General features: G+C 57.4%; 1 protein-coding gene across 2 annotated transcripts; it reads left to right on the top strand.

Moving 5' to 3' along the window:
* The first annotated feature begins 50,831 nt into the window (after positions 1-50,831).
* Positions 50,832-100,791, top strand: Thbs2 (thrombospondin 2). Of its 2 annotated transcripts, XM_077109617.1 has the most exons (23): positions 65,589-65,660; positions 65,755-65,923; positions 68,347-68,418; positions 69,730-70,289; positions 71,978-72,062; positions 75,626-75,822; positions 77,189-77,329; positions 77,987-78,083; positions 80,006-80,176; positions 80,420-80,596; positions 81,324-81,497; positions 83,717-83,844; positions 83,921-84,073; positions 84,596-84,814; positions 86,551-86,658; positions 88,963-89,122; positions 90,660-90,778; positions 91,258-91,492; positions 94,868-95,095; positions 95,468-95,739; positions 96,189-96,286; positions 97,216-97,355; positions 98,815-100,791. In XM_077109617.1, exons 3-23 carry the CDS (start codon positions 68,367-68,369, stop codon positions 98,820-98,822), a joined length of 3,522 nt encoding a protein of 1,173 aa, XP_076965732.1. In that variant the 5' UTR covers positions 65,589-65,660; positions 65,755-65,923; positions 68,347-68,366; the 3' UTR covers positions 98,823-100,791. The 2 variants fall into 2 exon arrangements, with proteins under 2 accessions (XP_076965731.1, XP_076965732.1); XM_077109616.1 differs by lacking the exons at positions 65,589-65,660; positions 65,755-65,923 and adding an exon at positions 50,832-50,880.
* The last annotated feature ends 39,720 nt before the right edge of the window (positions 100,792-140,511 follow it).

Below are 140,511 nucleotides of genomic sequence, written 5' to 3' on the forward strand. Positions count from 1 at the left end.
AGACCTGGCAGTGGTCAACCTCTCCTGCTGCCGCAAAGGCCCTAATGACAATCAGCTGCCTGAGAGCGAATCCAGACTTGGAAACAGACCTGTCCTCCTTGGGCAAGGCCCGCAGCCAGGCCGTGGGTGGGGAGCGGGACCTGGGGTCGGAGCCCGGGCGTCCAGGATCTCTCTGTCCCCCACGTGGCGGCGGAGGCAGCCCGCAGCAAGCTGGGCATAGAGCACAGTGTGCACGGGTGCTGCCTCCAAGGGCCGCAGCAGCAGGACAACGTCTGCTCAGTGTTTTGAAGCCAGTGTGTTTCCTAATGATGTGATGGAAAACAAGGCGCAGCCAGTACTCCCTCCAGTCCACCCTCGGCAGGAAAGTCCTACCCCAAACCAACAGGCTCCAGATGGACACGGACCACAGCCGGTCTTCACCGCAGGTAAGCATTCCACTGGCCGATGGGTTTCCAACGTGTGAATGTGGGCAGGCGCCAAGGCATGTGGCCGGAAGGCCGGGCTGTGGGACCCCGCTGCCCCTGGACCCACTCTGGCCCCGGGCTCCTGACCGCTTGCTCAGGTGCGACTGGGTTATTTAGAACGTCACTCCTAGATCTTCCTTGCCGGGCGGTGGACGGCATGCGGGTGGCTCAGGAAGGCCTTCCGCGTGGGGCTCTAAGACTTCCGAGTTTGTGGCGAGCTCTCTGCAGCACTGTCAATCACCGGCTTCCTGGCCAGTCGTCCCGCAGGGTTCTGACCTGTGACAGCCACAGTGGTGTCTGCAGAGATTTGACAAGAGCGTGCAGACGGGGCCTGTGCAGTAGTGCAGGGTGCGCACCACGAGACCCAGCACCGTGCTGCAGCTCTGTGTCGCGGTGGCCGAAGGGCCTGACAAGGGCAAGGTGGAGGACACAAAGCCTCATGGGCTCGGGCAGAGGCCAGCCCATGGCTGCAGACTCCACTGGCTTGGGCCCAAGGAGAGGCAGGAATCATGGTGGAGGGACATGTGCAGGAAAGCAGCTCAGGACGTGACAGCCAGAGAGCAGAGAGCGCCACTCACCAGGGACAAACAGCAACCAGAGGCACACACAGTGACCTACCTCCTCCAGCCACGCCCTGCCTGCCGCGGCACCACCCCGTTCACCCCTCTCGGGGGCTGATGCACTGGACAGGTGAAGGCTCTCCTTGCCCAGCCACTTCTCCCCTGAGCCTCCCTGCACCGTCTCACACAGGAGCTTTGGGGACGCCTCACACCTGAGCCGTAACAAGAAGAGGGTATCTCGTGTTCACAGGACCTTCCAGCTGTCCCCCATCTCCGTCTGCTAATGAGACGCTAAGGCCGACTCCGAGAGCTCTAGATGACACCTGCGTTGATCGTGTGTCCGTCCTCAGCACCCCTGGGCGAGGGCCCCCCCAGGATGCCCAAACCCTGGAAAATCACCCCCATATCGGAGGGCTCATCTTCACGCTGGAGGTCGTCTCCCGACCAGGGTCATGCCTGGCACTGCTGTGACGGCGGACACTGCCTCGGGCCCTTCAGGGACAGGGCAGGAAGGCAGTCTGCTCGCCGGGTACAGGCCAGTTCCTAAAAGTGCTTTTGGTCTCCAGTTGGTGGAACTGTGGTGGCCACTTCTGCGGGTGTTGGGAGTGGGAGAGGGGACCTTCGGGAAGTGCTCTCCTGGTCTTCCCTGGTGGGGGCCTGGCTGTCCTGCAGCTCCATCCCGTGCTCTGGAACGGCTCCCGGCTCTCCTCCAGCCCTGGCCCCCGTGGCATCCCTGCTGCACGGCCGACCTCAGGCCCACTCTTCTCCTTCTGTGGAGATGGCCTCCCCTCCTCCCGGCCGTGGCTGGCCCTGCCTCACTGTGGGCTTGGCCCTGGCTTCCCTTCATGGTGGTCGAGCCTGCCTGGGGGCAGCTCCTGCAGCCCAGGGAGCAGCAGCGGTGGTGGGCAGCTCTGGACACCTCTCTCACCTCCCCCAGCTCTTCAGTCCCTGCCACCGGGGACCCCGGGGACAACAGTGGGCGGAGAAGGTCCTGGGCAATCTGCTCTTCCCGGCTTGAGGGGCCCTGGGAAGGCTCAGCGGGACTCTTCCTCCCGCGGCCCTCTGGAAGGAGGGTGCCTGCAGCGCCCACAGTGGGGGAGCAGGCAGAGCTCATGTCCAGGTGGGACTCTGCCCAGGAGCCCTCTGCTGCCCGCTTCGTGTTCTGCGGCATGTCTGTCAGCCTGGGCACCTGAATCTTGGCTTTCTACAGGTTTGGATCTAAAACCACCTCCTGCCCCTGTGCCGGGCGGCCAGCTCTCCCTCGGCCTCTTTCTCCCTCTGGCTCCAGAGCCTCTGACCCCGCCCTGTTAGTGCCCAGACCTACTTGCTTTCTGGTGCAGGCTCCCTGCCCTGAGCTGGACCTGTCCTGGTGTGCTCCCTGTGTGGGGCGCCACGGCCCAGCAGGGACTTGGTGTGCAGAAAGCTGTGTGTCAGCGGGGGCAGGCGCCTCCGCAGCCCTCTCCTGTCCAGAGTCTGAGGTTCCAGAGCGAGGGAGGGTGCTCCCTCAAGGCTGCCCGGGGGCCAGCGCCAGCTCCCTCCAGCACTGGGCCAATTCGCCCCTCTGGCCTCCTTAGCAAGGAGCATGTTGCTGTAGGATTTTTCTTCCAAACACTTAAGGAACATAAATTCGTCCAACACTGACACTTTTGAAGAACAGTTTCATTTTTAAAATGTGTTCCTCCAGGATGGGCTGCACCTGCTGCTGTGGGCTGGGTCAGAGGCACAGGGTGCTGTGGGCTGGCTGGAGTGTGGCAGGGTCCCAGGATGGGCTACACCTGCTGCTGTGGGCTGGGTCAGAGGCACAGGGTGCTGTGGGCTGGGTCAGGGCACAGGGTGCTGTGGGCTGGCTGGAGTGTGGCAGGGTCCCAGGATGGGCTACACCTGCTGCTGTGGGCTGGGTCAGAGGCACAGGGTGCTGTGGGCTGGGTCAGGGCACAGGGTGCTGTGGGCTGGCTGGAGTGTGGCAGGGTCCCAGGCTGGACTGCACCTGCTGCTGTGGGCTGGGTCAGGGCACAGGGTGCTGTGGGCTGGCTGGAGCGTGGCAGGGTCCCAGGCTGGGCTGCACCTGCTGCTGTGGGCTGGGTCAGGGCACAGGGTGCTGTGGGCTGGCTGGAGTGTGGCAGGGTCCCAGGATGGGCTGCACCTGCTGCTGTGGGCTGGGTCAGGGCACAGGGTGCTGTGGGCTGGCTGGAGCGTGGCAGGGTCCCAGGATGGACTGCACCTGCTGCTGTGGGCTGGGTCAGGGCACAGGGTGCTGTGGGCTGGCTGGAGCGTGGCAGGGTCCCAGGCTGGACTACACCTGCTGCTGTGGGCTGGGTCAGGGCACAGGGTGCTGTGGGCTGGCTGGAGCGTGGCAGGGTCCCAGGCTGGGCTGCACCTGCTGCTGTGGGCTGGGTCAGGGCACAGGGTGCTGTGGGCTGGCTGGAGCGTGGCAGGGTCCCAGGCTGGACTGCACCTGCTGCTGTGGGCTGGGTCAGGGCACAGGGTGCTGTGGGCTGGCTGGAGCGTGGCAGGGTCCCAGGATGGGCTGCACCTGCTGCTGTGGGCTGGGTCAGGGCACAGGGTGCTGTGGGCTGGCTGGAGTGTGGCAGGGTCCCAGGATGGGCTACACCTGCTGCTGTGGGCTGGGTCAGGGCACAGGGTGCTGTGGGCTGGGTCAGGGCACAGGGTGCTGTGGGCTGGCTGGAGCGTGGCAGGGTCCCAGGCTGGACTGCACCTGCTGCTGTGGGCTGGGTCAGGGCACAGGGTGCTGTGGGCTGGCTGGAGTGTGGCAGGGTCCCAGGCTGGGCTACACCTGCTGCTGTGGGCTGGGTCAGGGCACAGGGTGCTGTGGGCTGGGTCAGGGCACAGGGTGCTGTGGGCTGGCTGGAGCGTGGCAGGGTCCCAGGCTGGACTGCACCTGCTGCTGTGGGCTGGGTCAGGGCACAGGGTGCTGTAGGCTGGGTCAGAGGCATAGGGTGCTGTGGGCTGGCTGGAGTGTGGCAGGGTCCCAGGATGGGCTGCACCTGCTGCTGTGGGCTGGGTCAGGGCACAGGGTGCTGTGGGCTGGCTGGAGTGTGGCAGGGTCCCAGGCTGGGCTACACCTGCTGCTGTGGGCTGGGTCAGGGCACAGGGTGCTGTGGGCTGGGTCAGGGCACAGGGTGCTGTGGGCTGGCTGGAGTGTGGCAGGGTCCCAGGATGGGCTGCACCTGCTGCTGTGGGCTGGGTCAGGGCACAGGGTGCTGTGGGCTGGCTGGAGTGTGGCAGGGTCCCAGGATGGGCTGCACCTGCTGCTGTGGGCTGGGTCAGGGCACAGGGTGCTGTGGGCTGGCTCGAGTGTGGCAGGGTCCCAGGCTGGGCTACACCTGCTGCTGTGGGCTGGCTCATGGACGTTCAGGGTGCTGCTGGTGTCTTGCTTGTCGTCTGCTCCAGAATCCAGGGTCCTGGCTTTTCTGCTGCCCTTGGCTGTGATCTGGAGCGATGGAGCTTAGGCTGCCATGTGAGCTGCTGAGTTTGGAGGATGGTGCTCGGGTGGAGGTGAGGTGTCCTGGGCACCACTCCAGGACAGGAGGACTCTTGCTGTGAGTCCAGCTTATGTAATGGGGGCTTTGCAGGTGGGAAGCAAGGCCCCATTCTGGGGAGCTCTCCCAAGCGGGGCAGGTGGACGGCTGTGGTGGTCTCCTGGGGTGGAGACAGTGGGCTTGGCCAGTCTAGCAGGGCTAGGGTGGAAGGCAGCGGTCTCTCCTCTGTGCCTCCTGATTTCCCTGCACAGGAATCCCCACCCTCCCTGCTGCTCCCGGTCACGTCCTCGGTGGCCCCATTGGAACAGAATCGCTTCTCGTTGTGGCTTCTCATCTTGTGTGTGGTGGTTAGGGGATGTTGGGATGCTGTGCATCCAGACTCATGTCCTATCTGGATTCTTTTGATCCTGTGTCCCCATCGGACCTGACGCGGGCACTGGGTTCCATGGTGAATGACCCCATCTTCCCTCCTGCATGCACACTGTAGGACACAGCACCCTGACCTTTATCTCACTTAAAAAGACACCAGTGCTTTCCACATTGACAACTGACTGCCCATAGCCAGAACAACGAGCCCTGCTACTTTTTAGCTCACGGGCCTCTGGCTGGCCTGCTTTCTGCCATTAAGGGGTCGTCCCCTTTAATGACAGAGCCGAAATACTTAAGAGGAAAAGGAACCTTTTTGGTCATAAAGGTTTTCAAAATTTGACAAGAATGTGACTGTGTGTAACTTGCCTTTTCATTTCTGCATAAGTCGCTGTGGGAGAGTTATAGAGCCGTGTCACGAGTCAGCTGCCATCGGGGTGAGCTCATGTGGGCTGTGGTAAGGCTAGATGCTAAGTACAGGGAAAGAGCAAGGCCACTTTTGCCACAATCTGGAGCTGTTTTCTGCACAGCGTTGAATACCCGAACCACCACTGGGCTCACCAGGCAGAGTGCGACCTACGACCCACCCGCTCATTCCACAAGGATGACTGTTTGGCCGTCTCCAATTTCCCTGAAGGTCAGGGAGAGGTGTTGCTCCACAGTTGAAGGGTAAATGCAGAACAGCCTCACACTTTCCTTCTGTGTCACAGTTAAGACTTTGGATCTTTATCTTCTAACTTATAGGCTTATCATTATGGTCTCTCCTACCAGGGTCTAGAGTTTGAGGCTTCCTCCGGATGGACCGGCCTGGACCCACTAGGAACCACATCTGTTCCTGAAACACACGACTCTGGCTAAAATGGAGCTCTTCTAAGTAATGTTCATGCTCCTGATAATAACAGTTATGACAAAGAGATGGGTATGTCTGTTTTCGTTGCGAGCTGGCAGTGAGTGCCTGATCGAGGTGTACAAGCAGGTGAGCATGTCCTCTGCCATCCAGACTGTGAGGGTTCTTCAGCGACCAGGGCTTCCACTCGTGATTCCACTGTCTCACAGGCACCAGTGGACGGGACCGGGAACAGGAAGCGAGAGGTCATGCCTGACAGCTCTAAGTGTAAATGTGAGATGTGGTTTTGTTTTATTTTGTTCTTCTATGACATTCGGATCCCTGCACCGTTGAAGGCCTCTCAGGATAAATATCCCAACCAGCCTGGCTGGGAAACAGGACCTGCTCCGGAGCGTCTCGCGCAGGGCTGTGGCACTTAATGGGAAGGCCCTCCAGGAGCACACCCTGAGGCGGAGTCTGGGAAGGTCTGAAGCACGTTGCAGAACAAGGACTCCAATCCAGGGAGTCCGTCGGGCCATGTTCTTCCTCACCGGGTGAGAGCAGGGCTAGAATGGACCGTGCCTCGGTGTCGGGCTTCATGTGCACAGGCTGCAGAGGGGCGGGGAGGGGGACCGTGGGGCAGACCAGTGTGGAAACCCGTCTGCTCGCAGACCAGGGAGGGGGTCTGCACAGGAGCATGTCCAGGACCAAAGGGAGTGCAAGAGGCTACAGGATCAGATGCGCATGAACAGGCAGAGGGTGGACGGGGCGGGGCCAGGCTGGGGGACTGTTAGGCCTGTGCAGCATCCTGGTCATGCAAGTCCAGGAGCTGTGGGGCCTGAGCTCGTTTAGTGCATGGCTTTTAAAAAAGAAATTAAAATTGTGAGCCTAAAGTTATGTATGAGTACTCTTAAGTGTCAAGGGGTATTCCCGGAGGCCACTTCTAAACTAGAACATCTGTGACAACGCACTCATACACAGAGGTGCTTGGGTGAAGTCACCACGTCAAAACTTCAGTTATCCTCAATCCAAATCTTTTGATCTGATCCCAAGAACCAACAAGGATGTGCTGGGCACAGCGGTGCATGCCTGCAATCCCAGAGACCCGGGAGGCTTGAGGCAGGAGGAGGCAAGGTTGAGACCAGCCTCAGAACTTAGTGAGACCCTGTCTCAAAGTAAAAAATAAGAAAGGCCCGAGACAGAGTTCAGTGGTTAAGCACCCCTGGGTTCAACCCCTAGTACTAAAACCCAAACAACAACAGAAAGAATACACAGGGTCATTCCAAGATCTGAACACTAAGACTCTGCCAGACCCAGACCCACATTTTTCATAAGACCACCACTATGTGTGTGTGTGTGTGTGCATTGCTGAGGATGGAACCCAAGGACACTCTACTGCTGAATCGCGTCCCCAGCCTGTTCCTTTTTTAAGAGAGAGTCTTGTTAAGTGGCTGAAACTGGCCTCAGCTTGTGCTCCTCATCCTCACACCTCAGCCTCTGAGTCCTTGGGTTTTCAGGCATGCACCACCACACCTGCCTGCGACCGCAATCGTACACCAAAGGCACTTCTGCAAGGACGTCTGTGCAGCACCTCTGCAGCCTGACATTGGTACCACCTTTGTCATTGATGCTTGTGGCCAGAATCATTCTTTGAAGATGCCTTGCTCACTCCTCCTCATTATAGCTTTGAAAAGCCCCTCCTCTCTGCCCTCGACTGTGCTCACAGTTCACAGGCCACATATCGCCCCTGGCGCTGGTTCTTCCTGAATAAATACCATTGTTCTCTGGAGAATCCCCTGATGGTCACTGGGTTGGCATTCTCGGTGTCAGAAGTGCCATCTGAAGCAAGTCCACCGAGGAGGGCGTTGGTGACCTGGGGAAGTGTGATGCTGACCCTGTACCCTCTCCAAGTCCACGCCCGCTCTCCGCCCACGCCCTCCCCACGCCCTCCCCACGCCCACGCCCTCCCCACGCCCACCCCGCGCCCATGCCCTCCCCACGCCCTTACCATGCCCACGCCCTCCCCACGCCCACGCCCGCTCTCCGCCCACGCCCTCCCCACGCCCTCCCCACGCCCTCCCCACGCCCACGCCCTCTCCACGCCCTCCCCACGCCCACGCCCACGCCCTCCCCACGCCCTCCCCGCGCCCGCGCCCCTCTCGGAGGCCAAGCTTCCCTTCTCAGTGGGTTCTCCCTGTGGGCTTCGATTGAGATCCAGGGAGGATGGCAAACCTAGATGAGGGACTTTTCTTCCCTTTGGGTCCATAAAAGAGTTGTCCTCTCTGAAAGTACCTCATGGTCTAGGGACACTGTCCTGGGAGGTACGCAGAGTTCACAGAACTTCGCTCTCTGAGGACTTTGCATCTTTCCTGGTAATTCACCTTCTGGTTTTGCATACCCATCTTAGTATTTTGTTTGATCTTGATGCCTAATTAAAATCTCACTATGAGTCTTTTATTGTGGTTTCATTTTGATCTGGCTGTGTGTGTTTATAAATGACCTGGACTTTTCATTATTTTCCCTTGCTTATTTCTGAAAATCCTCCAACAGAAACCAACCTTCTAAGTGGTCATGAGGGAGACGATCACTAGCCAGTTGGGTGGTCATCACCGCAGTTATGAGAGGTCTGATCTCTGGAGCCAGGTGCCATGTGAAGACCACCAGGGGCAGACAGAAGCATCCAGGCACAAGGCAGTCTCTGTGCAACTAGTAAATTCCTGACCACAGGTCAGACAAACTCGGGCAGAACGCATGCAGCAAGCTGAGGGGTCCCTCTGTGAGGAGCCCTCGCCACAGCAGAGACCCTGCTGCAACCCCTCCGTGTCTCTGAGAAGGCTCATAGGGCTTCCTTTGCTCTTGAGACCCTGTCAAGAGACGGAACGGGATTTCCAGATTCCAAGGCTTGCCAAGGAGGCCTCCTGTGAGGCTCGCAGGATCCAGCCTCCTGTGTCAGCTGCGATGATGGGTTCACATACGGAGGGCCCGCGGCTCTTCCTCCTCTTAGCTCTCTCTGCTCATTTTGAATCTGTTGACTTTTCCACTTATATTAAAACAAAGAAAAATTAAAGTGAATTCAGGAAAAATTCTGCTAAAAAGTTGTTTCTATAGCATTGTAGCCCAGATAGAAAAAGAAAGACTTTCTAAGAACTTAGAAAACTTAATACAAAAAAAAAAAAAGAAAAAATTCAATCGATAAATAGGAAAATGACCTAAACAGGCATTTCTCAAAGTAAGAAGTGCAAATGCCCAAAATACATAGGAAAAAATGTTCAACATTCTTAGTCATCATGGATGCAAAAGAAAGCTCCCTGAGATTCCATCTTCCTTCCACATGGCAAGGTCTAGACTGCGACAACACTCCTGGGAAGGACGTGGGAGGAAGGAACCTAGTACACCGTTGGTGACGCACACTAGGGAACCACTTTGGAAAGCAGTTTGGAGACTCCTCCAAAGACCAGGAGGGCACCAGGACCAGTCCCTGGTGTCTATCGGAGGGGCTGGCGTCGGTGTCCTCGTGGGACACAGGCACGTCCACGTTCATAGCAGCACAGAGCACGTAGCCCGGCCTGGCCCCCGCCCAGGTGTCTGCGGACGGATGAACGGCTCTGTACACGCAGTGGGTGTCACTCAGCCACGAAGCAGAATGAGGTCTTCATCGGCTGGTAGGTGGATGCAACTGGAGAAGGTCATGTTAAGTGACATGACCCAGACCCAGAGAGTCAGGGGTGGAGTGTCTTCTTTGATTTGCAGAAGCCAGAGAGAAAGGAGGGATAAAAGAGGGGTCTCATGAGAAGATATGGGGAGCCCAGTGGGGCAGAGGGAGAGGGGATCGAGGGAGAGGGAGCGAGTGTGGCTTCGGAAGGCACTTGGCCACCTGCGCCCACCGGGTGACCCCACGCTGTGGGGACTTAGAGCTGAAGAACAATAAACCAACAGAGGGAGACCAGCAGGCAGAGGAAGAGGGCTGGAAAGGGGGAGCCCTGCGAGGCTCTGTGAACCTCCCGGGGGCCACTGTGACACACTAAAAAAACATCAAACACTTTCAATTCACGGTTCTGAAATGTGCAGGGCTCGTGCCACCCACAGGGCTAAGTCACCCACAGGGAAATGGAAATTCCTGGTGACAGCAGCCGGGGCTGACGGAACAGGAACACCTGAGTCAGCCCCGGAGCCCACCTGAGATGAAGAGCCAGGAGAAAGAGGGTTGGAGCCCAAGCCTCAGGGCAGCCGTCACCCACCACACGGCCCCAGGGCCTCCCAGGACACAAACTGCAGCCTCCAGGTCTGGCCCCGCGGGCGGGCACGGCGGCAGGAGCCTCATCCTGTGAAATACCCCGTGGACGGGCTCTGGCCTGATGCTCAGGTGAGTCTGTGCGGCTCGACTTCGCCTCACGCTGAAATCTGAAGAGGAAGCCCGGGGCTCCCTGTGTGTACGTGTGCTGCGTGTGCTCTGCGTGTGCTCTGCGTGTGCTCTGCGTGTGCCCGCGTCCCTGTGGTCAGGACCCAGGGAATGCTGCCTCGGTGGCCTTGCTGGCCAGCGTGTGCCCCGCGAGCTGTCAGGATGGGCACCAGCCCGTGCCTCTGGTCCAGGTGACTGCTGTGGTCTGCCGTGGGCAAGCTGGTGCTGAACTTCCCAGTGAAACCCGCAGAGGGCCGTGGAGAGGCGCGTGCACTTCCTGTGGTTGGCAGGACAAGCAGAGCCCTCTACCTCTGTCTGCCAGAAGGTCAAAGTATGAATTCAGCCCAATTCAAAACCTGGGGCCGGAGCCGCCTGCGCCTGGCGTGGAGTGTGGCCGGCCGGGCCTTTTATGGCAAGGAGCACTTTGAAATGTGGCCAAGCATGTGGGATGGGCAGTTTTCACCAGGGATCTAGGTGTGACCGCCGACAATAAATCAGGTGGATGTCAGGAGGTGGATATTCATCAGTAGACCTTTCATATAGACGTTCAATTAAAATTAGAACAGGTGCTCATAAAACAGCTGACCTATGTCTAAGTAACATACTAAAAAATCAATTGCTGAATATAAATTCAAGTTTACTGTTGTCCTCTCAAAGTCTACAGAAAAACAGCGTATATTTTTGCTTATTACTAAATATGTCCTATAAATTAATTTTTTCTATGAGAAGCACATATTTCTAGAAATTATAAGTATGTATGCATGAATGGCAAGCAATTCAAGATTTCTTACTTCCCAAATCTTACTAGAAATGAAGGTCACCAAGGGTTAGATTCTAATTAATAAATGTGAAATTGTAAGCAGATACTATAAGAAGAAAACTAGATTTCATGGGAAGAATTGTAAGAAAGATATAAAATTCTTTTTAGGACAAAAAAGTAATTTTGTCTAATTCAGAGTTATTTAAAGGATTATGATGTCAATCAAAGAAGAAAATAAAATAAGGCAGAAAAAGCCAGCAGTCAGTGCAAGGAAGACATGAGAATCAAGTTTCGTCAATAAAGTTGAAAGAGAAAGGCTTTTGCTAAGAAGAAAGTGTGTGGTGGGATGGACGTTGTCAGGGAGCAGGATGTCTGGGCCGTGTCTTGGGGAGAAAGACCGTGAAGCCGACTCTCGGCGGTCGCAGCGGGTTTGGGGCTGTATGGAAGTCTCCTGGGGTCACACTGGCTCTGATTGGAGAAAGTCACTTACAGAGTCTTCTAAAACCGGAGCCGTAATATGCTGACCCATAGGACCAGACTCGAAGCCCCAAGGCTCCCTTTCTTGAAGCATCGATGGCCTGGGTAAAGGGTCGCAGAGGCACCGTTTTGCTCTTGCTCACAGAGTGGACCCATGCGGAGAGGGCAGACCTCCCTTCAGTCTCTGATGAACCCAAAGCTCTCTCTCTCTCTCAGCCTTCTGCGGTTTCACTTCTCCCGGCTCGGACTCAGCTCTTGTGGCTGGTGTTGAAATGGAGTGGGTCCCGAGTGTCCCCCAAGGGACAAGGTTCTCTTGTCGGAGGCTTGGTCCCCAGGGAGCCATGTCCAGAGCGGGAGCTTCCAGGGCACGGCTGGGTCGTGAGGCTCTGGCCTCACCAGTGGACAGACCCGTCTTTCGGCTTCCTAATGGGGGTGGACCCCTGGGAGGGAGCTGAGGAGGTGGGCCCTTCCGGCCCCTTCCTTTCTCTCCTCTCTGGCCACTAGAGCAGCCTGTTCTGGAACGGTGCTGGGAACGAGAGACTGAGGGACGGTGTGTCACCACGGAGAACGTGGACGTGAACCCTGGTGTGCTGCATGTTTTGTTCTAGAAACCACGAGGTCGCGGTGTGAAGGGCATGGAGATCGGTGCCGCTGGTGACCCCACAGTAGAGGTTCCTATCAACATTTTTGAAAGTTGAAGAAATGCCCAAGTGAACCTCTCAGTCCTCACGAGACTTGTGGCCACCAGGAGGCCTCCTGACAGAGGGCTGGGTCTCCCTGACACCTCCCCTGGGCTCTGCACCAGGCCCTCTGCCCCTCAGGGTGTGCCCTTCTCTTAGGCTCCGGCTGCCTCCTTCCAGCCAGCGGCAGTAACCGTCCTTCCTGCTGCCCTCTGGGAATCCTGACCTCGGGCTTGTGGGGCGGGCGGGGCGGCCTGGGGAAGGAGAGACCCCTGCCCTCCTGGGACGGCCTCCTTGTCTGGACACGGGTGGGCAGCCTTTGCTGTGGTAGCCAGGTGTGACGCTGAGCCGGGCCTACCTGTGCACCTGCTCTCTGTGGGACGCGCCGGTGATCCCAGGGAGCTTCCACGTCCAGCCGTGGCAGGCCGGGATGGCCGCTGGGCTCTGACCCCAGGAGTGACTTCGCGTGTGCACACAGCTCACTGACAGCCAGAGCATCTGCAGGCCCAGTACCTGGCTGCAGCCCCGGGGCCAGCCAGCCCCATGACTCACGGCTGCCCAAGGCTGGCTGCACAGCACAGGGTGGGCACTGGCCGCGGGCAGAGCACGGCTTGTTCACAGCCTGGGCGTCTTCCTGAGGAAGCCAGAGCACCAGGGGCCATCTCTGCCCCCCGGGAGGCCTTGCAGGAGTGGGTGCCAGGGCCCTGGACACTCCACCATGGACACATGCCTCCTGCCCCCATGCTTCTCACACAGGGTGCCTCATGCAGCATCAGGTTTGGAACACCCTCTGCTGTTGGTGAGAATCCAGAATCATCCTGAGACGTGGGTGGGTCTGGACGCAGGTGGCGGAGGTCTGGCTGACTCTGGGAGGGTGCACAGCAGGGCCTTGGGAGACACCTGGGAGCAAGGGTCACCCTGATCCTCACTCAGGCCAGGCTGGCTGCCCTTGGCACTCCAGGGTGGGCGCGTGGGAGGAGCAGGGCCGGGCCATCCCTCCCAGCACCACGTGGCTCTGCTGCGTCCAGAGGCCCACTGGGAACAGCGTCTCTGCGGGAGGAGTCATGTGACCAGCCCAGCAAGCCATCAGTACCCGGCGTTTCGTGGGGGTCACTGTCCACCTACATCAGTGTGAAGCAGCCAGGGGAGCCTGGTGAGGTGCCACTCGGCGCCCGGCCACCTCAAGTCTGTCCGTGACTGCTGCTGTCAAAGCCAGAGCAGAAGCGGCCTGGAGTGTCCTGTGGGCTGCCTCTGCTGTCCCTGGAGACTCAGCTCTTCCCCTCGGACCCGCGGGCCTCTATGCACTGGGGCACGCTCCCTCTGTTAGCATGCTCACGCCCTGCTCCCCTGGGAGAGGGGACCTCTGCACACAGGCTAAGTGCACCCGCCGCGGTCCACCTGAACCTCACTGCTTCCCTCCCAGATGCTCCCAGGCCCGCTGCAGGGCCAGCACGTGCACACCTGTCCCCAGGTGGAGCGCAGCCCTGAAGCTGTCCGGCTGTCTCAGGTTCTGTCTGGTTGGGGTCTGCTGGGCTGCGACCTGGCGTCTGGCTGGCTCTCCCTGCCCCGTGTTTCTTCACTGCCTCCCAATCCTGATGCTGACTCTGTCACCTCCTCAGCGCCAGCCACCTGCAGGGGCTGCGTGAGCCTTCCTCCAACTGGAGCCGGAGAGCACGGTTTTCCCCAGCAGCTCACCTCCACCTCGGCGGGTGCACGCGACATAGAGTGTGCTCAGACAAACGTGGATCAGGATCCCGTTCACGCCCGGTGGTCATCTCTGGTCATCTCTTCACATGTGGACACAGGAGAGTGATGTCGGTCCACCCCACTGTCTTTCCCATTCCATCCCTGCCCCTCCCTTCATTCCCCTTGTCTAATCCAAAGTACTTCTGTTCTCCCGGGCCTTGTTAGGAGTCAGCACCTGCACGTCGGGGGGACATTTGGCAACTAGATTTTGGGGACTAGCTTAACCACTCAGCGTGACAATCTCCAGCTCCATCCATTTACTGGCAAATGCCATTATTTCACTCTTCTTTATGGCTGAGTGGTGCTCCACTGTGTATATGTAGACCACCTTTTCTGTATCCACTCATCTGTTGAAGGGCCCCTGGGTTAGTTCCACAGCTGAGCTATTGTGGATTAAACAGCTATAGATATTGATGTGGATGCGTCACTGTAGTTTGCTGATTTGAAGGCCGTTGGCTTTATACTGAGGAGTGAGACAGCTGGGTCAAGGGGTGGTTCCTTTCCTAGTTTTCTGAGGAATCTCCACAGTGCTCTCCGGAGGGATTGCACCAACTTGCCGTCCCACCAGCAGTGGACGAGCGAACCTTTGTCCCCACATCCTCGCCATCATTTATGGTCACTTGCATTCTTGATAACTGCCGTTCTGACTGGAGCGAGATGGGATCCCAGCCTAGTTTTAGTTTACTTCTCTAATTGCTAGAGATGTTGAACACGTTTTCATATTTTTTCACCATTTATATTCCTTCTTTTGTGGAGGGCTCCTTTGTCTGCTCAGTTCCTTTGTCCACTTATTAATTGGGTTATTGGTTTTTTTGTTTTTGTTGTTAAGGTTTTGAGTTTTTTTGTGTATTCTGGAGATTAATGTTCTATCTGGGGTGCGGGTGGCAAAGATTTTCTCCCATTCTGTGGGATCTCTCTCATGTTTCTGGTTGTTTCCTTTGCTGTGACGAAGCTTCCTGATTGGATCCCATCCTATTTGTTGATTCTGGATTTTCCTTCTGGTGCTGCAGGGGAAGGCCCTACTTCTGGTTGAGGAGGTTGGTTCCTAAGCTGACATGAGGAGGGGTTGGGCCCACATTTTTGTTAGTAGTTGCAGATCTCCGGTCCAATTCCTGGGTGCCTGGGCACTTTGAGTTTTGGGCAGGCCGAGGGAGTTAAATTCATCCCACCACCAAGGACTTCAGTCTTCCCAGAGCCGTCTGTCAGAGGCTGGCTTTCTGCCCTGGGCCTCTGTCTCGTAGGAGATGCCTCTCTTGTGTGGGTGTGTCTGCGCCTTCCTCGGCTCCGCTGGTCTCCATGTCTGTTTGGTGCCAGTACCATGCTGTTTCTGTCTGTGGTTTAGTTTAAGGCCTGGTATTGTGAGGCCTCCTGCTTCATTTTCCTCACTAAGGATTGCTTTGGCTATTCTGGGCCTCTGGTTTTTTTTCAAATTAATTTCATGACTACCTTTTCTATTTCTGCGAAGAATGTCATTGGGATTTTAATAGGAATCACATTAGATCTGTATGGCACTTTTGGTAGTATAGCCGTTTTAGCGATATTAATTCTGCTATCCATGGGAGAACTTTCCGACTTCTTCGATTTTGTCTTTAGTGTTCTGTAGTTTCTATTGGGGAGGTCTTTCACCTCTTTTGTTAGATGGATTCCTAGGCATTGTTTTTGAGGCTGTTGTGAATGGAATAGTTTTCCTAATTTCACTTTCAGCTGTGTCATTGTTGGTGTATAAAAAACAATTGATTTGTGAGTGTTGATTTTGTATTCAGCTACTTTGATGAATTCATTTATGAGTTCTTGAAGCTTTCTGGTGGAGTTTTTTTGGTGGAGTTTTTTGGGTCTTCTAAATATAGAATCATGTCGTCAGCAAAAAGGTATAGTTTGAGCTCCTCTTTTCCTATTTGTATCTCTTTAATTTCTTTTGCCTAATTGCTCTGGCCAGAGTTTCAAGGGCTATGTTGAAAAGAAGAGGTGAATGAGGAGAGCTGGCGTTTTTAACTTTAAATTCTAGGACCCATCCGGGAAGTGGAGGTGCCTCTGTGGTTGCTGCTGCTGTTTGTGTTGCTTAGAGATGTGGCCGGCCGTGCATGTTTGTGAGATGGCGAGCTTCAGACAGGAGCAGGCACCTGTTGTTGTTACAGAAGCGCTGATTCATGTCTGCGGGTGTGTCAGCCCAGCGACTAGCACTGGCTTCTGTTTGACAGCCGGTGTTTTCCCCAGTGTTTGGACACCGTCGGGCGTCTCCTTTCCAACGCTGGCACAGAGCAGCTCTTTACACATAGCCCAAAGCTGTGGAGATTTTCAAGAAGAGACAGCTTCCTTCCAGTCATCCCTGAAGGGACTAGTTTTCAATGTCTCCTTCATTCTGATGCATGATTAAGATCTGACTACCCATCTTGATTGTTCAAGAAGAGCACCAATTGTCTCCAGGAACAGGTGCCTGGGTCCCCTGGTTTGCCCCGTCAGCCTCCTGAGACAGGCGGGGGCTCTGGTCCTCTCTGGAGAGCAGGGTCCCCAGAGCCCTCTCATGGAGCTCTGCTTCAGGCCCGCGTGGCCCTCTGTTGGCGGATGCCTTCTGGTGATGCCCACGGGCCCTGACCATGAGGTCAGGCCTTCAGCTCCGCACCGTGCAGCAGCCTATCAGTTCAGCTGTTCGCCTTTTCACCTTCAGCAGAGCATCTGCTGACTCATACGTGACACTGAGGACTTTACTGTGACGGAGGCCGTGCAGATGGAGCTGCCTCCAGGGTGGGACTGTGGTGGTTCTGCGCATGTTCTAGGGCTCTGAGGTCGGCGGCACCCCGGCTGTGACAGAAGAGCTCTGGCGGGACTCCTTGGGTCTCTTGAACCCTGGGGCCAGGTCGACTTCCAGTGGCCACCGGGTGCTTAGCCCTTGGTGTTTCCGCCATTTAAGGGAGGGCACAGGCCCCAGGAGGGCCTCCCTGTCCACGGTGACAGGAAGGACAGGGACGCTGTGAAGAACCTGCACTTGCTCACCCTGGAAGCTGGGTCCTGGGCCAGGGCTGTACCTCCGAGCTGCCTGGACTCCCCGGGGGTACGTCCCTCTCCTCAGGGGCCTCCACTCCCGCAGACCTGAGGGCTCCGGGCGCTTGCTCAGACTCTGCCCCGTGGCCGAGGGACGGCTGCCCTGCAGGGCCGGCCTCCTGGAGCAGCAACCTTGGCTGCGGATCTTTCTCCTCACTCACGTGGACTGAGGTGCAGAGGAGAGGGACGTGGTCCAGGGCGTTCGGCTGCTGGAAGCTGCTGGCATGTTGGTTTCCTCCCCAGGGACTGGTTCACATCCGCTGTGAGCCTGGAATGTGCCGGAGGGCTGTGAGGCTGCAGCCTCGCTGTGTCAGGTCTGCCCCCTGGGCCTGCCCCACGTCCCTCTGACTGGGACGCTCCCCTGTGGCCACCACGTCCCTCTGACACTGGGACGCTCCCCTGTGGCCACCACGTCCCTCTGACTGGGACGCTCCCCTGTGGCCGCCACGTCCCTCTGACACTGGGACACTCCCCTGTGGCCACCACGTCCCTCTGACACTGGGACGCTCCCCTGTGGCCGCCACGTCCCTCTGACTGGGACGCTCCCCTGTGGCCGCCACGTCCCTCTGACACTGGGACGCTCCCCTGTGGCCGCCACGTCCCTCTGACACTGGGACGCTCCCCTGTGGCCGCCACGTCCCTCTGACACTGGGACGCTCCCCTGTGGCCGCCACGTCCCTCTGACACTGGGACGCTCCCCTGTGGCCGCCACGTCCCTCTGACACTGGGACGCTCCCCTGTGGCCGCCACGTCCCTCTGACACGGGGACGCTCCCCTGTGGGCCCCGCACACACCTGGCATGGGATCCCCCAAAACCAAATGGCGCCAGAAAGTGGCCTCCTGGGGGAGGGGGCGAGGGCCTGGAACTCACTGCTGCCACCTCCCGTGGCCACTGCCAGGTCAGGGCGCGCCTTGGGGCCCCGCAGATATGCTGTGCCACCTCAGAGCTCCACACGCAGCTCAGGGCCACAGGGAGGCCCCTCCGTGCTCTGCACCATGCGTGTGGAAAGTGGGGTGTGGTTCAAAGCCCAGGGCCAGGAACCCCAGAAATAAGGTCTGCTAAACCATGGGCTCCTCGGTGGGTTTCGGGGCCCCTTTCAGCCACAGGTGTCACCTGTTGGGTCTCGTTCACTGCCCAGTGCTACCCAGACGGTGGGCCTGCTCGCTGTGTGAACCTGTGAACTGGGAGATGTCCCGCAGTGCGGCCTCCCGGACCAGCTCGCGCACTCCCGCTGAGAACCGCGCACAGGAGGGCGGGAGCACCAGTTGCTTTTCTTTTCTAACAATTTATGTAAAAAATGCTTAAAAACCACTTGGAGATGCAGAGAATGTTCGGTTGACGTCTGTTGCTCCCGCGGTGAATCAGGGCGGTTTCTTCCTGTGGTTAGGAATTTCGGGAGAGTAAGACCCATGTCTGTGAGGAAGGGCCCTGCCTTGCCCTTCCGGGCACCAGACCCTGCAAGAACCCACCCAAAGCCAGCAGCTCTGAGACTCCCAGTGCCGTGGGTGAGCTTGTGCTAGGAAGACCACGCTCTAGAGCTGGCTGGACAGGGTCACTGTGCAGGTCACCAGGGCCTCCGTCCTTGGCCTCCCTCCCCCAGTCCTGCGGGGTCAGCTAGAGCCCGGGGTGGCTGTGAGATGGCGCTGCTGTGCATGCTGCCTGGCCAGGGCCCCCTGTCCATGGCTGTGGGCAGTCTGGGCCCCTCCAGCTCTGGGAGGCGGGGGAGGCGCTGTGGGGCTCCCTCCTCAGCTGTGCACTGCTGTCTGGAGACGGCTCCCGGGCCTCTCTGAGCCCGTCCCCACCAGTCTTTCCTGCCTTGCTCCTGTAGGAGGCAAGGCCACGGGTCTGTCACCAGGGGCAGCCGTGCAGCTGGCCTAGGGGGTGCGTGAGAGGCGCCTGAGTTCTCCGACTCCCCAGAGCTGCCGCAAAATGTGTGCTGCCTCCCTTCTCGTGCTGGTCACGCGGTGTCCGTCAGAGAGGACGATGCCAGGGCTCTGGTACCGACTGTCCAGGCCATGGGGCTCGGGGCAGTGTGCTCCTTTGTCACACGCACGTTGATGTTTGTGACAAACTGGTGGGCAAGCTGCAGCTGCCCCTGACCTGAGCAAGGCCCAGCAGCCGGCTGGTGGCGCAGACACCACACATGGTGCGCTCAGGACGTACCACGCCCCCGTGGGCACTGGAGGGTCTAGGCCAGGCTGCTGCCAACAGTTCAGCTTTCTGTCTGTGGCTCTGGGGGTGTTGGGGTCTCCTCCCATGGCAAGCCAAGGAGACTGCATCCTCCCCTGCCGCTCTAAGTGGGTTGGGTCCATTATTCAGTCACCCCAGGAGACAGTTACATTGTGAAGGCATCTGATGGGCACACGTGCAGGTGACTGCCTCCTCCTGGTGCGTGGACCTGTCCTGTTTGCAGGTCCGGGGTCTCCTAGTCCCCAGCATGGTGACCCCTCACCGCCTGGCTCCGGCCCCGCTCTCCTCCATGTCCATGGCTGTGGGCGTCTCGGCCCCTCCCCGGCTTGCTCATCTGTAAGTGGGGACTCTCCTCCCTGTCCATGGCTGTGGGCGTCTCGGCCCCTCCCCGGCTTGCTCATCTGTAAGTGGGATGGCAAACTGCTGCCCTCGTCTCACACGGAGCTGAGCGGCACGCAGGCTTGGCCTCCCTTGGGGAGCAGAGGCTGTGGGGACAGGGACTCAGCCAACGAGGCACTGGACAAGGCAGCCTAGTGCTTGGTCTGCTGCGGAGTGTTTCTATCACATTGTGACCTCACAGTCAAAGCCCTTGGCTTTTCTTCCTGTCCTTAGTACTTGAGATGAAATTCGTGTGACGTGAAGTCAGGAGCTTTACATTGAGCCATTCGTCGGCTTTTAGCATAGTCACCAATAGCTCCAAACGCTCATCTCCCGCGAGGGAGCCCCCAGCCTAACCTGCGGTGCTCTGCTCCTGACGATTCCCGCTGCCTGTGGGTTTCCACACTGTGTGCGTGCTGCTCGCTCAGGGTGCCTCAGAGGGCATGAGTGTGAGCTCACTCCTTTCCGAGTCCACGGCGCAGTGGGCCCCACGGCAGCTCACCATCCGCTCACGCACACCTGGGCTTTCTTGTCTTCACCACCATGAATCATGCTGCCGAGAACACGCGTGTGCACAGACCCTTCCAGAAGGAGGCTTCCTTTGCAACCAACACTGGGCCAGCAAGGCCCGGACACCCGTGAGAAGCAGAGGGTGATCAGCTGGCTCCTGATGATGGCCTCCGTGTTCATGGTGAGCAGATCGGTTGGTCATGACTCTCCCTGGGCCTTTGTCACGACCCGCTCAGCATCAATAAAGGGTTCTTGGGTAGGGGCGGCTGGAGGTGAAGAACCAAAGAAGACTTAGAGGCACTTTCATGGAAAGCTGAGGCAGGTGGACCCGTGCTCTGACAGAGGGACAGGGACCAGAACCAGTTCCACAGTTCATCTGTAGTCTCATGATCAGGGCACTGTGCGTTGTTCAGGCTTGTAGGTTGTCAGGGCTTCTTTGTGCACAAAGAAGTTACCGAGCTAGAAACAGGCGTACATTTGCCGCTCTCGACTGTGGCCGTGCTGAGAACATTCTGCAGGGTCCTGCTGCACCGGGACACACTGTCCAGGGACGTCTGATGACTGTCAGCGCCAGGGCTGGGGTCAAAGCTGACAGCATCCCGCGCCTTTGGCAAGGAGTGCTTCCCAGGCTGTTTGCTGACGATGACGGGGGGCTCACCAGCTCCCCATGGGTCTCAAAACTGCCCTTTGTCCTGAATCTTTTGGTCATCACAGGGAACAAGATGGAGGTCCAGTATTTTATGTGGGTTAGATTCTTCCTCTAAGAAGGCTGCGTCCACAGCCAGAAAGGTGCCTGCAGAGTCAGGATTCCAGCGAGTCAGAATCCAGGGCAAGGACTGCTGACCGTCATGGACTGTGCCGAGGTGGGTCACAGAGGAGGCTGCCCCTGGCAAGTGTCTGAGATGCTCCCTGTGGGCTCCAGCGGGGGTTGAGGGTGGAGGCGGGTGGGCACTGAGAGGCGCAGGGTGCGTCACATAGGCACAGAGCACTGAGGCGCTGCACACGCTCACAGCACTTCCCGGGTGCCCACGGTGGACTCTGGCTCCTCTGCCCCGTGTTGGAGGTTCATCTTTCAGGTGGAAGGTTGAAATCCTTGAATTAGTCCCTCTCGGTTGCTGGGTCAGGATGATGGCCATTCACTCAAATTGTTAAGGTTATGTAGAGTGAATAGGTAGAGAGTGGCTGGTGGACATGACTAGTCATTTAGTGCTTTGGCATCTCTTGGGGAAACACTAATTCTGACTTGCTCTTCTATTTCAGGTCAGATGGTTTGGTGGAGAGGAAGGATGTGGATGTGAATGGTTTTGCTGGAACTTGGATCCTTAGGGCCCTTTGTTCTCTCTTACTTTATACTCTTCCTGCTGTGTGTGGATGCATGTTAATGTTGGTGTGTGGATGCACATTAATGTTAATGTGTGGATGCACGTTAATGTTGGTGTGTGGATGCACATTAATGTTGGTGTGTGGATGCACATTAATGTTGATGTGTGGATGCACGTTAATGTTGGTGTGTGTGGATGCACGTTAATGTTGGTGTGTGGATACATGTTAATGTTGATGTGTGTGGATGCACGTTAATGTTGGTGTGTGGATGCACGTTAATGTTGCTGTGTGTGGATGTACGTTAATGTTGCTCTGTGGATGTATGTTAATGTTGGTGGGTGTGTATGCATGTTAATGTTGGTGTGTGTGTATGCATGTTAATGTTGGTGTGTGGATGCACGTTAATGTTGGCGTGTGTGGATGCACATTAATGTTGGCGTGTGTGGATGCACGTTAATGTTGGAGTGGGTGCATGCACGTTAATGTTGCTGTGTGTGGATGCACAATAATGTTGCTGTGTGGATGCACGTTAATGTTGCTGTGTGTGGATGCACATTAATGTTGCTGTGTGGATGCACATTAATGTTGGCGTGTGTGGATGCATGTTAATATTGCTGTGTGGATGCACGTTAATGTTGCTGTGTGTAGATACACGTTAACATTGGCGTGTGTGGATGCACGTTAATGTTGATGTGGGTGCATGCATGTTAATGTTGATATGTGTGGATTCACGTTAATGTTGGTGTGTGTGGATGCACATTAATGTTGGTGTGTATGGATGCACATTAATGTTGCTGTGTGGATGCATGTTAATGTTGCTCTGTGGATGCACGTTAATGTTGCTGTGTGGATGCACGTTAATGTTGGTGTGTGTGGATGCATATTAATGTTGCTGTGTGTGGATGCACATTAATGTTGCTGTGTGGATGCACATTAATGTTGGCGTGTGTGGATGCATGTTAATGTTGGTGTGGGTGCATGCATGTTAACGTTGATAAGTGTGGATTTTGTTACTGTTGCTGTGTGGATGCACATTAATGTTGGTGTGTATGGATGCATGTTAATGTTGTTGTTTGGATACACGTTAACGTTGGCATGTGTGGATGCACGTTAATGTTGGTGTGGGTGCATGCACGTTAATGTTGATATGTGTGGATTCACGTTAATGTTGGTGTGTGTGGATGCACATTAATGTTGCTGTGTGAATGCACGTTAATGTTGCTCTGTGGATGCACATTAATGTTGCTGTGTGGATGTATGTTAATATTGCTGTGTGGATGCATGTCAATGTTGCTGTGTGGATGCACGTTAATGTTGCTGTGTGGATGCACGTTAATGTTGCTGTGTGGATGCATGTTAATATTGCTGTGTGGAGCGCGTTAATGTTGGTGTGTGGATGCGCGTTAATGTTGGTATGTGGATGCACTTTAATGTTGGTGTGTGAATGCACATTAATATTGCTGTGTGGATGCATGGCATGTTAATGTTGGTGTGTGGATGCGCGTTAATGTTGGTATGTGGATGCACGTTAATGTTGGTGTGTGGATGCATGTTAATATTGCTGTGTGGATGCATGTTAATGTTGGTGTGTGGATGCACGTTAATGTTGCTGTGTGGATGCACGTTAATGTTGCTCTGTGGATGCACATTAATGTTGCTGCGTGTGGATGTGCGTTAATGTTGGTGTGTGGATGCGCGTTAATGTTGGTGTGTGGATGCATGTTAATATTGCTGTGTGGATGCATGTTTAATGTCAGACATCACAGTAATGCACAGGTGAGCTGTGCATTTAGTGAGGAGATTCACGTGCCTATGATATGAGTGGTTGGAAAGGGCCACGGGTCTGGGAGGTAGCCGTGGGCAGTGGGGTGGTGGAGGAAGGTCCTTCAGGTGTGCCTCGGCACCCCACTTGCTCCTTCTGCTTCCCAGCTGCCGTGAGCTGAGCGGGTTTCCTCTCCATGCCCTTCCACCATGACCCTCCTCACGCAGGCCCAGAGCACTGGACTCAGCTCAGGGACTGAAACCAAGAGCACAGAAAAGCTTTTCCTCCTCTGACTGCTCTCCTTGGGTACTATGGGGGCAGCAGTGCAGAGCTGACCCACACGCAGCAGCGGCCGCAGTCACAAAGCTAGGCTCTGTCATCAGTACTGGGCTCTGTCATCAGTACTGGGCTCAGTCATCAGTACTGGGCTCAGTCATCAGTACTGGGCTGTCATCAGTGCTTGGCTGCATCTGCCGTGTTGTCCCACGGGGTGGTCCCTCTACATCTACTATGCAGCATGTTGGCAGGGCCAAGCTTGGGGTGACGTGGGTGTCGTATAGGGCCGGTTCCTGGGTTCTGCAGATCCCCAAGCCAATGTGGCCCATGTGTCAGCATGGTCAGGCTCGGGGCAGAACCCCGGTGCACTAGTCTCACCCTTGTGATGAAGCAGTCACCCCCAGTACTGTCCTTGGTAGAAAGTGGGTTCAGCCCGTGGTGCTTAGGGCCAGAGGGGCTGAGGAGTGTGTTCTTAGTGGAGAAGTGGGGCAAGCCCTGCGTCCATGTTCTGCGGGCGGTGGGGTGGGACCCTCACCTTGTCATGACCGTCCTCACCTCCTGGGGCCCCTGGGAGAGCAGAGGCCACAGCCACGTGGAGTCAGAGGTCCCCACTCCCACTCCCCTTCTGTAAAGCCTCTCAGGGGGCAGTGTCCTCTATCAAGATCTTTCTGCTGGATTAACTGGTTCTGGACAGAAGAAGGAACCCTGATCTTAAGACAGCACCACAGAGATAAGACACAGACAGAACCACACGGGCAGCACTCCTGCCAGTCCCGTCCACCGCCTGGTGCCAGCACTCCTCCTGGGCACTCGGCTCGTGCTGAGCTGCCCACGCTGCCCAGTGTCCTCGCAGCGCCCTGCAGCGTCTGTCCTGAACATCCCTGTACAGCCACTTGCCTGATCCCTTAGCCTGAGCTCGGGACAGCTGCAGATTGGAGCTCCCACCTGACCTTGCTTGTCCTGAGGAACCTGAGCTCGCGCTCACGGGCACACTGGCCCCCTGTGGCCCCCACAGACCCCGCCCAGTCATGAGACTTCACAGCCACACGCGGACTTGATATCACCCTTCCACGGTCACTCACTGGCTGGAGAGTCCCGCCTGCCCTGTGCGCTCCCGGCTCCCCACACAGTTTGACTTGAGGGATAATCAGGATACATCATGAATCACCCCACAGAGCAGCGGTGGGGTGATTGAAGCCAGACCCCGAGGCGAGGATGGAGATGTGGACACACCCCAGTCCTGACCCCCATGCTCAGTTGCTTGTGCTGAGTGTGGGAGGGGCTCGGCCCCCTGGCCTGGGCTCCACACTGTCATCTGGGGCAGCCTTGGGTGCCCATGGCTTCTCTCCACCGTCTCCGGGAGCCCGAGGGGGAGCCCTCACAGCACCGAGCAGGAGAGGGTCGGGCGCTTGTCCTCCCAGGAGGCAGGAAGCCCAGAGGCCCCTGGGCTGAGTAGGTCTCCACAGAGCCCTTTCTCCAAACACAGGAGCAGCAGTGGGCGCTCCCTCCCGCAGGTTCTGCCCCTCGGGCGGGGGCCGGTCTCCAGCTTCGGTCCTTGACCAGGGCTGTCTTTTCACTTGCTCCTGGTGAACAGGAGGCCATCTCAGAGACGCCACCTGCCCCCCACACTGCTCAGAGGACGTCAGTGGAGAGGGCCTGGGCTATGCTGGCCAGCAGCCCCATGTCGCTCAGGCTGAAGGACCTGGGGCTGAACTTGTCTGCAGCTCCTGAGAATGCTCCGACTGTCCCCCTTTCACCTGGGTGTCCACACCCTGGTCAGCTCCAGCCAGAACAGGTTTGGGTCATGGAGATGTTGCTATTTTTACGCAGGAGTCAGGGAAGGGTGCCGATGACCAGAAAGAAGAAGGGCCAGTGGACATTGCACCTGCCGCAGCAGCTCCAGTAGGATGGTGTGGCCAGGGACCTCACCTGCTGCCCTCTGCCTCCAAGACAGGAGGAGTGAGAGAGGGAAGCAGAAGGCCCCACCCCAGTGGAAGCCAGAGTGGACACTGACCCGCAGGGCAGACTTCCCGTCCCTTGGTGGCCACCCTAGCCTGAGGCCCTGGGGCAGAGAAAGCCGGGGCAGGAGATGTGATTCTCTGCTGCATCCAGGTCATCCTCAGGGGCTGGCCACACGTCACAGGCCGCCCTTCCTCTCTGGGCCTCAATTCTGAGCCCTGCACTTCTCCAAGAAGTAAAAGTGCCCTGCGTCCTCCCATCCACACGCATTGGCAAGGGCATGGGAGGCAAGTGGAATCTGAGCAGTGGAAACTCCCGAAAGGCAGGCAGGCAGGCCGTGAGTGAAAGCCAGCTGACCCACAAGAATTTCCACCAGGATTCAGTTTCAAACCGAGACGGAGGCTTTGCCTTCTTCATTCCCGAGCCTGGGCAGAACTGGAGAGCAGGACACGCCACGTGGCAGGGGGGCCTGCTTTCCTGTCCCCGACGAGGACTCTCACTGGCTACAGACACACCGGAGCCGGGGTCTCCATCCTGAGAAGGGGTCTTTGGGCTAAGAGCCTGGCCACCTGCATGGGGTCATTGTGTGTAAACAGAGCGTTAGGCCATGGTAGACGGAGACGGCGGCTCATCCTGAAAAAGCGCCTCTTCCACGTGTGCTGGGAGAGGGTGGCTTCTCTGTAAGGGACCCTGCTCTCCTCAGCCGTGACCCTGTCCCCTCCCCTGGACAATGGAGGGAGCCCTGGAAGCTGGGGCCTTTCCTGCCTGAAGCCACCTTCTCCTTGGATGCTTCTCTCTGAGAGCCAGGGCCGTCCCTTGTGCTGGTGCTGGGCACTGGAGGAGGGCATCGGTGTGTGTGGGGGTGAGTGGGGTTGTTCCTGTGACCAGCAGGCTCTGCGGTGTCCACACCTGCCATGGGAACAGGTGTTCCTGCCCCAGGTGTGGGGCAGACCCCCGCCTCTCACACCCAGCACCCAGCAGGCTGCAGGCCAGTGACTCGGACTTTAAGGAGGCTTGGCAGCTGGCATAGGCCAGTGCCTCGAGGTGCGGGCAGGGACAACCTGACTCACCCTGTGACTCAGAGCCGCCCAAGCCCGGCATCACCCTTCCCGTCCCAGCCTGTGAGCCTGCCGTGTCCAAGGCTTCGAGCAGCCTGGGGAGGTCCGGCCAAGGGGGCAGTCCCTCCAGGGCAGACTGAACACCTCGCCAGAGGCAGAATGGGCAGCGTCCACTGGAGAGGCCTGGGTGGGTCCATGAAGCCATCAATGAAGCAAATCCTCCCAGCTGAATGGACGGTGGGAAGCCGGAGGTCCAGAGCCCCAGAGCAGATGGGTTCCTTGCTCTGAGTCAGTGTCCCCAGATGCCACAACAGGCAAGAGGCAGAGTGTGTCACCTCCCCCGGGTGCCCGCTGTGCTCTGGGGCAGAGGCCTGGGGTTGGCTTCGCTTCTTCCTGGGCCTTTGACATCATGGGTGCCTTTCACACAGCCCACCCGTGGCTTGGGCTGGCCCTGCCTCAAGGACTCGAGGCCACATGTGGCTGGTTGTCTCCTGCCGTGGTGGTGGCAGGAGGGACTTCCCAGGCTCAGGGCTGGCGGCTGGCACCACGTGGCCACGCGGGCATCTCGCCTGGCCTCCCACCTTGGTGCCCTGTGTGCTTCCCATGAAGGGCTTTCCTCCTCTCCACGCTGGGCCACCGCGGGGAGAATGGTCCTGCGTTTCCCCCTGGCTAGGCTGCGCTGGGGCCCACGGCCACACACTGACCCCAAAGCCCAGCAGAGGGCAAGAGCCTCGAGCCACCAGGCAGGCAAGTGCACCCGGGGGGTCAGCCCACTGCAGGAGAACTCCTGAGCGGGTGCTCTAGGCAGGGAGGCTGGACGGCCAGCTCTGCCCAGGCCCTGGACAGATAGGCCCCACTGCTCGCAGGGCCCGGCCTTGCCTGTGGACAGACAAGGGCCTCTACCCCTCCTAGACCCTCGGGGATCCAGTGTGCGTTTGTGACGTGTGGATGAGTGAGGGTAGGAGGACGCCCGCTCGTGGTGACGTGGAGGCAGACGGTGCCTGCTACCCCTGTGCCCTGGCCTGGCCTATGGAAGACCAGGGAGGCCGCTCTGGATGGTCAGCACCTGCCAGGCTCGGGGTCAACTCTGTGGGCTTCTGTTTCCCTCTGACAGACTTCCCCAAAGGAGCGTCTCCCCAGGAAGGTGTCTTCGGGAGTGTCCCCTAATTCCTCGTGACCCCGGTTTCACCACACTGAGGACCAGGCTCCTCACAGGAGCCCCTGGGGACATCAGATCCAGATGTGACACGTGCCATCAAGCTGGCTGAGTCTCGGGGGACTGGTTTGTGCTTTCAAACTCCGCAGTGTTGTGAAGCTGCCTGGTCCCCATGAGGTTTGGTCTTCTCCATTACACATCAAGGCCTTCCCAGGGCCCCGGGCCTTAGTGAAGCCTTTCAGGTAAGCTGTCAGGGAGGCAGGGTCCTGCCGCTGGCCGCCGTAGGCAGGTTGGGTCACTCGGAAGACAGCTCTCTACACTGAACAGGTGGAAGGTTCCCTCCCACCCACAAAACTTTCTGTAAATGGCTTTAAAATCTCTGATTCTGGGTGACTAAGCAATCTCGAACAACTGGAGGCATCTGGAACAAATGGGTCTCTCTGTGACCCTGACTGTGTTGAAGGGAGGGTTTAAACCCTTGCATGTTCTGGACTTTAGATCCTGTTTGATCCGAGGTCCCCTGGGGATGCTCAGAGGGAGCTCTGCTGTCTGCTGGCTGCTGATCCAGGAAAGCGCCCCTGGATCTACACACAAAGGACAAAAGCCCGGAGCCGATGGCGAGCTGACGTCCTGCAGGAGGATCTTGATTTGGAGATGTCATCGGTCCCTGGAGTCGTGGTGGCCACGTGTCAGGGGCTCGGGGCTGCTGGGTCCTCCATGGGTCCACTAGGTAGGCGGTCAGCATGGGAGCCACAGGATGGGGTCTTGGTTCTGCTTTTAATATGTAATAGCTTCCTTTTTTTTTTTTTTTTTTTTGGAAAGATCTGTAAAACACGCGCACACTCATGGGAACACAGGCAAGAAGCTGGGCTCTGTCCACCCACCTGGAGGGTCTCTCACGCACACTGTGGTTCCAGTCCGCGGAGAAGCTGCACAGAGCACCCTGCTGCAGTTTTCAAAGTGTCCCCTCAGAAACCTCTGGGGGAGGGCGTCGTGGAGCTTGCTTTGAGTGACAGCTATGGGGTCATGGGCATCAGTGCAGCTCACATGGCAGCTCTTGGGATCCTGTAAGTGAGGCTCGCGAAAAGACGCAGATCTGAGTGCCGTAGGTCTGTGGAGAGGCAGTCGTCAGCCTCCAAGGGGTGAGCGTGGCTCTTGGCTCACGTAGAGGACACGTAGCTCAGCGGTGCTCCTCACAGGCAAAATGTGATGAGCAGAGTCCCTGCAGGGGGTGCTGCCTCAGGAGGGCTGCAGGGGACCCGGGGATGCCGTCAATCAAGGGCGCACTGGACGGCTCCGTTAGAAAGCAGCAGTTTCCCGTCTCCCGTCTGAAGGAGGTGAGAGCACGCTGTAAAAATCCATCCTTGCTCTAAGTCTTGTTGGGATAAATATAAACTATCTTCCAAAGTCAGAACATTTCTCACTCTAAAAATGTCCTCAAGCTTTATCCTGGAAAGTAGAATAGCGTGATCTAAACACTTTTTCTGGGATTTTGGTGAAGATGGATGGAGTCCCACCAGCAATGGAGGAGTGGACCTTTCCCCATGTCCTGTCCGGTGTGCACTGTTGCCTGTATTCTTGGTGACTGCCAACAGCCAGTCCCACAGAACCAAAGGCTGAATGTTTTCTCTAATATGCGGATGCTGATCCTCAATAAGGCGGGGGGCACTAGGGAAGAATAGTGTTACCTTAGATTAGGCAGAGGGAAGTGATGGGAGAGAAGGAGAGGGGATGTGGGGTTAGGAAGATAGTAGGAGGAAACAGACATTATTACTGTGTGTATATAGTGACACGTGACCAATACGATTCTGCAACATGTGCACTCAGAAAAGTGAGAAATCACACCCCATCTAGGTACGATGTATCAAAGTGCATAAGTGCATTCTACTGTCAAGTGTAACTAATTAAAACAAATAAAAAATTAAACAAATTAGATGGATGGAGTCAAACAAAAAGTGCACGGGCAGCTGAGACTCCAACAGAAGCCCCCTGCTCTCCTGGTGGGGACTCGGGAAGACACCCCACAGTCTGCAGGGCACGGTGGAAACCCAGGAGAAGGGGAGGCTTGTGTGGGGTCTGCCGATTCCCTGTGTGGATTCACAGGGCAGTTCATCCTCTGTGCATATGAAAAATGGGCCAACCCAGCACAGCAAGTATTTCCAGAGCTGAACTTTGATGTGACTCAGTGCTCCCATTTGGTAAGAAAGAGCTCTTGGTCTTCATTCCACCAACAGGTTGGCCTGCTAAGGCAAAAGGGCTGCTTTCTCCAGAAGCCAGTGAAATCATCAAAGACTATACAAAACATTTGCAATGTCCAGCCAATAGTGAAAATTTACTTAGCATAGAAAAATAAGCAAATGTAATTCAGTCTTAATGAAAAAGATAATTAAAATAGGTCAATCCTGAGATGATCAGATGTTTGGATGAATGAAGTCTTGAACAGACCCACATAAAGTGATGTCAGTGATAAAAGTGGTCAAGAGAATCTATCAGATACATAGAAATTACACTCACCAAGATACCAATAAGCACCCCCAGGGAGGCTAAATGGGAAGGGGTGAGGCTGGTGGAAGCCTGTGTGGGTGCAGCCTCCCTGAAACCATTTCTCAGCTTCTCATAAAGCTGAACATACATCTGCCCCCAGTCTGGCAATTCCACCCCTAGATACATGCTCACTGGAAATGAAAACACATGTTCACTAGACGAGAAGTACAGAAACATTCATGGCAGTCATTCGTAATAAAGTTCATGCAGCTAATGATGTCAGTAGGAGAACTGATAAAGCATGTCACATGAATTTAATGAATCCTGCACAGCAGTACTAACTACACACCACTGACGCTCAGAAATGCTACGCTGAGCATAGGAGGCAGACACAAGAGGCCACACCACATGGTCACATGCCTGTGAAGCTCTGCACATGCAAATCTACCCTGTTGGGGCAGCAGTGTGGGCAGTGGCTTCCTAAAGAAGTGTGAGTGTGGCTGCCCGGGTCCAGGCCTGCCCGGGGCCAGGCTGCAGCTGGATCTTTATTCGCACACACATTCACCAAACCTGACCAACGTGCACTTAGGGCTTGCCACTTCGTCCCATGCAAATTATGTCCTTAAAAACCCTTTAGATTATCTTTCAATATCATAGTAGAGTTCTAGCTAATGCTATAAGCCAAGAAAAATAAATACAGGGCATAAGATTGGAACAAAGGAAATAAAATTGCAATTCTTTGAATAGGGCATAATTATGGAACTGGTAAAGCCCAAGGAGTCTGTACTCATACTAGAATTAACAAGTGAACTTATTGAGGCATAAGATATAACCCCATTTAAAAAAATCAATTATATTTCTATAGCAGGTAAAATATGGAGACATCCTTTTAAAATTATGCTTAGTTAACATTTTTAATTACTTTTTTTTGATTGGCACATATTATTTGCATATTTTTGAGGTATAATGTGATGTTTTTACTCATGTTTACATTGAGTAATAAACATATCAGAGTAATTAACATTAAAATTTTAATATTTCTTTATGGTGAGTGAATTGTAATGTAAAGTCTGTTGTTTTTCTCTGGTTCTAAAGCCTGGCACTGCTATGCATGTAGGAGTCCTGCAGAGTCCTTCCTGTTGATTCTGCTGGAAATTGGTTGCACTTCTTAATCTGTGGACTTCTTCATCAAATTATCAATACCTCAAAGTTGGGGGCTTGGATCAAAAGACTGGGAAATTCTAGGCGACTATCTCCTTGAATATGGCTTCTAGTGTATTCTTTTTCTCTGATATTACAAGACTTGAGTTTGCAGTCTTTTAACTAGGTCTTCTGAAAAGCAGCAGTTTTGGATTCAATGGAATCAGACATGCTGTGTGTGTGTGTGTTTTGTGTGTGTGTTTTTTTGTTTTTTTTTTTTACTTTATCCTTTGGTGTTCTACAAAATTTTTGTTTAATCCACAATTACAAATGGTTTTTCTTGCTTTAGGTTTTGCATTTTGGCCCATGATCCATTTCACGTTCATGTGTGTATGGTATGAGTCATGAGATCCTGGATTCTGCAGGTCTACCCAATGCATCCAGTGACACTTGATTAAAAAATTACTGATTCCTAATGAAGTATTTTTGCACCTATGCGTATACCAATACTATCTTGATTATTTTGCTTTATATTCATACTAGAAATCAGGACTTCTAAGTCCATCAAAAATTTTAAAAATTGTTTCTGCTTTTTTAGGCTCATTGCATTTCTATATAAATTAAAATTAAATTACCAATTTTCATATAAAATTGTGGAATTTTATCTTTGATTTGTTGAATTATAGATTGATTCATAGTGAATATCACCTTCGTAACATGGATCATATTTCAAGACATCACATCTCTATTTATGTCTCTTTTGATTCTTTATAATCAACAAAGCTAATTGAAGAAGTCAGTCATCAGAAATCCCTAAGGCAAAGACAATGAGTTGGTAGAAATGGTGTACTGCTAGTAGTGACTACCCATGAAGATATCTCCAACTTAGAAAGATTCACTGATGAATTATATCAAATCTTAAGTAAAATTTATTAAAACTTCACAAACTCATCCAAAAAGTAAAAGAAAAGATGGCAGTATTATCCTGATGCCAATATCAGATAAAGGTCTTTATAAGAAAAGAGAATTTTAAGTCAACAATTCTTATGGATATAAATACAAACATCCTCAACTCTAAGTTCTAGAAGACTTAGTCCAGCAACTTATTTTTAAAAGTTCATGCACTAGGCTATGAGGAATTAATCCTAGAGGGTAAAGGTAGTTTGACATTTAAAAAGAATTCATATAAAACATCTCATTAATAGAATAAAAACCCTCAAAACAACAGAATCATATCAATAGATGCAGAAAAAAATTTGACATTAAAGATTAATTAAAGATCCATTTATGATTAAAATGCTCAACAAACTAGGAACAGGCAGGAACATCCTCAAACTGATGAAAGCCATCTGCAGAAAACCAACAGGTAGCACCTGTCAGGTGAAAGACGGGTGCTCTCGTTCCCAGTTCAGGAATGTGACAAGGACATCCACTCTCACCACTTACATCCAACGTGGTATGGAGCTTTGACCCTTCCAAGGAAGAAGAGAAGAGGCATTCTGACCCAGGAGGAAGGAGTGCAGCGTCTCCTGTAGGAAACCCTGCAGCGGCCCAGAAAGACCACGGCCACTCACCAGCAAGGGCAGCAGGGCTGTGGGAACAAGAGCATGCCCACATCTAGTTGTGCTGGCCTGTACCTGTCCTGGACGACTGAGAGGAAATTCAGAATCAGCTCTAGTAATAAAAGCATCAAAATGATGATTACAGAGAAATAAATTTAACAAAAATAACTCAAAATTTTAAGCTGAAAATTATAAAATACTGTTGAAAACATTCAGAATATCTAAATATACTGTACGAATTTCACATTAATCAAAATAGTTAATAAATATTGTTAAGGTGATAATACTCCAATGATTAGTCTACAGATTCCACATGGTTTCTGCTTTTTTAGGCTCATTGCATTTCTATATAAATTAAAGGTGATAATAAATTTCTATATAAATTTCAGAATTCCAGAAAAAATTTTTGTGATAATTGGTAAGTTGATTCTAAAATTCATGTGGAATTTCAAGGGATGCAGAGAAGCCAAAAATAGAAAAAAAAAATCCCCCAAAGATGACCATTGTTGAAGGATTAACCTTTCCCAAACTATAAGCAAAGGCGATTGAAGTTGTGTGACATCAAGGGCATGTGACACTGGCATAAGTACAGACCCAAAACCCAGTAGAAGAGGGTAGTGGTTCAGAAGGAGAGCCACGTGCCTACAGCCAGCTAGGTTTTGGCAACGTTGCCAACACTATTCAGTGAAGAGTGAGTTTTTCCCCTACAAATTGTGTTGGGAAAACTCAATAGCCTAATGTAAATAATAAATAATAATAATAAAAAACCCTACCTCACACTAAAATTTAACTCTGGATCAAAGATCTAAATGTAAAAGCTAAAACTATAGAATTATTAGAAGAAAACATACATGTAAGTCTTTGTGATCTTGGGCAATGATACCAGAAATATTACATCAAAAGAACATGCCACAGAGGAAAAAACATACAACTTAGATTTCAGAATTTTGTGCTTCATAGGATATCCTAAAGAAAGAAAGACAAAATAGAGTGGACAATATTTGCAAATAGTATATATGATAGGGGACTTGTGTTTAGAATTTCTAAGTGTCTATATAGCTCAATATTCAAAGAGAAATAACCAATTTAAAACTGAGAATAGAGTCTGCATAGATGTTTCTTTAAGTCGTGTGTGAACAATCAAGAAATTCCTGAACAGACGCTCAGCAGCTGAGCAGAGAGGGACACATCACAGACATCAGAGAGCATGTCACCCCTTGGTGCATGGTTGTCAGGGTCTCAGAAAACATGAGTAACAGCGAGTGTCACCGAATATGTAGGAGTGTTGGACCCTCATGCACTGCTCATGGGAACGCAAAATGCTACTGCCACTGTGGAGTCTGTTGCCTCCTCAAAATTCCAAGCATAGAATGATCTTATGATGATGATGATTATTCCACTCTTAGATAGGTATCTCAAGAATTGAGAGCAGGTATGGACAAAATAATAAGAGAAAAGAAACTCTGCACTAATGTTCATAGCACCACTACTCACCATAGCCAAAAGAGGAGAACAACATCTTTTGAATGATGAGTGGATGATAATGTCTGCTGCATGTACACACTGGCATATCATTTGTCTGTTAGATGAAATGGGGCACTCATTGATGCTACAACATGGATGAACTTTGAAAGCATTGTGCTGAGTGAAGGAGTTCATCATGAAAGCCCACATCTTGTGCAATTCCACTTATATGAAAAGTCCTGAATAGGCACACCTCTAGAGACGGCAAGTGAATTGCATTTTGCTTGAGGTTGGGGGTCCTGGGAGTAGAAGGGTGAGAGCTAAAGGAGTTTCTTTTTGAGATCATACAATGTTGTGTAATGAATAGTGGCGATTGTTGCACTATCTGTGAGTAGACTAAGGTCTATTGAATGATGAACGTTGAATGGTTGAATTTTTTATGTGAAATAAATATCAATCAAGCTGTGAAAAAGTTCACATTGTTAATTGCTAGCATGTAGAAAAGCAGTTGATTTTACTATATTAATATTAATTTTATGACCTATCTATATTCATTTACTTGGGGTTTTGTTTTTGTTTTGATTTAAACTTAGATATTTACTTTACATACAATCATGACATCTGCAAACAAAATTATTTTTCATCATTCCTAGTCTGTGTACTTTGTCTTTCCTTTTCTTGCCTTATCACATTGGCTGTGACTTCTCATACAATGTTAACAGAAGTTGTGAGAGAAGCCATCCTTTACTTCTTCCAGATCCTAGACAATTTCTCTTCATGTGTATGGTGTTGTCTATAGTTTCTTGGTAGTCTTCTTTATGAAATTGAGAAATTTACCCTCTATTCCTAGTTTACTGAGATTTCTAAAAATAAAATAAATGGGTCTTGAATTTGTATGATCATATAATATTTTTCTTCAATTTATTGATGCCTTGGCCTACACTGATTGATTTTGTTATTGTTGTACTGGGGTTAAACCCAGGGGTGCTTTGCCACTAAACTACATGCCCCAAACTTTTTTATTTTTGACACAGGGTCCTACAAAGTTGCTGAGGCAGACCTTAAACTTGTGATCTTCCTGCCTCAGCCTCCTAAGTCACTGGGACTACCGGCCTGTGCCCCGCCACTCAGCTGCCCTGATTGAAGTTTGGTGCTGATCAGGTCTTACATGACTGGGGTAAACCTGACTGGTTAATGGTGTGTACTTATATTGTACAATGTTGGATTTGATATGCTGATCAATTGTCCAGGTTATTTGCTTCTTTGTTTATGAGACACATTGGTCTGTAGTTCTCCCTGCTTTCAACATCTTTCCCTGGTTTTGGTATCAGGAATGAGTTAGGAAGTGCTCTCTGTGTTGCTATTATCTAAAGAAATCGTGCAGAATTGGAAGAACTTTCTCCTAAACGGTTGGCAGGTGTGTTAGTAAAGCCTGGGCCTGTTTTTGCTGGGTCGTTTTAGTGTTGCAGATTTCTTACTTGGGGTTTTTCAGATGCCTGTTTCTCACCTCAGTTTCAGCAGTTTGTGTCCAAGAGTCAGTCTTCATCTGTCACCACATTTGTGGTCACGGAGTTGCTCCTTGGTCTCTTTCTTTCCACTCCCAGGGATCAGGAGTGATGAGCCACTTCAATCTGCCAGTCCGCCTCTCTTCTCTTCATCAGAGATTTAGTCATTGGTCCACATTGAGCAGAGGTCTGTGAGGTTGCCTGTTCTCAGTTTCCTCTCTGACCTTTACTATTTGTCTTCTGCTCACTCAGTGTCGTCTGCTCCCCGTCCTCAGGTGGACGGCCTGGGCCCCCTCCTGGGGCACTCTCTCACTCCTCTGGCGGCATCTCACTAATCTTGACAAACTGGGTTTGGTTTTTGCTTAGTGCAAGGTGTTTCTCGGTGTCCCCGAGGCCTCTTCCCTGACGGGTTCTATTCAGCCGCGTGTCTTCTGTGTCTGCTGGTCTCTGTCCCTGGTGCACTGGGACGGTGTGGTGTTCCCCACGGCTCTGAGGTGCCAGCATGGCGAGGCTGTGTGCCCTCTAGGTCCCTGGGTTATAATCCTTTGCTGACACCTCCTGCTTCAGGGAAGTGCCCGACACTGTTTTGTGCAGGATGGTCCCGTTCCCGTCCCTCGTGGGCGTCTGAGGACACTGTGCCTCCTTCTGACTCCCCGACGTTTGTTTCCAAGTGCAGCCTCGCTCCCGGAGGCAGGTGGAAGACTCGGGCACTCTTGCCCCAGTGGCCTCCGAGCTTGGTGGACTCCATTTGCTGTTCTCGTGACTTCCACTTGAACTGCCCTGCAGCCTGGAATGCACCCTGCAGGTTTGGAAAGTTGCTGTCTGTGGAGAGGAAGTCAATTCCTGGAGGCTGTGGCCATGCCTTGCTGCCCCGCCCCCCGACTTAGGACCCCGGGCTGTCCTTTGAGGATGGCTCAGCAGCCTGGCAGGTGGGACCTGTGGTGGCCATGGCTGTTCACACGGGAGGCGGACTCCTGGATGTCCTCAGAGCTGGAATCACTGGGTGGTCACCAGGCTCTGACTCAAGAGCCCCTGGTGCCACAGTCTGGCTGGGCACAATTCAGGAGCCACTTGTCAAAAGAAACTAACTTTATTTTTAGAACCACACACGCCAAACAAAACAGCTCCTCAGGAAAAACCCTCAGAGCCCAACTGCCACCACCGGCTTCCCACAAGCCACTCCCCCAACCACCAGCCTCTCCACCTCCCACAATCCTCCTGCTCTTGAGGCCGATTGGCTGGGTCGTGTGGGCGGAGCCAAAAAAGTCCCCCAATGAGCAGCTCCGTGGCCTGAAAGGGCGGGGAAACAGCTCAATGAGCATCTCCAATGAGCATCACCGCAGAGGAGCCAATCAGCAAGATGTTGCTGGGACCACTGTGAGCCAATCATCAGCTGGCAGTCTGAAAGTTTGCTGGGGCCCCTTCGGCTGTGGCTCTCAACACCCTGGCTGCTCCCATTGGAGAATCAAGCTTCAAAAATGCTTTTATAGGTGATGTGTGAAGACCCACGGGTCGGCCACCAACCCTCCTCCAACGCGGGATTTCAGATAGTTTGCTATTAACACATAGAAATGCTGCTAAGTTTTGTATGCTGATTCAGTGTCATGAAACTTCATTTATTATTGTTCAGAGGGCTTTTTGAAGTCTTTAGATTTCATTGACAGTTTAGTGACTACGTTTTATCACCTTTCTTTAAGATATTAATTATTCTTCTTTTAAAAAGTTAGTTTTTGCCTTTACAATCTGCCTTTTCAACGACTGTAACTCTACCTTCCAACACCACTGAGCCCTTCACAGATGGCTCAGGCACCTTGCAAGAGAGTGGCCCGATCCCTCCTCCCACCTCTATGACTCTCCTGTTGCTCATTTCACTTGTCCATATGTGGCCAATAATTCATTCATATTAATTTTTAAGACCTGGCTCTTTTTAAAGATGAATTAAAATGACAAAAATGGAGGCTACCACTTCCCTTCTGCCATTTCTCTGCGGTGACCCTTTCTCCTTGGGTGGCCCCACCTTCCAAGTGCACCAATCTGCTTCTCTCTGAAGGACGTTTCACACTTCCTGCAGGGTCTGAGGCTGATGGAGTCCTGCAGCTTTTGTTTCACACGTCGTTTGTTCTCCGTTTCCTCTGAGTGTGACGAGGTGTAAATTCTGAGTGGGTGGACACGTACTTTCGTCTCAGCACTAACCATCTCACTCCGCTCTTAGGTGTGCATGGCCTGCGGGGAACCCTGGGTACCCTTTTCCTTGTTCCCCTGTGGTGACTCATTCCTCACCCTGATTTCTTTCAGAAATTTCTCCCTTTCATTGGTATCCTGTGGTTTTTAGGTCTGCGTTCACTTTGTTGACAGTATGAAGTTTGCTTGGTGGTCACTGACTTTTCTGGACCTGTGTTTTGTTATCTGCCACTATATTTCGAGAAGTTTGGGTCATTATTACTTAGAATGTCCCCTGCCCATTCTTCTCCTAGTGTTCAATGCACTGCACCCCAAACCTGTTAGATGGCTTCAACGTCCTGGGACACTCTGCTGTACTTTTCCTGTTGACACATTAGCCGGGAAGTTTGGAGGGTACCTTCCTTTCTCAGGGTGACCAAGCCCCGTCTCCTGGTGAAATGTGGATGGCAGTCCCTGTCTCCATTGTGTTCAGTGCTTGATCTGCAGCTTCTCATCCCGATGCTCCCGGGGGCTTCTGTCTGTGCTCACTTTCTGTCAGGAGCCACGACTGTTGGTCACGGTTTCTTTCAGATCACCGCCGGCACCCCCAGGTGACTTGGAGCTGCGGCTGTGTCTTCTTCCTCTCTTCACATGACGTCATTTCTTGTCTGCTCGTGTGAAGTGCACTTTGTCTGTTTATTTAGGGACACACATAATGAATCATGTAGTAGGAGCTGAAATACTAGGTCTGACTGCAAATTGGGCCACATTTAATGATTTCTGCAGCTGGAGGTGCCAGAGAACTAAGTCTCTCTGCTGCGCTGTCTCGTCTTCCCGGTGCCTTGGCGATTCCCCAGAGCCTCCTGGGTCGAGTCTGGCTGGGTCTTGCAACTCTCTGAACTGAACCAGCTGCCTCGTGATAGATCCCCGTCCGTGCCCCGGAGGGTGGAGGAGACGCGTTGCAGTCACCTTCACGGTGGGCCTGGGCCTCTCCCCCTGAGGTTAGGTGGGGCTGGAGTGGGGGTCCGGCCGTCCCCCGGTGGAGCAGCCCCAGCCCTTTCCCTGGAGATGCGGCCTTCCGTGGACACTCTGCAGGCTTGGTTGATTTTCCCCTCCTTCTGCCAGAAGCATGAGGGAATCTTTCTTGGCTCCTCACTGTGAGAAACTGCTTGGATTCTTGGAGATAAACCCAGTGAAACATGAGGTCTTCCCAAGGTCTGTGGCCCAGGGGTCTCATCTCATGCTAGTCCACACAATTCGTCCAAGTCATCCGGTACAAGTTCCCACCAGATTATGGCTTCGGAAGCTTCCAGAGCATGTCTCCTGGGGCTGTGGGGAGCACCTGCCTCACCAGGCTCCACGGATGCAGTGTCTTCCTTGAAAGTATCGATTTTAGCTTCCAACTAGTTTTTAATCTTCCTTCCCAAAGACACCGTTAGGAAAACAATGACCATCCACACACAGGAGACGAGATCGAGAGCCTCACACTGGGCAGGACTTGAATCCTCCCTGCAACGTACTTTCAGAACGCAGCAATGAGACGGCAACAGCCTCATTTAAAACAGTGGACGTTTAGCTGACACCTCACCAAAGAAGGTGGACAGGTGACAGATACGTGCATGAAAACACACTCTACATCGTCAAACCTGGGGGCGTGCAGATTAAGGCCCTGAGGCCCCTTGCGCAGCTGATGTAGTGGGGATGTTTAAAAGTCAGCTGGACCTGGGAGCCAGAGAAGGAGAGAAGCTGGAGCTCTCACCCACCACCAGCAGGAACAGGTCACGTGACGGGGCAGGCAGCAGCAATGACATCATGCAGGCGACTGGTGACATGCACATGTGGACCTCTGAGGACGAGGCTAGGCAGAGCCAGGCTGAAGCAGTCCTGGTGACATGGGGTATCTGAGTAAAACCATGGGGAGTGCAGCCCGATCTGCAGTGACCAGGGTCTGGAGGACTTTGGCGTTTTGGGGAGGAGGGCTGGTGGCAGGGAGAAGGACAACGGAGAGGGGGGTGAGGACGGCCAGTGCTGTGGTGGCTTCATGGAGGACGTTTCTAGGATGTGCTGTTCGTTTTAATTATGTGTCAATGGAGGATTTGGTGCGTGACTTTGTTTTCTGGGGACTGAACCTGGGATTGCCTAACCACAGAGCCACATCCCCAGTCCTTCTTACATTTCATTCTGAGACAAGTTCTCACCCAGTTGCTTAGGGCCTCACTAGAATTGCCGAGGCTGGCTTTGAACTTGTGGTGGATCCTCCTACCTCAGCCTCCCAAGCTGCTGGGATTAGAGGCTTGCACCACCCTGCTCAGTTCAATGGAGGTCTTCATAGTAAAAGTACACAAGCTCACAGACTATAATCACATTTATGAGACATCGTAGCAAAGGGAAAGCTGCCGCGACAGACAGAACACGGGCCTTGCCGGGGCCACGGTCGTGTGGAGCTGGGCTGCGGGGGGCCCACCGGATCCTTTGGGCAATGGATTGTTCTGCAGCTTGACTGTGGGGAGAACTTTTCTGCTGTTGGGTGAGAACTCAGGCAGAGCCGAGGTGTGTGCGAGGCAGTGTAGGAACAAGAGGCCAGGCCGCGGGCGGACACCATGCCCGCTCCACCGGGGGCCATGCAGGGCTGAGAGATGGGGATCTAAACAGCACCATAGAGGATGAGCCCCAGAGAGGTGAGCAGGGCACAGAGGGCCGAGTCCTGGATTTCCTCAGCTGAGCAGAGGTGCCCACGGGGGCGTTCCTGGGCGGTCACAAGCAGTCTGAGCCAGGGAGAGCTGCTGAGATGCTGGGCCACCTTAGCAAGGGTGCCGACAGGAGTAGAGACGCCCGGCGCCGTGAGGGCCCACCCAAGTCCAGGGGCCGTGCTGCGGGGAGCAGATGAGAACGTCAGATTCAGTCACACGCGCAGCGTGTCCATTACCAACTCTTTGATGTTTCAGTCGTCTCTTCTTATAGTCGTTTGGTAATAAGCCCCACTTTAAAGTTTGAAAGTCAAAGGCAGATGTCAATGAGTAATGCGAAAGATGCGGTGCCTACATGGCAGTGTGACTCCGGAAACAGCCTGTTGGGCTCCTGGCGGGCCCCACCCGCGAGGCAGGGAGGTTCTGATTATGAAGAACACAAATCTACAAAGCACTCAACTATGATGAAATGGAGAGAGCATCTTGAGGCGGCTGCGCTCAGAACCCTGCCCGCCAGGGAGATGAAAGTCTGAGCATGAGTCACCTCCAGGGCGCGAGCGGTCACATTTCCCCAGTGAGGAGACGCTCCCTGCAAGGTCAATTGCACAACAGGGTGGCTGGCAGAGCTGGCCCGGAGCCCTGGGGACCAGTGTGTCCCCAGGGCCAGGCCAAGAGCAGCGTGAGCCATCCTGTGTGGGGAGTGCGTGGCTTCCCACCGAGGAGACCTGCCCCTGGCGCCAGCTGCAGCTGGAGAGACCTGGGAGGCTGAGCGTGAGCTGCGGGAGCCGCTCACCTGGCTCAGGAGCACTGGGCCGGCTGGTGACTGACAGGAGGCGACTGTCGGGTAAGCAAGGGGCGAGTGAGAGCTCTGAGGCCAGGCCCAGAGGCACTCAGGTGCTGAGGCTGAGGGACCCCAGAGTCGCAGCTGGAAAACCCGCCCACATGGTCCCAGCAGCAGAGCTTGCCCTGTTGAGGGGGGCGCCTCCACCTGGCTCATGGGTCTCCCCTGGCCCATCGTCGCTGTGAAATGGAGAGCCGCGCGGCCCTCTCTCTCCCCTCACACCTCGCCTGGCAGGGCAGGAGTGGCACAAAACCCCCATCTCCAGGGAAACTCCAGGCGGGCTGTGCCGCTGAGGGCCGCCTGCAGCCACAGGAAGCCAGGGCAGGGTGCCGGGCGCAGCGAGGCTGTGTGGAGGAGCGGGAGGCTTGTCCAGCTCCAGGGAGCAGAGCGCTCTGTGCCAGACTCCACGGGCCCCGCCCCAGCCGTCGCCCGGGGAGGGCCGCTATCCGGCCGGGCACCTGCTCACGCCGTGTCTTTTCTTGGAGACTGAAAGCCCACAGCCCTTTCCTGCAGGACCTTTGTGGTGACAGCTGGCTGGGCGTCTGTGCCTCCTGACCAGCTGGAGAGGAGGGTGGCCTGCCCCGGGGCCGTCTCCACCCACCTGGCAGCTGCGGGTCTCATTAGCTCCTGGCACGTGAGCTTTGATGGCTTCTGACCCCTCAGGACTCGCCCCACGCTCTCTCCACGCGCACAGAGGGGCGCGGGGGAGCCCCTCTCTGCCCGCCCTCTGCTGCTCCCAGAGGTGGCCTTCGCCACATGCGTCTCACGCCCCGAGGGTGGTCCTGCCCACTGTGTGCTCCCAGGACGTGGTGACGAAGGCCCGCTTCGCGGTGCTGTCCCACAGCTTGGGTCAAGCAAATGTCAGGAGATGGTCTGACCCGGTAAGGGGCCCTGTGAATCCGAATGGCCGTGGAGAGCCGGCCTGGGGCAGGAGGGGCTGAGAGCCTCCAGGAGGGGCCGCTCTGCCTGACCTTCCACCTTCAGTCAGCACAAGTTCTCGGTCAGCTCTCAGTTTCCTCCCTCCTGGTCGGACCAGAGAAGCCAACAGGGTCTCCATCCACAATCACGGAAAGGGCCTTTATCTTGAGCTCTGTGACTAGGTGTCCCGGCGGCCATCTCGGGGCGTAGGTTTCACTTGTCTTGAGACGACCTCCGGCCAAAGGACAGCTGCAGGAGCACCGGAGCACCCCGCCGGCCCTGGGGGACGGAAGCCTGTGGGTTGGAAGCCTTGGCAGCACACGGTGGGGAGTGGTCTGCTCTCGGGGTCAGGTGGCAGGCCAGGCAGCCGTGTGAGCGCTGTTCACTGAGGGGCAGAAACAGCAATACGCGGGGTCCTGTGCCCCTGGACAAAGGCCCTGAGGGCCTGGGGGACCTGGGGTGCTGTGGGCACCTGATGGCCCACAGCAGTACTCAGCACCCCAGGGATCCAGCCAGGGGCGCTGCCCCCAGCCGGCTCTTCTCTTCCTCTGGGTGACGAACACTCTGCATCTGTGTTAAAAAGCCTTGCCTGGCCACTGACGGACAGCTCTCCCACGTGCTCTCTCTGATGCCCTGAGCCTCGGCTGCGTCAGGACTCTGAGGAACAGAGACTTGGTGAGCAGCAGTGGTGTGACCAGCTGACCAGTGGCACCTAAGTCCCCCAGCCCTGCTCTCCAGCATCTTCTGCACTTGCTTTACTCCATCCCAGAGACTGCGCTCAGGAGCACAGGATGGACACCGTGTGCGTCAGGACAGCTGCAAAGCCAAGAAGCCAGGAGTGGCCAGGGCCTGGAAGTCCAGTAGCGTAGACTAGAGACACCAGGGACGTCTTAACACAGGGGTTTCCAGGGGACCCAGAATGAGGACCTGCATTTTACTAACAGGATCCATGGTGTTTTGAGGCATATCGCCGTCCAGTGTCTGGGGCTGGTGCCTGGACACTCAGTGGCCATGGCCTTCCTTTTTCCTGAAAGGTAGGTGAATACAGAGGCCTCTGTGGCCTTTCCTCAGGACATGACCCTCGAAGGCGACGAGGAAGCAAGACTCTGGCTGCATCTGCTCTCGACCTCTCACTCGGAGGCAGCTGGTCTCCTCGTCGTAATGGACAATGCTCTTTGCTTCACAGGGTGCCACTTCCTTCTGCCCAACAGGACGAGGTGGTGGACTGGAGCTGCTCCTCTGGCTCTGGCCTTCAGAGGAAACCCCCATGCTCACATCTCCCCACGAGAATCAGCGGGAGTCTCCGACCACGGCCAGGTAGGCAGCAGAGGGCCACTCAGCAGGGCACCCGTTGCACTGGGCTGGGACCAAGGGAACATCAGCCCCGCTGGAGGGGGTGGCCTCTGTCTCTGCGTGGCCTGGGCTCTCTCAGGAATCAGGAAGGCCTCCTTCAGAGGCATCAGTGCATCGGTCACCACCACATGACGTCTCTGCCCTGAGTAAGGAGACGGAAACGGGCCTGGGAAAGCTGGGAGATTCCCTGTGCAGGCCAGTGTCCAGCCACTGCTTTCCTGAGAAGAGGGCAGTGAACCCCAGGAATGAGGACAGGGAAGCTGTCAACACCTGGCTATCGGCAGTCCAGGTCCCTGCCCAGAGCCTCTGTCTGTGTCCCCATGTCCCGTGGCAACAGGAAGGACTCCACTGCCTCCCCCGGCCACGTCCTCAGAGACAAAGTGGGGACCGGGGGAGCAAGACCCGGGGTGTGAAGGAAGGTCGTGAGAGCTCACGGGGCGCAGCTGCCCCTGTCCACACCCCTGTCTGCTGCAGACTGGGCGCCCCACTGCCTCCCCAAGTGGGCAGTCAGGAAGAGCCGATGACGGCAGGGCCGTGGCACACCCTCTTCCCTGCAGCCTGTTCCGGCTGCTTTCTCCAGACCCTGCTGGGCCCCAGAGGACAGAACCAGCTCTGGCCAGCTGGCCCCCAGGAATGCACCTGTCCATCACAGCAGTGTGCAGGGAGGTGCTTGTTCTGGAGGCAGGACAGTCGTGGTGGTTGACATAGATCCTGCCTGGTGCCCAGATAGCTGGGCTGTCCAGGTCCCGGACACTGTGCCCCCAGGGTCCTGCTGGGAGAAGGCCGAGTGAGTCATGGCTACCCTATGTATCTTTTCTTGACTAGGTCCCTCTGTCCCCACCTTGGGGACCTGGTCAGGGTCTCTAACGTGTTGGTCTAAAGAACAGGAGTGAGGCAGCTCCCCTTCCACCCAGGTTCCACCTCACAGGGCTCTACCTGTCCAGTGTGCAGCCTCACCTTCACGGTGACCTTCTCTCCTCTCCAGGATGGCATCTGGCAGGAACTGGATTTTCTCCTGGATGGGATCAGGCAGAGGGAAGGCCAGAGAGTCCCACAGGTCGGCATTCCTGGACCCCGAGCCAGCCAGGCTGTTGGGCAGTAGGCCCCCAGCTGGCCCATGCAGGCCCGTGTCCATCCGCAGGTGCCTAGGGAGCTGTTGAGCTCAGGTCCAGGTCACAGGACCCGCCACTGCTGCCCTACCACGCCTGCAGTGTGACCAGACACGAAGTCACCAGGCCCACGGAGGGAAATCTTGGCACCTTCCGGTTTCACGAATCGTCTTACGGGTCCTCAGGATGGACCTGCTCTGTACGGCATCTGTCCATGTCTGTGTCTATTGCTGACCACACTGTTAGGTGCAGCCGGGAGGCTGTGTGACTGGTCGAAGGTCATGCAGCCAACATTCAGGCGGGGAGACCCCGGCACTCCAGGTATCCTCTCCTAGGTCACGAAGGAAGGGGACAGGGACTCAGGGGCTCTTGGTGATTGGCTGGCATCACATCTCCCTCCTCAGCATGAGCTACATGAACAGCCCCATGGGTGTCTTCAGGGAGTGACCGCCGCAGGGAATCTGACCCGGTGTGAGCTGACTCCTGGACACTGGGCAGAGAAGACAGACTTGCTGCTGTGTCTTCATTCAACGCTGACTTTGAGGGGATGCAGAACTCGCACGTTCAACACACTTGGATTTTAAGAAGTGCCATGCGGTCTCTGGTCCACTTCCCTTTACTACAGGACACTGAAGGCTGGCGCTTTATAAAGAAAAGAGATGTTCTTGGCTCGTAGATTTGGAGGTAAAAAGCCCAAGATCTGGTGTCCTTACCTGTCTGTACCCTGATGAGGGCCCATGCCTGTGGCACAACGTACCAGGAAAGCAGAAGGGACCCAGGGTGGACAGGAGGGCCAGGTCCCACGGCCTCACTGCACAGAGCCACTCTCCTGGGAACTGGCCCCACCAGGGGAGAGCACCACCGTGACCTGTTGTCCCTGAAGGCCTCTGGACACCGCTACACTGGAGACCACCTCCAGCAGTGGACCTTTGGGGGCACTCTTAAGCCCTGTCCAGCGCACACCACACGTTCAGGGCCTTTGCCTGGGAGTCTGGGGGTTCTCGGCTCAGCTGGCTGGAGAGCAAGCTCAGGTCCAGCACCGCACAACAGGCCAGACGCCGGGACTCAGACAGCAACGCTCACCAGGCACAGGATTCAGGGAGGTGCCAGAGCCTGGGGCTGGGGACAGGTGCCAGGCCACTTACCTGGGGCCCATTTCACAGATGTGTTTCCACCACCAGTTCCCCACAGTGAGACTTGGCTGTGGGGTGCACCATTAAACGCCCCTGAATGGAGCACCCAAGCAAGAACCTTCTGCTTCACCCTCTGCTGGGACTCAAGGTCCCCTCGGGGGAATGGACATCATCGTGTCCCAGAAGAGTGGTCTCGGCCAGCCCAGTGTGCCCCTGACGTGGGAGCTGTCTCCATTCCCCTCTCCTCCAGAGGGTGGGACAGTGGGGTGCAGGCACTGACGTCGGGCTGGCCTGCCGACTTCCACGTCCACTCCCAGACTTGAGCATGCTTTGCGGGTCCTGGCTGGACGGAGCCAGGTCCTGGCTGCTGTTCACAGGAGCCAAAAGCCACAGATTCGGCTCTGCTCCCCTTGAAGCCTGGCGTCTCCAGATGGGCCTCGGCGTCTCCGGCTGGAACGTGGAACTGCCCCACCCAATTCCTCGTCTTCGCCCCCTTCTCCTCCGCTGCCCTTTCCATTCAGTCATGCCCCGTCCAGGCCTTGGCTGGACATCCCTTCACTCTGTGGCCACCGTGGGTCCTGGACAACAGTCTCTTCCTCGCGGTCTCTGCAGCTGGCCTGACCTTGGCATGTCTCCTGGGCCTGTCTTCCTGGAGTCCTGTGGTCAGCCACCGGGATGAGGTCAGGAACCTTACCTTGTCCTGTCCTTCTGGCTCTCTCCCCCAGCAATCCGTCCTCAGTTTGAGCTGGGGGTCTGCAGAGCCAGCTGCTCACATGACCAGCCTGGAGAGGAACCGCAGCCCCGCTACTGCACGGGTGTAGGCTGCACCCGCATTAAAATCCCACAGAGGGAGTGGACTCCACTCTTCAGAATTAAAACTCCACACACGCTCTGCTCCAGGGTCGCGGGGCGATACCGTCAAACGTGAAGTCACCCAGATGCCGATGCTTGTCAGGGCCTTGGTGAGGCAGTGGGCACCTGGAAACGTCCTGAATCTTCCCATCACAGGAGGTCTGCCATGCCGTCCTCCTAGCTCTGCAGAGCTGTGAGCTGCTGTCACGGCCCTGCCTGGCTTGCTGCCCTCCTGCCCATCTCCACCAGTTGCTGACTGGTCCCCCAGGGGTAGGGTCTCAATGCACCACACACGGATCCTTTTCAAGCTTGGGTCTGGGGACCAGACCTGAGATGACGTTCAAATTCAGAAAAAAAGTGGAGTGTGCTGCCATTCATGTGGCTGGGATGTACACAAGTGTGTCTGTGTTTGTGGGAATGTGCATGTTTCTGTGCACACGCATGTGTGTGTTTTATATGTACATTTTAATGTGTGAGCTTAGATGTTTACAGGTGTGTTTGCAGATGTTTTATATGCATTTGAATGCTTGTGTCTATATTTATGTTTGTATGAATGCTTGTGTGATGTGCATGTTGTGTGTATTTGTGTGTTTGTGTGTGTTGTGTGCATTTGTGTGTGTTGTGATTTTTGTGTGCTGTGTGTCTGTGTGTGACTAGGTAGGAGATGAAAGGTGACCATGGGTGCCCTGGCTTGGGTCTGGACTGTCCCCACAGGCCTGTGTGCTGGAGGCTCTGTCTCCAGGCTGACTGGGAGGTGGTGGGGCCTTAGGAGGCAGGGCCCATGGGAGGTCCTCTGGCCCCTGGGACATGTCCTCAGGGAACCTGGCCTCCCACTCCTCCTGCCCTCCCTGGCCGTGAAGGGTGGTTCTACTCCAGCAGGTGCTCCAGGGCTGGGGGCTGGCTCACACAGGCCCGGAGCCCTGGGCTGCAGGTGCCCACGTGGGATCCCAGAGACCTTGAGAGCTCCTGTCAGTCAGGAGTGCAGTCAGAGTGCAGGGCCTTCTGTCATGGAGTTTTTGCACCCACGGGTGCTTCTTCTGTGTGCAGTGTGGCCTTACACTCTGGGGGACATCAAAGGGTGGAGGAGCGGGGGGTGCGCGCAGGCTACGGAGTGACCACGTGCCCAGGCCGGCTCAGAGCACCCACCTGCTCAGCTGCCCGCCCTACGCCCCTGCTCCCCATGGTCCAGCAATGGCCATGCTTCCTGCTGCCTGGACGAGCCGCGCACACCCACTCCTCGTTCCTAGCCCTGTCCCCTGCGATGTCTCACCTGGGGGGCTGCAGCCGCCTGGGCCTATTTCCAGCCGTCCTTCTTGAAGCCAGGCTGGCCGAGCCCTGCAATCAGCCTGTCCACCTTGCCTGGTTCTTAGCAAATTCCCTGGGCTCCTAGTAGGGCGTGTCTTGGCATTTTGTTTAAAATTGTAAATTGGAGACATTACATTCTTAATTATCAACACGGCGTTTCATGCCCACAGCGAGGACTCACTGATGGTGAATCCAGATTCATCACCTTCGGGGAGTTGACCTCTGGGCCAGGGTGCTGAGCTGGAGATCTGAGGGGCAGAAGCAGGACTCAGTCCACCTGGTCGGCAGAGGCAAGTGGTCTGGCTGGGGCCCTGTCCTGTGTGGGAGCCTGGCTGCCGTCCCCGGCAGGGCTGACTGTGTTGAGGTGCCTGCGGGCATGGGGGAGGTGACCACTGCCAGCCCACGGTGTGCTTCAACCGTCCCGTGTGTTGTCGCTCAGCTATTATATTTTAAAAACACTACCCTGATTCCCCAAATATCTATGTCACGAAATTATCTTTTATTTCGAAACAAATAGTTCAGAATAAATGGTAATCTAATTAGTGTTTGTCAATGTCATTAAAATTTTGAGGTAAAATCAGAATCATATGCAAAGCTACACAGGGCAAAATGCCTGGGTCAGTCCAAAAGGTCAGCCAGGATGGCCCCTGGAGTGGGCAGCCAATGGTCTATTTCTTTTTTACTGATTTAGCTCGTACTTTTCTAGGGTGAAAAGTGAAATGGAGAAGACGCACTTGGTAGAAGCTGATTGAGCACGCGGTGGGCGCAGCGCGCTGTGGGGGTGGTGGGCAGGTGGGCAGCCTCCCCACCACAGGCCGCAGGGCGGGGTTCAGCGTTCAGTCTTAGTGACCAGTGTGTCGGCTCGTCTGCACCCACAGGCGGTTCGACCCAGATCCTGTTTTGTTTTGCCCAGTGCCTCCCTGGAGCCAGGAAGCGCACTGAGGGGTGCAGGCCCCGCCCCTCCGTGCCCCTGTGGCTGAAGCCTGCACACGGCCCCCGCCCCTGCAGGCCGCGAGGAGACGGGGCAGCATTCCCTGCCGCTCCTGTGCTGCCAGGAGACTTGCTCTGCCACAGTGTTAAGAGGGGCAGCCGCGGCTCCGGCCAGGCCTCAGGGCTGGGGTGTTGTCCACACTCCCGAGTCTTGTTGATGAACCTGGTAAACGTGGGTCCAGGAAGGGAAGCCCCACGGTCCCCTGGGAGGGTCTGTGTGTGCCCCAGCCTCTTGGCTGGGTGTGAGCAGTCGGCCTGCTGTGCTGCTCACCAGCTCCCCACTCCAGGAAGGCCCTTCAGGACCACCGTGGGGGTCCCGGGGTCTCGCGGCCCACCCTGACACTCCACAGCGATGCCTTCTCTTGTGCGGTGTCCTGTTTTCTAAATTCCTCTGCATCTTGGAGATATTCTGGCACTTCTTGTTGGTGGGACCCCGGGTGTGCATCTGGCTGGCCTACCCACGTGCCTCCCCGTCCTCACCTCAGGTGTCCTGGGACGGCTCCTGACCGTCTTGGAGAGTCGGGCGGTTTCCTTAACAGTGGCAGGAGCCATCACAAACGCACCCAGCCACCTTAGCCAGCAGATGAGGGAAGAAAAACCACTCGCGTCCTTTCTCTCCCTGGAAGAGGTGGTAGCAACTCCAAGACTCATCTTTAGCGCTGACCTTGATTGTATTTATCACAGAACTATGAGAAAAGTCCTGCCTGTTGACTTTGATTGATTGATTGATTGATTTTTGCCTGTGGGAATCTAACCTTGAGCCCCATGCGTGCCAGGCAAGTGCCCCACCACCCAGCCGCGTCCCCAGCCCTTGAGGTCATTTTCACTTTTTGAGTGAACCTGAGTGTGGATTCTAGGAGGCGACGCAGTTTTCTTGACCTGTCAGAGTCGACCTCGTGTTTTCCTGAGGAAGCCACAGTTGGGCCGGAGCTGCGTCTCCTCGCCAGCCTGCTGAGGGCACCGCGAGCACCCGGAAGAGGATGCCAGCTCAGTGTGGGGGGCGGTTTGCTCACCAGAAGTAGATCCTAACACGGCACCGTCACATGGCACCCCTCCATGCAGCCTCACTGGCACCGGGAACTGGCGTCACCCACCTGCCAGGGTCTCTGTTCAGGTGACGTGGGTCAGCACCATACGGCCCCCTACAAAGAGTCCATCCGGCAGCAGAGATTCCAGGTGGAATCGGAGGGAGTCACGGGGCGTGAACCCGGAGCTCTCCTCACCTGGACGAGCGAGCAGGTTAGTGACAGAGATGGACACGCGGACGAATCACAGGCTTTTTCTTCCTGTTATTTCCTGGTAGCTTTTACTGTGAGAGCCTCGGGGCAGAGACCTGGGTGTGAGAGTCCCAAAGGTGAGATTTTATCTTGATGATTCATAGGAGTCCCGTAAAAGAGAGAGATCTGTGAGATTTGTGCCTGGGTAGGCCTCATGATGAGGCCACTGAGCCCCTGGGGTTTAGGTGACCTTCCAGGGTTCAGCAACTCTGCTGGGACAAGCCTGGGACTCCCTACCCACCGGGTGCCATATCTGCACCTGCCTAAAGGCCTGACCTCTTGGGCTGGCCTTGGTCAGCTCAGCCAAGGACCAGCCCTCAAGGGAACAATGGGGGTCAGGTGCCTGATGGGCGGTCACAAGTGCTTTGCTGAGTTGCAGTGAACACTGAGCGCCTGTGGCAGAGTTTTGGTCACCCAAGGAGTAGCTCCCAGTCACCATTATGAAGGTTGCTTTCCCAGGGAGGCTGGGACCGAGTGTGTGGTGCTGGACGGGCGGTGCTGGGCGGGATGGCCAGGGCGGCAGTTGCCTACATGGCCATCCTCACGGCCTGTTTGATTGAAAGTACAGCAGTGGCTTTGTCCTCCCCTGCAGATGATCAGAACCAGGTGCAGGAAGCTTTAAATATGGAGAAGCTCTGCAAGGCCATGTGTGTATCCAGCTGCAGAACAAGTAAGCCCGGTGGGCGTGGCCTCTAATGTCCATCAGGGCCTCTCCACTCAGCCCTGGTGCCTGCTCCCATTAATCCTGAGGATGCTCTAGGATGAAGCAATATAACTGCCCCTATTTATAGAAAGGGTGCACCGACATCGGGAGGTTAGAATTCCACAGAGAACACCGGGGTGCGTACCGGGGTCCCCTGCACCCCCTAGCTGGGTGGAGCCCTACCAGCTGGCTTTAGCACCGCCGTCAGGTGGCGAATGTCCGAGACCATGGAACTGGGCTGCTCCTTTGGTTCAGTCAAGGGTTAGTCTTATGCAAGTCTGACTGTGCAGATTGGGTTGCATAGTTTAGGAGATAATTGTGCTCTGTCTAAAGCTAAGAAAAACATTTGTGGACAATTAAAATCCTCTCATGACGTAGGCATACAACTTTGCTCTTTCTCAATATGCCCAGCACATTTTGCTGCCAGAGACCAAGAGTCTTAGATGGATTTGTGAGTATAATGAGGGTTAGGTTTAAATAAATCTCTTAACATGCTATATAAAAATTCTGAGCTAGAACTGGGTATGACTGTCAAATGAGGATTGACAGTAACAAATAACAACAAACTGCAACATTAGAAACAATTCACAGAAGATGAACTGTCTTCAGCAGGTAGAAACACTGGCCCCAGCCATCTTATAGAATTCACATGTTACAAAATCTGTGGACTGTATCCTGTCGTTACCTGGAAAACTATTCACTGGAAACTACAGGACATATGCTTACTTTTATAAGCACTGCATTGTCCTTCAATTTTTAAAGTACTGTAAACCACAGGGAAACAGGACAGCTCCCTTTATTCTCACCTTCACCAGTGTTAACAAGAATAAATGTAAACACAAACCCTCCATCAAATGCATGCTGAGACCTGTAGGCAGAAACAGGACTGATTGATTGATTGGATGGTTTGATTGATTTTTGCCCTGTGGGAATCTAACCTTGAGCCCCATGCGTGCCAGGCAAGTGCCCCACCACCCAGCCACGTCCCCAGCCCTTGAGGTCATTTTCACTTTTTGAGTGAACCTGAGTGTGAGTTCTAGGAGGCGATGCAGTTTTCTTGACCTGTCAGAGTCGACCTCGTGTTTTCCTGAGGAAGCCACAGTTGGGCCAGAGCTGCGTCTCCTCGCCAGCCTGCTGAGGGCACAGTGAGCAGTTCTCCCTCTCCTCACCCCTCAGAAGGGCCTGCCTTAGGGCCAGCCCTTGCACACCTGTGTCCTCTTCACCGACTGCATAGGGGCCATCGAAGGAGTGCCCTCGCTTCACTGTAGCATAGGACACACGGGGCATCGGCCGTGCGTGCCCCCCCCCCCCACGGCTGCAGCGTTCAGTGCCCGCGCCCTGCAGCAGGGGCCTGCAGCCAAGCCCTCCTCCAGCCGCCGTTGGAGATGGTGGCCTCCAGCAGCTTGCAGCCCACATGTGCTTTGAAGCTGTGTGTGCACAGACTCCATCTTCCTCCTTCTCACTTCCCCGGCCCAGAGAGAAGGGAGAGGTCCTGCTGCCTGCCGTGGGCACAATTCACATATCAGATGCGGTTCTTTCTGAGGCTTGTCTTTTCATTCAGTCGCCACGATGTTCTCATGGAGTCCAAGGGTTCAGGGCTTTCTGTCACAGAAGTGCGTTTACAGTAGACACTGCGGCTTCTCTAAAAGGGCTTGAAGATGTTTCCCGGGACCTGCTCTGTGGTTATTAGAGTTCTGGGCGTCATACTCACGTCACAGTTAGGTCTGTGGTGCAAGGTCCGGATCAGCCTGTTTGGTTTTGGGTTATGCCTGTCCGATTGTCCTTGTCCTTCCACTGGGAAAAGCATCCTGTCTCCACTGATGGACCGCAGGGTGTTGGGATGCTTGTCCACACGTGTGTGGGTCTGTTTCTGGACTCCGTTCTGCTGCTCGTCTCAGCTTTCCAGCGGTACCTAGTTGTTGATCAGCGTTGTCGTAGCACTTGAAATCAGACCGTCATGCGCCTGACTCTGGCCTGCTCTTGCAGTCATTCTGTCTACACGAGGATTTCCAGATGAATTTTACGGACAGCTAGTCAATTTCTGCCAACACGCATGTCCAGCTTTTGACTGGAGTTGCATTGAACATTCAGGGCAATTTGGAGGCAATCAATCGGCATCTTAACCAATAGTGACTCTTCAGACCCGCGGGTGTGGGAGGCCTCTCCACTGAGTCGCGCCTCTGGCACTGCGATGGCGGATGCCTCAGGAGTCGCATTTCCAACTTACTAAGTGATTGCTAAGCATTTCTTATTTCTGTTGCTATTATAATCGGTGCTCTTAAAATGTCAATTTAGATGGTTCACTTCTAGTGTATATAAATAAAACTGTTTTCATGGTGATCTTGTGTCCTGAAGCTTGCTAACTCGGCATTTCTCTTAGTCTTTGTGGTCACACCATCTGCAGAGAGGGCCCTGGGCTTTGGCCTTTCTTTCCATCCTGGGTGCTCTTCTTGCCTGAGGCACTGAAGCGAGCTTCCAATGCGGCCAGGACAGTGCTGCTCCCACCCACCTAAAAGCCCAGGGCGAGACGTTGGCCCTGTGGGGTGGGGGCCGAGCTTGCCGGGTTTCTACTCAGTACCCTGTGGGCAGGGTTCCCAGGCAGACCAGTGGGCAGGTGTGTGTCCAGTGCTGTGTGAGAGCCCGTGTCTGCTGTGGGCAGTCTCCACATACAGCGCTCCGACTGGGACTGGGCTGGACCCTCCCACTCAGCCCTTCCTTTGGGGCTTGGTCCCGTGGTCGCGCACGGCCTCCCTCCCAGGGCCCACCTGTGCCTGTGTGTGCAGGAGTCCTGGGCTCCACTCAGAGCAGGGACAGTCAGGGCCCCGAAGTGAATGGAGCGGGACGATGAGATGACCGGGTGCAGTGGACACTGCCCTCTGCAGCCTGGCCTGCTGCTTCTCCACCTGGAGTCTGACAGCAGACTCTCCCGAGACCCGATGAAGCCCGAGCAGACTGCTGACACAGGACCCTGAGAAGCCCTCTGGGTGGGAAGGAGCCTCGGGGTTTTCTGTGTGCAACTGGCCTAGGCAGAGAGGGATGCAACCAACAGGAACAAGGCAAGAGACCTGTCCAGCACAGTGTTTTAGTCCACTCTGGACTCAGCCTGGCGGCCTCACTGTGCATAGTCTGGCCAGCTGGATATGCGGGGTAGCCTCTGTAGGTCCAGGGGGACACCCAGGAACCAGGAAGAGGATTCCGTGTACATTAGACTGAGTGAAGGGACCTTGAGAAGCACTGGGAAGGTCAGTGCAGGCCAGGCCAGGGTGTGCGTAGGTGGAGATGGACATGGCATTGTTGGACTTTCAGGCCCACCTGCGCTCGCCCGTGATTTCAGAGTTGGCTTGTAACTGTGAGAGCGGTGGGCTGCTTCTGGGGTGGAAAAGGAGGGGCAGGTTTGGAGATGGTGTGCTGCCCGCCTGCAGGTGCATGATGGACAGGCCCGGCTCTCTGCAGGTGCGTGGCGGACAGGCCTGGCTCTCTGCAGGTGCGTGTCGGACAGGCCTGGCTCTCTGCAGGTGCATGGTGGACAGGCCTGGCTCTCTGGGCCCCGCGGTCTCCCCAGTTTCTTTTCTAACTCCAGCTGCCGCCCCGGGACTCCAGATCCTGGCAGCGCACTTCTTCCCAGTCCTCACCTGAGCCGAGGGCAGCGTGCCGACGACTCCTCACCTGCAATAGTCTACAGGGACTGGAGTCCGACCACCTGTCCCTGAGTCCAAACCCCAGAGGTCCTAGGTGTTACTCTTACTGTCACACAGGCCCTGCCAGGAGGAACGTGGCTCTTGACACAGCAAGGAGGTGTCTGGCGGTGCTGGATCAGTGTCCCATAGTCCACCTGGTCCACCTGGGTCTCTGCATCCTCAGCGTGACCCAGGTCAGTCGGGGGACCAAGCAGGACTTGCAGAACAGGAGCAGGGTCCTGAGCTTCCAGGCCTCTTTGTCGATCCCTGCACGTCCCTGGGCTTCTGCCAGGGGCCTGGCCGCAGCTCAGGGGCTAGAGCGAGGCTGCTGTGTGGACGAGCTGCCGGTGTCCACTCTCCACCAGCCCTGCCTAGGTCCTAGGTGTAGTCATGGGGGAAAGGGGCAAAGCCTTGGTTCTCGTGGAGCTTTTGATCTGGTGGACCTTATGGACCCAAGGCTCTGGTGCGAAGGCAGCAGCGGAATCAGACTGACGACCTGGCGGAAATCCACAGACCTTCTCCCTGGGAGAACTCCACACATTGTCACCTGCTGTTCTGTGGCCTCAATGCTGATTTGAATCAAGAATCCCAGTGATTTTTTGACCGCTCTTCTGAGAGAAAGAAATAGAATAATTCATAATATTTGAGAACTCAGCCTACATTTTCCAATAGCTTTAACAATCATAGGAAAATGATATGGTAAGAAACACACCCAGGATCAAAGCTTTTGACCGAGAGGCTACCTGCTGTAGCGTCCCCTTCACAATTCTAGCTCGTTTGGGTCCCTCTTATTCATGGAAGCCTCCACATGGTCTTTTGAGGGACATGCTGACTTGTCCTGTGCCCACTGAGATCCTCCCCGCAGCCATCCCTGGACCTCCCCTCTGGCTCCCCTCTGGAGTGCAAGTGCTGAGCTAGGTTCTTGGGGCCAACCGACTGGTCCACAGAGTGCCCAGGACCTGGTCAGACATTGCTCTGGGTGGGCTGAGGGTTTGGAGCTGAGACTGGAGAGTGGTCAGGGTGGGGCCAGGCCGGGCCCTTGCCGTGTGGTCGGCCTCCTGAGGCGGTGGCGGCCTCTCTCCCCTGCCTGCTTCTAAGAGGAGGTGGTCTCTGACTTTCAGACTGGCCCTGAGACAACAGCAAGGGGCCTAGGTGTCCTGGACACCCAGCTGGCTGCAGGTCTGGGGACTCGCCAGCCTCCTCACTGACATCATCCAACCTTTGGTGACCTATCATTCTTATCAGTTCCCACGCCCAACGGCCGTGTGACCCTGGGTGACACACGCTGCCCAGGACTTAGTGGAGTGTGAAGGTCTGGAACCTCCTTGGAGGTCGTACAGCCAGGACATCGGCAGAGCCTGGGCTTACTGCTGGCTGGTGACGCCGCTGCGCGAAGCACACTTCCACAGGTTCTGTGGCCGTACTTTGAAAAGGTTGAGCGGCTCAACACTGGGAATCACATTTGTGGGTCCTGCTCACTGGCGTGCTTTTCCATGACTGGGATTCTCTGCCCTTGTGGCTGCACTGCGGTCCCCAGCGAGCAGGCACACTAGTGCACACGCACAGGGCAAGGGGCCGGAGCTTCCTTTGCTGAGTCTCCAATGCAGATTCCTGCCTGATTACAAAATCCTTGTGTAAATGTCAGTCATGTGACTGTGCTTGTGCAAACCCCAGGACCATGTGCACATTCTTCCAGGACGCCCCACAGAGAGTGACTCAGCACAGGACACTCCCCGCAGGGGACAGGGGGAGGAAGTCCTGAGGCCCCGCACACGAGCACAGGGTACTGCCCACCAAGGAAGTCACACTCACCCTCCGCCCCCAAGTCACGTGTGCCCACAGCAGGAAGGCCTGGCCTCGTCAGCGAGTCCTGAAGCCCTGGACCCCTGGTGTGCCCTTTAGAAAGGGGAACAGGGAGACAGTTCTGGTGTGGTGGACAGCGGGCCTCCTCTCCGTGATGTCGAGGAGGATGAGAGCTTGGTTCTCGCGTTTGACTGTCCAGTTTGGAAAAGGCGGAGCACCAGGAATCTCCCCCAGCTAAGCCACAGGACACGTGGAGAGAGACCCTGTGGGAGCCGGTGCTGCCCGCCACGGAGGCTCTGCAGGTCACGGGGGGTGCACCCTCCCTGTGCTCAGCGACGGAGGCCACCTTCCCAGGCAGACGATGACTGTGCAGGAGGGCTGAGCTCACCTGTGCCGTCGCCATGGGCCATGGCGGGCAGGCCCGTCTTCCTGAGGCAGTGCCAGGCACTGGGAAGGCCCACGTCCTCTGGCTCTGTCCTTGCCCCCCACCTCTCCTTCCCCATGTCTTCCTGACCCCAGGACCTTCCAGATGTGCGCGAGCCCACCCTGACCCTCCAGGAGTCAGGCCAAGCGAAGGCCGCCGCCTGGCCACCTGGGTCCTGGAGATCCCCGCCCACACGCAGTTTGGTTCTGCCCCTGAGCTCGTCCTTCCTGAGTCGGAGTCTACCTCTGAACCACAGTGGCATCTGGGGACGTGGCCCCGTGGGCTCTGGGGCTTGCTCTCTTCCCCAGTGGGACCGGCTCTGATTTCTCCTCGCTCCCAGCACATTGCGGTCCTGGCCTGACTGGCCTCCAGTCCCCGCTGCCACCCTGCCACCTGCACGCGCCCTGCACTTGCTCTGAAGCTCCGATGCCCACCGTTGCTCTCAGGAGGCCGAGAACTTCACCTCAGCCCTCAGCCTCAGTCACCAGGCCAGCGCCCAGCCTCCACTGCTTAGCTGCAGCCTCCCCTTCAGTGGCCTCTGGTGTGCGGCTGGCCAGTGTCCATGCTGGTTGCCCACCTTCACAATGACAAGTCCCCTAGGTAGTGGCTGGGGACAGAGAGGTGCCCCTAGGAAAGGAGGCCCGAGTGAGGCAGGAGGTGTCACGGCCAGTTCCTGGGAGGACGTGGCGGTCTGCGGTGTGCTGAGGACAGTGGGGGCCACTGGGGGCTTTTACCAGCTGGGGGAGGGCAGTGGGCAGGAGTGGCCCTGGCCTTGCAGGTGGAAAAGGCACTCGGGGAAATGGGAGCCAGGTGACCCAGGACTCCTGCTGGTCAGGGGAGGTTGGCGGTTCATTCTTTGGCTCTTGGGCTGAGCAGGCGGATATGGACCCAAGTCCTACACCTGGAGGGTGTTCAAGCCGAGGTGGGAGTGCTGAGTCTGGAGCCCAACACGGGGGTTGCAGCACCTGGACAGGGCTGGCCTCGGGTGCTCAGGGTCCCCCGTGCAGCACTGTGACTGTGGCAGGGAGCAGCACCTGGCCAGGGCTGGGCTCGGGGCTTGGATTCCCCTGACCCAGGCAGCTTGGCGGGAGTGTGCCTCCGCTCTGGGCAGGACGTTCTGACGGGTCTGGGGTCCTCCCCAGGCTCTGCTCTGCCTGAGCTGCTCCCCGGGCACCACAGGTCTGGGGACACTCGGGAGATGGGCACCGACTCGAGCTTGCTGGGATGAGAAGAGCAAGGGACAAAGCTTCCGAATGGCTCGTGCTGGACCCTTCTCTCGGGGTGGGCCTCAGTTTGGGTGGACAGTGTGCCTCCCACCTGGCTCCAGCACACACGAGAAGTCTCCTGCTCACCTCCTCCCACAGGGGGCTGTCACTGGGTCACACTGGCTGGGGGCCGGGCGGGGCAGTGCCCACCCCACATCACGTTGTCCCCAGGAAGGGCCCTCACCCCATCCGAGCAGGAGCGTGCTGTGGGGAGCGCGGATCCCAGCGTGGAGGCGTCTAACCCTCCGGGCCTGCCCCCCAGGAGCATTTCCAGAGATTTCTTTTGTTTCCCACCAGCCCTGGCCCCTTGCCCAGGACACTGCTGCTCTCCTCGCGGCTGGTCAGGGCAGAGCCATTCCCGTAATGCCCGCCCCAGGAGGGAGAGAAGCCCGGGCTTACTCACTGGGCCCAGTGCCCACTAAGGGGAACCAGATGTCGGGGCCCAGATGTTTTTCGGCAGCTTCTGTGCTCACCGACCCAGCTCTCCAGTGCCAGGGCCCCAGAGGTGGGAAGGCGAGCGTGGACCTTGGTGCCCACTGACCACAATTCCTGACACCAGGCCCAGAGGGAACCCCTGGAGAGCCCCCTCACCCGCGTGGCACAGGGTGCTGCGGGGCAGTGCAGGTCACCCCTTCCTTCACCCCGGCCAGACCTCACCTGTTCAGTGGTCACTCTGTGGGATCCGGAGCGGCCTTGTTGGTTCCTCGGGATCCGGTCGTTCATTCTGTTCTTAAAATATTTATAGAAACCCACTTCACAACCTCCTGGCTGTGTTCCTCAAGGTGCTTATGCCTCATGATGGCCGGAATGTCCCTGTCTTCCAGAGGCCCACAATGACTGAGCCTCGGCCAAGTCAGTCCCAGCCTAGGCATCATCCCCAGTGAAGAGGCCGAGGGGGGATCTAAAGGTGATTTGAGGGACTCCGGCCCTGGACAGCTGCAAAGGAGCACTCACTGAGTGACTGACCACACTGGGCACCTGTGGAGGGGCACACCCTATCTGAGTGAGAGGACAGCTGTGGAGGGCACTGTCTGTGTGAGTGAGAGGACAGCTGTGGGGGGCACTATCTGTGTGAGTGAGAGGACAGCTGTGGAGGGCACTGTCTGTGTGAGTGAGAGGACAGCTGTGGAGGGCTATGTCTGTGTGAGTGAGAGGACAGCTGTGGGGGGCACTCTCTGTGTGAGTGAGAGGACAGCTGTGGAGGGCACTGTCTGTGTGAGTGAGAGGACAGCTGTGGAGGGCACTCTCTGTGTGAGTGAGAGGACAGCTGTGGAGGGCACTGTCTGTGTGAGTGAGAGGACAGCTGTGGAGGGCACTGTCTGTGTGAGTGAGAGGACAGCTGTGGAGGGCACTGTCTGTGTGAGTGAGAGGACAGCTGTGGAGGGCTATGTCTGTGTGAGTGAGAGGACAGCTGTGGGGGGCACTCTCTGTGTGAGTGAGAGGACAGCTGTGGGGGGCACTGTCTGTGTGAGTGAGAGGACAGCTGTGGGGGGCACTGTCTGTGTGAGTGAGAGGACAGCTGTGGAGGGCACTGTCTGTGTGAGTGAGAGGACAGCTGTGGGGGGCACTGTCTGTGTGAGTGAGAGGACAGCTGTGGAGGGCACTCTCTGTGTGAGTGAGAGGACAGCTGTGGGGGGCACTGTCTGTGTGAGTGAGAGGACAGCTGTGGAGGGCACTCTCTGTGTGAGTGAGAGGACAGCTGTGGAGGGCACTCTCTGTGTGAGTGAGAGGACAGCTGTGGAGGGCACTCTCTGTGTGAGTGAGAGGACAGCTGTGGGGGGCACTGTCTGTGTGAGTGAGAGGACAGCTGTGGAGGGCACTGTCTGTGTGAGTGAGAGGACAGCTGTGGAGGGCACTGTCTGTGTGAGTGAGAGGACAGCTGTGGGGGGCACTGTCTGTGTGAGTGAGAGGACAGCTGTGGAGGGCACTGTCTGTGTGAGTGAGAGGACAGCTGTGGGGGGCACTGTCTGTGTGAGGGAGAGGACAGCTGTGGGGGGCACTCTCTGTGTGAGTGAGAGGACAGCTGTGGAGGGCACTCTCTGTGTGAGTGAGAGGACAGCTGTGGAGGGCACTCTCTGTGTGAGTGAGAGGACAGCTGTGGGGGGCACTGTCTGTGTGAGTGAGAGGACAGCTGTGGAGGGCACTGTCTGTGTGAGTGAGAGGACAGCTGTGGAGGGCACTGTCTGTGTGAGGGAGAGGACAGCTGTGGGGGGCACTCTCTGTGTGAGTGAGAGGACAGCTGTGGGGGGCACTGTCTGTGTGAGTGAGAGGACAGCTGTGGAGGGCACTGTCTGTGTGAGTGAGAGGACAGCTGTGGGGGGCACTGTCTGTGTGATTGAGAGGACAGCTGTGGAGGGCACTCTCTGTGTGAGGGAGAGGACAGCTGTGGAGGGCACTGTCTGTGTGAGTGAGAGGACAGCTGTGGGGGGCACTGTCTGTGTGAGTGAGAGGACAGCTGTGGGGGGCACTGTCTGTGTGAGTGAGAGGACAGCTGTGGAGGGCACTCTCTGTGTGAGTGAGAGGACAGCTGTGGAGGGCACTCTCTGTGTGAGTGAGAGGACAGCTGTGGAGGGCACTCTCTGTGTGAGTGAGAGGACAGCTGTGGGGGGCACTCTCTGTGTGAGTGAGAGGACAGCTGTGGAGGGCACTGTCTGTGTGAGTGAGAGGACAGCTGTGGGGGGCACTCTCTGTGTGAGTGAGAGGACAGCTGTGGAGGGCACTCTCTGTGTGAGGGAGAGGACAGCTGTGGAGGGCACTGTCTGTGTGAGTGAGAGGACAGCTGTGGGGGGCACTGTCTGTGTGAGTGAGAGGACAGCTGTGGGGGGCACTGTCTGTGTGAGTGAGAGGACAGCTGTGGAGGGCACTCTCTGTGTGAGTGAGAGGACAGCTGTGGAGGGCACTCTCTGTGTGAGTGAGAGGACAGCTGTGGAGGGCACTCTCTGTGTGAGTGAGAGGACAGCTGTGGGGGGCACTGTCTGTGTGAGTGAGAGGACAGCTGTGGAGGGCACTGTCTGTGTGAGTGAGAGGACAGCTGTGGAGGGCACTGTCTGTGTGAGTGAGAGGACAGCTGTGGGGGGCACTGTCTGTGTGAGTGAGAGGACAGCTGTGGAGGGCACTGTCTGTGTGAGTGAGAGGACAGCTGTGGGGGGCACTGTCTGTGTGAGGGAGAGGACAGCTGTGGGGGGCACTCTCTGTGTGAGTGAGAGGACAGCTGTGGAGGGCACTCTCTGTGTGAGTGAGAGGACAGCTGTGGAGGGCACTGTCTGTGTGAGGGAGAGGACAGCTGTGGGGGGCACTCTCTGTGTGAGTGAGAGGACAGCTGTGGGGGGCACTGTCTGTGTGAGTGAGAGGACAGCTGTGGAGGGCACTGTCTGTGTGAGTGAGAGGACAGCTGTGGGGGGCACTGTCTGTGTGATTGAGAGGACAGCTGTGGAGGGCACTGTCTGTGTGAGTGAGAGGACAGCTGTGGGGGGCACTGTCTGTGTGAGTGAGAGGACAGCTGTGGGGGGCACTGTCTGTGTGATTGAGAGGACAGCTGTGGAGGGCACTGTCTGTGTGAGTGAGAGGACAGCTGTGGGGGGCACTGTCTGTGTGAGTGAGAGGACAGCTGTGGAGGGCACTGTCTGTGTGAGTGAGAGGACAGCTGTGGAGGGCACTGTCTGTGTGAGTGAGAGGACAGCTGTGGGGGGCACTGTCTGTGTGATTGAGAGGACAGCTGTGGAGGGCACTGTCTGTGTGAGTGAGAGGACAGCTGTGGAGGGCACTGTCTGTGTGAGTGAGAGGACAGCTGTGGAGGGCACTCTCTGTGTGAGTGAGAGGACAGCTGTGGGGGGCACTGTCTGTGTGAGTGAGAGGACAGCTGTGGGGGGCACTGTCTGTGTGAGTGAGAGGACAGCTGTGGGGGGCACTGTCTGTGTGAGTGAGAGGACAGCTGTGGGGGGCACTGTCTGTGTGAGTGAGAGGACAGCTGTGGGGGGCACTGTCTGTGTGAGTGAGAGGACAGCTGTGGGGGGCACTGTCTGTGTGAGTGAGAGGACAGCTGTGGAGGGCACTGTCTGTGTGAGGGAGAGGACAGCTGTGGTTGGCCCTCCACTGTGGCCTCTCCTTCTTCTTCCTGTCCTTTCTCTTCTTGTTCTAATGGTCACCTTCTCCCTAATCCAGTGTCCAGAGTTAGGGTGGCCAATCTTGGCCTCACTGAGCATCCCATGGGTATCGTCCATCCCCTCCTGGCCCTGCCCCCGGAGGCCTGCATTGAACCTATGGTGGGGGGGGGACTTTCCCTTTCCCCTGCCTCATGAGCTCCTGGACCTCTGTTGTCCCCCCTTTCACAAGGGCTCTCATGTCCAGTCTCCAGAGTTCACACTCTAAGGCCAGCAGCTGGAAACCACCTGGCAGGTGTTGACGTGGGCTCAGGCTGACCACAGGTCCTGACCAGAGTGTGGGTGTGGTCAATGTTGAGGCTCCTCTGTCCCCCGGGTCCATCTCCTGTGTACCCTCCACTGGCCTTGGGGATGTCTGTATTCAGATGGTGTCCAAGTATTGCACTCAGGGCACTGGTCGGTCTGGTGTGCATCCTGGCTCTCCCTGTTACAACATTTCTCTCATGAGGGACCGTCAGGCGTCACCCTGTGCCCTGGCCAGCAGGGGACAGCACCAAAGAGAAGCACCTCTACTGCAAGTCACACTCCAGCCCTGGCCCAGGAGGCCACTCCTCCATTAGAGAGGCCCCTGGAGGTGTGAGCGAGCCAGCTGCCTGCCTCGGCCTGCTGCCAGGCCCACGCTCCTTGAAAGTGGGCCTCTGTCCTGCATCTGGACGCTGCAGGCTCTGCTCCTCAGCCAGAGCAGCTCTGTCCTGGCTCCTGCTCACGCTTTGGTGGAGGCCGGTGAGTCTGCAGCTCGGGGAAGGACGTGCTCCTGGTGAGGCTGGCCTGCTGCCTCCCTCGCTAGACCATGGGACTCCCGAGCATCTGCATGCCCTGGACAGGCTGCCCCACGTGGACGTTCACTGCAGTTCCCAGAGCTGTGCGGGGCTGGCGACCAGGACGGGCCTGATTCCTGGTGGCTCCTCTGCTCTGAGACCCAGGCCCCCTTCACTTAGGGCACACGCCCTCCCCGCTGAGGACCGACAGCCACTGGCCTCACGGGGACGGCTGCTCCTCTTGCTCTGGTCATGCTCTCCCACTCACAGGTCAGCGGCCCAGGACCTGCCCTGCTGCCCTGCCTTGAGCACTGTCCCACTCCTCGCCCCTGGGAGCTTCCTCCTCGTGGCTCACTAGCCTCCCAGGCGGGGGTGCTGTATTCAGGTGGCGCCTCAGTCTTGCACTCAGGACACTCAGGCTGGAGTTGCTGGGCTGGTGCAGGCCAGTGCCTGCAGAGAGCCCGCTGACCTCGGGCTCTGGACGGCTGGTGATCTGGGTTATTGGACCAGGCCCGTCCTGCAGGCCTGCCAAGATCTCCTGCTCCACGGCCAGAGGCGATATCTCTCCCTCCTCGTTGGCGTCAGCCTGGGTCCTGGCAGGAGCCACTCTTCAGGCCGGGCCTCCAGCCAGCCTGCAGCTGCCCCTCTGTGGCCAAGTCTCCATCACACCCGCTCCGCCCGGGGGGTGCCTTGGGCCCCCTAGGTCGGCTGTGTCCTCAGCTCTGGGACTTCCCTCCTGCCCGGCAGGGTGGCCTGGCTGCCCCTGCTACCTGCAGCGTTGAACTTCAGGCAACGTGTCTGCCTCGGGCTCCCGGGGCTGAGACAACGGAAACCCACAACGGAGCGGCTGAAGCCACCTTGCAGTGCCCAGCTCCGGAGGCAGGAGCCTGTGCTTAGCCACGGCCCTGGAAGGTGGGGGTGGACCTCTGCTGTGAGGCCTCTGGCTTTGCTGAGGACCCACAGTGATGCTCGGCCTCTGAGCCAGGCCCCTGCCTGCTTCTCTGTCACAGGGTGCACGGGGAGGCACCGCGGAGCTGCATCTGCCCAACCTGCACAGGCTTGGAGAGCCCCAGGGCTCCGCCTCCCTGCCCTGTGGTCTCACCCTGATGGCCCTGTGTCCTCCCCATGCCACAGTGGGGCCAGGAAACAAGCGTCACCAGCTCATGGCTTCCTTCCTGGACACCCCAGGTCAGTGGCAGGACTTGCCCAGCCCTCAGTGCGCCTGCCTGGGAGCTCCTCTCACACCCCAAGGGAGCAGCCCCGCGACGCCCTGCCCCAGGTGTGCCAGGGAGCCGGAGGGCAGCCTGCGGCTTCCTCCTCCAGTTCCACGTGGCCGGGCCGCAGCAGGACCCCCTGTCTCCAGGCTCCTCTGGGGGTGCTGGAGAGCAGGGGCGGGAAGCACCCTCAGCCCCAGCAGGAGCCGCAGCTGCACTGGGGAAGCAGGCCCAGTTTCTCTTAGGAATCTGGGATGACATCAGCTTATTTATGCAAATTTGAATTCAGACACTTTAATTCAAAAAGTGGACTTTGCCCTCACCAGAGACCTAACACGGAATGTCCCACCCTAGAGGACTCCCACGTGCAGTTCAGCCTGCTCTCCTCTCTGTGCCAGGAGTTGGGGTTGGAGAGAATTGCCACAGGGAGACAGGCTGCAGGCGCGGGGGCAGGACATCCTCCCGTGGTCCAAGGCTCCTCAGGGTCAGTGACAGCAGGGTGCTCCAGCATGTCAAGAACAGGAGGGTGTTGGCGCTCTCTCCAGGCACCTTTGCTTGAGTGTGCTTTAAGTAAGACTTGACTTGTCCTCAGTTTGTTCTCACAGAGCCCATGTCCAGGCACCAAGGTGTAGACTGCACAAAAGGAGCCAGGTGCTGGGCTCTGGGTGATGTTCCCTTCCTCTGTCCACCATCCACCCTGGGTGATGCCCACCTCCTCTTATGTCCTGTCCACACCTGGCCATGTCCCTCCTCCTCTGCTCGCTGCCCACCCTGGGTGATGCCCATCTCCCCCTGTGTCCACAGTCTGTCCACTTGGCCTGGGTGATATGAGCTGTGGGCAGGAGCCTAGCAGCTGCCTCTGGGCTTACTTCCCCTGAGATTTTGCCTCTGTTTGGGGGTTCTTTGGCTACTGGAAGTTCTGCCCGAGGGCCAGACACTGTGGCCTGAGTTCAAATGGAGTAGGTGACGCAGGTTTGGATTAGAATGTTCTCCTGTGGGGCAGTTCGACTCCTCAGTGCTCCAACGGCTTGAAATCACATTTGTCGACTCTATTTTAAAGTCAACTTTTTTGCACATGGCAAAAATAATTCTTTCACTATGATAACTTCAGCAACGCAGCGGCCAGCTATTTACACCCACCAGTTTCTTTTATGTGTTGCTGACTCTTGCTTGGTGTGGAAAGAACGGTATCCCATCGGGTAATTTGAAACACATTTAAAGCATAGAACTTGCATTTTTTTCTCTTAAGCAAAATGGGGAGTTCCAGCCAATCTTGCTAGTTTTATTTATAGCATTTTATTTCCTGAGAGAAGACAGGAAACGTGAGTCCCTGCCCTCTCCTCTCCGTCTGGCTCCTCCCCGTCCGTCCCCTGTCTGGAGGCCCTGGTGGACACAAGAGGAGGGCGGCAGCCACACAGAGGGGCTGGACTTGGACTCAGGCAGCAGGTACTGGGAGCAAATGGCGAGATCAGAAGGAGGAACTGTGTCACTCCTTCGAAGGAATGAATTAAACGTGCTTCCTCGCGTGTCTGATTGACAGGGCTACTCGGGGAAAAGCAGATATAAAGGAGGCGCCTGCTGCCCAGAGCAGTGGGAAGCGTCCACCACGGTGCTCTGCGGCCCGGGGTCTCCACTGGGGAAGCCACGTCCCTCTGGTCCTGCTCGGAAACCCTGAGGTCAGTCAGCACCCCAGTGTGACAGCACACCAGGTAACACGTCTTATTTTGACTTTTAAGTCACCGCATTGGACTGTGACAGGCAGAAAGGCTCTCGACTCCCGGAGGGGAGAGGACGGGGCGGCGGAGGCTGGAGTCCGGGGTGGTGGCTGCCTGGCCCTGCTCCGCGCCCGCGGCTCTGTGGTTTGCACGTGGGTCCTGCCCCCGGAGCTGCAAGTGCTCCTCTTTCCTCTTCCGAGGAGGAAGTTTCTGCTCCGACTCTTGCTGTGGAGGAGGGAGCGCGAGAGAGGAATGGCAGGCAGGGCCTGGAGCGCGAGCAGGGTCCACGGTCCCGGACACCCTGAGTTAGCGCTGCCGGATGAGCGGTGCTGGTGCTTCAGGGGATGCCCAGTGGTCCTAAAGGGGCTGCAGGGAGGGGTGCTGTGGCTTTGGGGGCTCGGGCAGGGGCTGCTCGTGGACAGAGCTGGCCGGGTGCAGCTGCTGCCAGGAGTGACGGCCGCCCACAGACGGGGCCGAGCTGACCCTGTGTCTCATGTGTGACCACTGCCGAGGGATCCCAGGAGCATCTCCTGCAAAGCTCCTTGTCACTTTGTATAAAGAGGATGCTCACAGACGCCCAAAGGTCTCCACATTCACCTGCACTCTGTGGCTGAAAGACAGGGCTAGGGCACCTGGGGGTTGAGGACACCACGGAGCTGTGACGCGCCTCCGGGGCCTGCAGCACGCTGGCCCTGCCCGCCCACCGGCACCGACCGCCTTGCCTGTCCCGCAGGCACCCACGGGAGGAGGCTCTGTCCTGCAGGAGCGGCAGGCTGCTGGCGCTGAGCCCTGCCTGCTGTCTTAGGACAGGAGTTGATTTTGTCAAAACAAAGTTGAGTTCACTTTCTTTTTTCTTTTTGGTGCCGGAGCTTGAACTCTGGGGCATTTGACCCTGGAGCCACGTCCCCAGCCTGTTCTGTATTTTATTAGAGGCAGGGCCTCACTGAGTTGCCGGCGCCTCGCTGTTGCTGAGGCTGGCTTTGGACGTTGAGCTCACTTTCTGAGCCTGCCGTGAGGCGTGTGTGCTGGGCTGTCGCTGGGATGGAGCTCTCCTTCGAGCAGCCTGTCCTCCTATAGAACAGGCTTCACAGGGAGGGACGGGGTCAGGGCTCATGCCTGTAGAGGGTGGGCGACAGGGAAGAGCCTTCTGACGTGGCAGCTAGCACTGCTGATCCCTTAGCCCCTCTGGAGTGCTTAGTGAACTGGGTACTGTTCTGAGTACACAGCAAGGGTTTACCCCTGTAACTTAGTCCCCTAAAAACTCTGTGAAAGGCCCAGATCGGGACATCTCATTGTTCCTACCACCACCTCGGAGGCGACGGTGGGAACGAGTCCAGGTGCACAGTGAGCTCGTCCTTCACTGGGGTTCTGGGCTGGCTAAGAGGTGCTGGAGGGACTTCTCAGAGCAGCCCGGCCAGTCAGAGGCTGGCAACGACTGCTTCAACCCGCAGTGCCAGGAGGAGCTGAGCTGAGGGGCAGTGCTCTGGCCCACGGGGCCCCTGGGATGAGATGGCAGAAAGGATCAGTAGCTGCCCATGCACAGCGCTGTGGGAAGGGGTCCCTTCACGCAGCCCCTTCCTCTGGGCCATCTCTCTCCTCCCGGGAAGGTGGCTGAGTCGGCTCACCAGATGTTCTGGAGAGGAGACTCCTTGGTTTCCTGTAACTACGAGAAGGGAGTTTGGTGTTCTAAATAAGGGAGGGGTCAGCGTCCACCTGGAGCAGGCTGGGGACTGTAGGAAGGACCCGGGTCCGTGTCCCCACCACCCACCTCTGCGATGAGGAGCCCAGACTGAAGGGCTCACGGAGGCCCGCGAGGAGTTAACTGCGGAGCTGGGCTTCCGTCCAGGTCTCCTGACTTCTGATCCAGCCCGCTGCACCCTGCCAACTTAGAACCCTCAAGGATGGAAAAACAGGCTGCAGGAAAGTAGGAAAGTAGCTAAGACCCGCTCCCAGGACCTCCCGTCAGTAACCCTCCCGTGCTCCCTGGGAAGGCTGCGCCCAGCCCGCACTCCCCCTCAGGGACCAGGCCTCCACAGACATGTGCCCCAGGCTGGGTGTTTCTGGACTTCCACCGTCCGAATCTGAGTCTTGGTGACACGTCTCCTCAGCAGAACCACTCAGCACGAGCAACCAGACCCTGTCCACTGCCCCTCTGCCGGGCAGGGCAGTTAGGCCATTTTGCCCCCGGGGGGTTAGATAAGGGGGATATTCAGAAGCCACCAGGGTGCTGGTCCAGCATGCCCGCCCACTAACATCCGCCCAGGGGGAACAGTCTACCGGAACAGCGTCCTGTGCCTCGGTGGGCTGCGGGGACCCCCTCTGAGTCTATGTGCAGCTGTGGCCGGGATACAGGAGCACACCCTCCGGCGACTCGCGGCCGCTGTGCGCCCCTCTGACCAGGGCTGCTTTTCTCCTAGGAGCTGCAGCAGGACGCAGGATGCTCTGGGGGCTGGCCCTGCTGGCCCTGTGGGCGTGGCCCAGCGCACACGGTGAGTAGACCCAGCCGCGTCACCCGCGAGGTGTGGCCCCGCCACTGCGCAGATCCAGAAGTGGCTGAGTTTGGATTTGCAAATGAACCCTTTACTTGCCTTTGAGTCCATACAACACGGAAGGGTTTATTTTTGGAAAACTTGGGTATTAGATAAAATGCCACCCAGCGGGGCTGTGGGGTTTGGCTCAGCTCTGCTCGTTTTACACACATGGTCTGCGCAGGGGGCTGGTGCTTTGTGTCTTCTTCCCACTTCCTTTCTGCCTACGATGTTATCTTAACTGTTTCACCACTTGTTTGTTTTTTCACAACGTGATTGCTAATGACTGCATACTATTCCATCAGAGATGCCCTAATTCTTTGAGATCAATTCCCCTTTAGATGTTATTTTATTTGTTGTGAATAAATTTTCACTAGCATTTGTGATCATATCCTTCGCATAAGTTACAAAAATTGATTGCTCTTTTAATCGCAATAGTCAAAGGTTTTAATCAACTTAATTCCTACCAAGAGCCATACTGACCGTGGTCATATCCATGTGGTCATCTCTGGGCACCAGCACGTGTTATAGTACTTCAATGTGCCAAGATAGAGAGTCATACTATTGAAAGCTTTTAAAGCATTTTATTCGGTGCATTATTCTGAGTTATTCAAACTGCTGTCGTTTGGGGAAGTGTGCTGAGTTTCCTTTGTCCTACTTGGACGGTGACTTGGAACCACTCACCACAGCCAGAGGCCCGACAGGTCTGGGTCCTCAGCACCCAGGGAGGATGTGTGGGAGGATGCAGTTTTACAACCCCGGGAATGGCCAGCGAGTCCAAGGAGGAGGGTCCCACCCGGACACCGCATGCCTGTGTCCCCTTGGCTCCGTCCCAGCAAGCCTGGCTTTGCACTGGGGTCTCCCCCCGGGCACTGGGGGCTTGGAGGAGGCCGCCCTGTGCCTCCCACCTGGGAAGGTCAACAGGAGCGGGAGGCTCCAAGTCCTGCCTGGCAAAGGTGGGGTCTCCTGCCAGAGTCCACCTCCTGGGTTGAGGAAGCCCCGCTGTGGGTGTGCGGCCGAATGGGATGGCCCTGGTGGCCAATGCCCACCCGCAGCACCACGATGTTCCAGCCGAGGACATAGCTACCCACAGCTGTCGGGAGCACTGGGGACCGCAGCCAGGGTGGTGGCCTTCCTGGGAGGAGCCCCGAGCTCTCGTGCACAGGGGGAGCAGCAGACCCCCAGTGAGCTTGCCTCGCCGCCCTGCTTTGCCATCCCGACCCGGGGTGCCCACCTTGTGTTGGTGACCCCTGCTGTGCCTCCCCTTGGCAGCTGGCGACCAAGACGAGGAGGACACCTCCTTCGACCTCTTCAGCCTCAGCAACATAAACCGGAAGACGATCGGTGCCAAGCAGTTCCGCGGGCCTGACCCCGGGGTGCCCGCGTACCGGTTCGTCCGCTTCGACTACATCCCCCCGGTGAACAGCGAGGACCTGAGCAGGATCCTCAGGACCATGCGGCACAAGGAGGGCTTCTTCCTCACGGCCCAGCTGAAGCAGGATCGCAAGTCCCGCGGCACGCTGCTGGCCCTGGAGGGCCCCGGCGCCTCGCAGCGGCAATTCGAGATCGTCTCCAACGGCCCGGCGGACACCCTGGACCTCACCTACTGGACCGAGGGCACCCCGCACCCTGTCTCCCTGGAGGACGTGGGCCTAGCCGACTCGCAGTGGAAGAACATCACCGTGCAGGTGGCCGGCGAGACCTACAGCCTGTACGTGGGCTGCGACCTCATCGACAGCTTCAGCCTGGACGAGCCCTTCTATGAGCAGCTGAGCGCCGAGAGGAGCCGGATGTACGTGGCCAAAGGCGCCACCCGCGAGAGCCACTTCAGGGTGCGTATGCAGGGCTGCCTCCACTGGGACCCAGAAATGGGCCCTTCCTCACACACCTGCCCCGTCAAGCAGGGCAGTCTCACCAGGACACGCTGGCTCCCATACCTGTGTGCACACACACGCACACACACATGTACACACGCACACACACATGTACACATGCACACACATATAAACACATGTACACGCGCACACACAAGTGAACACACGTACACAGTACACATATGTGTGCATGTGCGAAGTCACACATGTGAATAGCATGCATGTGCAAGCACACATGCACATAGACACATGTACACACACGTACATGCATGCACACATGTAGACACATGACATATACACACATGAACACACACATGTACACACAGGAATGCACACAGAAACACAGAGATTCACATGCTCATACACACATGCACACATACATACGCACACGTACACACAGAGAGAAACACAGATTCACACACATACATGTACTATCACAAATGTGCACCACACTCACACTTGCACACACAATCGCCATGTGTGAGCTACACATGTGTGCACACACACGCCCCAAACACGTGCTCAGCATGCACACGCACCACCTAACGTGGACATGAGCACGGTGAACTAACTCACATGGTGCACACGCCTTCCTGAGCCAGAGCAGAGCCTGTGGCCACAGGGGCTTCTCGCCAGGGGTCAGCGGTCGAGACAGGCTGGTCCGAGACCTGGGAACTGGCCACTCTTCGTTGCTCGAGCCTGAAGCCAAAGCCCAGCCTGCACCTTGGCCGTGAGAGGGTGTGAGAACCCTCCGCCAGCCGTCCTCCCAAGGGGGCCGCTGCTCCCTGAGAGGACAGGCCCTGCCACCGCAGCTGTGGGCTCAGACAGGGCTTGCTAAGTCATGAGCCTCGGCACCCGCAGCAGGATGTCAGCACAGAGGGTCCCACGTAGGCGCACCCGCGACGTGTGCCCAGGCAGTGGAGGGGCACTTCAGACGGGCAGTTCTGGTCTCCTCGGGCAGTGTGGGGGTGGAGGCCCTCACAAGGCTGGGCAGCCCTGAGCTGCAGCTCCCAGGGTCCCTGATCGGGAGGGGACACTGGCCGTGGGTGGGTGTGAGTGCTTTCCACCGGTGGAGCCTTCATCCTCATGGGTCTGTCTGGTCCCGACTGACCTGTAAGTGGAGGAGCCTGCACGTTGCTCTCTCCCGGGCGAGCGCCTATTCTTGGACATACATGTGGGTGAGACCTTGGCCATTTGAGGAGCAGATGCTCAGCTTGCTATTGATGAACCCCTCCTGCCCGCAGGACACCCTGGCCGTCGCTGGTGGCTGACCAGGTGCACCTCAGGGGGGCTCCATCCTGGCGTGAGGGCTCCCACCGGCCAGAGCTGGGTCCCTGCCTGGGCAGGGGACACTGCCAAGCCCCGGGCCCTTGTGAGGACTCTGCCAGGAGTTAGCCTGGAGTTCGCCTGAGCGTGCTGAGGGTCGCTCCCCCAGACCCTCCTGCTCCCCGCAGGCCTTTCCTCTCCTGCTCTAGTTTCCGGGCTCCACTCCCACGTCTTGTGCTGGGTCTAGAAACCCGTCCCACACAGCAGGCGTAGGACCTGCTAGGGCAGCAGCGCCCTGCTGGCTGGCCTCACGGCAGGAGAGGTGTCCTCCAGTGAGGGTCTCAGGCTTGGCTCACCTGCCCCATGGTGTACTTCCACAGGGTCTGCTGCAGAACGTGCACCTGGTGTTCGAGAACTCCGTGGAGGACCTCCTGAGCCGGAAGGGCTGCCTGGGAGCCCAGGGAGGTGGGTACACAGCAGCACGTCTGGCGCTTCCTCGCGCACACCAGGGGGCATTTCAGCAACAGCGCCTGGGGCCTGTGGTCCCGGAGACAAGCTGACTCTGACGTGAGAGGTATCAAGGATTGTTTTGAATAGTTTATTTATTTTTAAAGCTGTTTTAGCTAGCTGTACAGGACCGTAGGATGTACTTTGATACATCGTATATAAGGGGTACAGTTTCTCATTCTTCTGTGGACGTGATGTAGAATCCCACAGGTCCTGCAGTCACACATGCACAGGGGATAATGTCCGATTTATTCTGCTATCCTTCCTGCCCCTCTCTCTCCCCTCCCTTCACTCCTCTCTACCTAATTGAAAGTACCTCTGTTTTCCCCTTGCCACCCCCTTACTGTGAATTAGCATCCACATATCAGAGAAAACATTTGGCTTTGGTTTTTTGGGATTGGCTTATTTTGCTTAGCATGATATTCTCCAGCTCCAACCATTTACCAGCAAATGCCGTAATTTCATTCTTCTTTAAGGCTGAGTAATCTTCCATCGTGGTGTGTCTGTGTGTCTGTGTGTGGGTGGGTGTAGCACATTTTGTTTATCCGTCATCTGTTGAAGGACACCTAGGTTGCTTCTATAGTTTAGTTAGTGTGAGTTGAGCTGCTATAAATGTCGATATGGCTGCATTACTATAATATGCTGATTTTAAGTCCTTTGGATATAAACCAACAAATCCCCTTTACGAGCTAGAAGTTAGATGGCCCACACTTTGATCCAGTGTTGAAGGGAGGCAGCTTTTCAAACCAGTCAGGGACCGTCGCTGCCCAGGGGATTCACAGACCATGGAACAGGTTGTAGTTTCCCTGTACGGTCCCCACGGCTGTCCAGTCAGGCTGTGAGGTGGGGCTACTCTGCCGCTGATGGACGTTCTCATCTGCTAACTCACATCTCCAGTGGCACTTCCACCCTGCTGTGCCAGTGTCTTGAGCATTTTACTGGTGGAGGTCCTGGGGCAGGGTCTGCTGAGCAGCATCTCAGGATCCTCAGAATGACCCTCTGTGCTGGGTGGAGCCCGGGGCCCCCTCCCGCCTGGCGGTCCTCCTCCACCCAGCCACTGCCCACTGTCTGACAGAGAAGAGGAGGCCCGAGGCAGGCCTCAGTTTCCACACCAAGAGTCGCATGAGCCTCCGCAGCGGGCTGGCTTTCCTGGGCTGCCTGGGTGGAAACCGGGCTCTGCGACCCAGCACTCGGCTTCAGAGTGGGCCGGGGTGGGCCTGCGGTCGGAGCGCCTGAGCCCTTGGCAGGCCCCGAGAGCTGAGCAAGCAGCTTTCAGGCTGCTCCTGGGCCTCCTGTGGGTAAGGATGCTGGCTGAGGCCACAGTGGTCACTCTGCTGGCCACCTGAATGCGAAGAGAGACTAGCACATTGTCTTCATAAGGACAGAGTGCGCTCGGTGCTCTGCGTCGCGGCTCCTGCACACAGTTCAGTGTGGCCCAGCTCGAGCTGGAGCTCCCGAGGCGGCCCAGGGCCATGAACAGCCCCCACAGATCAGGACCCCAGCCCGCGTGAGCCCACCCCGAGGGCCGCTCAGACCACGCGAGCGCAGTTGGCAGTCCAGGCCCATAATCCCGGGCACTACCAGAGCCACACAGGACACTGCCGGACCTTCCCAGCCCTTCTAGAAGATGACTCTGCACAGCCCGCCAGGTCCGTCATGAGGTGGCCTGGTCCGTGGTCCACTGGACTCCCTGCCCAAGGCCAGGGCTCCCTCCCCGCCCCTGCAGACGTACAAGCCTGGCCCCACAGTGGCAGCCAGCTCATGGAGGGCCTCTGTGCAGGCCTGACCTCGAGGTCCCGCCACGGAGACCCTGATGCGCGAGGGCGGGGGGGGGGGGACCTGCTCAGCCAGGACGAGCAGCGGTGACCAGGCGGCCTCGGCCCAGCTGTGAGAAGGGAGACACACGGGCCGGGCCTCCAGGGAGCCTGCGCTCCTGTGCCCACAGGGTCCCCAACACGGTGTGGCCACCTCCCTGGGGGTCTTGCATCACCTGCCACCTGTCCTCTGTCATCTGTCACCTGTCATCTATCCATCATGTCACTGTCCTCTATCCATCATCTGTCACCTGTCATCTATCCATCATCTGTCACCTGTCATCTATCCATCATCTGTCACCTGTCATCTATCTGTCATCTGTCATCCATTATCTGTCATGTATTCATCACCTGTCATCTGTCATCTGTCATCTATCCATCATCTGTCATCTATCCATCATCTGTCATCTATCCATCATCTGAGTATCATTTATCACCTGTCACCTCTTATCTAACATCTGTCCTCTGTCACCTGTCAATCATCTGTGATTGATCACCTGTCATCTACTCGTCTATACCATCTATCACCTATGGTCCGTGGGTCATGTATCACCCATCATCTGTCCTCTGTCACCTACCATCTACCATCTGTCAATCCTCTGTGATCTATCATCTGTCACCTATCATCCATGGACCATCCATGGACCATGCAGTGCCCACCACTGTCGAAGGCCGTCTGTCCACCCCCCACCTGTCTGTCACTGTCCCCCTGGTCCGTTGGTTAGTTGTGCAGGCACTTACATGAGCACGGCTGGAGGAAGCTGTAGGCGAGGGCCCGAGGCACTCACAGCCTGACGTGGACTGTAGCACTGGTTCACAGCTAAGCAAGGAGACTCACGTGGGTATGGCAGAAGCACCTCACATACTCACGCAGCAGCTCAGAAATGGAAGGTCTGAAAGGAGACGGCCCTTTACGTGCCGACAGTCACCCGACAGGGAGCTGGGCTCCTCCGGGACGGCTCTGGTTCTGGACTCGCCCCAGGTCACTTTGTAAGCTGAGGATGCTGCCCACGTGCGCCCATGGGCCAGGGCTCTGAAGGGCCTGCGTGGTTTCCAGGGCCATGAGAGACCTGAGGGCAGAAAGAGGCAGAGGAACCCAGTGTTCCAGGACCCTGGGACAGGGTGTTAGGTGGAGAGGGACCCTCAGTGTGCCTGAGTCTGTGGCTGAACAGGGGACGGGTGGGGCAAAGAGAAGGCATGGCCAGAGCTCGCGGCTGCTCCCGACTCTGTCTGCTGGAGGCTCAGGGCCCAGGGCAGGGCACCCACTTACAGGCCTCGTCCTCGGGTCTGGCTGTACTTTCGGCATTTTTCTGCTCCTAAACTGGACTCCTGCTCTGCCAGTGGACTTGTCCTTGGTGGCACAGGGACTGAGCCCGGGAGCACTCCTCACTGAGCCACGCTGGCAGCATTTTTTAGTTTCCATCTTGAGACAGGGTCTTGCTTGGCTGCTGAGGTGACCTGCATTGGGAGCCTCCTGCCTCAGCCTCTCTTGTGGCTGGGATCACGGGTGTGGCCCTGACCCTCTGCTAGTGGACTGTAAATGCTGAGCACCCTGCTGTAAGGGAGGCTCCCTTTCTGTTAGGTCGGGGCCCTGCCCACCTCCTCTGTTTTGGGTACAACTCAGCACAGGGCCACTCCCGCCTGGCTGTGGGGCACCTGCACACAGCACCAGAGGCCAGGCTCTCACTGCCCTGGTGTGTTCCCCAGCTGAGATCAACGCCATCAGCGAGCACACGGAGACGCTGCACCTGGGCCCTCACGTCACCACGGAGCTCCTGGGCCAGGGAGTGGCGAAGAGGCCGGAGGTGTGCGAGCACTCCTGCGAGGAGCTGGGCCACATGATCCGCGAGCTCTCGGGGCTGCACGTCCTGGTGAACCAGCTCAGTGAGAACCTGAGGAGAGTGGTGGGTGCCCAGGCACGCGGGGCGGGCCCGGAGGGGGCCACACCTCCCTGCAGCCAGCTGCCTCTGGGGGCGTGCATGCTGGCTCCGGGACGTTGGGGTGGGGCTTCAGGGGAGGGAGACACAGGGGCCGTCATGATGAAGACGCAGGCGGGATGCACGTTCTCCAAAACACGTCCTTATCTGGGCAAGTTCTCCTCCCCACAAACAGAAACATGCCTGTGCCGAGGGGGAGGCAGAGGTGTGAGCTGCAGCCAGACGGACAGACGGGGGCCATGGGCTGCTCAGAGAGCAAGAGCAGAGAGCAAGAGCCATGGGTGCCTCAAAGCTCAGGAGCTGGCAGTGGCAGGGCGGAGCTGGCCATGCTGCCCGCGACGTCCACACGGCTGAGTCCACCAAAGAACAGCAGCTGCTCCCCAGAGGGCTGCGTCGGGGGCTGGGAGGAGACGGCTGTGGGCCTGGGCTCCCGCCCGAGGCACTCCCTGGCCCCTCTGTCCCCACATGGAAGGAGCCTCATGTGGGGGTGCTCTGACCCTGTCTGGACGTGAGGGACCCACAGGGCTACAGTCCCTTGCTGGGTAGTGGAAGGGCCCCAGAAGGCCCCAGGGCTGGCTCAGGGGCACCCCAAGGGCGGAGCAGCCTCCTGGCACCCTCCATGGGGCATGTGATGGAGGAGAAGTGGGAGCAGCTCTGGCAGGTCGTCCTCTGGCAGCCTCCCTGCAGGTGCCTGCCCACACTGGGGGATCGAGGGCACTGAGGTTGCTTCCAGATCGCGCTCCTGGGCAACCTGAACCACAGACCCTGTCCTGCAGCGAGTCTGCCTTTTTGTCGGCGAGTCTGCGAAGGCCGCACTGCCATCAACTCCCGGATGTGTCAGGAAGTGTTGCTGATGGCTGTGCCATCAGAGGGCCTGTGGGCCACACTAGGGATTGCCTGGGGGCAGCAACAGGCAGAGAGCCCCCAGAGCATTGGCTCAGCTGGCTGGCGGGTGGCAGTCCCCACGACCTCTTTCCCTGCCTCTGCACTGTGGCTGTTCTGCCTGGAGTGGGGGCAGGAATGAGTGATTCTGGGCTGCAGCCAGCTGCGGCTCCTCCTGCCCTGCCCCGGACACCTGCCCGCTGCCCAGCACCAGCTGCGTGGCCCACCCAGGTGTTGAGGCTCGTGAGCTGGGACTCACTGAGAGAAGGAGTGGGAAGCCCAGGGTGCTGGGGAGGTCTGTGGCTCGGGCTCCGTGGCTGCACCCTCGGGCCACCGCTGCAGGTCCCTGCTGCCTGCGCCCGGAGCTGCTCAGATAAGGGGAGGTTCCCACCCAGACGGCTGGAGATGGAGCTGGGTTCTTGTCCACTCCTGATGCTGGACCCCTTTGCAGTCAAATGACAACCAGTTCCTGCTCGAGCTCCTTGGTGGCCCCCCTAAGACGAGGAACATGACGGCCTGCTGGCAGGATGGCCGGTTCTTTGCAGAAAACGAAACCTGGGTGGTGGACAGCTGCACGTCCTGCACCTGCAAGGTGAGTTCCTGGGGCCCGCAGGCCGCCTCTGAGCACGGCGGAGCTCGGCTACCCGCAGGCCACAGACACAGGGCTGCAGCAGAGCGTGGCCAGACACAGGCAGGCGGGGGTAGGGCTGGAGGGGACAGTGGGAGGCACCGAAGTGTGACCAGGCTCAACCTCTAGGTTTCACACATGAAGAAGCCAGAGCCAGAGAGTGTGTGACTGGCCAGTGTCGCCAGAGGTCAGGAACACCTGGAACGGAGCTCCCCAGAGGCCCCTGATCCGTGTCTAATGCCGTGCAGGTCCAGTGGGCCTCGGGGCTTAGCAGAAGCCTCTGGGATGCAAGTCACCTCAGGAACACTAGAGGACCTGGCTCTTCTCAGTAGTGACCAGTTTCTGTGCATGGGGACCCAGACATCCCCAGCACAAGGCCACCCTGCCCACCCGTCCTCCTCCCTTAGCATACCCGTGGCCAGTCTTTGCTGCAATCTCTTTGCTGAGTGGCAGGAGACAGGACCCGCTGGGCCCACAAGCCACCTCAGGCCAGGCCACGTCTTGGGTCATCATGTAGGACCCTGGACACAAGACGTCCACTGCCCTGCTGGCCCTTTCCACCCAGCCCTGAACCAAGGCTGCTGCCTTAGTGAGTGGCCTGAGCGCCTCCTTTACCTACAGAAGTTCAGAGTCGTCTGCCACCAGATCTCCTGCCCGCCTGCCACCTGCGCCAGCCCAGCTCTTGCCGAGGACGAGTGCTGTCCTTCCTGCTCCCACTGTGAGTACTGCCCGCGAGCACCCACAGGGCAGGGTCGTGCTGCTGCGTTTGCTCCTTGGTTGGTGGGGACAGAGGAGGGTGAGACTCAGCCTGGTGAGGACAGGCAGATGGGACACTGAGGGACATCTGGGTCTCCGCATTTTCCTCGCCCGTGACCAGGAGGCAACTCTAGGGTCCTCAGAAGGCAGGGGCCAGGGTTCAGTCCCTCCCTGTCACTCCTCAGAGCAGGGGGCTGAGCCCAGGGATCCTGTCATGTCCACAGACCCGGTTCTGGGCCAGAACGGGGCTCTGTGTAAACACCAGGCTCTGGCCAGTGCCCACACTAGGTGGAGACCGTGAAGGATCATGACTGGTCACCGCAGACACCTCTGGAACAGCAGGGAGACGGACACACAGAACCCCGAGGCTGTCACCAGTGACACTCTCTAAGCCATAGACTGTCCACCGTGATGGGGACGGAGATGCTGGCCTCCCTGGGTCCAGCCCACTGTGCAGAGCGTCCCCTGTATCTGCCTGTTCCACGCTGGCTACCTGCAGCTCACTCCCTAGTCCTGAGCTCAGAGCTCACCTGCAGTGGCTCCCAGCCAGGCCGCCTGGGTGCCTGGGGACACTGCCCCTGGCCCAAGCCTCCGCTCGGCCGGAGCTCGCGGCTTTCATCCTGCACATGTGCAGAGCCTGGTCTTCCCTCCGGGCTGGACATGCCGCCTCCCTCTGAGGACACTGTCCTCCGTTGCTGGGGTCTAGCCTGGGGTGTGCTCTCCTTCCCCGGGGTGCCAGGTCGCACCCTCCTCCTGTCCCTTGGGAGCCTGCTGCCCAGCACACTTGCTCCCAGGAGTCCTGGTCACCCGGCACTGCACCCCCTCCTCAGGCTGGCTCTGAGGCCGAGGCCGGGGGCCTGGGTGTGCCACCCTGTGGCCTTGGGGAGCTGTGTCCAGTGCCTTTTCCCTTCAGGCTGTCCTTCTCCGCCCCTTGTCCTGCTTCCAGGGAAACTTAGGCTGAGAGGGCTCTGCTGGGCCTGGCCAAGCACGGCTGGGAGGACCTTCCCCTGCTGGTGGTCCGGGGGCCGTCCTCGGTACCCCAGACCTCTGGATCTGAGCAGAGAACTGGGCTGGGAGGAGCCAGACTCTGCTGCTCTGATTCCCAGCAAAATGGAATCCCAGTCTCAGACTCGGTGTCGGGAGCAGAAACCGTGCCTGGCGCAGCAGGTCAGCTTGGCTGGAAATGGCCATGGGCCTGCAGGCGACAGCTGGACTGCTGGGCGCCCAGGGCAGACCCTGGGACAGCCACCTCAGGCCGTTGGAGGGAGGCATTTAGGGCACAGGGAGCAAGTGGACAGGAGGAGGGCTGTCCTCCTGGGCCGTCCTGCCCCCGGCTTCCGCGGCCCGGCCACAGCGCTGCCAGAAAGCTCCCTGGTGAAGCCGCCCTCTCCCCTGGTTGAGGGAAGGCAGCCTCGGCAGGAGGTGTCTTCCCTTGATGTCTCTAGTCACGGTTGGAAGTGAGCGCTGTGGCTGTGATTCCAACCAGCAGTGAGGCTGGTCACCTGGGCTCCATCAGCCGGGTGGAGAGGAGGGAGGCCGTCCTCAGGCTCTGGCGAGGCCGCGGCTGGCAGAGCCCCTGCGAGCTGCTCTCAGCCCCGAGCCGCCTTCCCTGCACGCCCAGCGCACGCTCTCCTCTCGCGGACAGCAGCAGACCCCACGTCCACCTCCTTCTTTCCCGGGAAGGCCACTGGGATCTTCCCGGGTGATGGCTGCCCGGTCTTCTCTGGGGCCTGCCACCACCATGGGGGCCACCCGTCAGGAAGCCTGTGCCCGGGAGGTGCCCAAGTCTCCTGAGCAGGAACCAGGCAGTGCTGAGCTGCCAGTTCTGACCCGGGCCTCTCCCGGAGGCAGGGCCTGACCTCTGTGTCATGCTTTCTTGGCCAGCAATGGACAGCGAGGAGGGCTGGTCTCCATGGGCAGAGTGGACCGAGTGTTCTGTCACGTGTGGCTCTGGGACCCAACAGAGAGGCCGGTCGTGCGATGTCACCAGCAACACCTGCCTAGGCCCTTCCATCCAGACGCGGGCTTGCAGCCTGGGCAAGTGTGACACCCGCAGTGAGTATCAGCACCCTTGCCTGCCCGTCTGGGGCCGGCCAGGGACGGGGCTCACCCTTGCCCGCACCCGGGGACGTCTCTGGCAGCTGGAGCATCAGCCTGGGGTGAGGACTCGGGGGCAAAGGTGACAGCTGTCCACCCTCGCCTCTCTGTCCATGGGCATGTGCAGCAGAAGGCAACCCTGGGGTGGCCCAGCCCCTGGACACAGCCAGACACTGGTCTCTTTGTGCTTCCGTGTGCTAGTCCGACAGAACGGCGGCTGGAGCCACTGGTCACCCTGGTCTTCATGCTCTGTCACCTGTGGGGTCGGCAACATCACACGCATCCGCCTGTGCAACTCCCCAGTCCCCCAGATGGGCGGCAAGAACTGCAAAGGCAGCGGCCGGGAGACCAAAGCCTGCCAGCGGGACCCCTGCCCAAGTGAGTGGTGACACAGGGTCCTGGGGCTCGGGGTGGCACAGGCGGCTCAGGGTGAGGACTGAGCTAAAACTGGGCTCCTACTGGCTGGGGCCGTCCCACCCGCTGGTCACGGAGGCCAAAGCCAGCCAGCTCCCGAGGACCCTTAGTCCTGGGGGTTGAGGCCGGTCACCTGTGCTCAGCTTGTCCCACCTCTGACTTAGCCAGGCCGCACCAGTGTCCTGCAGACACAGTCGAGTCACCTTAAATCTGCACTTAGCAGAACGTGAGCCAAAGCTGTGAGCCTGGCCTAGGAGGCAGCAGGTGTGCAGACAGAGCGCCAGGGGAGGACCTTGCGCGAGTCTGTGCGAGACACAGCTCAGGGAATACGATGGCTCAGGGCACAGGGACTTCTGGGAGCAGGGCGTGCTACACAAAGTCCATGTCCCCTGCTCAGAGACCAGGCCGTCTCCACCCCAGAGGCCCCCCTTGTAGAGAGCCCAGGCTGTGGCCTGTCGAGGTCGTGAGAGGTCCTGAGAGGTAAAACACAACCGCCAGACCCTCTGCCGTCCACATTGCTTCCTGAGTTGTGGCCACCAAGGACCAAGCACCCGCTTGCTCCTCTTCCCAAACTACAGTCCTTGGCCACGTGGGCATTGCTGCTGCCTCTCTCTCGACCCCGCGCATGTCAGCCGGGACGACACTGTCTGACCCTCCTCTCACTAAGCCCCTCTCCTGGCTCTCTCTACAGTCGATGGCCGCTGGAGCCCCTGGTCCCCGTGGTCGGCCTGCACTGTCACTTGTGCAGGAGGGATCCGGGAGCGCTCGCGGGTCTGCAACAGCCCTGAGCCCCAATACGGAGGGAAGGACTGCGTGGGGGACGTGAAGGAACACCAGATGTGCAACAAGAGGAGCTGTCCCCTGGGTGGGTGGAGGGGCAGGAGTGTCAGGGGGCTGTCCCCTGGGTGGGTGGAGGGGCAGGAGTGTCAGGGGGCTGGCCTGGGTGGGTGGAGGGGCAGGAGTGTCAGGGAGCTGCCCTGGGTGGGTGGAGGGGCAGGAGTGTCAGGGGGCTGTCCCCTGGGTGGGTGGAGGGGCAGGAGTGTCAGGGAGCTGGACCCCTGGGTGGGTGGATGGGGCAGGAGTGTCAGGGGGCTGTCCCCTGGGTGGGTGGAGGGGCAGGAGTGTCAGGGGGCTGGCCTGGGTGGGTGGAGGGGCAGGAGTGTCAGGGGGCTGTCCCCTGGGTGGGTGGAGGGGCAGGAGTGTCAGGGAGCTGCCCTGGGTGGGTGGATGGGGCAGGAGTGTCAGGCGGCTGTCCCCTGGGTGGGTGGAGGGGCAGGAGTGTCAGGGAGCTGGACCCCTGGGTGGGTGGATGGGGCAGGAGTGTCAGGGGGCTGTCCCCTGGGTGGGTGGAGGGGCAGGAGTGTCAGGGAGCTGGACCCCTGGGTGGGTGGATGGGGCAGGAGTGTCAGGGGGCTGTCCCCTGGGTGGGTGGAGGGGCAGGAGTGTCAGGGGGCTGGCCTGGGTGGGTGGAGGGGCAGGAGTGTCAGGGGGCTGTCCCCTGGGTGGGTGGAGGGGCAGGAGTGTCAGGGAGCTGCCCTGGGTGGGTGGATGGGGCAGGAGTGTCAGGGGGCTGTCCCCTGGGTGGGTGGATGGGCAGGAGTGTCAGGGGGCTGGCCTGGGTGGGTGGATGGGCAGGAGTGTCAGGGGGCTGTCCCCTGGGTGGGTGGAGGGGCAGGAGTGTCAGGGAGCTGTCCTGGGTGGGTGGATGGGCAGGAGTGTCAGGGAGCTGGCCCCTGGGTGGGTGGAGGGGCAGGAGTGTCAGGGAGCTGTCCTGGGTGGGTGGATGGGCAGGAGTGTCAGGGGGCTGTCCCCTGGGTGGGTGGAGGGGCAGGAGTGTCAGGGAGCTCTCCTGGGTGGGTGGATGGGCAGGAGTGTCAGGGGGCTGGCCCCTGGGTGGGTGGAGGGGCAGGAGTGTCAGGGAGCTGTCCTGGGTGGGTGGATGGGCAGGAGTGTCAGGGGGCTGTCCCCTGGGTGGGTGGAGGGGCAGGAGTGTCAGGGAGCTGTCCTGGGTGGGTGGATGGGCAGGAGTGTCAGGGGGCTGTCCCCTGGGTGGGTGGAGGGGCAGGAGTGTCAGGGGGCTGTCCCCTGGGTGGGTGGAGGGGCAGGAGTGTCAGGGGGCTGTCCCCTGGGTGGGTGGAGGGGCAGGAGTGTCAGGGAGCTGTCCCCTGGGTGGGTGGAGGGGCAGGAGTGTCAGGGAGCTGTCCCCTGGGTGGGTGGAGGGGCAGGAGTGTCAGGGGGCTGTCCCCTGGGTGGGTGGAGGGGCAGGAGTGTCAGGGGGCTGTCCTGGGTGGGTGGAGAGGCAGGAGTGTCAGGGAGCTGTCCCCTGGGTGGGTGGAGGGGCAGGAGTGTCAGGGGGCTGCCCTGGGTGGGTGGAGGGGCAGGAGTGTCAGGGGCTGGCCTGGGTGGATGGAGGGGCAGGAGTGTCAGGGGCTGGCCTGGGTGGGTGGATGGGCAGGAGTGTCAGGGGGCTGTCCCCTGGGTGGGTGGAGGGGCAGGAGTGTCAGGGGGCTGTCCCCTGGGTGGGTGGAGGGGCAGGAGTGTCAGGGAGCTGTCCTGGGTGGGTGGAGGGGCAGGAGTGTCAGGGAGCTGGCCCCTGGGTGGGTGGATGGGCAGGAGTGTCAGGGGGCTGTCCCCTGGGTGGGTGGAGGGGCAGGAGTGTCAGGGAGCTGGCCCCTGGGTGGGTGGAGGGGCAGGAGTGTCAGGGAGCTGTCCTGGGTGGGTGGAGGGGCAGGAGTGTTAGGGGGCTGTCCTGGGTGGGTGGAGGGGCAGGAGTGTCAGGGAGCTGGCCCCTGGGTGGGTGGAGGGGCAGGAGTGTCAGGGGGCTGTCCCCTGGGTGGGTGGAGGGGCAGGAGTGTCAGGGGGCTGTCCTGGGTGGGTGGAGGGGCAGGAGTGTCAGGGGGCTGCCCTGGGTGGGTGAGGGGCAGGAGTGTCAGGGGGCTGTCCTGGGGGGCACGGTGCGGGTGGGCAGAGTGCTGCTGCATGGTCAAGGGCAGCTAAAGCCTAGCACTGGTGGATGAGGTCTGGGTCCCCTGTGAGCCCCTGGCCCTCCTGGCGTGGCCTCAGTCCTGTCTGCCCCCCACACAGACGGGTGCTTGTCCAACCCCTGCTTTCCTGGAGCCCAGTGCAACAGCTTCCCTGACGGCTCGTGGTCCTGCGGCTCCTGTCCAGTGGGCTTCCTGGGCAATGGCACCCACTGCGAGGACCTGGATGAGGTGGGTGCCCTCTGTGGGCAGCAGGTGCCTGTGGTGCGGAGGGGGAGCAGCGGCTCACATGAGGTTGTCCCCGCAGTGCGCTGTGGTTGCGGACATCTGCTTCTCCACCAACAAAGTCTCCCGCTGCGTCAACAGCGAGCCGGGCTTCCACTGCCTGCCCTGTCCCCCGCGCTACAAGGGGAACCAGCCCTTCGGGGTCGGCCTGGAGGCAGCCAGGACAGAGAAGCAGGTGAGCCGGGTGCCCTTCCCACCCGCCGTTATCCGCCCGGGCCCAGGAGGTGTCTGGTGTTGTAGAAGCTGGGGTCACAGGGCCCCTCTCGGCACAGGGGAGCTCAGACCTGACAGGAAGGGTCCGTGGGCACAGGGTGCCGTGTCCCTAAGTCTCTGAGGTGTTGTGGCAGCAGAGCACTTAGAGGGAGTCGCAGGCACAGTCCAGGAGCAGGACGCCGGGGGACCCAGGATCTGGGATGCAGGCAGGCCGGGGACTGACCCGCAGCTCCAGGCCTTGCCACGCAGGAGAGACTCCAGGGCCACTCTTGGGGACTGCTCCCACACAGGCTGTGTGGGGACACTTGAGACCTTAGCCCATGACAGCCCCTGGGAGCGGGGGTGGGCCTAGAAGTGCTGCTGCTGCTGCTGCTAAGGGCCCCGCTGCCCGGCAGGAAGACCAGCACTCTGGACGCACTCTGGCCCCTGTCCCTGGGCTGCCCGGCCCAGGATGGCCTTCCCCTGAGGGCCCTCCGACCCACAGGTGTGCGAGCCAGAGAACCCCTGCAAGGACAAGACGCACAACTGCCACAGGCACGCAGACTGCATCTACCTGGGCCACTTCAGCGACCCCATGTTCAAGTGCGAGTGCCAGACGGGCTACGCGGGCGACGGGCTCATCTGCGGGGAGGACTCAGACCTGGACGGCTGGCCCAACAGCAACCTGGTCTGTGCCACCAACGCCACCTACCACTGTGTCAAGGTGAGGCCGGCGCGCAGTGGGCTCCCCGCTCCGGCGCCTCCCGTGTGCGGTTCTGTGCGGAGGTGGGGGGGCAACGAGAGGAAGCGCCCAGGCTGCCCAGTGCCAGCTCCAGCCTGCGCCTCCTGTGGGGCTGGGGACATGGGTCCCGCTGGCCTTGCATCAGCCTGGTGGAGGGAGCGCTGTGCCTGGCTGAGCCCTCTTGGTGGGTCCCTTGCCACCCAGGGGTCATTGCCAGGGGCTGCCTTCCAGGCTGGCTGCTGGGCCTGGGGCCGTGTACCCCCAGCACAGGGGCACAGACTCCCCACACCTGTCCTGGGGAGCAGAGGTGACGAGACGGGAGGCCCACACCTGGCCCTGGGGGGTGCAGGGCAGGAGTGTCCCCAGATGAGGTGCCCCCACGGTCTCACAGCAGACATTGTTCTGCACAAAGACCCAGCTGTGCTGCAGTCGGGGCCTGGGGAGAAGCCAGGGTGGACGCAGTCCCGGGCGCCTGTGGCACTGTGAAACAACAGGGGTCCTCTCAGTTCCTGAGCCCAGTGGGGAGCAGGCAGTCTCCAGAGGCCCAGGGAGCACCCTCCCTGCCACTTCAGCTTGGGGCTCCAGGGCTGCTGGGCTGTGGCCCGGTCACTCTGGACTTGGCCTGTCCTCACAGTACTCTTCCCTGCGCTCCCCGGCCACCCCAGCCTCTCCCTCAGGGCCATCTGGCAGCCCAGGACAATCCCTACCCGTAACTTGATCTCTCTTCTGCCTTCCCTGTGAAGGCCACTTGCCCCAGAGCCCAGGGAGTGGGTGGACTCTTGGGCAGCAAACATGGCGCTTCCCCAGTGCCCCACCCCATCACCCCACCACCGTGGTGCCACCAGGATGGCAGAGGCTCCCTGGAGCAAAACTGCAAATGCTCCCAGCCAATGAAGGCGACTCCCACCTGTACCCCTGCCCGCCCTGCCCCGTCCTCAGCAGCCACCCTGCTGGAGAAGGCCCTTCAAGAAGGCACACCGCCTCTCCTGTCTGTCTTCCTTCCCACCTGCCTGTCCGCCTGTCCTCTGCATGACCCTCCCGAGGACAGAGGACGAGCAGTTAGACTTAAGAGACCACCTTCTGCTCCCATAACTACTCCGTGGGGGGGTGGGTCTTCCCTGGGGTCCACAGCCTCGTGTCACCTTATCCCCCAGTGCCAGGCTCTGGCTCTGCCCTGGGCCCCAAGTGCTGTGCACGCAGGGTGCCCTTGGGGGAGCGGCCCCCGGCCCTCGGCAACACAGGCATCACCATGACAAGAGGGGCTGTGCCACCTGCCCTGGCTCCCAGGGCCTGCACCTCAGCTGGGCTCTGAACCACAGCCTGGAGGAACGGGGACAAAGTGTCCCTGCTCACGGGTGTCCTCGTCTCCTGTGAGGAGCTGGCCTAGAGGGCTGGTCCCCAACCCCGGGCCACTCTCTCAGGGAGCCTGGTTGCTTGGATGCTGGCTGCAGGCTGGACGCGGCCTGGGCGCCCTGCCTCTGGGCTGAGGTTGTGGAGGGGACCCCCCAGGGGCAGCGCCCCTCCCTGCCTTCTCCTGCCTTGTCAGGTGACCTCTCTGGCCCCGCTCAACACAGTCCCCTTGTCTCTCTCCTGGCGCTGGTGACAGGATTCAGCGGGAGGCCCTTCCGCTCCCAGCTGAGGAGGCACACCTGACCCTTGCTGCTGTGGCGCCAGGGCTCGGCAGACAGCTCACGGTCATCACCCCTTTCCTGTCGCAGGACAACTGCCCCCAGCTGCCTAACTCTGGACAGGAGGACTTTGACAAGGACGGAGTGGGTGATGCCTGTGACGAGGATGATGACAACGATGGCGTGAGCGACGAGAAGGTGAGGGCTGAGCTGTGAGCACCACACGGGGGATGGCAGCGGGCAGGGGACAGAGCGGGCAGGAGCTCCGGGCCTTCCCACGCCGCGTTCCGATGCCCCCCACGGGAGCTGCAGCCAAGCCTCTGGTAAAGCCACTCACCCACAGAAGCACCGGGTGCCAGCTCGGTCAGCAGTGAGTGTCCTTGCTCCTGCCTCCCCCAGCTGTGTGGACTCACCTACTTGGCTCCTTCCTTCTGGCAGGGCCAGTGAGGGCCAGCTCACAGCGAGAGAGCTCCGCTAGCCTCCTGAGAGGCTGCAACACAGGCAACACAGTGCCAGGGAGACTGATTACCTAGGCCGTGTCCAGCACTTTCCACGCCTGACTTCCAAACACCGTGGACTTGCGCATCCACCACTCACCCACTCATCCACTCACCCACTCACTCACTCACCCACTCACCCATTCACTCACCCACTCACCCATTCACTCATCCACTCACTCACCCACTCACCCACTCACCCACTCACTCACCCACTCACCCACTCACCCACTCACTCACCCACTCACCCACTCACCCACTCACTCACCCACTCACCTACTCATCCACTCACCCACTCACCCATTCACTCACCCACTCACCCATTCACTCATCCACTCACTCACCCACTCACCCATTCACTCACCCACTCACTCACTCACCCACTCACTCACCCACTCACCCACTCATCCACCCACTCACCCACTCACCCATTCACTCACCCACTCACTCATCCACCCACCCACTCACCCACTCACCCACCCACTCACTCACTCACCCACCCACCCACTCACCCACCCACTCACTCACTCACCCACTCACCCACTCACCCACTCACTCACTCACCCACTCACCCACTCACCCACTCACCCACCCACTCACTCACTCACCCACTCACCCACTCATCCACCCACCCACTCACCCACCCACTCACTCACTCACCCACTCACCCACTCACCCACCCACCCACTCACCCACTCACTCACTCACCCACTCACCCACTCACCCACTCACCCACCCACCCACTCACCCACCCACCCACTCACCCACCCACTCACTCACTCACCCACCCACCCACTCACCCACTCACTCACCCACCCACCCACTCACCCACCCACTCACTCACTCACCCACTCACCCACTCATCCACCCACCCACTCACCCACCCACTCACTCACTCACCCACTCACTCACCCACTCACCCACTCATCCACTCACTCACTCACCCACTCACTCACTCACTCACCCACTCACTCACCCACTCACCCACCCACTCATCCACTCACTCACTCACCCACTCACCCACTCACTCACCCACTCACCCACCCCACTCATCCACTCACTCACCCACTCACCCACTCACTCACCCACTCACCCACTCACTCACCCACTCACCCACCCACTCATCCACTCACTCACTCACCCACTCACTCACCCACTCACCCACTCACTCACCCACTCACCCACTCACCCACCCACTCACCCACTCACCCACTTACCCACTCACTCACCCACTCACCCACTCACTCACCCACTCACCCTCTCACCCACCCACTCACCCACTCACCCACTCACCCACTCACCCACCCACTCACCCACTCACCCACCCACTCATCCACTCACCCACTCACCCACTCACTCACCCACTCACCCACTCACTCACCCACTCACCCACCCACTCACCCACTCACCCACTCACCCACTCACCCACCCACTCACCCACTCACTCACCCACTCACCCACCCACTCACCCACTCACCCACTCACCCACTTACCCACCCACTCACCCACTCACTCACCCACTCACCCTCTCACCCACCCACTCACCCACTCACCCACTCACCCACTCACCCACCCACTCACCCACTCACCCACTCACCCACTCACCCACCCACTCACCCACTCACTCACCCACTCACCCACCCACTCACCCACTCACCCACTCACCCACTCACCCACCCACTCATCCACTCACCCACTCACCCACTCACTCACCCACTCACCCACCCACTCACCCACTCACCCACCCACTCATCCACTCACCCACTCACCCACTCACTCACCCACTCACCCACCCACTCACCCACTTACCCACCCACTCACCCACTCCCCCACCCACTCACCCACCCACCCACTCACCCACTCACCCACTGCCCCCCTCTGCTTGCTCCTTCACTTCACCTTGCTTGGTTGGCTCTGTCTTCCTGTGCGCCTGGGAGGCCAGCCCTTTGGTGTGCGCCTGACCCACACTGTGGTGCTCTTTCTTATCCTCTCCCTCCTGTTCCAGGACAATTGCCCCCTACTCTTCAATCCCCGGCAGTCCGACTATGACAAGGATGAAGTTGGGGACCGCTGTGATAACTGCCCTTACGTGCACAACTCTGCGCAGATCGACACCGACAGCAATGGCGAGGGGGACGCCTGCTCTGTGGACATCGATGGCGATGGTCAGTTGTCTACTCATTTCAGTGACAAGTGTTAGTGTTCATTAGAGTTGGCCTGGGTAGGGTTTGCGCATCTGAGGGTTCCGCTCCCGGCAGCGAGATTTGAAACGGTGTGACATGGACCTTGTAGGTCTGATAAGAACTCTAGAGGTGATTAACACATGGGTGTGAGTACAGGGGTGTGCACAGGTTATGTGCACAAGCCTCATCCTGGCACAGGAGCTGAGCACCCTGGACTGGGCTCCGTGTGTGCCTGGACCCTGTCCTCTACCAAAGCTGGGACGATGGCACTGCACACCCAGTGCTTCCTCTGCACTCAGCGGCCTCTCCACACTCACACGAAACTAAGGACCCCGCAGCCCACAGCTCTTTCCCTGTGTCTTCCCACCTGTTGGGAAAGCGGGGTGTCGTGTCCCTTTCCCTGACCCCCTCCTCGCAGCCCTGCATCCCAGCCCCCCGCCAGCTTCGCCAGTGCACACTCTTGAAGTTCCCCACCTCATCCAACGGCCTGTCCCCATGCTCCCCCTCGTCCCGTCTGCCTGCTCCTCCCTCCCACAGGCCCAGGTCCCCAGGGGCACAGCGGTGCAGCTGCATGGTGTGGCCTCAGACACGCTGTGGCTGGCTCCTTGCTCTGAGCCCTCCTGCCCACAGAGAAGGAGCCCACCACCTTGGGCCGGTGGCCTGCTTGGGCCTTTCTTGGGTGGCAGGGCCCTAGCTGCCCCTCTCCTCGTGCTGTGGGCTGCAAACCTCGTGCCCCTCCCGCCCGTCTCCGTCCTGCCCTCAGCAACCACCCTCAGCCCCTCGGACTCACTCTATGTCCCAAAGTGCACTCTGTCACTCTCCAGCCAGCTTCTGCGTCCCCTGGCCCCAGGGCACGTGTGCACTCAGGTGCCCCTTGGGCTTTGTGTCTTAGGCAGAGCCCCACTTCCCAAGCTGAACTGGCATCTGCCACCTGCTCTGAAGCCCACATGCTCTTAGGAGTCTCTTGACCTGGACCCCAGGCGACCTCCCAGGCCTGCTCCACTGGCGGGGCCAGGCCAGTGCCCCCAGGTCACCCCGCGCCCTCGGACTCTGTGTGTTGGTGCTTTCTTGGTCATCTGGCAGGATCGGGCCCTGCTCTTTGCTTTTCATTAAACTCTGGTACTAGTAGGACTCACTGTCCACCTCAGACCTCTGAAACACGTCTCACATCTAGAGCCCGCCGTCCCTGTCGTCCCTGCCTGTCCCCGCCAGGTGGTGCCCTGCCTGTGCACCCGGAGGGCAGGTGATGAGCCCGGAGGAGGGGCAACGCTGGACTCAGTGTTCCCTGCGCCTGTCCAGCAGCAGGGCCAGGCACTGGAGCCAGGTGGAGGAGCCTGTCCTCACCTGCTCACCCCGGCAGCTGGCCTGTCCACGCTGGGCTGTGCCCAGCTCCCTGGAGTCTGTGGACTCTGGCCTCCCCACCTCCCAGTCCTTGCACGGCCACTGAGTGAAGGCGCGTGAGTGGCTGAGGATGGGGCTGCTCCGACTGTGCACTAGCTGCTTTCTGCTTTGACAACAGACGTCTTCAACGAGCGGGACAATTGTCCCTACGTCTACAACACCGACCAGAGAGACACGGACGGGGATGGAGTGGGGGACCACTGCGACAACTGCCCGCTGATGCACAACCCGGACCAGGTGAGGAGTGGCTGGGCGCAGGGTGGGGCCTTAGCGGTGACTGGGGGGGCCCTGGCTCCCGTCAGCAATGCCAGCCCACAGCAGCATACTGGGGAGAGTCCCTGCTGCAGTGCTGTCCCCATGGCCATGGGCCACAGAGCACAGGCCTCTCCTCTCTGAAGTGAGATGGGGCTCTGTGTGGCGGATGCCCTGCGACAAGCCTGAGTCTTGCTGTCATGTCCAGATGGCCTCTGCAGGAGACTGGACGCAGCCCCGAGTGCGTGGCAGCAGATGCTGCGAGACAGCTTTGGCTGTGTGGGGGAGCTTTCTCCCGAGAGCACACACGGTGTCCCTTAGTGACCACGTCCCTGCAGGCCCAGGGCCCGGGTTCCTGGCTCCTGACCCCTCCCTCTGTGCACCTGGCACCTGCCTGAGGTCTCACTTCCCAGACCCCTGCCCTTCCTCCGAGACACTCACCAGGCGTCCCTGCCTGTCTGCAGACGGATGTGGACAACGACCTGGTGGGAGACGAGTGTGACAACAATGAGGACATCGACGACGACGGCCACCAGAACAACCAGGACAACTGCCCCTACATCTCCAACGCCAACCAGGCTGACCACGACGGCGACGGCACGGGGGACGCCTGCGACTCGGACGACGACAACGACGGAGTCCCCGACGACAGGGACAACTGCCGGCTGGTGTTCAACCCGCAGCAGGAGGACTCGGATGGTAGGCCCAGGGGTGCAGGGGGTGCAGGGGGACCCAGACGGTAGGCCCAGGGGTGTAGGAGGACACGGATGGTAGGCCCAGGGGTGCAGGGGGACGCGGATGGTAGGCCCAGGGTGCAGGGGGTGCAGGGGACCCGGACGGTAGGCCCAGGGGTGCAGGGGGACCTGGATGGTAGGCCCAGGGGAGCAGGGGGTACAGGGGACCCAGACGGTATGCCCAGGGGTGTAGGAGGACGCGGACGGTAGGCCCAGGGTGCAGGGGGTGCAGGGGGACGCGGATGGTAGGCCCAGGGGTGCAGGAGGACTCGGATGGTAGGCCCAGGGGTGCAGGGGGTACAGGGGACCCAGATGGTAGGCCCAGGGGAGCAGGGGGTGTAGGGGACCCGGATGGTAGGCCCAGGGGTGCAGGGGGACCCGGATGGTAGGCCCAGGGGTGCAGGGGGTACAGGGGACCCAGATGGTAGGCCCAGGGGTGCAGGGGGTGCAGGGGGACCCGGATGGTAGGCCCAGGGGTGCAGGGGGTGCAGGGGGACCCAGATGGTAGGCCCAGGGTGCAGGGGGTGCAGGGGACCCGGACGGTAGGCCCAGGGGTGTAGGAGGACGCGGATGGTAGGCCCAGGGGTGCAGGGGACCCGGATGGTAGGCCCAGGGGTGTAGGAGGACACGGATGGTAGGCCCAGGGGTGCAGGGGGTGCAGGAGGACGCGGATGGTAGGCCCAGGGGTGCAGGGGGACGCGGATGGTAGGCCCAGGGGTGCAGGAGGACCCGGATGGTAGGCCCAGGGTGCAGGGGGACCCGGATGGTAGGCCCAGGGGTGCAGGGGGACCCGGATGGTAGGCCCAGGGGTGCAGGGGGACCCGGATGGTAGGCCCAGGGTGCAGGGGGACCCGGATGGTAGGCCCAGGGGTGCAGGGGTGCAGGAGGACGCGGATGGTAGGCCCAGGGGTGCAGGAGGACTCGGATGGTAGGCCCAGGGGTGCAGGGGGACCCGGATGGTAGGCCCAGGGTGCAGGGGGACCCGGATGGTAGGCCCAGGGGTGCAGGGGGACCCGGATGGTAGGCCCAGGGGTGCAGGGGGTGCAGGAGGACGCGGATGGTAGGCCCAGGGGTGTAGGAGGACACGGATGGTAGGCCCAGGGGTGCAGGGGGTGCAGGAGGACGCGGATGGTAGGCCCAGGGGTGCAGGGGGACGCGGATGGTAGGCCCAGGGGTGCAGGGGGTGCAGGGGGACCCGGATGGTAGGCCAGGGGTGTAGGAGGACCCGGATGGTAGGCCCAGGGGTGTAGGAGGACACGGATGGTAGGCCCAGGGTGCAGGGGGTGCAGGAGGACGCGGATGGTAGGCCCAGGGGTGCAGGGGGTGCAGGGGGACCCGGATGGTAGGCCCAGGGGTGTAGGAGGACCCGGATGGTAGGCCCAGGGGTGTAGGAGGACACGGATGGTAGGCCCAGGGGTGCAGGGGGTGCAGGAGGACGCGGATGGTAGGCCCAGGGGTGTAGGAGGACACGGATGGTAGGCCCAGGGTGCAGGGGGTGCAGGAGGACGCGGATGGTAGGCCCAGGGGTGCAGGGGGACGCGGATGGTAGGCCCAGGGTGCAGGGGGACCCGGATGGTAGGCCCAGGGGTGCAGGGGGACCCGGATGGTAGGCCCAGGATGCAGGGGGTGCAGGAGGACGCGGATGGTAGGCCCAGGGGTGCAGGGGGACGCGGATGGTAGGCCCAGGGGTGCAGGGGGTGCAGGAGGACTCGGATGGTAGGCCCAGGGGTGCAGGGGGTGCAGGGGACCCGGATGGTAGGCCCAGGGGTGTAGGAGGACCCGGATGGTAGGCCCAGGGGTGCAGGGGGACCCGGATGGTAGGCCCAGGGGTGCAGGGGGTGCAGGGGGACCCGGATGGTAGGCCCAGGGGTGCAGGGGGTGCAGGGGGACCCAGACGGTAGGCCCCTGGCCTGTGGGTGAAAGGGACCTGCATGGTAGGCCCCTGGCCCACGTGTGCAAGGCAGAGAACTGTGTGGCAGTCCCTGTGGCCCACCCGCCAGGGACCGCAAGGGCTCTGCCACAGGAGGTCCTAGGGCGAGGCCCAGCCTTCCCAGCCCACCTTGGGGCTTGGCTCTTGCCGTGTCCTCCACAGAGGACAGAGCCAGTATGAGTGCATGTTGGGATGATGAGGGATCTGGGCATCTGGTAGCCCCAGTCCTTTGACAGCCTCTCGGAAAGGAGTGCATGTGGCTTGTGAGGCACCAGGAGAACTCGGTGTGAAGTGGGAGGTGGGCCCGGTTTGCCAGCAGCCACGGTAAGTAAGTGGTCTGCAGCTGCCCAGGATCTCACGCAGGAGGGCACCATAGTGGAGTCTCCGGACAGCAAAGGGTGCACCACTGTGCTCACTGGTGTGGGAGGATGGGAGCAAGTGGCTGGGAGCGCGGAGCTGATGAGCCAAGTGCCCTTGGGAAGATGCTCGTCCTTACAAGGGGACAGGCAGGATCCTGGGGCTTGAGCCTCACTCAGAAGGAAGCGCCCGGGAGACTCCCTGAGACCTGAAGGGCACTCCGGGGAGCTCCCTGGACAGCAGCAGGGATTCAGCGTAAACCCCAAGCTTTGGGTGGATTCAGGAGCACAGAAGTGGGGCTTCCAGAGCTGCTCTGTGGGAGGCGGGTTTTCTGACTGGGACCCTCACCCAGGGGCTGGACGGAGGAGGTGACACGCACCAGAGTGTTCTCATGTCTTAAAACGTCCTCCACGGGAGCGTGCCTGGTGCTCACAGGGAAATACGACTCTGAGCAGAGCTGGACCCTGGCGTGAGGACTGAGGGGGCAGCCAGAGGCCAGGCCTGGCTTCCAGCTAGACATCCTTCCCTCCTTCTAAAACAAGCGGCAGTGCGATGGGCTAGGTGACCACGCTGGGCCACGAGGCCACGGACTGGGCAGTCCATCTCCCTTTGCATACTCAGGGGGTGTGCAGCCCCAACCCTTCCGGTCTCATTGAGAATTTGGCAAGAAGTCCCCCCTAAAGGAAGCCCAAGCGCCCCTAGGAGAGTCACGTTTGTGTGGGAGCTCTGCCGTAGATGAAGTGGCCGCTGAGGAAGCCACTGAAGAGCCGGGTTCCGCGGGGCCCTCTGGAAGGCGTCCAGGCCTCCTGGCCCCAGCGCAGGGGAGAGCAGGGGCTCCAGCCGGGCGGGGAGCTCTGTGCTGCCCTCCTCAGTGCAGAACCCCAGGAATCTGGAAAAGCCCCACAGAAGTGCTCAGAGGTCCAAGCTGGACATCTCAGACACGTCCCTGCCTACGCAGCCTCGGACTTCAGAGGGCCTGTGCCGTCCCCTCCCCCAGGAGGAAATGGTGAGCCACCCACTGTGTCCCTGTCTCCGCTTGCTCTTTACGAACAGGTGACGGGCGAGGTGATATTTGTAAAGATGATTTTGACAATGACAAAGTCCCCGACATCGATGATGTGTGTCCTGAAAACTATGCCATCAGTGAGACAGACTTCAGGAACTTCCAGATGGTCCCCTTGGACCCCAAGGGAACCACCCAGATTGACCCCAACTGGGTCATCCGTCACCAAGGAAAGGAGCTGGTCCAGACGGCTAACTCAGACCCCGGCATCGCTGTAGGTAAGACTGAGACCCGGGAGATGCCACCAGGGACCCACAGGGACCTGCAGGGTCCTGCGGGCGGGAATCAGCGTGACCACTACAGGAGGCCCAAGCTTGCTCGTGTGTGAGGCCATCTGCCCACACCTGGACAGGGATCGGGGTGCCCGAGTGTGCCCTGCCACCCATCTTGTCCGTCACATCACACAGTGGAGGCTTCTCCGGGAAAACTGCCCTAACCATCTCAGATTCCCCTCACTGACCTCACGCTGCGAACCGCTTGGAGGGAAAGGAGGGTCTGCCGGGCCTCCCAGGCAGCTCTCCACGACCTGGCGGGGGCTGGGGGGCTGCCCAGTGCTTCCCACGGATCCCCGCGTGTCCTTTGGTGTGCAGGCTTCGACGAGTTCGGGTCCGTGGACTTCAGCGGCACGTTCTACGTCAACACGGACAGGGATGACGACTACGCGGGCTTCGTCTTCGGCTACCAGTCGAGCAGCCGCTTCTACGTGGTGATGTGGAAGCAGGTCACCCAGACCTACTGGGAGGACCAGCCCAGCCGGGCCTACGGCTACTCCGGGGTGTCCCTGAAGGTGGTCAACTCCACCACGGGCACAGGCGAGCACCTGCGCAACGCTCTGTGGCACACGGGAAACACAGAGGGGCAGGTGAGCGGCCAGCGCCAGCTCCCCAGACGCAGCCTGCGTCCCCACACCTTCCCACGGTGGCCTGCTCCTGTGAATCTTAGCTGAGTGACAGTCCTTTTAGTGACCACTACTGAGTGCCTGGTGCTTCCAGAAGCTGGATTGGAACTACTCTTGCCAATTAAGCCTGTGTCCACTCTGCCTGTGAGACAGGGAGGACTGAGTTCCAAGCTGTAGGTGTTTTGCCCTCGAATCGAGGAGGCAGAGGTCCATGACTGTGGGGCCAGCACCTGGGTTCTGACCACTGAGCCACGTGGCCCTCTGCACAGAATTATGCCTCACATGCGTGCTGTGTGAGGTACAGGTGTCTGTGTGGCAGACTGTGCCAGGGATGGAGGAACGGGAGTCACAGGGTAACTCCTGGGGGGAGGCTCAGGGCGCCCAGCGGGCTCAAGAGTGATTCTTCCCCTCAGGTTCGCACCCTGTGGCATGACCCCAAAAACATCGGCTGGAAAGACTACACTGCCTACCGGTGGCACCTGACCCACCGGCCCAAGACAGGCTACATGAGGTAAGGCCCCGCTCTTCTGGGAGGGTCCCGCACACGGCAGGCTCGTCCAGAGACAGCAGCACCAGGCAATGCTGTCCTCTGGGTCCTCCAAGTCAGAAGGTCTCTTTAATAAACAGCGTAGCTCTATAATATTTCATCTATTTAAAGAAAACTGTGGGAAAGTAGACAATGAGACTTGTTAAAGTAGCTTGGAGGGGGGGGCGTCTCCCTCTCAAGGACACCCGAGGCAGGGCCACCACTGAGGAGACCCTGCCCGGAAAGGCCGCGCGCTTCCCCCAGCCTGGACCCTGGTGGTGGGTCACCTCTGACACGTGCCTGGCTGACTGAGACGTATATCTGAGTGAAATTGTTCACAACTCTCAAGGCAACAGATGTGCATTCTGTGGCCCAACTGCATATTGCGTTTGTAATAGATCTTGACTAAAATGAGATGTGAGCAGTTTAAAACAATGTCTTGTGACGTTAGAAGGCGAGATTCAGCTGAACTCTGCCTGTTTGCCACGCTGAGCCCAGGACCCGGCACTGCCAGGCCAGCTCTGCAGCACTGAGCTCACCCTCTGGTTCCTTGCAGAAGCCAGGAGCCCAGGCTTCTGTGGGTGGGTGTGTGGCCCCGCGGCGGGCCCTGTCACTCAGTCACACTGGGTCCTCCTGGAGAGCAGCCACAGGTCAGGCTGCTCAGGGCAGGGACAGTAGGGCCGGCGCTGCCCTCACGGCCCCTCATGGTGGGGAAGGAGGCCCGTGCGCCCACGGTGGGAGTGAGATGTGAGAGATGGCGCTGCGCTCCAGGGCAGGACCTGGAAGTGCCCCTCACCCTCCACACTGCTCTGGCCCCTCAGGCAGAGGCCCCTGCACACCAGAGGCTGTGGCACACTGAGCAGTGGTGGGAGCTTCACGGAGCTCAACTTCTTCCACCCCAACCTTATTTTCAGAGTCCTAGTGCATGAGGGGAAACAGGTCATGGCGGATTCAGGACCCATCTATGACCAAACCTATGCTGGCGGACGGCTGGGTCTGTTTGTGTTCTCTCAAGAGATGGTCTACTTCTCGGACCTCAAGTACGAATGCAGAGGTGAGCGCACACCAGTGTCCGCCGTCAGGGGCTGGCGTCCCACACTCCCGCCACGGAAGCCGCGCGCCCAAGCAGCTAACCCATGCAAGGCTGTGCCTTGGGGGTCGTGGATTCCCAATGCAGGGTTCATGGGGGAGCGTGGCTGTGAGGGTGTGTTGTAGTTTGCTTGTGGTTTTGAGTTGAATTTGAAAGCATTTGTAGGACAGACACTTTTTGATCATTCATAAGGCTCAACCCCACAAACTAGAGCCTGCAGCTTGCTGTGCCGGCCACACCTTCTGGGCCTCTAAGGCATTTCAGATGATTGACCTTGCTAAAAAATGAAGAGATGAAGGGAAGAAGAAAGAAAGGAAGGAGGAAGAGGAAGGGAAGGAAGAGAGTTTTTTCTAGTTATACACCTACAAGTGTATTAAATACCATAAAACTGGAAGGGAACTCAACTGTCGTCTAGTCTAATTCCATGCCTTTACAGATGAGGTAAGTGAGACTCAAGATGCTTCTCAAAGTTCGCACATGGAAAATCTCATGTAAAGCAAAAGGGAGGGAAGACAAGAGTCTTACTTTCTCTGCTTGCTTCTGGTAAAGTTTTCTTTTCCTTAATTAGGGTGACATTGACGACATCCTATGTTTCCATCAATCCATCCACCCATCCATCCACCCATTCACTCATCCATTCATCCACCCATCCATCCACCCATCCACCCATCCATCCATCCACACATCCATCTATTCATCCATTCACCCATCTACCCATCCACCCATCCATCCACTCATCCACCCATCCACCCATTCACCCATTCACCCATCCATCCATCCACCCATCCACCCATCCACCCATCCATCCATCCACCCATCCATCCATCCATACACCCATACACTCATCCACCCATTTACCCACCCACCCATCCATCTATCCATCCATCTACCCATCCATCCACTCATCCATCCATCCATCCACCCATTCACTCATCCATTCATCCACCCATCCATCCACCCATCCACCCATCCATCCATCCACACATCCATCTATTCATCCATTCACCCATCCATCCATCCACACATCCATCTATTCATCCATTCACCCATCTACCCATCCACCCATCCATCCACTCATCCACCCATCCACCCATTCACCCATCCACCCATCCACCCATTCACCCATCCACCCATCCACCCATCCATCCACCCATCCACCCATCCACCCATCCACCCATCCACCCATCCATCCATCCACCCATCCACCCATCTGTCCATTCATCCACCCATCCATCCACCCATCCACCCATTCACTCATCCATTCATCCATCTACCCATCCATCCATCCACCCACCCACCCACCCACCCATCCACCCATCCTACTGATGTCATTTTAAAATTAATAATATATGAAGTGTAGGTAAAATGGAGTAGAACGCCTCCCAGCCCAGTCACCCTAACTCTGCTTCTTGCTTTCTTTCAGATGGCTAGGCAAGACGGCCACTCCCAGCCACATGCGAATGCTGTTCCCCAGACACTTTGGCCCATCCTGACACTGCAGCTTCTCTCTCTTTAACGACACTTCCTGTTCTCCAACCTTAACTGGCTGGTGCTTCACCTTGTGCATCGACCCCGAGTCCACGTGCCTCCAGAGGACAAACGTTGAGGGAACCCAGAGCCGAACATCTGACCCGGCGCAGGGGAGCGGCAGGACCGTTGGGACTCCGCAGAGTGGAGCTTGAGCAGACTGCATTGCCTTTTCTTGTTTGTTAAGAATGACGTTTACGTTGGAAACGTACTTACTGTATTTATGTGCACATGGAGCTGAAGGGCTGCTGTGCACAGGTCGTTGACATAAATTAAGCATGAAAAGTCCTGCTCCACCACGCCCAGTGCTGACGTTTCTTGGGTTAGTGCTGTCCGCTGACACACCAAACCCTGAGGTCGGTCCACCAGGAGGGTCAGGTAGGTGTGCGGGCAGTCCCATGAGGCAGAGATCAGCAGATGCTTGTCACACAGCTGTGGCCAGCATCGAGTGATGCAAGGTGCCGAGCACCTATGGAAAACTGCTCCAAAAGCCGACAGGTACCCGCCAGCCCACAGTGGACAACCTCACACTTGGTGGGACACCAAGAGGGACTGCCTCTGAGCAATGGGCCTCCCCTGGCTCTGGGGCCTGGTAGAGTCTCCCTGGGGTGGAAGTTCAGCAGAGCAAGTGCCTCTGCTTAGCCGCTGGTCCTGCGGCAGTGTGGTGAGTGTCCTGGCCAGCGTCATGGGGCTGCTGTCTGCACAGGGCTGCTGCCTGGCTCTGCCTGGTCTCTGCTCCTGGGGAAGAGACAAGCAGGCAAGCCAGCCAGTGCACGTGGTGCCCGATTCATGCTCTAGGTTTTGGAAACTGGGAAAGTCGCTTTTACCTAATTCTGGGAACCCATTGCATTAAGGTTTCAGCTGTAAGTGTTTGGCTAATATTTATTAAGTGAATAAAGAATGCACTCCAGCTGCCAATAACTTATTTCAAACATTCCGAATAACATGTATGTAGCATGATTTCAAGAAATAAACACGTAACAAGGACATAATAATATAAAGACACAGTTACAGCCAAATACCTGCTGTCTAAATTTGAGGCTTTATACTGTTACTGCGCCATGTTAAGGCACCATGTGAAAGGCACGGGGTTAACAGGTAGCTTGCGTAACTGGTAAGGGGACCTTAATATATACTGCTACCAGTGACTTTCAATTCAACATTTTTTGCTGTTACCTACCTGCTGTACATTGAACTTTTTAATTTGGATGCTGAAGAAAATTCAGCAGGGGGTCTTGCCAGACACACGCAGCCATCCACCACACAGTAATGGACATGTTTGCTTCGTCCTTGCTTTGAGCTGCAGGGTCTCTGCACGAACTGGCCATGCCCACTCCTCCCCAGGGTGCGTGGAGAGCTCTCTGGCTGGCTGGCACGGGGCAGGGCCTCCCGTCTGACCGTGTGGTGCTTGTCTGTGTCTAATGGGGGAACCCACTCTGTCTCCACTAACACACTTCACGTTGATGCGGTATGTCGTTGCTTACTCCAAGGTGACAGCTCTGTCTGCTGCACTTCTGCTTGTGTGGACCTAACTTCCCAGAACCTCGAGGGCTGGGGCACTTCATCAAATGTGACGCTGAGCAGAGTGTGTGCAGGCTTCTGGGGGCTGGCAGGTGGCGAGAGGGTACGGGATGAAGATGTGAACTCCCAGAATGTACTATATGATTTGTAAATTATTTATGTCTTTTTTTAAAAAAACAAGCTTCTCATATAGGTTAATGAAAATATTTGTTTTGCAAAGATTGTAAATATTTATTTATTTGTTCACATGATCAAAATTTCACCACTGAAACCCTGCATTTAGTTAGAGCCTCATTTTTATACTTCAAAGATCAACAACGGGAAATAAATTATAAAGAAGGTTTTCTATAAATGAATCTCTCTCCCTTTTTTAAAAAGAATTAGCAGGGTTTCTGCTGGGGGGAAGGGAGAAAATCCCAAATAAGGAGCACTGAGGTTTTGTCTCTCATAAAGTGACAGATGTCACTGGGTTACAGGGGCCCGTGCCACTCAGGCTGAAGGGCAGGCTCATGGTCCCTGCAGCTCTAGGTAACAGGACCTATCCCCAAGGGCCCGTGCCGTGCAGGACACCAGCCCCAGCTCTGCCCAAGGTCTAGGGGACAGGAGGCTGCAATGCTTCCGGGGCCCTCTCACTAACGCAGGCCTGGGGTTTCTGGGTGCCCTGGTGGAGTCCATCAAGGAGGGACAGAGAGCAAGTCAGAGGTCATGAGAACTTTGACTGCAGCCAGTGGGGTGAGTCCGGCAGTGAGAGCTGGGGCTGTGGGAGGGGCCCTCGGCAGCAGGACCAGGTCTGAGTGCTGGCCTGCACCCAAGTTGTGGGCGGCGGATGTGGGTGCAGAACTTGGAGGCAAGGCTCGGGCCTCCGTGTGTGTGCAGGAGACTGGGAAGCCTAGGAACAGAGCAACGAGGGAGTGATTGGGGCGGGACTGGGGAGTCCTGGAAGGAAGCTGAATGCACATCTTACCTAAGAAACAAAAAAGTGTCCGCGCATGCTTGGCGAGGCCCAGAGCTGGGGTCTCGCCCACGCAGTGCGTTCCCACGTGTGCACACACCAGGCTCTGACCACCTCTCTTCCACAGCCCCAGGACCTCGGAGCCCAGGCTCAGGGCGAATGCTCAGTGTCTGTCCCCCCAGGATGAGGTGTCCCTGGGAGCCAGAGCTTCCCAGGAGGGACACTGCCGTCTCTGCTGCTGCCACGGCTCGGCGGTCTGTGGAGTGGCCTGCAGTCTGTGGCCTGTGAGCATTTCCAGGGTTCCCATAGAGTCCACGCAGAGCCCTTGGCAGCCTCTCCTGCCTGCTCACTGGTGCCTTACCAGGGGACACCACAGGGGTGGGGTTTGGACTGAGTGCCTCAGGGACAGAGGTGAGAAGTCTGCGTGGTGAGTGCTGGTCCTGCAGGACCCAGGGGGTCCCTGCCGCTCTGCCCTGGGCCCTCATCTCCACACCCGCCGTGGCTCTGGGAGTGCAGCCCACACTCTGCAAGGAGGGCTCTCTTCTGTGGTCACTCTGCAGAAAGGACCCTGTGGCTGCAGGGAAGCCACACTGAGAAGTGTGATCCTAGGGTCAGTGGGGGAGGGGAGAGAAGAACAATAAAACTCTCCCGTTTCACCTTGGAGCCACTTACTTGCTCTCAAGTTGTTTAGATAAACTCGTTTCTTCATTCAGTGGATTTATTTCTCCCTCTGCAGACATCCTCTCCTCCCCTGACTGGGGGCAGCGCAGGACCTCTCCCACTTGAAACAGAAGGGAGAACAGCTGGGGAAGGGGTGCTGAAAGGGTGGGGCCAAGGGGAAGGTGGGCAGCTCCAGCAGAGGTCCACGGGGCGCTCTCTGGGGTCCCGAGAGCCCCGGCTGCCGGGGACACCGTGAGTGTGACCAGAGGCGCTGGCCCTGCAGCACAGAGGGCACACGGAGCGCCTGGGGGATTTCTGGAGGGAAGCTGTCCTTGTTTCCCCAAGGCGCTGTGACCTCCCTCCGAAGGAGCTACTGCGTCTCCAGGATGCTCTGGGGACACCGCGGGACGCAGCTGTCGCGCGTGTGTGTGATACTGCGTCTCCAGGATGCTCTGGGGACACCGCGGGGCGCAGCTGTCGCGTGTCTGTGTGATACTGCGTCTCCAGGATGCTCTGGGGACACCGCAGGGCGCAGCTGTCACGTGCCTGTGTGATACTGCGTCTCCAGGATGCTCTGGGGACACCGCGGGGCGCAGCTGTAGCGTGTGTGTGGCAGGCAAGCGTGCGTGCCTGTGTGAGCAGGCTCATGGGAGCCTCTGCCTGCACACGGGCGTGCCTCGGTGTGGACGTGATCACCCCAGGAAGGACACCGGGCACAGGTGGTGTTTGGAGTCTGTGTCTGGGTGACTCCCTCGGTGCTCGCCCGGGGGCTGAGGCTGGGGACACAGCGCAGGCTCACGGCTGGCCGCGCCGAGCTCTGGACCCGTGGGGCAGCAAGCACTGCGCCTCCTCCATCAGCGTCACGGAGTCTGTGCCCTGCACAGGGTGCTGGACAGCAGCTGAGGGTCATCTGGAGTTTTTTCTGAGGAATTCCATTTCTTCTCTGGTTTGGCTTTGGGAATCTGCTCTTTTCTGCCAGAATAATCATGCCTTTCCTTGACAGGAAATGAGGGGCGTTGACAGACGGCCGCCTGTTGGGGTTTGCAGTGCTGCCGGCCTGGGCCTGGGCTCTGCTTTGCAGCCCGTGGACAGCTTGGTCTGGGTCTCCCTTACCTTCCTCCGTGCCGGGAGGCGAGCTCGGGCTCCATGGCTGATCAGAAGGATGGGCAAGGCCTGTGGAGAGAGGGCACCTCACTCTCCTGGGACCCGGGTGTGTCTAAAGGCCAGTGGGTCTCACACCACCAGACCTTGGCTCGACTTCATCTGATGACCCGACAGCGTGGCCGGTGCCCTCTGGGCTGGTCCACGGTGCTCCACAATGCGGCCAAGGCAGGTGGGGACATCTCTGCCAGTGGGGGAGGCCCCTAGAAGAGCACCCGTGCCCAAACTGTGAGGCCCGAGCTTTGGGGTCCACTGCCAGCCAGCACCATGTTGCCACTGGTCAACACACACAGGTCATGAGAGGCGGCCTGTAGTGTGAAAGGAGGCTTGTCTCTGGGGTGCTGACCCCAGAGAGTCTTGCAGGATGCTCACTTAGCCCTGTCACTGCCACAGGGAAAAGCCACCAAGTCCACCGAGGGACAGGCCACTCAGAGGGTCTTGTGCTGACACACGCTGAACAGGAGGTCCCTGGCCATAGCAGGCTGCAGGCCGGAGTCCAGGCCCGCGGTCCTGCCCAGGCCGAGATGCAGGGCTGGCTGCAGGTTGTGTGTGCGCACAGGGTACACACGCACTTGTGAGCATGCACCACGAGTGTGCCAGCTTGTGAGGAGAGTGGTGAGCTCAAGCTCACGACACCTGAGTCAGTCTTCAAAGTAAGGGACAGCCCAGGAGGAGGAGCGCGGAGTTCCTGTCTCCTATGGTGCCGTGGGTGGTGACGCGCGGCTATGGTGCTGTGGGTGGTGACGTGCGGCTATGGGAGACGTGGGTGGTGACGCGCGGCTATGGTGCTGTGGGTGGTGACGTGCGACTATGGTGCCGTGGGTGGTGACGTGCGGCTATGGTGCTGTGGGTGGTGACGTGCGGCTATGGGAGACGTGGGTGGTGACGCGCGGCTATGGTGCTGTGGGTGGTGACGTGCGGCTATGGGAGACGTGGGTGGTGACGCGCGGCTATGGTGCTGTGGGTGGTGACGTGCGGCTATGGTGCTGTGGGTGGTGACGTGCGACTATGGTGCTGTGGGTGGTGACGTGCGGCTATGGGAGACGTGGGTGGTGACGCGCGGCTATGGTGCTGTGGGTGGTGACGTGCGGCTATGGGAGACGTGGGTGGTGACGCGCGGCTATGGTGCTGTGGGTGGTGACGTGCGGCTATGGTGCTGTGGGTGGTGACGTGCGACTATGGTGCTGTGGGTGGTGACGTGCGGCTATGGGAGACGTGGGTGGTGACGCGCGGCTATGGTGCTGTGGGTGGTGACGTGCGACTATGGTGCCGTGGGTGGTGACGTGCGACTATGGTGCTGTGGGTGGTGACGTGCGGCTATGGGAGACGTGGGTGGTGACGCGCGGCTATGGTGCTGTGGGTGGTGACGTGCGACTATGGTGCCGTGGGTGGTGACGCGCGGCTATGGTGCTGTGGGTGGTGACGTGCGGCTATGGGAGACGTGGGTGGTGACGCGCGGCTATGGTGCTGTGGGTGGTGACGTGCGGCTATGGGAGACGTGGGTGGTGACGCGCGGCTATGGTGCTGTGGGTGGTGACGTGCGACTATGGTGCTGTGGGTGGTAATGTGCGACTATGGTGCTGTGGGTGGTGATGTGCGACTATGGGTGCTGTGCGTGGTGCTGCCCCTAATGGGTGGGGTTGTCCAGGAGCCTCTTGTAATGTCACCTCTTTCCCGTTAGGTTTGGTGAGAATAGACCTGGGCAGAGGACAGGGCAGTTGGAAGGGACACCGTGGTTCATCTCCATGCCCTGGGGCTGGAGGCACGTGGCTCTCCGCCCCGTGACCAGGCATCGTCCAGCTCCTGCTGTGGCCAGCCCCCGGGACGGTCTGTGAGACGCTGCCTGGCCAGCTGTGGGAAGCCTCTGAGCAGGACGTGGGCGGGACGCAGAGGCCTGGGTGGGGATGGATGAGGTCAGCATTGCAAAGGGTCACCTCCCCGTGCAGGAATCTCTGAATGGGATGCTGCAGAGTTTAAGCAGATCTCAACCAAGTGCCCTGGGAGTGACCTTGCAAAGGAAGGCCTCCTGGAAGGCTCGGCCAGGCTCCCTGCGGTCACTGTGTGGGTGGGAGGCCGCAGCAGGAGGCGAGGACTCCGGGCCGGGGAGGGCTTCGCAGTGCCGACACCCAGCTGGGTCGCTCTCTGGGGACCCGATGACCATGGTCCCTATGACTACAGCAGAGAAGGCCCTGGCTTGGGTGACCCCGTTGACTCTGGAGGTGCCCAGGATGCAGGGCCAAGGAGCTGAAAGGGAGAGGCAGCCTCGGTGCACATCCCTGAGAGGCTGCCAGTGCAGTGACCATTGAAGCTCGGTTCCTCCAAAGACGGAGCTGAGGGTGGGCGTTCACCTGTCAGCCCCCCCACTCGGTGCTGGAATGGCCCTGAAATCCGGGCTACATCGACCTGTAAGCTGAAGAAGTGAAGGAAAACATGAGGCAGGAAATGTGGGGGACTCCACCATTAGAGGTGGGAACTGTCAGAGGCACAGGCTGCCCAGGCACGGAGGCTCGGGTCAGAGAGGGCTCGGGAGCAGCACAGGTTGCGGAGCACCCCTCCCATCGCCCCTCTGCAGGTTTTCCTGCAAAGGGAAAGAACTTCGATTTGTCCTGGGTGACACTGAGCGAGTCCCCACACTGTGTCCTGGGTTCCAACAAGAGCCGTGAGTGACCACTCACAGCACTGGTGTGTGGGTGTGGAGGGGACAGCAGTCTCTGGTCTCTGAGCTGTCCATCCACCACTGCACACCGCAGAGCTGGGCTCCTCCCCGCCACACCTGTCACAGGGGGCCTCCCGGAGCCTCACCTTTGAGTTCCCACCTGCATTGCACATGGCTTCGAGATTCCCTGGAGGCTCTGCATTATCTGTTGAGGAACGTTGACCCCCAGCATAAGGGACAGAAACTGACTTCAGGCTGCAAGAATCGTAATGCCACCAAGGCACAGTGTCTCCTGTCAAAAGCTGCAGTTTCAGACACTGTCCCTTGGTCAGCTCCGCTCCGCCCCTTGGTGCTGACAGCCTTCCTAGCCAAGGACAGAAGGGTTTGTGTCACACAGACCTGATTAACCCTTCTGCAGAGCCAAGTGGGACTTGGCAGCTCCTGGGTGTGGGCCTGGTGATCCCTGTCCAGCTGGGCATGGAGTCCTTCCTCCCCTCCCCAGCTCCGGCCTCCCTGGGACAGGCCTAGGGGCAGTCTGCACCGATGGGAGGGCTGCTTGCCCAGCGCTTCTTTTTGCATGGGCCTGCCATGGATTGATGGGTCCGCAGTGTCCCAAGTGGGACACAGTCCCCAGTCCACCTGTTGCTGACCTTGGGGACGAGGCCGAGTGAGGGCTGAGGGCCCAGGGTGCCACGTGTGGCTCTGAGTGGTAGGCCTGCTGCCTGGTGGGGGCTGCACGAGTCCCTCCACCTTGCAGAAGGCCATCGCTGATGGTACTTGTGGACACAAAGGCAGCGCTGGTGACGAGCCAGGTGTGGTGGAGAAGGGAGATGGAGGAAGACTCGCAGGAGGGTTTCCAGGGAGCGGAGGGGTTGGCCATCTTCAGGAGGGGACAGTGGGGGGCAGAAGGCGCGGCCGAGGGGCGGGGAAAACACGTTCCTCCCAAGGGGGGCTGAGGGAGGGTTGGGCCCAGGGGGCTGCGGGCACAGGGTTGGGCCCAGGGGGCTGCGGGCACAGGGGGCTGAGCAAGGAGTGCTGGGGGCTGAGGGAGGGTTGGGCCCGGGGGGCTGCGGGCACAGGGTTGGGCCCAGGGGGCTGCGGGCACAGGGTTGGGCCCAGGGGGCTGCGGGCACAGGGGGCTGAGCAAGGAGTGCTGGGGGCTGCGGGCACAGGGGGCTGAGCAAGGAGTGCTGGGGGCTGCGGGCACAGGGGGCTGAGCAAGGAGTGCTGGGGGCTGCGGGCACAGGGGGCTGAGCAAGGAGTGCTGGGGGCTGCGGGCACAGGGTTGGGCCCAGGGGGCTGCGGGCACAGGGGGCTGAGCAAGGAGTGCTGGGGGCTGCGGGCACAGGGGGCTGAGCAAGGAGTGCTGGGGGCTGCGGGCACAGGGGGCTGAGCAAGGAGTGCTGGGCGGCTGCGGGCACCTCCAGCGGGGAGGCCGTCCTGCTTGTCTCCTGTTGGGGTTGCAGAAGGGCCAAGGCAGGGCGCGTCTCAGCTCAGGTGTAGCCACGGAGGGCGGAGGCCCAGTGGGGTCTTTGGCCTGAGCGGGAAGCCGGCAGCCAGCTCAGCAGAGGGCAGTCAACCTGCGGAGCCTGCATCCCCCACCTCCCTGCCACCCCGTCTCCAGACCCTAGTTAGGAAGGAGACGGTGAAAAGGGAAATGGCTATCCAAGTGCAATCCAGATGGAAGGAAAGGCACTCGGAGGAGCATGATCCAATTAGGCAAAGGAGAGCCGCCCTGACGGCTCCTCTTCCCCCGATTCCAACAGCGGGGGGCTGGTCCACAAAAGTGCACTGGCCCTCTGCAGGTGGAGACCCTGAGAGGGGCTGAGCGGTGGGCAGTGAGGTCGCAAAGCAGGTAGCCAAGGATCAGGGCCCCCGTCCTGACCCTCAGACACTCAGGCTGCCTCTATAATCTTTCTTTAAAAAAAATACCAAGACTTAGTGTGGGCGTGAGGTGACTTCTGTGAAGGCAGCCGCTCCTGAAATAAGAAGCCAGGTTCAGGCTGGGCTGGGGCTCAGTGGTAGAGCACTAGCCTGGCTTGTGTGAGGCTCTGGGTTCGATTCTCAGCACCACATATCAATAAAGAAACAAAATAAAGGTCCACTGAGAGCTAAAAAACTATTTTAAAAAAAGAAGCACCGATTTCAGGCACAAACTGTCACCGGCTGTGTTGCTGTGGCCCACTGCTTGGCTCTCCTCAGGGTGCAGTGGCCCGGCAGCTGGGCAGACTCAGGAGGCCTGCCCCAGGCCAGCATGCCCTCTTCATCCTTCCTGCTTGGAGTCTCAACATTTCACACGAACTGACCAGGACTGAGGCCAGGTGGGGTCACCCAGAGCCCACCTACTTCCATGGCCTGGTTTGGAGGTGCATGGCTTTCTGTGACTTTAGGTTCAGCTGTAGCCACTGTCACGTGGCCTATTTTGGTCTGGCTCCCCGTGGTCCGCCGAGCCGCCTGCCTTGCAGGATCTCCCGGCACTGCGCGGTGGAGCTCTTCCCCCCTGGGTCTGCGTGCTCTCTGATTTTAAAGCGAAGCACCTCCACCTCTCTGATCCAGTATTCCTACTCAAGGAGAGCTCCCAACCAAAACAGCGACAGCATTTCTGGCCAAACATGACTGAAAAATATTTCTTTGAAACACAGTCAGCAGCTTGTCTGTGGTTCCCGACAGCTCCTAAGACTGTTCTGGCCTTTACTTGATAGGAAACTGAAACTCAGCACTTACCTCCGTGAGTTTCCTCAGGCACCAGGGTTTCCCAGAAAAGCTCACGATGGTGATCCAGGGCAGGAAGGGCCTCAGCCTGGATGGCCACACACAGGCTCCCACAGCATGTCCCGACTCTTGCCCGGTTCACCCCGGGGCCCTGAGAGACGGAATGGCCCTCCAGGGAAGGGCTGGGAGACATTCCTGACTGCGGACAGGACTCATCCCAGCTGAGCGACCCCAGGAGACTTTGGGCAGAAACCAGGACTTCCCCAAATGTGTAGTGCTGGACTCCGGGCTTGAGAGGCCGGGGCGGCTGAGGCGCGGCCGGAGGTGCAGGCCTCTCGAGCAAGCCTTACCCTGCCCCAGGGGTGGGGCTCCAGTGTCATGAAGGTCAGGGAGCCCAGCGTGGAGGAATGGCTACCCCTGGCCTCAGGGAGTCTGGGGAACTGAAGAGCCTGGCTCCCCCTCCCACCAGGCCACCTTGCCCGGGTGGCACTGAGTTCCAGGCCCTGAGGTACGGAGGCAGAGGTGGGCACACAGGCAGCCCCGCCTGCTGAGTCTCCTGTCCACGTGGCCACGAAGAGAAGGCCCGGCCCCAGCAGGCTCCTCAGGTCTGCTTCCTGCTCCCTCCGGAGGGTCTTCTATGTAAAGCAGCCCGGCAGTCGGCCCCAGGCAGCACTGGTAAGTCAAGGAGAAGCCAAGAGGCTGGGCCGGGAAGGGCTCTGCTAGGCCACAGGCCCCCCGAAGTGTCATACATCAGCAGCAAACCTGTCCCCACGCCTGCGAGTGTCTGTGGGAACCATCACATTTTGGTCCTTGTAAGCGAAGCTCTGGGTGGCAACGTGCAGATGGTGCGAGCATCAAAAGGCCCTGTCCTTCGGCAGGTGACGACTCTGCTGTGGGTGAGGAATCTCACACCCAGCACTTGATCCCTGCGTCCCCAGCACACTGCTCCTGTGGGCCATCAGTACCAGACCCAGGCCTGGTCAGAATTGGCCACTGACTCTGCCCTGTGGCTGTACATCAGGCCCAGGAGGGCCAGGAGGCAGAGTCCCTCAGAGCCCACCCCTCTTGCCCACAGTGACAGCTGCGGCTCCCCGAAGCCAGAGTGTGGGCTTTGGTGCCCCTCTGCTGTGGCTGCGAGTGCCACCTGCCTTCCACCTCCAGGGTCTGGCACTCTGCCTTCAGTTCGAGGAGGGCCCTTTTCCTGGGTCCTGGCCTCTGTGGCCAAGCCCTGTGGTCAGTCTGTGGCTCCCGTGCACTGGCCCCTGCAGGCACCCGCACCAGACCCTGCTGCACACAAACGCCAGTGTGTTTTGGAAAAGCAGACCCGGGAGCTGGAGGTGGGTCTCTCCTCTGCTGCAGTTGAAGGAGGCCCAAGGGCTCCCCCCGAGGGCTCCCCCGAGGGCTCAGGCTCACAGAGTCTGATGTGGCCACAAAACAGCAGTTGGACCTCAACTGGATGGAAAAGTGGACATCAGCATGGGACAGAAAGCAAGCACAGGGGACACCCAGTACTCCACAGGAGGTGCCCTGCGTGTCACATCTTTTCTCCATTATTTTATATAAAACTGTCTCCATTAATATTTTCCTAGAAACAAGCTAAATCCTGGGCTTAAAATGGGTTTTTCTACTCGAGGTCCAGCACAGGATGCTCACTTTCAGATGACTACGGATTTGACGCCTGCACGGCCGTTTCTACGGTTCCTTCAAGGTCGATCTTTCAATCTCAGGTCTACTCCGGGCTAAGAGGGAATGTGGAGGGTGTTGCCGAGGGGCGTGTTAGCCGGTCAGCAGCACACCTCCTGGACAGGGAGCCGTCGCTGGCGCGAGGTGCTGACATCCCCACCTGCTCCAGGCGCACCAGCACACGTGGGTGCAGCGTGGCAGATCTGTGAAGCCATCTGCACAAGTCTGCGCCGAGCCGTGCCGCAGCAGCAAGCGTCTGAGATGGAAGTGCAGCTTCCCCCGTGAGGGACCCTCTCAGGAGCAGAGGGGGACGGTGCTTCCTGGGTTTCCCAGGATAGACCTGGGGGCCAGGTGTGAAGGGGATTCACCTATCCCCGTGCCAAAAGCAAGAACCAGTAAGCATAGTCCCAGCACGTCCTTCAGAGGTCTTCCAGCCACAGAAGGACAGAGAGGGACCCTGCACTGACCCCATGACGCGCTCCTTGGGGCTGCTGTGTGTGTTTTTATGTGGACTGGCTTTTGTAGGACAGGTGCAACTGGCTGTATCCAGGTGTTGACAGAATCGAAAGACCCACCCCATCTCACCTGCGACTCCTGGTATAGGAGATCATGGAGGGTGCTGGTCACAGGTCAGGGGACGAGGAGGTGCTGGTGGGGGGACCGAAGTGACAGCCACACAGAAGTATGTGCGCACTGCTGTGGGTTCTCATTTGCTTTCTGGTTTTTATGAAGGTAACTTAAGACATTTGATAAAATAAGGAACCTGTACCACCAGATGTCAACTAGGAAACATGAGGCTGAATTCCTGTTCTGAACGGCGACTGTCTCCAGAAGGGACTAAAGTGCCCATCCGTGATGGAGAACATGAAGGGGCGCTGCCCTTCAGCCTGATTCTCGCCAGCAGACTTCCTCTGAGGAAAGCCCACTTTGATTCCACAAATGTGCTGGAGTTGCATAGGCTGCCCTGATGCCTGTCCCTCCCAGATGGAAAGTCACCAAGACACGGATCCGGTGGCCCGTGTGTGTGGAGCTGTGGCTGCCGGAGTTGGGTGGCCATGAGCAGGACTGGCCAGGATGTACAGGGCAGTCTTGGAAGGGCAGCCCGGCAGCTCAGTCCTTCCACTGGCCTGCGTGGACTGGATACTGTGACCCGCCTTATGTGTCCTGAGAACTGTGATGTTCTCCTAAGAAGCGCTGAGAGGCCGGGACCAATGTGGTGGTGACACCCACACCCGTGTCTTCCAGGAGCAAGAGGAAGGACTGAGATTAATGGGGTGTGACAGGAATCGTGGATGTGGAACAGCAAACTCTTCAAGTGCCGAAATCCGAAACCTCCCAAGACAGGCCCAGGGAGTAGGAGGCGGGGTGTATTCCTCCTGTACCTGGCCCCCGTCCTGGCGGATGGGGCACGGCCTCACCTGGGGACTCCTGTGCAGGAGGCTCTCTACGCTGCTGCAGAGAGGAAGGGCGTGCGCACCCCGGCCGCTCCCAGTCCTCACAGCTCTGCCCACCAGAGCCACCTGCTAACCCAGCTCCTGTGTGGATCAAAGCTCCAAGATCTTAGCAACGGTGTGGGTGAGCCTGGCCACAGAGGGGGCAGCATGCTGACCATCAGCTGCGGCTCGGCCGTGCACACTCCTGCCAGAGAGCCACGCAGGGTCAGGAGGAAGCAGTCAGGTGGCAGTAGATCTACCAAACCCCACGTGCCCACACCCAGAGCAGGGATGCTGGGTCTAGCACAGCTGTTGCAGCCACCTTTCCGTGCCCATGCCCGAGCTCACAGCTGAGGACACTGGAGCTGGTGGATCGCAGAGCAGCCTGCTCACCAAGGACCCGGCGCCCTCTGAGGAGCGGGCACAGCTCAGACTCCTGAGGTCAACTCCGGCCCCTGGCACGCCAGCAAGCCCAACCCACTGCAGAGGGTCATGTAACACAGACTCTGCTGACCAGGGAAGTGCAGAAACCAGGGTCATAAAACTGAGCGGCCCTGGAAAGAAGCTGACAGGCCTCGGCTGACCGAAACTCGGCCACGTGCAGGAGGCAGCCTAGGCTCCTCAGGCGGCCGTCTCTCTGTACTGTCAACCCCTTCCTGTCCCCAGAGGAGACAGCAGCTGCCCTCTGAGGAAGTGTGCACAAATGTTAGCATCTGTGGGAGAGCACACACAGTCACACGCACGCACACACGCACACACACGTGCGCACACACACGCGCACACACATCTGTTCTGGTCACGCAGACCGCTGAAGGCTCCCTGCTCCTGGAGGCTGCAGAGCACTCCTGTGGCCATAACTCTGCTGCTGTGTGTTCAGCGCAGCGTTTCCAAGGCCAGAGCTACTGGGGGACAGGGAGCCTTCTGCAGCGGAGCCCCGTAGGGGACACGACACCCCACAGGACACAGGCTTCTGCAAGGCCTTCAGTCGGATGAGCCTGCACCCTCTGCCCTGTGGCCAGCCTCAGGGAAGACAGACTGGCCCTGCTCTGGCCTGCAGGGCAAGCCTCCTGGAGACCGTGTGGTTGCCGGACTCCGCAGGACCACGAGTTCTCAAGTAAGTCTCAGGAGACGGGGGCCTTTGGGGGTGGCTTTGGAGTGGCCTCCTGCGAGCTGTTCCTCACTCACTGCAGTGGCCCCAGACACTGTGTGACCACCTGAAACCCCAGGAAACCCGAGGGTCTTCCCAGAAGCCCCTCCCCTCCCCAGGCCCCTCATCTGGCCACCTCCAAGCCATTCCAGTCCTGCCTCCTGGGGGGCCTTGGTCCATCCCCTCCGTCCAAGCCCCTGCCATGCGGGGAAGAGGCAGTGTGTTCCTGCCCTGAGCAAACGGTCATCCCTCCCTCCTCCATCTGATGGCCAGAGAGACCACGCGAGCCCGAAAGGCCTGAGTCTTGGACAGGGGAGAGAGACCCATGGTGCATGTGTGTGCACATGTGTGTCCGTGTGTGCGCATGTGCCCGTGTGTGTACCCGTGTGCACCTGTGTGTGGATTTAGGCCTCTTCCCGGCCAGGCCTGCACACCCTGCAGTGGAAGAAATGCATTCTCTTCCTTCTCCTCTGTGCCTGGATGCAGCGGAGGGCAAGGCCTTGGGAGATGGAGGGGCACACACAGGGAACATGGGTTCCTACCCGGCCCGACAGGCAGACTCCCCGCATCTGCACTAGCCTGAGATGGGACTGCGAAGTCGGCTGGAACAACAGTGGGCCTGAGAGCTGGGGCTCTTCACCAGTGCCGTCCACCCGCACTGCCCAGCCCAGGGTGCTCAGCCACCCCGTCTCCTCCATGACAGTTAGCATTTCAATCAATACTTATGAAACCACCTGTTTCCCTGTCTATGTCCAAAGCCTGGCACAGAATCTGGCCCAAAGTTAGTTCTTAATAAATATTTATTAGCCTCATGGTGCAAGTGGCCCCTCAGCGCCCACCTGGCACCTGGACAGCTCAGCTGGATCACGGGGAGAGGACACCCACCTGAGTCCTCTCCTCCTTCCTGCAGAGTCTTGTCACCGAGGTCTTCTCTGTGTCCAGGGGTCCTGGGGGCTGCTGCCTTTGCTCAGTTTTAGAAGGAGGTGACACAGAGGTGAGAGATAAATAATAGAGATAAATGGCCAGAAAATGACAGGTGGAGTGGACAACGGGTGGAGATGATAGTGGACGGATGGGTGGACGTGAGAAGGACAGATATGTGAGAGGTGCTGGTGAGATGGCCTGTCCGTCTGTCGCCCTCACAGCATGTGCGTGTGTCCAGGCCTCTCCAGATCAGCCTTTGGGGAACCCACCCAGGGATCTCCTGACGGGTGACCCCACCTCATCCTGTCCTGCATCTGCTGATCTGTGTGAGGAATTCTCCTTTTCCCGTGCTCCCCGACCCTCCCCAGCCCAGCTCTCAACCCCACTGGAAAACCGTCAAACCCAGACAACCAAGGGAGCCCCGGGGCGCAGCCAGAGCCCGCGTGAGCTGGAGGTCTGGGGGAAGAGCGTGTGCGTCCTGCTGCATGGCACAGGCACGTCCCCTCGGACACCTTTGGCCACTGTCAGACTTGGTGGCCATCTCCCTCCTCTCTTGCTCTTCCTGTCCCCAGCTGCTTTAGTTCGGAAGGCTCGGCGGACCCTTGTCACCTGTCCTTGGCAAACTCTGCCTGTGACCCCCTTCCTCCTTGGGTCACGAAGAGAGCTTTTCCTCTACAGATTTCTCCCTCAGAAACCTCCTGGCTGCAGCTACTGAACACCTCCTGTGACCCACAGAACCCGTGAGCAGAGCAGAGTGGCAGCCAGAGCCCACCAGCCTGGCCCTGCTGGGTGGAGGACATGCGGGCGGTCAGCAGTTACTCCCGCAGCCCCTGGAGGGCTTCAGTGCAGGCCCGCTGTCCAGCAGGGGAGGGGAGGCTGGGCGTGGCGTCCAGCTGTGAGTCCAGCGGCGCTCGGAGCTCAGGCAGAACATCATGCCAGGTTCAGAGGCAGGCAAGGTGAGGGTGGGGGAGCCCCAGCAGAGTGAACCCAGCATGGAGGTCTTGTCACGCAGGTCCTGTCACAGCTCCGGGGACAGCATCTGGCCGGATGGCTCTGTGTGGTGCTGAGACTAGTTGGACCTGGTCCCTGAAGAGGAGAGGCAGTCCACTGCTTTTATCCCTAACGCAGCGCCGCCCTGGCTCTGACAGGAGAGCTGGGGTCACAGTCCACAGATTGGCAGTGTCCAAGGGGGTCAGTGGATTTAACCTGGTTTTGGAGCCCAAAGTCTCGTGCCATTTGCTAACCTCCAGGTCAGGCTGCTGCTGCTCACTTGGCCCTGGTGGCTCTGAGAGAGCTCTAGATGGTTCCACTGGGAAGTGCCGGCAGCGCTGTGCTGCTCTTGCTTCCTGCAAGTCCAGCAGAGCAGGACTCAGGTGGACCAGTGGGCGGAGGAGGTGGCCTTTGCCCCCAGGCGCCGCACCCCATGGGTGGCATGGTATTTGGGAATGGAAGGAGGCATGGCCCTTCCCAGAGACAAACATCCCAGGTGGCCACCAAGTGCTGCCCTTGAGCTCCTGAGGACCTCCTGCCTCTGGGTGGGGCCACCCGATGCCCCTTCTTGAGGGGAGCAGATCCTCCACAACAGCAGGTGACAGGGACAGGAAACACCATCCCCCACCATCCCCCACTCGTCTTGAGGTGGCGGTGAAAGCCGCTTGCTGACCTCCAGGCGAGGCGGGGTGCGGTCACAGGGAGCCTGGCGCGTAGCACACTGGGGCAGACACCTGCGGGCTGTGACCCCTGCTGAGCACCTCATCCCCACAGGGCTGAGCTAGGGCTGCAGCTGTTGCTTTGGGCTGTGTTGGAGACTATCTTCTGCGAGTTAAGCCTTGGGGCTTAAAGGTGAGTTTTAGAATGTGTACTTTGATTGACTTCAACCAGCCCAGCGTCTCTGGGAACGTGACCTGAGCTGAGGAGGATGCTCCTTAGTGGGTCTCTGTTTTGCTCTCCCTCCTCCGTCTCAGGGAACACAGAGCCTCCCTGGTGGGCCCACATCGAAGCCGCAAGCGGGGCCAGGCACCCGCTGCTCTTGCTGCCTGGCTGCGTGCAGTCTGCCCAGGATGGTGGTGTTGTCCGTTCGGCCCCCAGGGTGTTGGGATACGAGCTTCTAGGAGCAGGACCCACGGGAAGTCGCGGTCACAGCCTAGGGAGGGAGTAAGAGGCGCTCCTGGGACTCTGCCTTCTTGGGGGAGCGAGTCGTGACTGAGCTCCGCCTGTCCTTCCCCTGAAGGCTGGCCCACCATGATGCCCTTGGCCTGGCCGTGAGGAAGCCAGGGCCCTCTCAGGGGTCAGACCAGCGGGACAGCCCAGTCTTGGACTTTCAGCCTCTAAACCTGTGAACCAAATGAACCTCTGCTCTTTATGAAGTCTGCCTGCCTCCGGTGTTTGTTGCAGTCATGCAAAACTGACTCGGGCGATACCGGGCTCTGCCACTGCCTGCCTGGCCTGAGTCCCCGGTCCCTGGGTGCACATGGGTGTAAGGCCTCTGCCCCACAGTCTGGTAGCTCTGTCAGACACGGTGCACATGGGAGTCTGCTGGCTTCAAAGTGCCGTCCACGGTGAGGTCTCTCACGAATAAAAGCTGTGTTTAAGGGAGATACATAAAAATAATTCAGTATTTTACCTTAACTGAACAATATTTATCTCTCTATTTATCCAAAGGGAGAAAACATTTTTAGATATTATGAGAGGTTATGGACGTGGTATTAAAAACAAATTGCGAGATGATGTATTTTCAGGAGATTATCAAATAATTTGAGCTTAAAATAAAGACAGAAGCCCCAAAGTATAATTTGGCCAGACAAAGTTGCTGGAAATTTGCCTCTTCTTAGCTCATTTTGCAACATAGCACCAGCTCTCTCCCCACTTCCCGCCCTCCCTTTCCTGTGGTGGCGGGTGGCGAGGCTGCCACATCGTTCAAGCAGCAGCAGGACACGCCCTGGTGCTCAGGGCCAGCCCCAGCCACGGCTCGCCAGCCTGATATTTGGTGGCAGACCAATGTCAAGATAATCCTTCTCCAAATGGCTCTTGGCAATAGATTTTTCCAGCACACGTCCATCCAAATTCCACACAAACCCAAACTTTAAGCTGAAGTAAGGCCTTTGCCTCCTGAGCCACACGCCTCCTTTCTGCTGGGCTTAGCTCTCAAACTCCTGGAAGCAGGGCTCCCGTCTTGCCCTGCATCTGCCACCCCTGCATCTACTCCCCTCTTGCCCCTCGGGAGCCCAGGGTCCTGCTCCCTCTTAGCCGGCCTCCAGGTGTGGCTCCTTGCCTGCAGCCTCAGCCCCCTCTGGAGGCACCTTGGGGAGGAAAAGGCCCAGGGTGTCCCGTCTGCCGTGCCTCAATCTTCCTCAGGTGTAAAGGTGACCGGCATGCCTGTGGACATTTGGCAGGATCGTCCGCGAGCGAGGCCAGGTGGTCTCCGCGAGGCAGTGATGTGTCCTGAAGCTCTGGGACCCCAGCACAGCAGTAGACACTTGGCCCTCATTTAGTGCTCAAGGAAGAGCATGCAACTGGAAAGCCAGTCAAATGGACATCAGAGGACACGAGGCCCACATCTTCTGCCTGCAAACTGGTCACCCCAACGCCCCTAATGGCTCTGCACACGTGGCCTAAGTATAATTATTAGCTCTGCTACCAGGTTGTTGAGAGAAAATGTTGTAGGGACAGACGAGGCAAGGCACCGAAGACGGCAGGAAACAGTTTTATCTGGCTGCAGCCAGGCTCAGAGGGCACAGCTTTTGCTGTAATCAGTCAATCCCCTGCACCCCGAGTTCAGGGAGTTTCAGAGTTTTATACCCAGCATGTAAGGGGAGGGCTCAGAAGTTCACAGTCTGCAGAAGTTCACATAAATGCAGCTTTTTCTCTCACTGTTCTGGGCAAGTTAACCCTCCAAGGACAGCACCTGAGAAGGGGGGAGCTTCTTCTCCCCTCTCTTTCCTCCCCTGCCAGCTGTTACCATGGGCCCATTTGTAACTTAAAAATGTAGACATCTCTGTGAAGCCCAGCTCAAGTCAGAGGCCTTGTTTGCACAGTTCTTCGTACTATACTGGATGCGTTTGTGATAACTAGTAAGGGGGTGTCCAGCACCTGGAGTGCTGGTGTCTTCCCGGCCAGTGGCCAAGTAAGCAGGGTGACATGAAAATAGGAAGTTTATCCACAGTGGACTCTCTTGCTGACAGTCCTAACATCAGCCGTGGGGAAGAGGGCTTTTCTGTGGAGAAAGGGGGGCCACTTCACAAGGACCGAGTCCCACTCCTCACATCACTGGTTCCAGTACAGGACTGTACGCCCTGGGTCTCTGGATGCCAACTCACCCGGCAGATGTCAGTTCCAGTCTCACCCAGGGGCATTTTAGGATCTGAGGGTACAGCCGGGGGGCGGCCAAGCCCTCTCTTGGTCAGAGCTGCAAAGCTAGTGAGGGGGATACTCTCCAGCAAGAGAAGGCTGTGTGCCCAGGAGGGGCTCAGAGGGACATGCCCCGTGAAGAAAAGAAGAGGGACAACCAGGAGCAAGGGGACCACGAGGGCTGGGTGCAGCCTGGGGGCACAGAGGACTGTGCATCCAGAATCAAGGCGTGGACAGAGTGTGATGTGGAGGAAGGGGGGAGGGCAGGGCGTGGAGAGGGCAGGTGGGCGGAGGGAGCATGGTCAGGAGGCGGAAGGGGAAGAGGCCCAGGTGTGGTCAGCTTGCGTATTTCCTGTCTGAGGAGGGACACCGGCTGGCTGTGACCCACACGGCGCTGGACTCGGGCTGTGGGGTTTTCTGGTGGTTCCTGCTCCATGTCAAAGGACCAGCAGTTTTCCTCAGCCAGGGCCGCGGGCCTCGGCCAGCTCTGGGTGGACCTGCTGCTGTCCTCTTTGTCCTCGAGGGGCACTGGCTGGGATGTTCAGGAGGCCTGTGCAGCAGAGTGGACAGGCAGTCGGGGCTGTCAGGACTGAGGTGTGGACACACCGGGGCGGACACGCAGTGTCACACACTAGCGCACACGTGCACTTGAGGGCTAGCCTGCACAGCGTGGTCTGCAAGGTCACAGTCTTGGCCCTGGCCCCACAGCCCCCTGCCCTCCCACCAGACAGGGCTGCCCTTCCAGGTTGTAGGTGTTCCTCTTTGGCTGGCCATGCTCTTCCCACGGGCTGGATCACAGTTACAGCCCAGAGCACGTGGGGAGGGCTCCATTCTCTCTGGCCCTGGTGTGACCCTTCTGCCATCTACTGTCCAGAGAGCAGGACCTACCGGCTGGTTTGCCCGGGATCCTCTGAGTGAAAAATCTGAAGCCAGAGTGGCTTCACGCCCAAGACAAGAGGCCTCTCAGCTGGCTGCTGGGCCTGGAGAGTGCAGATTCTGCTCCTGCTCCCCCGCCCACTCCTGCTCCTGCTCCCGCTCCTGCTCCCGCTCCAGCTCCTGCTCCAGCTCCTGCTCCTGCTCCTGCTCCCGCTCCAGCTCCTGCTCCCGCTCCCGCTCCAGCTCCTGCTCCAGCTCCAGCTCCTGCTCCAGCTCCTGCTCCTGCTCCGGCTCCTGCTCCTGCTCCCGCTCCCGCTCCAGCTCCTGCTCCTGCTCTCGCTCCTGCTCCAGCTCCTGCTCCAGCTCCAGCTCCTGCTCCAGCTCCTGCTCCCGCTCCTGCTCCCGCTCCAGATCCTGCTCCCACTCCTGCTCCGGCTCCAGATCCTGCTCCGGCTCCAGCTCCTGCTCCAGCTCCAGCTCCTGCTCCAGCTCCTGCTCCCGCTCCTGCTCCCGCTCCAGATCCTGCTCCCACTCCTGCTCCTGCTCCCGCTCCTGATCCAGCTCCCACTCCTGCTCCAGATCCTGCTACCACTCCTGCTCCTGCTCCAGATCCTGCTCCTGCTCCTGCTTCAGCTCCTGCTCCAGATCCTGCTCCCACTCCTGCTCCTGCTCCAAATCCTGCTCCTGCTCCAGATCCTGCTCCTGCTCCAGATCCTGTTCCAGCTCCCACTCCCCAGCCCACTCCCCCACCCGGCCCACTCCCCCGCCAACTCCAGCTCCTGCTCCTGCTCCTGCTCCAGCTCCTGCTCCTGCTCCAGCTCTTGCTCCTGCTCCAGATCCTGCTCCCACTCCTGCTCCTGCTCCAGATCCTGCTCCTGCTCCAGATCCTGTTCCAGCTCCCACTCCCCCGCCCACTCCCCGGCCCACTCCAGCTCCTGCTCCTGTTCCTGCTCCAGCTCCTGCTCCAGATCCTGCTCCCACTCCTGCTGCTGCTCCAGCTCCTGCTCCTGCTACAGATCCTGCTCCTGCTCCTGCTCCAGCTCCTGCTCCAGCTCCTGCTCCAGATCCTGCTCCCACTCCTGCTCCTGCTCCAGATCCTGCTCCAGATCCTGCTCCTGCTCCAGATCCTGCTCTAGGTCCTGCTCCAAATCCTGCTCCTGCTCCAGCTCCTGCTCCAGCTCCTGCTCCAGCTCCTGCTCCAGATCCTGCTCCCACTCCTGCTCCTGCTCCAGATCCTGCTCCAGATCCTGCTCCAGATCCTGCTCCTGCTCCAGATCCTGCTCTAGGTCCTGCTCCAGCTCCTGCTCCTGCTCCAGCTCCTGCTCCAGATCCTGCTCCAGATCCTGCTCCCACTCCTGCTCCTGCTCCAGATCCTGCTCCAAATCCTGCTCCTGCTCCAGATCCTGCTCTAGGTCCTGCTCCAAATCCTGCTCCTGCTCCTGCTCCTGCTCCAGCTCCTGCTCCAGCTCCTGCTCCAGATCCTGCTCCCACTCCTGCTCCTGCTCCAGATCCTGCTCCCACTCCTGCTCCTGCTCTAGGTCCTGCTCCAGATCCTGCTCCTGCTCCAGATCCTGCTCTAGATCCTGTTCCAGCTCCCACTCCCCTGCCCACTCCCGCTTCTTCTCCCACTCGCACTCCCACTCCCACTCCCGCTGGCCTCTGTCTTTCCAGCTCCCCCCCCACACGTCTTTCCATCCCCTTCTTTCAGCTTCGTCTTCCTTTCCCCACACTTTACTGGTCCTTCTCATGAGACTGAAGAAACTGGAATATTCTGTATTTTCCAAGAAAATCTGAGAAAGCAGCTTTCTAATTCCAAACTAAAACAATTGAACATTTTTCTCAAGAGAAAGGCAAGGCCACATCAAGCGGCTTCTGTGGAGTCTCTGTGGAGCCCCCCCACCGCCCTGTGACCCTGGGGTTCACGGGGACAGTGCCCTGTGACCCATGCCCACATGGCCCCTGTCCCTGGGCAGCCGGCCTGACAGTGCACAGGGAGCCCATGTCCTGGGCCCACCTCCTGTGGGAGTCCTTCCCCCTGCTGGCTTCTTTTCACTGTAGAGTCCCCAGTGACCATTCGGCCCTTTAGGACTAGCTCATGACAGAATCTGGTGAAATCCAGACGCACTCTGCACGGAACGGCCTATGGCACCCAGTCCCGTCTCCATGACCGTCCACGGCTTTGCCTGATAATGTTCTAACAACTTGGAGTGCTTACTTCCCACATTTCCTTTCTCAGGCTTTTACAATTCATCTAAGAATTCCTTCTGATGGACTGCTTTTAAAACATACTGATAAGCCGGGTCCCGCCTGCCAAGAGCCAGCGGCTGCTCACAGGGGCGCCTCCCTCTGCCTCCTGCACGCCCACACTCAGGGAACTGCTGTGGGCTTGCTGCCTGGGCATGGGGGTCACTGTGGACTTAGTCCTGCTTTTAGGTCCTTGTCACCTCTGGACGCACATCTTTGCACACGGTGGCCCTAGGACTTCCAGTTGGCTCAGGATTTTGTGAGGGCAGCAAGAGCATCGCAGCAGAACTGTGCAGGGACTCAGTGGGGGCAGCTGCTGCTCCCCAAGGTCACCAGGCCAAAGGGCCTGGAGCTGCAGAGGGTCTCTGTCCAGGAGGAGAGACGCAACTCCATCAGGAGCAGCTCAGGTGTGGGTCAGGTGAGGACACGCTCAACCACGTGAGGTTTTACGTCCTGAGGTTGGAAATGAAGAGGACAGCTGGGAAGGAAAGCAGTTAAGGCCTAAAAATAGACGCAGTCACTCCGAGAGCAGTGGTCGAGCCAGAGGCCCGCGAGGCTCAGGAGACACGGGGAATTCTCCAGCTAGTGTGTGCCAGCTGGACTCCCGCTGGCCATGGCTGGAGGCCCCATGGAGCCACTCTAATGGCAGAGAGGCACGGCTCCAGCCTCCACTCTAGCAGCTCTCATGCTGCCATGGGAGGCTGGAGCAGGAGGCCAGATGGCCCTTGGGGAGCAGAGCCTGTGGCCTTGTGTGGGCATGGGCTCACAGTGGCCACTCAGTGGCATTCCCAGAAATCTCTCCTACCTGCTGAAACCAGGACATCCTCCATGCAGATCTGCAGACGTGCCTTAACATCAGCTAAAGGCACACACTCTAAACAGGATGCTAAACCCCTCCTCAGGGCAGTGTGAGGTGTGGATTGCTGCTTTGGATCGTTGGGGTGAGCGTCACACTTCTAAGGAGACTTTGGCCAAGATGGCCTTCAAGGTTCCTTGTAGGTACAGCCTGAAACTCCCAAGACTCCAACCTGAAAGGAGTTGTCCAAGGCTCATGAGGAAAAGTCCTGTGGGGAGATGGTCAGCAGGCCTGTAGAGGGTTCCCGGCGGGGGTTCAATGTTCCAAACCACGTGCCCCTCGGTCTCCGAGGCTGGACCAGTCCCTCTGCATCTGCACTCAGTGTCACTAGAGCAGACATGCTGCTCTCCTTATCCTCCCGGGGCTGCCACCCCCAAGCACTCTGTGCCTCCTCCCGTGAGGCCTGCTCCTGGCCTGGAAGCCCTGCTCGGCTGCCACGTTGCAGAGCTGGCGGAGGAGGCTGAGCCCTGGGCTGGCGCTGCTCCCGGAGAGCATGGAGCTCTCCACATGTTTGATTTTTCTCGTAACTCACAAAAGTCTTTGACTCCAAAATGATTTCCAGGAACTGCAGTCTGAGAACTTAGGAAGCGGAGGTTTTTATTTTTTTCTTAAAAAAAATAAAAGGAAGTCAAAAGGGCAGACCCCAGCCTGATGTCCTGCATGCAGTGAAGTCAAAGGGGCAGACCCCAGCCTGATGTGCTGCGTGCAGTGAAGTCAAGGGGCAGACCCCAGCCTGATGTGCTGCGTGCAGTGAAGTCAAGGGGCAGACCCCAGCCCGATGTGCTGCACGCAGTGAAGTCAAAGGGGCAGACCCCAGCCCGATGTGCTGCATGCAGTGAAGTCAAAGGGGCAGACCCCAGCCTAATATGCTGCATGCAGTGAAGTCAAAGGGCAGACCCCAGCCCGATGTGCTGCATGCAGTGAAGTCAAAGGGGCAGACCCCAGCCTGATGTGCTGCGTGCAGTGAAGTCAAGGGGCAGACCCCAGCCTGATGTGCTGCGTGCAGTGAAGTCAAGGGGCAGACCCCAGCCTGATGTGCTGCATGCAGTGAAGTCAAAGGGAAAGACCCCAGCCCAATGTGCTGCATGCAGTGAAGTCAAAGGGGCAGATCCCAGCCCGATGTGCTGCGTGCAGTGAAGTCAAAGGGGCAGATCCCAGCCCGATGTGCTGCATGCAGTGAAGTCAAAGGGGCAGATCCCAGCCTGATGTGCTGCATGCAGTGAAGTCAAAGGGGCAGATCCCAGCCTGATGTGCTGCATGCAGTGAAGTCAAAGGGGCAGATCCCAGCCCGATGTGCTGCATGCAGTGAAGTCAAAGGGGCAGATCCCAGCCCGATGTGCTGCATGCAGTGAAGTCAAAGGGGCAGATCCCAGCCTGATGTGCTGCGTGCAGTGAAGTCAAGGGGCAGACCCCAGCCTGATGTGCTGTGTGCAGTGAAGTCAAAGGGTAAGACCCCAGCCTGATGTGCTGCATGCAGTGAAGTCAAAGGGGCAGACCCCAGCCCGATGTGCTGCATGCAGTGAAGTCAAAGGGGCAGACCCCAGGCTGATGTGTTGCATGCAGTGAAGTCAAAGGGGCAGACCCCAGCCCGATGTGCTGCATGCATTGAAGTCAAAGGGGCAGACCCCAGCCCGATGTGCTGCATGCAGTGAAGTCAAAGGGGCAGACCCCAGCCCGATGTGCTGCACGCAGTGAAGTCAAAGGGGCAGACCCCAGCCTGATGTGCTGCATGCAGTGAAGTCAAAGGGGCAGACCCCAGCCTGATGTGCTGCATGCAGTGAAGTCAAAGGGCAGACCCCAGCCTGATGAGCTGCATGCAGTGAAGTCAAAGGGGCAGACCCCAGCCTGATGTCCTGCATGCAGTGAAGTCAAAGGGGCAGACCCCATCCCGATGTGCTGCATGCAGTGAAGTCAAGGGGCAGACCCCAGCCTGATGTGCTGCATGCAGTGAAGTCAAAGGGCAGACCCCAGCCTGATGTGCTGCATGCTGGTGCACCTGCCGAGAAGCAGGCCCGGTCCCAGGCTGGCCCCAGACAGGGGTCATCAGCCTGATAGCTTTCCTCCTGGAAGCCGCTCTGGCCTGGGCGGTGCTGGGTGAGAGATCAGGAAGGACTTGGAAAAGGGCCACTATGTCTTCAGGGCTTGGCTTCTGCCTCCTCTTCTCTGTTCCGAGTCCTCGCTGCCCTAACGGGGAATGGGCTCAATAGCCCTCCAGCCTCTGACCTGCCCCAGGGTGACAGCTGGGTCACAAGCCTGTGACTGGAAGGGTGTGAGGTGCAAGAGGCTGGCTGGGCCCAGGGCACTGACCTCAGCCTGGCCCATGTGCTGCGAAGCTCCTGGCCCACTGTGATGGGGGGACACAGTGCAGCATCTGGTGCCGGCTTTGTTACCCCCAGTCTTATGGCCTCTGAGTTTGTGTGACTGTGACTCAGCTCTGGGCTGCTGTGGCCTCTGTGTGCTCCTGGGGCCTGGGCTGAACAGGGCCCGAGTGGATTAACATGAATGGCTTCTGGAGCCAGCAAGGGCTGCGCAGGGTCAGCGCCTGCTGTTTCCTGGGAGGATCCGAGAAACTCCCGCCTAGTTGGCTACTGGGGTATCCTATGTGTCTCCCACAGCAGCCGTCACTCACCCCAGCGCCCCTCAGCAAGGACACAGACACACGGGACAAGAAAAGAGAATTGGCTCTGGGCAGCGCAGCCTCTGGCACCTCCAGAGAGAACCCACTGGGCAGCTTGGGGGGTGGTGCTCAGGGACCCTCAGGAGGCTGCAGGTGTCAGAGGCGGGACCTTGAGCTCACTCACGCAGCTGTCAGGGACTTGGCTCCCGCATGGGGCCTCGGCACAGGAGGGCCACTGTGGGTGGCAGCGGCGCTCAGCACCTCGGGCCTGTCCCTTCAGCCAGCATGGCCCCCCACCCCCTGGCTTCAAGCCCTGGCTAGCAGCTGCCAATCACGGGGACGGGGAGCAAGGCTGAGGGAGACAGGCAGGCAGCTGTCAATCACGCCTTGATAGGGGATGGGGGAAACAGTTGCAGTTAACTAAATGTATTTTATCCACACGTTAATCCTGAAAATGATTTAAAATTGCTGTAAGTATAAAAATGTTTTATTCATAAAATATTTTTTTTATTTTTAATTTTTAAAATTTGTTTTAGTTACGCATGAAAGTAGAATGCATTTTGACACACTGTACACAGATGGAGCACAACTTTTTCCTCTGGTTGAACATGGTGCAGAGTGTAATCATAATGTATATAGGGTAATAATATCCATCCCATTCCACTGTCCTTCCCATCTCCACACCCCTCCCCTCCCCTCACTCTCCTCTGCACAATCCAATGTTCCTTCACCCCTCCCCCATCCATTATAGGTCGGTCTCCTCTTATCAGAGAAAACATTCAGCCTTTGGTTTTCTGGGTTTGGCTGATTTCACTTAGGAAGCTCCATCCATTTACCTGCAAATGCCATAATTTCATTCTTCATTAAGGCTCAGTAATATTCCATTGTGTGCATGTACCACATTTTCTTTGTCCATTCATCTGTGGAAGAGCACCTAGGTAGGTTCCATAGTTTAGCTAATGTGAGTTGAGCTGCTACAAACACTGATGTGGCTGTGACCCTGTAATATGCTGATTTTAAGTTCTTTGGGTATAGACCAAGGAGTGTGATAGCTGGGTCAAATGGTGGTTCCATTCCAACTTTTCTGAGAAATCTCCATACTGCTTTCTGTGGTGGTTGGACCAGTGTTGGCTTTTTCTCGTAACAGTCCCACCAGCACTGTATGAGTGGACCTTTTTCTCCACATCTCCACTAACACTTATTGCTTCCTGTATTCTTGATGATTGCCATTCTGCCAGGACTGAGATGAAATCTAGAGTAATTTTGATTTGCACTTCTCTAATTGCTAGAAATGATGAGTACTTTTTCATATATTTGTTGATCAATTGTATTTCTTCTGTGAAGTGTCTGTTCAGGTCCTTAGCCCATTCATTGATTTTTTTTGTTTGTTTTTTGGATTTTTTTGGTGTTAAATTTTTGGAGTTCTTTATATATCCTGGAGATTAGTGCTCTACCTGATGTGCATGTGGTAAAGAGTTGCTCCCGCCCTGTGGGCTCTCTCTTCACATTGACTATTTCCTTTGCTGAGAAGAAGCTTTCTAGTTTGAGCCCATCCCATTGAATGATTCTTGGTTTCACTTCTTGCACTGTAGGAGTCTTGTTGAGGAAGTCAGTTCCTAAGCCGATATTAGGGAAAGATGGGTCCACTTTTCCTTCCATTAGGCGCAGGGTCTCTGTTCTAGTGCCTAAGTCTTTGATCCAGTTTGAGTTGAGTTTTGTGCAGGGTGAGAGAGAGAGGTCTAATTTCATTAGCTACATATGGCTTTCCAGTTTTCCCAGCACCATTTGTTGAAGAGGCTGTCTTTTCTCCAGTGAATGTTTTCGGCACCTTTGTCTAGTGTGAGATAACTGTATTCATGTGGGTTTGTCTTTGTCCTCTATTTTGTACCTCTGGGTCTGCATGTCTATTTCGGTGCCAATACCAAACCATTTTTGTTACTATAGTGCTTATCGTATAGTTTAAGGTCTGGTATTGTGATGCCTCCTGCTTCACTCTTCTTGCTAAGGATTGCTTTGGCTATTCTGGGTCTCTTGTTTTTCCAAATGAATTTCATGACTGCTTTTTCTAATTCTATGAAGAATGTCATTAGGATAAAAATATTTTATTAAATGAAAATACTGTGCTGTCTTTTGGCCAGAAGTGAAATCATCGTTCTCACACTATATTTGTAAATAAGTGTCAAATTTTTAAGATTTTTTTTTAAGATTTAAAGACCACTTATTTTTCATAGCTGCATTTTCTTGGATTTTTTAAAAATCAGAGCCTACTTTATTTTTTAAAATAATTTTTAAATTACATATGACAGTGGAATGCATTACAATTCTTATTTCACATATAAAGCACAATTTTTCCTATCTCTGGTTGTATACAAAGTATATTCACACCAATTTGTGTCTTCATACATGTACTTTGGATCATAATGATCACAGTCCACCATCATGTCTAACTCCATACCCCCTCCCTTCCCTCCCACCCCACCCTATCTAGAGTTCGCTATTCTCCCATGCTCCCTCTTCCTATCCCACCATGAATCAACCTCCTTATATCAGAGAAAGCATTCAGCATTTGGTTTTTGAGGATTGGCTAACTTCACTTAGCATTATCTTCTCTAACTCCATCCATTTACCTGCAAATGCCATGATTTTATTCTCTTTTATTGCTGAGTAAAATTCCATTGTATATATATGCCACTTTTTTAATCCATTCATCTTCTGAAGGGCATCTAGGTTGGCTCCACAGTTTAGCTATTGTGAATTGTGCTACAATGAACATTGATGTGGCTGTGTCCCTGTAGTATGCTGTTTTTAAGTCCTTTGGGTATAGACCTAAGAGAGATAGTTGGGTCAAATGGTGGTTCCATTTCCAATTTTCCAAGAAATCTCCATACTGCTGTCCATATTGGCTGCACCAATCTGCAGTCCCACCAGCAGTGCATGAGTGTGCCTTTCCCCACATGCTCCCTGGCACTTGTTGTTTGTCTTCATAATAGCTGCCATTCTGACTGGAGTGAGATGGTATCTTAGAGTGGTTTTGATTTGCAGCTCTCTAATTGCTAGAGATGATGAGCATTTTTTTATATTTGTTGATTGATTGTATCTAATATTCATGTGCTAACAAGTATGGAGTGGGTCGGGTCAGACCTGAAGGACCCTCAAGTGTGCCGACATAAAACCCACACAAATGGTTGAAGATGTTGGGAACAGAACAAAGCCATGGTCAGCCAGGTGACCTATTTTGAACAAATGACTGAAGGACGCATTCTAGCAAAGCAGTTACTTCAAAAAGGAGGAGGAACAGTGACCAGGTGGACAATAGCCAGTGAGGTTAGAGTGGGCACCAGCACAGAGGCCACTCTGACCCCAGGACGGCCCAGGGGCTTCCAGGATGGGCTTGTCCATGGACCACTTGGTAAGCCAGACCCATGGGCTGCTTGGGTCCTGCTCAACTGGGGCGAGGGGACAGTGGCTGACCTCCATCCTTGCCCTGGGCACCTGGAGGAACTCCATGAGCTGTTGAAGTGAAGGAGGTGGCCTCCTCAGTTGAGAGCTGCAAACAGAGCCATGGAGCTTCATGTAGAGGTGTCACACTCCTGTGAACACAGTCAGGCCTCAGCACCTCCCCCAGTTGACCACAGCCTCCCCCGAACAGGCAGCGGAATCTGCTCCTACAGTCCCACCCCAGCGGCCTCCACTGCTGACCCACGTGCCTGCTGCTGTTCCCGAGGACCTCCAGTCTGATGGCCCCTGTCACCCACCACCCTCAGGTGTGGCTGCAGACTCCTAACCTCAAGAGGTGTCATTGGGCTGCACATCACAAGTTCACGACGGTGGTGCCTCTGTGTTCTAACACCTGATTTGTTAAAAGAACACAGTCTAGCACAGACTTTATCAAATATTAAATAAGTCAATAAACTTTTGTGGGAAGTCCGGGTGTGGTTTCTCTCGGTTCACACCTGGGTGGATAAAAGTCGTCTGCCGCTATCACTGGAAGAGTGTGAGTCCGTTACAGTTCTGTCGTTCACCTATGTGCACACGTGGGTGGTAGAGAGTGTGCAGGTGCTGGCTTTGTGTCCCGTGAGCGCTGTGAGGGCTGTGGGTTCACAGCTCTTCTCTCTCCTCCTCTTCCCTCGCTCCCTCTCCCGAGAGCTCTAGGGAGGCAGAAATCCCAGCCCACCCCTCACGCATTTCCTCCAGGCCATGGTGCTGAGCTTGGCTTGCGGAGCATGCCCAGGAAACAGGAGTTAAATGAGTCAACAGAGGACATTTGCCAGGCAGACTGGGCAGCTGTCCCCCACGCCTGCAAGGGTGCACCCTGCTCCGCCTGGTCTCCCGGGTGCTCCAAGGCTGCAGGCTTCAGTAAGGCTGGCCCTGTCCGGAGCGCGTCCTGAGCCAGGAAAGCTGGAGGGTGTCCCGACCAGTGCTCCTGCCCGTCCTGGTGCAGACCTCACGCCATCCTAGTGAGCCTGCCCCTGACTCAACTCATCCTTCTAAGTGCCTCTGTCATGCCTTGTGGGCCTCCCGCTGCAGGGGAGTGTCCCCTTGATGGCATCTCTGAAGAATCATTCCCGGAGTCCTGATGAAACAGACGAGACATCCGCCCTCAGGAAAGGCACAGCGCGGGCCCTGAGCAGCCTCCTGCTTGCTCAGGGGTTTCTGCAGAGGCGCTAGGAAAGCCTGCTGCTCCCACCCCCGCCACGTGTCACAGGCCTCACACTTGTCACAGGCCGCAGGCCGGGATCGCGGTCCCCCTCCGAACCCAGGACAGAGGGGTGCCCTGCCCTGCAGAGGCTGCAAGCCCACTTCTCTGTGTCCGGCTCTGCCTCTCCTGGGGGGAGCTCCCGCGGATCCTTCCTGAGACGCTGAGACCAACAGGGCTCTGCTCATCCAGAGGGGCCTGCAGCCGGAGCTGCCATTCCCGATTCTGAGGGATTCTGGATCATCATCACCATAAAGATCATTAAGTGGGTTGGGGACCTTTGCTTTAGGGATTAGCTTGAGGCTTGCCTCTCTTTCCTGTCCTGTGACCTTGGCTCTCCTTGTGAATAGATGGACAGTGTGGTCTGAAGCTGCTGTCCTTGGCTCTGGGCCCAGCGAGGTCGGAAGCAGCGGTCCTCAGCAGAGCTCACCCTGGGCCACGCTGCGGCCACTGCGCTCTACGCGGCCTCTGTCTCAGAAGTCGTGAGCTGGCTGTGAACTCAGGCTGAAATCAACCAGAACAGTCAATCCAGGAAACAGGGCTGTGACCGAGAGCTAGGGCAAAGACCTGGCGGAGTTTGCTTCCTGGTAGGGGATAGGTGTGAGAACACCTGGCTCCTGACCCTGCAGAGAAGACAGAAGATGGGGAATGCCGGGTGGGCGGGGGCACCGAGAAGCGAGCGCTCTCAGCAGAACTCAGCTCCAGGCAGCCCTGAGCCAGGAGGGCCAGCCGCCACCCGAGCCTCCCAGGCAGGCGAGGGGCCCTGCAGCACTGCCGACTCAGAGCTGCCCGATGTGCAGCCCGGGTCAGAGCACAGCCTGGTTCTGAGGAGTTCTAGCCTCGCTGGGCTGAGTTCGGAGTAACAGCAGACTTGCATACCTCCGTCATTTTTTTCCCTTAAAGTATTTTAACTCTGAAGGGAAAAGAAGAAATTGAGGCAAAATCTAATTTATGTATATTTTTTTAAAAACTCAAGAAATCTTGAAAAAGATTCCATATTTCCTGAAGCCCTAGGAGAATGAGCCACCTCACTGTGCCCTTCATCCTGGACCTGGGCAAACCTGTCCACCGCCCAGTCTGCCCCTCCAGGTTTATTTCATCATAAAAGGGACCTCGGCCAGCAGGAACGTGTTTGCTCCACACAGCTAATTAGAATTTGTTTTTTAATGTTAAATGAAATGACTGCAACGGCTGTGAAATTGATTTGTACTGCACGGCATGATCAGTTTAGTGAAAAATAAATTCAGCGTGTGCTCTTAAAGGTTTGAATTCCAGGAATCCTCAAGGGAGGGGAGTCAGTTTTACGCCCCCAGGCTCCCCCCGCGGCCTGGCAGTTGCTCTGCCCAGCACACAGCGGGCGGATGACTGCAGCACGCCCTGAACCAGTCCCCAGAGGTGGCCTCATCTCGTGGAGGGCCACCGCGAGACCTGCACTGCGGTGGAAAACTTAGGCCTGTGTGCAGAGACGGTTTTCTTAGTGGCCCGTTGGTACCTTTGAAGGTGTGGAGTAGGAAGACAGGCTGACGTGCTGGCTCGGGGAGAAGGGGCGCCGGGCATGGAGCTACACTTGACCACCTTGTTAACTCAGTCCCCTGTGCCACGGGTCGGCCTCGGTGTGGGTCTACCGAGATGGGTGACACTGACCTCTGCGTGGAACACCTCGGGCTCTGTTGTGCCCAGCGCCCAGTCTGACGGGCATTCATGTCCTTTAGGCCAACCATTTGCCAGGGCACAGGCTTCTGGTCCATGGGACTGGTGGTCCTGCCGACACGACAGTAGGTGTGCTGATTGTTGGGCACCAAGGCGCACGGGAGGAATCGACAACACCCTAGCTCACTATGGGATGGAGGGATTGAGGTGTGAGGTTTGTCCATTGTTGGTCCCATTTTGAGAATTCTGAATATTTCTATAAGAAACTCTGGAGACTGTTAAGATTCTCTCCAGAGAACATTAGTGATTCTGTTTTCTTGTTTAACAAGCCGCCGGCCCATTCCCAGCCTCTGTTGTGGTATTCAGGTCCTCCTGGGGTGCACCACCCGCCACCTCTGTCTGGCCCCGCGGGTTCCACGCTCCTTGCAGCCTCTGGGCCCTTGGGATGCAGGTCAGACTCAAGGATGCAGAGCCGACAACCTGGAGCTTGGCCCATGGCCCATGGTCTTGGGGCCTTCCTCCAGACCCCTCCCCATGACGTCCCTCCTACTCTCTGGACGCTCATTCTCGGGTAGAGTCTAGGATTTTGCTTTTGTACGTGATCACACACTGTGTTTCAAGGTCAGGTCTGCCTCCTGCCAGAGAGGCCATTTTTACAACTCCCACCTCACCTCAGGGAGAGGAGCTTCCACAGTCCAGGGCCGTCTTGCCCAGGCTCTTGGGAACGTTGCGCCCTTTCTGCACCAGTCTGCACAAAGGGACGTGGGGAAGGCCTGTCACCTGGCCCAAGGTCCTCCTCCACCTCCCTGTCCCCGAAGACCTCAGACGGCCCTTGACAGGCCTCCCAACTTCCACGTGCACACATACGTGTGTGTGGTGTGTGTGTGATATGTGTGTGTGATGTGTGTGATATGTGTGTGTGTGATACGTGTGTGTGATGTGTGTGTGGTGTGTGTGTGATGTGTGTGTGATGTGCGTGTTTGTGTTTGTGTGTGATACGCGTGTGTGATGTGTGTGTTTGTGTGTTTGTGTGTGTGATGTGTGTGTTTGTGTGTGATGTGTGTGATACGTGTGTGATGTGTGTGTGATATGTGTGTGTGATACGTGTGTGTGATGTGTGATGTGTGATATGTGTGTGTGATACGTGTGTACATGTGTGTGTTTGTGTGTGTGATGTGTGTGTTTGTGTGTGATGTGTGTGTGATGTGTGATATGTGTGTGCGATACGTGTATACATGTGTGTGTGTTTGTGTGTGATGTGTGTGTGATACGTGTGTGTGATGTGTGTGTGATATGTGTGTGTGATATGTGTGTGCATGTGTGTGTGTTTGTGTGTGTGATGTGTGTGTTTGTGTGTTTGTGTGTGATGTGTGTGTTTGTGTGTGTGTTTGTGTGTGATGTGTGTGATACGTGTGTGTGATGTGTGTGTGTGATATGTGTGTGATATGTGTGTGTGTGATATGTGTGTGTGATGTGTGATGTGTGATATGTGTGTGTGATACGTGTGTACATGTGTGTGTGTTTGTGTGTGTGATGTGTGTGTTTGTGTGTGATGTATGTGTGATGTGTGATATGTGTGTGCGATACATGTGTACATGTGTGTGTGTTTGTGTGTGATGTGTGTGTGATACGTGTGTGTGATGTGTGTGTGATATGTGTGTGTGATACGTGTGTGCATGTGTGTGATGTGTGTGTGATATGTGTGTGACATGTGTGTGTGATACGTGTGTGTGATGTGTGTATGATACGTGTGTGCATGTGTGTGTGTTTGTGTGTGTGATGTGTGTGTTTGTGTGTGATGTGTGTGTGATACGTGTGTGATACGTGTGCGTGTGATACGTGTGTGCGTGTGTGCGTGTTTGTGTTCGATGGTCAGCTTTCGCAGAGGCCAAGTGTTCCTGAGCGTCATAAGCAAGGCGTGACGTGGAGCGGATGGCTGTGGAGGTGTCTCCCAGGTCACACCAGCTAACGGCAGGAGCAGTCGGGTGGAGCTCTGCTGTTTTCTGCACTTCATGCTAGTTTCAACTTTGTGTCAGTTTCCTTTGAGCATCAATACTACTTTACACTGTGTACGATCTTGTAGGCAAAAGCAATTCAGTGTTTAGTAGCAAGATATTAAAGATGAATAAAAATGCTCAAAGCCCATAAAATTCCTTAAAACTTAGAACATATGTATAAAAGATGACAGGAGTATGTGGCTGATTTATGGCGGCAGTTTGGGAATAGGACAAGTTTTAAAACATTCCGTTGGGCAGCTTCAGCTACATTTCTGAGATGTACATGCAGACAACTCGGCTTAGTTCTAAATACCGCAGGTGGCAGATGTTGCCCTGGATGCTGCAGCCGAGTTTCCACGGAACTTTCCAGCTCTTTCCTAAGTGAATTTTCCATCTTCCCTAATTGCTTCTTGGAATGTGCCTCCCCATGGGGGATAGGCCATTGCTTGGTCTAGACAATTCTTTCCTTTGCAATTGAGGTGCAGCTTCTGGTAGGGGCTGGGGTGGGCTGGCCTGGGGTCCACACACCTGGCTCCCTAGCAGCTGTGTCCTTACCTCACAGGGGCAGCCCCCGCCCACTGCTTCCTGGAGCCTCCCACCTCCCCTTGCCTGGTGAGTCCTGGTGCACCTCCATCCCCCAGCCCCTGCTCCCCCCACAGAAGGCCCGGGGCTCCTGCTCCCAGGGCCTCAGCCGCAGCTGCTCCTGCCCCCCCCCCCCCCGTAGGCCCGTGACACACGACATGGACACGCCTGTGAGTCACCAGGTCTAGACTGGTGCCCCCACTCCCACGAGGTCCTGTGCTCAGGTTTCGTTTGGCAACATCCAGGAAGGTGGACTGTGACCTTGGATCTCTCAAGTGGACAGGCTCTCCCTGGGCTCTGACTTCAGGGCAGAAAGACTTAGGAGCACAGAGGGGATACGGTTTACATCCTTCATTTTGAGGGTACCACTCTGGAGCTGTCTTTCTTGTTTGCTGTGATTTTCTTCCTGTGGTCTCCATTTCATAGAGGTCTCCAGCTTTCTTAATTCCTGAACAATCAATTCTCTGAGATCTGATATTTTTTTAAATAATGTCTTTTTCCTCTTTTTCCCCAACCAGAGTAAGCTGTCAATCACTTTTTTTGCACAACTATATGGTTTTTGAGTTAATAGCAGTCCCCAAACTTGTTAGGCTGCAACATACACCAAATGATAGTGTTTCTGGCAGCATCATTCAATTGGCGGGTGAGGTTGCTGGTGGACGGAGCTTCCATCCAGGGAGCTCAGCTGCTGGGTGCCCTGTTTGAGTGCCTTGTCAGGTGAGAGCAACCCGCAACCTGGCGCACCTACACACGGCTTCAGGTTCACTGTGTGTCATTCAGGTTTCCTGACTTAAGCTACAGCTGCTTAACACTTCACTCAGACATGGTTTCTCTGCAAATAAACACTGTGATCTTTAAGGATGGAGACTAGGAATTGCCCAAATTTGGATTCGTCATTATTCTGATAAATTATTGAATGAGGAGATATTTTCATTATAGACAAGACCCCTCGTCTGCTCATGACAGAATTAAAAAGTATGCAAACCTTTGTCATTGAAGAGTCGTAAGTTAAATTCAAAAGTGGTGAAGTAGAATTTGACTCCCTGGAAACACAGCATTCACTGCCTTATGCATTCAACAATCTGTGCTGAATGTCGACCCTATTTCACAGGCTACTTTAGCCTGAAAGAGACAAAGCCGTCACTTCTCGGCTTTCTGGGAACTCACGGTCGCTCACTCACAGGAACAGGCGAGGAACAAGTCCTGGGACCCAACCCGCAGGTGAGTTGTCACCAGCGTGCCTGGGGCCTGGCTGCAGGGCACGCCCTCCTAGCGTGGGCACACCTGCCACCCCTGGCCGTAAGAGCTGTTGTGGGACAGAGACGAGGAGAGAGGAGGCGACAACATGGACGGCTGTGCAGAGCAGTGGTCACGGTGGAGACCACAGGCCCCACGGGAGGAAGGAGGAAGAGGGGGTCCTGGGAGCAGGGGACACCCTCCCACAGCACAACCAGGAGGGAGAAGGCCCGGGGGACACGCTCAGGTGGCAGCAGCGATATTGCGGGTGTCCAGAAGAACCATTGCAAACCTCAGGAGTTTTGAAGCAGGGAGCTAGGGGAGGGGGAGGACGCATTCACGACTGCCGAGGCTCTCTTGGGTGGCCTGCCTCTTACAAGCTCCACTGGACACTCCAGACCCAGGAGATGGCTCTATGTCAATCATGCCCCCTCAATCTACCTGTTAAAGCACAGCAGGGTACAACTGGACAGGCTCTGTTGGAACGGTGACTAATAAAGTCTGTGGAAATCCATGTGAAGGTTGAGAGGGAGGCTTGAGGGACTTCAGAGTCAGGGAGGGTAGATGGCCACCTGCGGGGAAGGCCACTCCTCCGCAGGAGACAAGCCAATGACGCTCTTAACCTGAGCCCTCAACTAAGAGGGCTCTACTCTACATCAGCTCGTCTGTCACTGGACGCTCAAGGGGAGCCCAGTTTTTCTCTCCACCTAATGCAACATGGTCGGGCAGTCGTCCTGGTAGACTGGACGGGAGCTGGCCCCTGGGTTCCCAAGGCCACGCACCTGCCCAGGATGGAGCCGCTTTCCTCCTACCCTGCTCCAGGCAGCCTGCAGTGACGCTCTCTGACTCCACCGACTGCTAAAAAATAGGGCGTGGAAAGGGCTTCTGTTCTCATGTGGCTGAAGGGTACGTGTCGCAGAGATTCTGAATTCTGTTTGCTTTTACTGATCGTCTTGTCTTCAAAGGTCAAAGGGTAGAGTGCACCATTTCCCCCCACATATTTGTTTGCCCACAGTTTGCTTTGGCCTCATGAAGGTGAAGCCCATCGAACACTTCCATGGTCACGGAGCCATACCTGAGGATGCGCCACCACAAGAGAGGGGGTCAGCAGAAGCGTGAGAGGGCAGGCCGCCACGGCACGGTCTCCACCCCCAAGACCACCCTTGAAGCCACAAATCTCTTCCTCCAGGAGTGAAGTCTGGAGAAAGTTTCTGTTCATCCCCCGATATCCATGAGCACACCCCGTCTGTCAAAGGGCGGCCCTGCGTCAACCAGACAGACATGCTTCCTGCTCCGAGGGTTCCTGTGGAGCATTTCAGATGGTAAAACTGACAGAAGAGGTTTCCGGAGGCTGAAGAGAGAGGCCAGAGTGACCTCCTTCTTCAAGATGAACAAGACACACCTGCGTGACTAGATTTTGAGGAAATTGACTAAGGGGTAGCCCTGGAACTCACCAAGGGCACGACGGAGCCTGCACAGCGTGGGAAATGGGAGGGCAGCATGGAGAGAGGGACCCCAGGTCCCCAAACAGGATCTGCTCGAAGCCAGGGGAAACTCCCCAGTGAGAAAGGGTAAGAGCTACAAAGGCCCCGATCACCACCACGGGCACCTGCAGTCCCAGCCACAGGAAAGACACAGGGCCTGGTGGCTTCGACTCCAGCCAGGAGCTTTCTACAGCTGATATGGCTCCTGAGGTAGGCCCTCCCACAGCCACACCCCCAGAACCCCGATCGCCACCCCTGGAGGACCTACTGTAGTTGGTGATGGGTGCCCTTCCCCTGGGGCTGAGGTCGCACACTGTGGCACCCACATTTGCTGCAAAGTCGCATCACTACCTCCAAATATCTGGAGTCCAGACCCCCGAGACACCCACGGACACCACCGATGTCATCTGCAGCTGAAGAAGTCCCAGAGCGGCTCACTCGTGTGCCCACTCAGAAACAAAGCCAAGGCGCTCTACCCAGTTGACACCCCACACCTCAGGAAGACAGTCTGTCCCTACAAGAGCTATTTCATGAGACTAGAGGAGGCAGCTGTTATACCAGACGTACAACATCAACAAGGGACATAAGAAGCAAGAAAGAGCAAGAAAGAGCCGGAAAGCACAGCACCTGCAAAGGAACACAATGATTCTGCAGAAATGGACCCCAGAGTAAAGAGAAACCCCAAAACGTTTGAAAATGGATTCAAGATCATGATCTTAAGAAACTCAAGGAGATTCAGGAAAATACCATTAGGCAACTTAGCTAGATGAGGAGAAAATTCTGATCTGAATGAGAAATTCAGCATAGCTATAAATCATAAAAAATAACCAAGCACGAATTTTGGAGCTAAGAATCCAACAAAGAGGTTTAGAAACAGACCAGACCAAGCAGAGGAGGGATGTCTGAACTTGATGACAGGCCTTCTGAAATTGCTCAGTCCGAATTTTTTTTTTTTTTAATTAAGAAAAAACAAGAAAGAAATCCTACAAGATTTATGGAACCTCAGTAGGTAAACAACTTTTTGAATTATGGGAATTCCAAGTGGAGTAAAGATGGAAAAAGGCACTGAAAACCCATTTAACAAAATAATGGCTGAAATCTTGCCAAACCTTAAAAGAGATGTGAACATCCAGATCCAGGGAGCTCAGAGACCAGAGACCCGATCAAGAGCCTCCTCTTGACGCACGTCAGAGGCAAACTGTCAAGAGACAAAGACTAAAGAAAATTCTAGAAACACCAGGAGAAAAGTATCGAGCTACACAGAAGGTAACTGTGCTCCCAAGGAGGCCCACAGAGCACGGCCGAGTCCAGCCGAGACTGGAAGGCACGAGATGAAGCGAAAAAGAAAAGCTGCTGACCAAGAGTCCTACGCCCAGGAAAGCTCTCCTTCCCAATAAAAGAAAAACCATATCATTCTCAGAAAAACCAGCCCTGAGGGGAGTCTTCACCGCTGGGAAGGAAGGAAGTAGTGGTCCTCAGGGAAATGCAGTGAGACTCCCTGGTGGCCGGGAGACTCACAGTCCTTACCAGTGTAGGAACCCCGAGTCACAAAGAGAGGAAAATAGGAGAGGAGAAAAGGAATGAAGAAGCGACTAAGTAACAGGCGGCAGGAGTAAGTTCTTGGCTACTAATCATCCCCTTGAACACAAGCATATTAAATTTCTGAATCAAAATCAGTAGACTAGACAAATGGATTAAGATGAACAGGAGCCAACTATGTGCTGCCTACAAGAAACTCACTTCCCTGGTAGAGACACACGTCGATTGAATGTGGAGGGTCAGACAAGATATTCCACTCACACGGAAATCAGCGGTGAGTAGTCATATCAGATAAAGTAGACTTTACGTCAGAATCTGTGAAGAGAGGAAAGAAGACCGACATGTCATGATAAAGAGGTCAACTCACCAAGTGGTTATGATGATCATAAATACATATCCAATCAATGCACAAACCAAACATTACATCCAAAGGGAGAAATGGGTGCCGATACAGTAATAGTTGGAGACGTCCGCAGTCCATTTTCAAGAGTAGATCATGCAGAAACATCAGAGTTCCACCACAGGATGGGCCAGATGACCTAGCAGGTATCAACAGAGCATGTTATCCCGAAGCTGCACAGTGCGCACAGGGTTTGGAGGGCTCTCCAGGATAGACCAATGTGAGGCCACAAAACAAGTATCAGTAAACAGAAGGTCACGTAGGAGATGTTCTCAGATGGCAGAATAAGCCTGGGCACAGGAGGAATGACCGTGGAGATCCGACAAGTCCAGGAAAGTCAGATCACACGCTCCCGGACCACAGAAGGGCAACAGAGAGACTCAGAGAATCGGAAGGCGTACTAAGAAGGGGCCTCATAGCAGCAAAATAGTCAATAAGCATCACACACCACACTTACAGCAAAAAGGAGACGGGATTCAAATAAACAACCTCATCATGAGCTGTAAAGACAGAAATAAGCTGGGAGACAGTTGTGCCTGCAGTTCCAGAGACGGGGGATTTCAGGAGGAGGGCAAGTTTAAAACCAGCTCCACAATTCAGTGAGGCCCTGAGAGACTTAGTGAGACCCCGTCTCAAAAGAAATAAAAAGGGCTGAGAATGTGTCTCAGTGGTAACGTGCCCCCTTATCATTAGAGAGAGAGAGAGAGAGAGAGAGAGAGAGAGAGAGAGAGAGGGGTAAGAATGAACCAAACACAAAATTAGTAGAAGGAAAGAAATATAAAGATCAGAGTAGCAATAAATAAATTTGAAACTAAAACAATTTCAAAATTTTGAAATAAAAAGTTGGACTTTTAAAAAGATAAATGAACAAGGCTGTTGCTTGACTAAGAATAAAGCAGAAGCCTCAGCTGATAACGTTGAGAAAGGTGATGTTATAACTAATACCACAAAAATTCGCAGATCATACAACCACTACCTCCAATCAAAGAAAGTCTGAGACCTGATAGTTTCACTGTTAAATTCTTCACCACAGATAATATTAATTACACAATATTAACCTCACAAGAGTATTAATTCTTCTAAAACTGTTACAATAAAATCGATAAGGAGGTAACTTTGCTGAACTCTCGCTACAAGACCAGCATCACCATGTCGCAAAACCAGACAAAGCCAAGGCCTGAATCAGGCGATGGAAAAGAAAATGACAGACCAATATCCCTCCTGAACCCAGATGCAAAGTTGCCCAACAGAATCTTGCCAGCTGAATCCAACTGTGCATCAAAATTGTTTTACCTAAGTCCAGTGGCATCCAGGGAGGCAAGCGCGGTCAGCACGCCCGGTCAGTAAGCACCATGCACCACAGCAGCGGGATGAAGGACAGGACCAGGGGTCATCCCAACAGGAACAAAACATTTTTCTAAGCAGCTTAGCAAGACTCGGTCTTAAAAAACGGGGGAGGGGTGCTGGGGGATGTGGCTTGGTGATTGAGCCCCCCTAGGTTCAACCCCTGGTGCAAAAAACAATTGAGAACTTTCAACATCACCCTGTGATGACACCTGTTGATGCACCAGGTGCGGAGGGACCATGCCTGAGCACAGGAAAGGCTGTCCCCAGCAGGCCCTCCCGGAGTCACAGAGCTCCAGAAAACGCTGACAGTGTTTCCTTGGCGACTGAAGCGAGACAGTGATGTCCACTTCCATCAGCATTCCCAAAACGATACCGCAGATCAGCCAGAAGGTCAGGCGGGAGGAAGGGAGGAAGGACACCCAACTTGGAAGGCGAGAGGCCAGGCATTCTGTGGGAAGACACCGTGATTCTACACAGAGAAAAACCCGCAGACTCCACGGTGACCTGTGAGGCCTGGAAACAAACCCCACAAAGCTGCGGAATGAAAACGGTCCACACAAAGACAACAGCGATGTTTCATCACCAATAACGACCGCTGAAAAGCGCTTAGGAAAGATCCTGTTCACAGTAGCTACAAAACGTAGACTACCTGGGGATAGATTCAACACAGGAGGTGAGAGAAATTGAAGAAGGGACACACGTGCTTGTGCGCGCGTGCACAAACACACACACACACACACACAAATGGAGAGATATCTCGTGTTCATGGATTAGAATCATTAATATTAAAATCTCCCCGCTACCTGAAGTGATTCACAGAGTCAATGGAATCACTCTCAAAATGCCAAGGACATTATTGACAGAAAGAGAGGA

Source organism: Callospermophilus lateralis, chromosome 6 (assembly GCF_048772815.1).
Source record: "Callospermophilus lateralis isolate mCalLat2 chromosome 6, mCalLat2.hap1, whole genome shotgun sequence".
Classification (NCBI taxonomy): domain Eukaryota; kingdom Metazoa; phylum Chordata; class Mammalia; order Rodentia; family Sciuridae; genus Callospermophilus; species Callospermophilus lateralis.

Excerpts from the sequence above, each read along its gene's own strand:
- Thbs2 (XM_077109616.1), top strand. The coding sequence starts at position 50,835 with ATGGAGAAGCTCTGCAAGGCCATGTGTGTATCCAGCTGCAGAACAA. Across the intron at positions 50,881-68,346 it reads TGTATCCAGCTGCAGAACAA|GAGCTGCAGCAGGACGCAGG; the intron begins GTAAGCCCGGTG and ends CTTTTCTCCTAG. Across the intron at positions 91,493-94,867 it reads GCAGCAGGAGGACTCGGATG|GTGACGGGCGAGGTGATATT; the intron begins GTAGGCCCAGGG and ends CTTTACGAACAG.